Genomic DNA, 144,179 nt, shown 5'->3' with positions numbered 1-144,179 from the left:
TGGTTTTCAAGATGACGAAATCAGTAACATCGTAATGATGTAACTAAGGTTTGAATTACGGTTTTAAACCGGAAAGAGGGAGAAAGAGTTTGACGGTTGTTTATGGTGATTCAAGGTGGTCGTGTTTGCAAGTGTAATTGAAAAGAAAAGAACAAGGAAAGTGACGATAGTGGTTGTGATGGTGCCTTGTTAGAAACTAAAGAAAACAGAAGCATGATTTCCAAATGGTGTTGTTATATAAAGATGGGTTCATGGTGGTTGTAGTAGTGATTAATATTCGAAGGTGATGGTCGTGTTTGACTTGTGATGGTGTGATATGAGGTTAAGACAGGAAGCATTTAGCACAATAATTATGTTCCATGGTCATTTGTGGTGTTGATCAAAGGCGAATAAGCAGAAGTAGGTGTTTACCTTGATGATGGCTTCAACCTTTGTTGATAGTGGAAACAGATGGATAGCAACCGAAGGTGGGTTTCGAAGGTGTATGGACATAAAACATTAAGTATCATATGATTTGCAAGTTAGAGTATTCGTGAAGTTGATTGAAGGTGATCATGGGAGTTTTGATATATTAAAGAGAAGAAGAGAGGAAGAATAGGGTGGTCCTTGGTGACTGGGAGGTGATGTAGTAATATACTTGATCACGATTGCTTGTATTTTGGCAATTGAATTGACTGGTAACTGTATGTTGACATAAGGAATCAATCTCAGATGAAAGAACCAAAATTTAGAGTGTAAAAATCAAACTAGGATAGAGACATTCAATAGATTTTTTTGGTTGCATCTGTTTATCTGATTTCGTGAGTAATAGGTCATAGATATGAAAAAGATTTGGTTGTGATATTAACAGATACTTATTTATTTAGGTATATCTTCGTATATATATGTGTGTAGCTATACTTGTATTTGCAATTATATATATATATATATATATATATATATATATATATATATATATATATATATATATATATATATATAATTTTGTATTTTTATATATATATATATATATATATATATATAATTTTGTATTTTTATATATGTATATGTATTTATATACATATCTATAATTATATATCATTTAATTTTAACTATTCTCAATAAGTGTTAATGTATTAATGATATTAATATTATTACATTTATATTAATAAGATTACTAATTTTAATAATAATTATAATGATTTTAGTATAGTAATAATACCATTACTTATAATACTAAACAAATTATATTCATATATTTCAAATAAAAAAATACACTTAATAATTTCAATAATACTATATTAATTATAATAATTATTTATGATAATATTATTATTAGTAATAATACTATAACAGTTTATATATATCAAGTTTCATATTTGTATATTATATTGATAATACTAATTTTGATATTACTATTGAAAATAATGCTAATATTACTATAACATTTATTTCTAACTTGTAATTACATTTAAAATTTATATTTTTTACAATTTGTTAATTATATCATCATCACTAGTTATCTAATATATAAAAGATTTAATATTTATATATTTATATTTATTTACAAACAATGTTCACGAATTGTCGGAAATGGTCGAAGCTAATTTACATTCATAAAAATAGTTCAAAATCTTTGAGACTCAACCTATCAAACTTCGCTTATCGTGTCAAAATATTAAATCGTATCGAGAGTTCGGTTTAAAATTAGTCGAAATTTTCCGGGTCACTACAGTACCTACCCGTTAAAGAAATTTCGTCCCGAAATTTGAGTGAGGTGGTCATGGCTAACAATAAAAATGTTTTCATGTCGAATATGAGCTGATAAATAAAGTTTTATCATCATTGAGTAATATGGATAAGCAATTCGATTATTTGGAGCGCACGACCAAAGCTATCACAAAAGAATGAAATGAGAAGGACAAGTTTCACCATAACTTTTGACTAGTCATGGTTGAATTTAAAAAATAAGGTGCGTCTTAACTTTTGACGTTGTCTTGGTTGAATTCCGGAATTTAAAGGGATTTAAAGAAAATCTTGGAAATCTATAAGATTTGATTCTTCGGGATTTATGGGAAATAAGATCTCTATAATTAAATGCGATCACCTGTCTCGATTGCTCTGTCTGGTATTTTCACTATAAATGAACTTCTTCCGTTTCATTATTTCCCATCACTTCCAATTTCAATATTTTAATTCATTCTTCCAAATCATCAATCAATATGCTTCATCCAGTTTTAATTCTGGATATATTCCTGACTTTCATATTGATCATTCTCCTTTTTCATCTACCACCGGAGGAATCTGTCTACTTCTACTATGCTCTTGGGTTTATAGTGTTTTTAGTTCTCCCGAGTCTTTATATTTCTATTCGTATTAATATCCACGGTTTGTGACCTCTAAGTTGTTATTGGGCTTTATTTTTTTTTAATTTTTTTTTCTGGAGCTCCTTGCCTTTTTATCCTCCTCTCGAACTCTGGTAAAGCGAGTATTGGTCCAGAATTCGTAAGTACGAAGTTTTGAATGAACTTAATGTTTTAAATAAGAAGGAACGTAATAGCACGATTTGATTTGTCAAATTACCAGATTCACTGAGAATAGAATTATCAAGAATATACTTTCTTGATATGTTCAGAAGTTAAGCAGAATGAAAGAGCTATGTAACATGGCACATGATGATGTTATGATCTGTGAATCATCATGTCCTATAAGAAACTCAGCATGACTTACTGTAATATAATCACGTTGATCAGGTGTCATTATATTATACTAACTCATGCATCAGTTCCCACACTACTTCAAAAACATTCATATTTTAAATTCGAAAGTTTACAGAATATAGAAACTAATAGTTTCTATATGATGTAACACTGATAGCACGAAGTGGTATATAATTTCAGACGATAATATTTATGAAAATATCCTCAGAAATATCGAAGATATTTATGATGATATTTTGGAATTTATAAGTTTGAAGGTTGATGAAGAAAAATTTTTCGACAAGATTTTAACATGACTTCGGAGCAAGATATTCTCTAAAGATTTCAACGGATCCAGAATTACCTGGATTCTTTGAATATAGGGTATGGTCCTTGTATTTGTCCTTGGTCTCCTTCGTTATTAGCTCAATCCGTTTTCCAGTTCCAACTTTTCTGAGCTTTTCCAACATACTATTCTTTATCATCAAACTTCTGATGATTAAGGTCGTTTACGGTTGTCTACGATTTCTGCTGCCTCATTCAGCTTTTTCAACATTCAGAGTATTGATTTGTAGACTGAGTGTTTTTCAGAATTTCAGAATGAAAGATCATAATTCTAAGAGATAAATGTTATACATATAACTGTTGATGTAGATATGCTGTGAGTTTTCAAAGTACTGATTGCTGATTCCCGATAATTGGTATGGCAGTTCTCGTTACAAGATGCGGATGAGTATATGATAAGACTTCAATAGATAAATATAGTGATTTGTCGGAGAGATTTAAGCCAAGGAGCAACGAGGTTGCTGGTACGTCTACTGATAATATGGTGGGATATAAAAGGTTCCCCGGTAACAACAAAAGAGCACGCATATATATCAAGATTATAATAAGGTTAATCTGAATGAAAATCGAAGTTGACTTACTGGAGCTGTGACAAAATTGACTAATTTTGAAAAGGGGTAGCAAAGTTATTTTCGGTAATAACAATGCCAAAGGAGCTAGAACGGACACGTGTTAAACGTTTACACAGGTTCCGAGTGTTTTCAGGTGCATAACTATATGCATCAATCTTTTCTTCCGTAGATGAAGTGCGGTTGGTTCATCCTCTAGATTGAAGTGTTTTTAAGAATCATGAAAGGTTTGAACACAGATTGGAATCGTCAAGATACAAATGAGGTTTAAGATGAAATCAAGTGGAAAACTTGAAGAAATGTTTAGTTTCATATGTTATAATCAATATTTTAATTCATTTTAATTGTTCAATATTATTAGTCCACAGTCGATAGTCCACATTGACAGTCCAATAATTCATATACAGTTTAATATATAATATTCGAATTAATTAATATGTATCGTGACCCGTGTACATGTCTCAGACTCGATCACAACTCAAAGTATATATATTATTATAGAATCAACCTCAACCATGTATAGAGAACTCGATCATTACTGCATATAGAGTGTCTATGGTGATTCCAAATAATATATATAGATGCGTCGATATGATATGTCAAAACCTTGTATACGTGTCCTGATATTTAAAGTGCGTAAAATAAATAACAGAATTTAAATGACGATAAATAAAATTGCGAGAATATAAATTGCGATAAATAAACTGCGATAAATAAATTGCGATAATATAAAATGTAATATGAAATAAACAGTTAGCTAGGATCTTGTTAGTGTGGATTCTTAACAGAATTTCATATTGTTAATTAGTCTGTTTCTAATCAATTTTTATTGTGTCCATTATTTCTTCATTATGCCACTTGTTGGATTCTTATAGGTCAAAATCCAAATATGAAATTGAATGAAAATAGTTATTCTGTGGTGAATCAGATTCGTATATCTGTGGATGTAAGTAGGATGGTAATTGACCGTTGAATCAGGTTCGAAGAATGTAACGTGTAACTTATTAATGTGAAATCTAAATATTCCTCGGGTATTACCTACCCGTTAAAATATTTTCATCATTAACAGTTTGTACGAAAGAATTTTTAATTACAATCTTTATGAAAACATATATATATATATATATATATATATATATATATATATATATATATATATATATATATATATATATATATATATTCTTCAGATGTAATCATGGATTTAATGAGTCAATATGATATTAAACTCATTTGATTTTCGGTTTGAGCTAGAATAATTAATCTCTAAGACTTTAGAGACTACATAATTGCCATGAAGAATGAAGATAATTGATGTAGATCGATATGTAGAATGGTGATTATACTCGAGGTACAGATGTTGAGGCATGAATTGTTGATGGTACTGGTGCTGTTATTGATGGTACGGTTGGTGCCGGTGATGTTGTTGAAGTTGATACGTTTTGCACCATATTTTCTAAATTGATTACTCGAGCGCGAAGTTCGTTGACTTCTTCTATTATTCCGGGATGATTGTCGGTCGGAACGAGCAGATGAATAAGGTTTAAAATTGTGGATAGAATATAATCGTGTCGAGCTACTCTGGAAATGAGAGAGAAAATGGTGTCTCGAATAGGTTCGCTGGTAATTGTTTCAGGTTCTTCGTCAAAAGGTGAATTCGGTTGATGGAAAGGATCGCCTTCTTCGTATCTCCATTGATTTAATCGACAACGAACCCATCAGATGAATTGGGGATGGCTGATTGGTTGTTTTCATTCTAGTGACACAGCTTTTGGAGTTTAGGTGAAACTCGATGTCAGAATAGCTGTCGGAATCTGAGGAATTTGAACTGGTTGAGGGATTCATCTCGTATGATCAGAATGAAGGATTTTCGATAAGAAATAAACTATAGGATGTAGATTAGTACCCTGCAATACATAATTTACATATGTATATTTAATACTAAAATCCCATAAGTTACGGAGGAATCTACGGAATTTTTCAGGCAATGTTACAGTAACAGATACGCTAAGATATAAGGCAGCAGATACGCTAAGATATGAATTTTGTCTATACACTATTCATGCAATCAATGCAGTAAAATGTAACTAGACTAAGAGTGATAAACAAGTGATTCTCTAAGAATGATAAACAGGTAATTTTCGACACGAAATGATAAGCAAAACTTTTGACATGCAGACATGGTCGAAGTCCAGACTCACTAATGCATCCTAACGACTATTAGTTAGACACACTAATGCAAGACCCGGTTCGCTAAGACCACCGCTCTGATACCAACTGTGTAGACCCTTCCTAATCCATCCGGACGAAGTCCATATCAATTATAAACGATTCACAATAGTTGATTACATCGCGAGGTGCTTGACCTCTATATGATACATTTTACAAACATTGCATTAGTTTTTGAAAAGACAATCTTTCATTACATCGAAAGTTGACGGCGTGCATACCATTTTATAATATATCTAACTATAATTGACTTAATAATAATCTTGATGAACTCAATGACTCGAATGCAACGTCTTTTGAAATATGTCATGAATGGACCTCTATATGCCTTGAACGACTCCATGTAATGTCTTTAAAATGAGTAAATGCACAGCGGAAGATTTCTTTCATACCTGAGAATAAACATGCTTTCGAGTGTCAACTAAAAGGTTGGTGAGTTCATAAGTTTATTGTAAACAGTAAAAATTCATCATTTTGATAGACCACAAAATTTAAATGCTGCATGGTACAAATGGGCCCGAATCCTATACCCACCTGTAATGTACATGCTATATCTTTTAAATACAGTACATCTTTCTCATGTACGAAACCATTTTCATAAATCATAGTAACCGTACACATATCTTGTGCACAAAAATAACATACACATAACCTGTGTATAAAACCATTCTCTCGATATATAACATTCACATCAACTGGTGGCAATTATCATGTCCACATAATTCAATGGTGGCAATTATCATGTCCACATAATTCAATGGTGGCAATTATCATGTCCACATAATTCAATAATAATCCGCAGAACTTCTGTCTGCATAATAATTCATTCGAGGAATGTTTTGCTTGTGTCTATCTCGTCAAACATTTATAAAAACATTTCATGTATTCGCAGTTCAAAATATCTTTCAAAAGCATTTAATAAAGCAATTGTAAAAACAGCGCATGTATTCTCAGTCCCAAAAATGTAAAGAGTAAAAGGGAATCAAATGAACTCACTGTACGATATTTTGTAGTAAAAATATGCATGCGACAGAACTGAACAATGCAGGTTGGCCTCGGATTCACGAACCTATATTCAATCATGTATATTATTACATGTAATGGTAATCCAACAAAAAATATATTTTATTAGTGATTTTAATTGTTATTTTATATCGTTTATTTTATTAATAACTTAATTAGATATATTTATTTTCTATATATATAGTTAACATTTATTACTAAAGTATTAATAGGGTTAGGTTTTATGTCATAAGTATATTTTTATAAAAAAAAAAATCTTTATTTGATATACTAATAGTACCAATAATAATAATGATAAAAATAATACTAATTATGATAAAAATTTTGATAATTCAAATAATAATAAAAGTGTTACTTTTAAAATAAAATAAAAATGGTAGTTTAAATAAAATGTTGATTTCAATATTAATACTAATAAAAATATAAATAATAAAAAATACTTTTAGTAATAAGGATCATAATAATACTACTTTTGATAATAATAATAACTATAATGACTTTACTCATAGTGATATTACTAATAGTAATCTTAATGCTAATAATAATACTTTTAATGATAATAATAATGATAATCATAATAATAATAATAATAATAATAATAATAATAATAATAATAATAATAATAATAATAATAATAATAATAATAAATAAAATAACTACCTTGAATTGGAAAGGCTTAATAAAAATAAACTGCCCTAGCCCGGGATTGAACCCAAGACCTCCCGTATAAACACCAACCCTCTAAACCACTTGACCATTTCTGTTTTTCTGTTTTTAATCCCTGCCTAAAACCTTTTAACCCGTTTATTTTCTGCTTCCCTTTTCTTCTTCTTCATCATCCATTATCTTCATCTACTCCTAACCTAACATATGTACATCATCTCCTTCACTATCGTAATCTTCTGCAATCGACATCATTCATTCATATTTATAACATCCAAATTCTTTTCACTTCGTAATCATTATCATCATAATTATCATCTTTAACCTAAGCCATAATTATCATATTTATTCTCTACTCATCACCTGGATCATAAACCATTATCATAACTATCATCATCTATAATCATAATCATAATCACCTTACGATCGAAATTGTATCATTGTCATCGAATCTAACATCATCGATCTCTTTTCTATCTTTATCATAAGCGTAGTACTATATTCATCAATATAGTCTTCTCATTCGTCCCACAGTACGTAACCAACTCGACTATTATTATTATTATTTTTTTTATTAATACTTTAAATATCCACGGCCCACATATCTAATTGTTTTGCATTCCTTGTTTATTTGTAAATGGCCGATCCTTCAACACACTCAAGACTTACGTGTAAAGTGTAATTAAGTCCTCTCTCAACTTTGCAAACACGTTGAAGTTTAGGGAGAAAAGAAACAAACGGGCTTTGGATGGTGTAATCGAACAGTAGAGGAAGGAAATAAAGTAACACAATCATGTTATCCCACTATCTCCTTTAATCATGTAAGTGGGGTTTATATTAGGAAAATGTCGGCTACAAGAAAAGAAAAGGGACGTGTATTTGTATTATGAAATCCTAACATTTCATAGTGGATTATCACTTTACTAGTAGGTGGTCATAAAGAAAAAAAAACACACTAGTTAACTTCAACTTTACAGTGAGATTTCACGATGGCTCGATTGTTAACAGGTGTCTATAACATTTAGGATTTTAAAACAGAAAGGCGATTAGTGGGGATAATGTGGAGTGGTTAAAAAAAATGTCGAGTTTTCAAATATTTAAGCAGAAAAAAAAAATTGTTAAGTCGAATATTATAGAGAGAGAGGGCGAAAGGTGGTGTGTGGTTGTTCGTGCAGTAGACAGAAAAAGAAAACATGATAGTCGATGGTGTTTAAGTTTAGTTTCAACACACGATAGAAATAATATCATAATTGCTTTTGATGGTGGTTTTCAAGATGACGAAATCAGTAACATCGTAATGATGTAACTAAGGTTTGAATTACGGTTTTAAAACAGAAAGAGGGAGAAAGAGTTTGACGGTTGTTTATGGTGATTCAAGGTGGTCGTGTTTGCAAGTGTAATTGAAAAGAAAAGAACAAGGAAAGTGGCGATAGTGGTTGTGATGGTGCCTTGTTAGAAACTAAAGAAAACAGAAGCATGATTTCCAAATGGTGTTGTTATATAAAGATGGGTTCATGGTGGTTGTAGTAGTGATTAATATTCGAAGGTGATGGTCGTGTTTGACTTGTGATGGTGTGATATGAGGTTAAGACAGGAAGCATTTAGCATAACAATTATGTTCCATGGTCATTTGTGGTGTTGATCAAAGGCGAATAAGCAGAAGTAGGTGTTTACCTTGATGATGGCTTCAACCTTTGTTGATAGTAGAAACAGATGGATAGCAACCGAAGGTGGGTTTCGAAGGTGTATGGACATAAAACATTAAGTATCATATGATTTTCAAGTTAGAGTATTCGTGTAGTTGATTGAAGGTGATCATGGGAGTTTTGATATATTAAAGAGAAGAAGAGAGGAAGAATAGGGTGGTCCTTGGTGACTGGGTGGTGATGTAGTAATATACTTGATCACGATTGCTTGTATTTTGGCAATTGCATTGACTGGTAACTGTATGTCGACATAAGGAATCAATCTCAGATGAAAGAACTAAAATTTAGAGTGTAAAAATCAAACTAGGATAGAGACATTCAATAGATTTTTTTGGTTGCATCTGTTTATCTGATTTCGTGAGTAATAGGTCACATATATGAAAAAGATTTGGTTGTGATATTAACAGATACTTATTTATTTAGGTATATCTTCGTATATATATGTGTGTAGCTATACCTGTATTTGCAATTATATATATATAATTTTGTATTTTTATATATGTATATGTATTTATATACATATCTATAATTATATATCATTTAATTTTAACTATTCTCAATAAGTGTTAATGTATTAATGATATTAATATTATTACATTTATATTAATAAGATTACTAATTTTAATAATAATTATAATGATTTTAGTATAGTAATAATACCATTACTTATAATACTAAACAAATTATATTCATATATTTCAAATAAAAAAATACACTTAATAATTTCAATAATACTATATTAATTATAATAATTATTTATGATAATATTATTATTAGTAATAATACTATAACAGTTTATATATATCAAGTTTCATATTTGTATATTATATTGATAATACTAATTTTGATATTACTATTGAAAATAATGCTAATATTACTATAACATTTATTTCTAACTTGTAATTACATTTAAAATTTATATTTTTTACAATTTGTTAATTATATCATCATCACTAGTTATCTAATATATAAAAGATTTAATATTTATATATTTATATTTATTTACAAACAATGTTCACGAATTGTCGGAAATGGTCGAAGCTAATTTACATTCATAAAAATAGTTCAAAATCTTTGAGACTCAACCTATCAAACTTCGCTTATCGTGTCAAAATATTAAATCGTATCGAGAGTTCAGTTTAAAATTAGTCGAAATTTTTCAGGTCACTACACTCGAGGCGAAATATGAAGAAGTAAAGTAGTGTATTGTGACGATCGCTCCAAATCCATATGGACGAACACGTTATTCATCGATTTCATTGCGAGGTATTTGACCTCTATATGATACGTTATGTAAACATTGCATTCTTTTGAAAAGGCACACCATAAATGAATATTTAAATCAAAGGTTTTTGACATCTGATGATTTCTACATATAGACAATCACCGTAAATAATAGTTTACAATAGTACTTCCGTTGACAATGCAGTCAAAATAAGATACATGGTGATGATTTGGTGAATGCAACGTTTCCTTAAAAAATATGCCATGTAAGACTCCATGCACATAGCTTGTGTAACATATAAGCAAACAGCGGAAGACTTCTAGGGAACCTAAGAATAAACATGCTAACAAGTGTCAACACAAAGGTTGGTGAGTTCATAGTTTTAATATTTTGCATAATCTGTACATAAAGGTGGATCACAAGATTTCAGTTGTTTCATCCAGAAACGTTTATCAAAATATTCTACGAAATTGAGCACCCTGATAACTAAACTTTAACGTTTATATAATAAGTACCCCTGTTTTAACATACATGCAACCAACGTGTACAATACACGCAAACCAACGTGTATTAAACTCAAATAGTATACGTCTGTTTTATAGTTCAGGCTGGGGTTTCTATACCTGGAACAGACGGGGATGTCAAGCCCTATGGATCCATATACAACTATTCGCGCCCACCAGTTCTTATAACTGGCAGTTACTAGTTACCAAAGCTAAGGGATTTTCAGTTCAAACTCAGTATAGAATTTAGTATGTACTTGTATCCATTGCGTTTAAAATAAAGTGCATGTATTCTCAGCCCAAAAATATAGATTGCAAAAGCAATTAAAAAGGGAGCAAATGAAACTCACCTTAGCAGCATATAAAGTCGTTCACCAAAATGTGACTGAAACTCGGATTACCAAATAACCGTATATCTCAACCTAGAGAATATATGTTGGTCAATAAATGTCTATCAAGCTAGGTCAGGTCATAGTGTATCACAATCCTAATGCTCGAGATCGACATACAGAAGTTATCCAAAGTCGTTTCAAAAAGTCAATTTTGACAATAATTCAACAAAACGAGACGTGCCTTATATATGGATTCATTTACTTGACTGGTAATATTCAAAAATCCAATTTATCATTCTTACAAACAAGTTTCAAAAGCAATTTCAATCAATGTCAATCATAATTCAGTTGATCATATCTTTTAATTCGTTCACCGAAATTACGCGATTTCTAAATGAAAAGTTATTGATTTTTCGCCAGCTTTCCAAAAACATGTATATCATATACCTTTTACCAGTAATATATGTATTTAATTCGTGATTCATTATAAACTGTTTAACGATGAAATTTAGCATACAAGCATGCATAAATATATATACTCGAGCACTAGATATGGATACACAATTAATGTATAAAAGATAAAATATGAGTGCTTACGTATCAATATTGAGATTCAATATTGTAGAAAAGTACGTAGACGCAACAGAGATGATAAACACTAGATTTGATTCACAAATATACCCTCGAACATTACCCATAACCTCCTTGGCAATAACCCATAATTTCCTTAGCTCTATCCCGCTCAAAAACCCATTTTGAAGGTGACACGCTCATAACCTCGTCGTAGTATTTTAGGTATATATACTACTAATAATAATATTATAATAAGATTAATAATAATTGAAACAACCCAACCCGTATTCCATACGATAATTTTTTTTTGTTATAATAATACACATTTATGCGCCAATCAAATATGTAACCATTCCACACGTTCGTTGGAACATACAACAAGTTTTAGTGTTTACAAAAGGCACAAAGGCCATTAACGAATGAGGCACAAGTTTGACCAATACAAAAATGATAGTTTTAAACCAAACAACACATCGAGCATGGTTTGGGACTAAACTACCCAAAACGCTAGGCCAACTTCCAAAAGCTCCAACAAAACGCCATCAAAGGACACCTAATGCCCGATAACCCCTTTGCCCTTATCCACACCTGCATCTAAAAAGATAAACAACGAGAGGGGTAAGCTAATGCTTAGTGAATGCAATAATTATACATGTTCATATATAACCTATTTACTTGCAATCACTTACACAATACCGCATACAAGCTAGCTATTCGACAAACATGCAAACATCATGCATAAACTACAATCCACAATCCACAAGGAGCTAGCAACCGACAATAGCATATAGTTCATAATTTAATATGCTAATTACACAATCACACAACCATGGTTAACCAATAGCAAAAAGGAATGGTACTCAAAATTCCCATCGGTGTTCATAACAACCGTTAGTGCACAACACATATATCACCAACCCTTGGATAACACATATCCGTTCATAAGATCATTAGTGTACAACACATATAACACCAATTTGGACAACACATATCCATTTAATAAACCGTTAGCATATAACACGTATATTGCTAAATTAGACAACACATATCCGTTCATAAATTGTTAGTGTACAACACATATATCACTAACTAGGACAACACATATCCTTACGTACAAATAAGCACATCATATACGTACAAGTATACTTATTCCACTCACCTTGTCACAAGGATGGTGATTTAGCACTTCCGAGCTTCAATGCAATGTACCTAAATCATTAAGTGCACATTCAATTTCACAACTAGTGGGACTAACCACAATACTCCCACTTGAGCATTTAATGACCCAATTTGCATTAAATGACTCAACTACTCACAACCGCCCATAAATGGCCAAGACTCGACTTTAATCACTAAGACTAGTGAATTAAAGTCTATTAACTTCAATTAACACAAACTTAGGGTAATTCATACCCATTTCACCCAAACTAGGTCAACTAGTACATTTTGACCCATTTTAAATTACTTAGCCTCTCAATCAAGTCAAACTTACCCATTAACACTTCTTCCATAAATCCAAAAGTGTATTAGTGACTAGCAATACCATTTGACACTTACAACCTCAAATCATAAGACCAAAACCCTAGTTTGTGGCCATTAGGGTTTCATTACAACAACATAACCCAAATTCACCCATTTTACCCTCAAATGGGTCAAACAAGTCTCTAGTAACCAAAACCCTAGCCATTATACAATTAAAACTTAAAACATAGAGTTAGAACTTACCGAGACTATCAACGCGTAGCTAGAGACAAGAGGAACAACTTTAATTCTTGCTCCAAAGATCAACCCTCAATCCTTCACTCTCAAAACTCACCTTTAATTCAATTGGGTTTTAAGTTTTGGGAGAGAAATTAGAAAGAAAAGGGAAAAGAAATTAAATGAAATGGATGAGTGGTTGGGGTTTAATGCTCCCATCAGATTTATACGCCAAATTACCAATTTGCCCCTTAAAGTCATTTAAATTGAGCTAAAACCGGAGTCTGTCCAGCAGCATTGCCGCGGCGCGGCCCATTTGTTGCGGCGCGACATATCGAAGGAAAAATGACCCTTGTTAACCTGACTTCTGATCTGGAAATGCTTGAAATGCCGCGGCGCGGACCCATTTGTCGCGGCGCCGCATAAGACTGCATCTGAACAGTTCGACCATCAAAAACAAGTTTCGACTTAATTTAATTTGTACATTCCAAACCCGCTTCCTATTTTCACCTAGACTTCAACAATAGTCTCACAAGACTTAACGCTAACTAAACCCACGTATAGACTTGCATATGCACACATTATCAAGTATACGTTTATATATATCTATACGTATATTCATACATTTACACATAAGCTAGCGAGTTATAAACGTACAAATGATCAAGTATGTACCTTTCAATACGTACGGGAAAAACGGGATGTTACAACTCTCCCCCACTTGTATCGGAGCGCGTCCTCCCGATCCAAGCCGCATGACAAGCCGGAAGATAGACCAAGACAAACTCTTCGGATTCCCATGTAAACTCGGAACCCTTTCGATGTCGCCATTGTACCTTGAAAGTTCTAACTTCCTTGTTCCGCAACATCTTAACCTTCTCATCAAGGATTGCAACCGGTTCTTCAGCATACTCTAGCTTGTTATTCAACGTAATTTCATCTAAAGGCACCCAAGTCGAGTCATCCGCAAGACACTTACGAAGATGGGAAACATGAAACGTGTTATGGATTCCCGCAAGTTCTTCGGGTAACTCTAGTCGATAAGCAACCTCACCAACACATGCCAAAACCTTGAAAGGACCAATAAACTGAGGAGCTAACTTTTCTCGCTTTCGAAACCGAATAACACCTTTCTATGGAGAAACCTTAAGCATTACCATGTCACCTTCTTGAAACTCAATCGTTCTCCTACCTTTATCAGCATAAGACTTTTGTCGATCTTGCGCCGCTTTAAGTCGAGCCCGAATCATCTCAATTTTACTGTTCATCTCCAAAACCAAATCGGAACTCCCGATTTCCTTTTGTCCCACTTCACCCAAACAAATCGGGGTTCGATACCTACGCCCATAAAGCATCTCATATGGCGGCATCCCGATACTAGTATGATAACTATTATTGTACGAGAATTCCACCAAAGACAAATGCTCATCCCAACTACCACCGAAATCAATAACGCACGCTCGTAACATATCTTCCAAAGTTTGATTCGTTCGTTCAGTTTGACCGTCCGTTTGAGGATGATACGCCGTGCTCATTTTCAATTGAGTACCCATATCTTCATGAAACTTGTTCCAAAACCGGGACGTAAAACGAGTATCTCGATCCGAAACAATAGATATAGGAACCCCATGTCTCGATATCACCTCCTTGATAAACAACTTGGATAAAGTCTCCGATGATATCGTTTCCCAAATGGGAAGAAACAAAGCACTTTTCGTCAATCGATCAACTATCACCCAAATCGTATCACATTGGGTTCTCGCCGTCCTTGGTAACTTAGTAATGAAGTCCATGGTAATGTGCTCCCATTTCCATTTCGGGACTTCCAAGGGTTGTAACTTACCGTACGGCTTTTGGTGTTCGGCTTTAACTTGCAAACACGTGACGCATTGTTCAACATACTTAACCACATCACGTTTCATACCGGGCCACCAATAATCTTTCTTCAAATCATAGTACATCTTTGTTGCACCCGGATGAATGGAATACCTTGACTTATGTGCTTCATCTAGTAGCACTTGTCGGTTACCACCCATATTAGGTACCCACACTCTTCCTTGAAACGACAACAAACCACGCGAGCCCATAGTAATGAACTCCGTTTGCCCCACAATCCTCTCTTCATGCTTGTTGTGAACATACGCTTCTATTTAAATCTCACCAAGCTTTACAAGGAAATCGTTAGTAATAATCATGCGTAACGATCCTACTCGTATCGCCGGATGTTGACTCTTTCAACTCAACGCATCCGCGACCATGTTCGCCTTTCCTGGATGGTAAAGTATCTCACAATCATAATCCTTTACCACATCCATCCACCTACGTTGACGATAATTCAAATCTCGTTGAGTAAAGAGATGTTTCAAACTCTTATGGTCCGAATAAATCGTACACTTGACACCATACAAGTAGTGGCGCCAAATTTTCAACGCATGAACCACCGCCGCCAATTCAAGATCGTGAGTCGGGTATCTCTTTTCGTGTTCCTTTAATTATCGAGAGGCGTAAGCGATGACTTTACCTCTTTGCATCAAAACACACCCGAGCCCATTTAAAGAAGCATCACAATAAACCGTCATGTCTTCTACCCCTTCCGGCAACACTAACACCGGAGCTTGACACAATTTCTCTTTTAACAGTTGAAAATCGATTTCTTGCTCGTTCTCCCAATTGAATCTTACGTTCTTCCTCGTCAATTTAGTCAAAGGAGAAGCAATCTTAGAAAAGTCTTGGATGAACCGACGATAATAACCGGCCAATCCGAGAAAGCTTCGAATTTCTGTAGGCGTAGTCAGTTGTCCCCAACCCTTCACCGGTTCTATCTTCCCCGGGTCTACTTGAATTCCTTCTTGATTCATAATATGGCCAAGGAATTGACCTTACCTTAGCCAAAATTCACATTTGGAGAATTTTGAATACACCTTCTCCTTCCGCAATGTCTTCAACACTTCATGCAAATGGCGTTCATGTTCGTTCATACTTTTTGAGTAGACTAGTATGTCGTCAATGAACACGATCACCGACTTGTCCAACATAGGTTGGCACACTCGGTTCATAAGATCCATGAATGCCGCCGGTGCATTCGTAAGACCAAAAGGCATAACTACAAACTCAAAATGCCCATAACGCGTTCGAAAAGCCGTTTTCTCAATATCTTCCTCACGGACCCGCATTTGGTAATAGCCGGACCGTAGGTCGATCTTAGAGAAATACGTTGCACCTTGGAGTTGGTCAAACAAATCATCGATCCTAGGTAATGGATAGCGATTCTTGATCGTCACTTTGTTCAACTCCCGATAATCGATGCACATCCGCATACTTCCATCTTTCTTTTTCACAAACAAGACCGGAGCACCCCATGGCGAGGAGCTCGGTCGAATGAAACCCTTTTCAAGCAACTCTTGGGTTTGATTTAAAAACTCTTGCATTTCCGTCGGGGCTAAACGATAAGGAGTTTTTGCAATGGGAGTAGCTCCCGGAACTAACTCAATGCGAAATTCTACTTGTCTTTCCGCCGGAACACCCGGTAACTCATCCGGAAAAACATCTTCGAACTCATTAACCACCGAAATTTCACGTATAGGTAGTGGCTCGTCACGAGTATCAACAACATGGGTAAGAAAAGCCATGCCACTACTAACAAGAGAACGACGTGCCCGTGCAAAAGTGCATATCGGCACAAGTCTCCTACGCTTATCATCGTGAATAACTAACTCTTCCCCACTTGGGGTCTTCACTCGAATAGACTTTTCGTGGAATGCGATATCGGCTCTATTTCGATCGAGCCAATCCATACCAACAACGATATCAAAATCGCCCAAAGTCATAGGGATGAGATCAATTTTAAAGTTTTCGGCACCAAACACAACATCACAATTTTTACACACATCAACCACTAGCACCGTCTTGCCGTCCGCTATTTCGACTTCTATCGGACGACTTAATTTAGCTAGTAGCTTATTAAGTTTAGGTACAAATCGAGGTGACACAAAAGACAAATTTGCACCACTATCAAATAGAATCGTTGCCGGATTAGAGTTAACCATGAAATTACCTGAGACAACTTCGTTCGATTGTTTGGCTTCATCATTGGTCATCAAATAATTTCGACCTCTAGCCGTACCCGCCGCCTTTTCTAACCGCTTAACATTATCATTGCGCAACTCGGGATACTAGGGCCTCTTGTGCCCTTCTTTACCACAATTGAAACAAGTAAATTTGGGTGTGGAAGGTGAGTTGGGGCAATCACGAGAGATGTGACCTTTTTGCCCACAAGTATAGCAAGTGGGTACATGACCACCGGAGCCACCTTTCTTCACACTGTTAACATTTTCGGAGCCCTTCTTGTTCCTTTTGTTAGAAAAGCTCGATTGACTCGAATTCTCGAACTTCCTCTTTCCAAAAGTAAAACTATTCTTTCTCAACACAAGCGCTTCAAAACCCTTCGCCATATTGAACAATTCATCAAAGCTCTTCACTACGTTCACACTAATTTTCTCTTGATAGTTATCATTCAAGATTCGATAGAAATCTTCTTTCAACATCTTATCGTTCCCGACATACTCCGGGCAAAATTGGGTCTTGGACAAAAACACGAATTTGATAGTGTTCAAATCCATCGACCCTAGCCTCATGGAACGTAACTCATCCTTAAGCCTAGTTAGATCGGCCGAAGTTCGGTACTCATCGAAAAACTCTACCTTGAATTCATCCCAAGTAAAATCCATGCATTGTTCTTCACCATAAACTTGGATTTTCGCATCCCACCATAGCTTGGCGTCACCCCTTAACATGCTACAACCATACCTTGTCTTCTTATCAAGAGGACATTCACAAGTATGGAAAGCCCCCTCCATATCGGAGATCCATCGGGCACTCTTGAGAGGGTCTCGTTCACCTTCAAAGGTGGGAGGTTGAGAATCCTTAAAATTCTTATAAACGAAGTCCCGTCTCCCCACATTATCCTCTTGATGAACGGCCTTCACTTGCTCCTTGACTACATTGACTAATTGCTCGTCAATCGTATCTAGAAACATTTTCTTAACATCCTCAAGGAACTCCGCCTTTTGACGTTTAAAGATGGCCTCAACTTTGGCCGTGAACTCAACGTCCTCACTCGTACCCCCATTTTTGGTGTCGTGTCCGTTTCTCATCTTCATTCTATAAAACGAAAAAGATTAAACAACGAACGAAACAAAAGGACATAACACGTATGCATATACGTATACCCCACACTACTCCATCTTACTCAACAATCGTCGTACATTACTTGTTTGACACGATTTGTACCCGTAACAATGGTAGCTAATCATTGTTATGCGAACACGTCGCATTAACTTGCTAGTGCAACGTCCGTCTTGCTTGATGATTGCTTAACACAACACAAAACAATTAGCACCAGGTTAGTTCACATAAACCAAAGCACTAACAATTCCCGATTAGACCCAAAGTCCTACAAGTCCCGCATAAAGCGCTCACACAATAAAGTCCAAGTCTAGGCACCTATCTCAAGTCGCCTAAATCCCTTAGACCATGCTCTGATACCACTTGAAACAACCCAACCCGTATTCCATACGATAAATTTTTTTTTATAATAATACACATTTATGCGCCAATCAAATATGTAACCATTCCACACGTTCGTTGGAACATACAACAAGTTTTAGTGTTTACAAAAGGCGCAAAGGCCATTAACGAATGAGGCACAAGTTTGACCAATACAAAAATGATAGTTTTAAACCAAACAACACATCGAGCATGGTTTGGGACTAAACTACCCAAAACGCTAGGCCAACTTCCAAAAGCTCCAACAAAACCCCATCAAAGGACACCTAATGCCCGATAACCCCTTTGCCCTTATCCACACCTGCATCTAAAAAGATAAACAACGAGAGGGGTAAGCTAATGCTTAGTGAATGCAATAATTATACATGTTCATATATAACCTACTTACTTGCAATCACTTACACAATACAGCATACAAGCTAGCTATTCGACAAACATGCAAACATCATGCATAAACTACAATCCACAATCCATAAGGAGCTAGCAACCGACAATAGCATATAGTTCATAATTTAATATGCTAATTACACAATCACACAACCATGGTTAACCAATAGCAAAAAGGAATGGTACTCAAAATTCCCATCGGTGTTCATAACAACCGTTAGTGCACAACACATATATCACCAACCCTTGGATAACACATATCCGTTCATAAGATCATTAGTGTACAACACATATAACACCAATTTGGACAACACATATCCATTTAATAAACCGTTAGCATATAACACGTATATTGCTAAATTAGACAACACATATCCGTTCATAAATTGTTAGTGTACAACACATATATCACTAACTAGGACAACACATATCCTTACGTACAAATAAGCACATCATATACGTACAAGTATACTTATTCCACTCACCTTGTCACAAGGATGGTGATTTAGCACTTCCGAGCTTCAATGCAATGTACCTAAATCATTAAGTGCACATTCAATTTCACAACTAGTGGGACTAACCACAATACTCCCACTTGAGCATTTAATGACCCAATTTGCATTAAATGACTCAACTACTCACAACCGCCCATAAATGGCCAAGACTCGACTTTAATCACTAAGACTAGTGAATTAAAGTCTATTAACTTCAATTAACACAAACTTAGGGTAATTCATACCCATTTCACCCAAACTAGGTCAACTAGTACATTTTGACCCATTTTAAATTACTTAGCCTCTCAATCAAGTCAAACTTACCCATTAACACTTCTTCCATAAATCCAAAAGTGTATTAGTGACTAGCAATACCATTTGACACTTACAACCTCAAATCATAAGACCAAAACCCTAGTTTGTGGCCATTAGGGTTTCATTACAACAACATAACCCAAATTCACCCATTTTACCCTCAAATGGGTCAAACAAGTCTCTAGTAACCAAAACCCTAGCCATTAAACAATTAAAACTTAAAACATAGAGTTAGAACTTACCGAGACTATCAACGCGTAGCTAGAGACAAGAGGAACAACTTTAATTCTTGCTCCAAAGATCAACCCTCAATCCTTCACTCTCAAAACTCACCTTTAATTCAATTGGGTTTTAAGTTTTGGGAGAGAAATTAGAAAGAAAAGGGAAAAGAAATTAAATGAAATGGATGAGTGGTTGGGGTTTAATGCTCCCATCAGATTTATACGCCAAATTACCAATTTGCCCCTTAAAGTCATTTAAATTGAGCTAAAACCGGAGTCTGTCCAGCAGCATTGCCGCGGCGCGGCCCATTTGTCGCGGCGCGACATATCGAAGGAAAAATGACCCTTGTTAACCTGACTTCTGATCTGGAAATGCTTGAAATGCCGCGGCGCGGACCTATTTGTTGCGGCGCCGCATCAGACTGCATCTGAACAGTTCGACCATCAAAAACAAGTTTCGACTTAATTTAATTTGTACATTCCAAACCCGCTTCCTATTTTCACCTAGCCTTCAACAATAGTCTCACAAGACTTAACGCTAACTAAACCCACGTATAGACTTGCATATGCACACATTATCAAGTATACGTTTATATATATCTATACGTATATTCATACATTTACACATAAGCTAGCGAGTTATAAACGTACAAATGATCAAGTATGTACCTTTCAATACGTACGGGAAAAACGGGATGTTACAATAATAATAATAATAATAATAATAATAATAATAATAATAATAATAATAATATTAATAATAATAATAATAATAATAATATAAAAAAATAATAATACGGAGGAATGAATCGAGCTTTTATAGTATGTGGCCTGCTACAGTACCTCATGCGATCGCATGAGTTTTCAGTGTTTTTGCCATGCGATCGCATGGCCGCCTTATCTGTTTTTGTTTGCTAGTTCGTCGACATCAAATAGTGTTTACTGTAGTAATAGTGCACTGTAGCAAATAGTGTTTACCGTAGCAAATAGTGTTTACTGTAGCAAATCACTGTAGCCGTTTTCACTGTAGCACTGTAGCAAAATACGGTTTCACTGTAGCAAATAATGTTTTACTGTAGCAAATAGTGTTTTACTGTAGCAAAGTCATTTTACTGTAGCAAATAGTATTTTACTGTAGGAAAGTCGTTTTTACTTGTACATATATATATATACATACATATAATTGTTCATGAATCGTCGAGAGCAGTCAAATGTAATGAAACAGTTCTAAAATTTTGATATTCAACTTCATAGACTTTGCTTATCGTGTCGGAAACGTTAAATCATTTAAAGATAAAGTTTAAATTTGGTCAAAAATTTCCGAGTTGTCACATATATTCACTATCCAAACATAAAGTAACATAGTTTATCACTACATAATGAAATCCAAACTATACATACAGATGGAGCTAATTTTATTATAAAAATGGTTAAAATTTCATATCTACAATTTCTAATAAAGTCGCCCATGCAATACATCATGAAAAAGAGTAAAATCATCCCTTTAGCAGCCAAAAACACATACTAAGTGTTGAGTCCCCAAAATAATTAAAAATTTAATTATGACAAAACAACAATTATATACACTAAGATATTATGTGCAGCCATGATAGGTTTATTTATTTATAGACAGCATTTGTTGTTGTGTCAAGTATCTTAGTATGTTGTCTGGTATACCAGCACAAGGTATACATTATTCTTCAACCAGCACATGATGAGTGCCCAGCAAAGTATGAAGATCAAGTGAACCAGTAGAAGAACCAGCATAGCTGGTAGCAGCATACAACACTTAGACAGTTATGCTCCATTACAAGCATAATACTTTTCTGTGTGGTCTACATCAATTGTACTATTCAACAGAAGTCGAAGACAAAGTTGAACAGAAAAGGACACGCGTCGGCGGCTGACAAGTAACCTTACAAGACCACGTGGGAATGCAGAAGTTTAACGCATGTGCAGACATGTGTAATACTTTGTCAACGCCTAGGGAACCCAACATTCTATTTGTTTATTCAAATAGTGGTGCCAAACCGAATTAGGGTATTCCTGCAAATAGCTACCAAAGAGGAAAGAAAGAGAGCACGCTCTCTAATGCAGTTGTCTACACAAGTACAGACATGCTATGTACCAGTAGACAATAGATCAATTACATGGATAATAGGACTCCTATAAATAGATGTTTTCACTATTGTAATATTTAGTGGTGTGAGTTTATTTAAATAGAGTCCAAACTTGTAATAGCCTTAAGATATTCTCTTTAGCTATACTTAGGTGTAATCAGGGGCGAAGATGGTATGGGGCAGGGGGGCGGGCGCCCCCGGTGGATTTTTTTTTTCAGTGTAAAAATTTTGGGTTTTTCGACTTTGCCCCCGGTGGATATTTTTTTTTGCCCCCAAACCTACATATTTTGCCCCAAAACCTTCAAATTTTGCCCCAAAACCTTCAAATTTTGCCCCAAAATCTCCAACTTTTGCCCAAAAATCTTCAAATTTTGTCTCAAAAAATTGCTACGGTTACAAAATTTTTTTTTTGCCCCCGGTGAAAAAAATCCTAGTTTCGCCTCTGGGTGTAATCTGTATCAACCAACTGTTTTTCCGCCTTTGAACAGTTGTGATTCTTTAAGATTCATATCAATAAAATAATAACGTTGAAAATTACCCAAAACTCTTATTTAATTATCTGCTTGAATACACTTATCTACTATATTACTTGCTTAATTAAAAAGAATTCTGTTCACCCCTCTACAATACTCTTGTTTTTATTCAAGGGACCAACAGCAAGAGATTGCAATAATTCACTCCGTGTAATGTAGTCAAAGTTATCAAACTAAATGTAAGCTATTTATAATAAACCTTCACTACAAATGTTATTAGTTCATTAAATATTAATCTTTTGTATTTAGTATATGCGGATAAAAGTGACCCTGTTGGAAAGCAAAATGCTAATAATAATTTGATTTAATATACCCATAATAATGAAATATACAAAAATCATAAACATCAATGTGGAAAACTTCAATAATAGAATTATATGCAAATGAAATAAACGTTTCACTAACATAGAAAAGTAAAAATGAGTAGGACTTCGACTGATGACCTCAAGGTCAAAGAAACACCTTGATAACACCAGGCCAATCCTTTAATGATTGGAAGCAAAAACATTAATCTTTATTTGTGGTTTTTAAAAGACTAATTTCACCAACATTCTATTTAAATCTTTATTTGTGGTTTTTAAAAGACTAATTTCACCAACATTCTATTTAACTATTAGTATTACAATAGGAGAAAATAATTAGTTTAGGATACATAAATAAGTTTGCGAAGTGCTCTATGATGCTTAAATTGTCAAAGTTGAAGGCTTGGTTAGTGAAGTTAAGCAATAAATAGACAAAAAAAAAAATTTGATTACATAACAACTTATATGTCATGTGTTCTTTAACTCTTCCATACTTCAATATTTAAAGGTAACATGTTATAACATCATTACTCTATAACTCTAAGAGAGATCTCAACGATTAGGTCTTTGTGGCCACCCATCTAGTCACCCAGCAGGGCAGCGTTGGTAGCAAAGCGCCCCGCCTGCCGCCCTCCTTGATGCCCTCCTTTTCGCCTTGGCGTGTTTCTTGTTCAAATATTTTTGTGGATGGGAGTGTATGGCCAAAAAGAGCTATTGGAAACAAAAAAGGGTAAATTGACTTGTACATTTGGTTATAATATTTGTACCATGCAATAATAAATTAATATAGTGAGTCTCAAATTTATGACGAAGTATGCTATGGTTGGTAGTGTTTAGTTATGGTTTAGTCATGTTGAAGAAGTGTCGATGTGACGCTGATGTGCTGACTAGTCCTTGAGAGAAAGTATGTCACCATTGAGAGCACTCTAATGGGTAGCTTATTGGTTGGGTGTTTGAGATTCTTAAAAAGAGACCAATGTTTTATTTCTACTAGCTATATTTCGGCGTCTTGCCTTTAAAAAAAAACATCATTTGCATATAAATACCCACCAATTCTCATATAAACATTGATGTTTGTGTACTTGCAAGATCGAGAAATATAAGAACACTTGAGCAATAAATAAAGATGTAAGGATTTACATGGTTTGATGTGAGGCCTAGTCCACGAACAGAAGCGGAGAAGGATTTTACCATCAAATATGACAATCCGAGGTTATAATCTATCACTCTAATTTAAGCTCCGAAAATACTAACAAAATATTTAAACCACTCACCAAATTATAACACTTCACTCGTAACTCACTTCTATAAGAAGATTAACAATTCTATACTTCATTTTTTTTTCCTATAATAATGTCACAAAAGTTATTAAACTCTTTCTAAGTATGTGATGAAGAGAATGCAACAACATCCATCCTCTTTTATACTAAAAATGGTTGGTGAGACTTATATGATTACAACACATCTACATGGTCCCCTTTTCAATTCCTAGGGTTGAAGGCAAGATATTGAATTTGCCGTAGAATTGAATTCTTTCATAACGAAAAAATTAATTTAAGTCAAAATAAAATTCTTTTAAGATGTGGCCAATAAGGCACCGTCAAATACATACCATTGGCATGTAAATATTGAATGGTAATTTTGTTAGAAAATATGGTTGTAACTGATAATCCGATTGGTTATTGAGTCGTGTAATCACTTTTTCAATTTTGTATTTCGTCCCTACAAGCCTCCGGTATCACGAAATCCTAATTGAAATAAGACAAGAACGAGATTTGATTCCAGACAAGAAGATTCAAATCTATGAGTATCATAGAATGTATGTTTCCGTTTTTCGTATAAAAAACAAGTAAATGTTTCCTGGAGGGAAAAAACAAGTAAATGTTTGCGGCAGGAAAAACTGTTAACCGAAAAGATGTAACAGTTGGCGGGAAAATTCGTTGGGATGTAATTTTCCGGTATACAGGGGCGCTGCCCTAGGACCCCCCAAGGGGGCGCAACTCCCTTGACCCCTGCAATTTCTACGACAATGTTTAGTCAATCGTTACGAGCATGCACTTCACACTCTCCAAACTCGTTTGTAAGTATAACTAGCAAACTCGTACTTTTAAATAATTCCAATACCTAAAATAATTGTTATTAGATAATACTAAAATTACCAACAAATTTGAGCCACCAAACATGTGGCTAATAAATCACCTTCCAACACATACCATTTATCAACCCACTTTCTACTGATGATGCATTTGATCAGCGAAAAACAAGATCATCGAACGATAAAATTTTACCATCATACATTCATACGTGTTTCTTATATTTCCAATTTTTATAATATCTTGTAAATATTGAAACTTCTCCAAAATATAAGGGGTGAAAGTGTAACATTAATAATATAACACAGCGGCGCGGGTTTTTAGTGTTGTAAACCTAGGGCATCTTCGTCATTCGCATATTAGGTTTGTATCCTGTAACTTAAAATCTATTTATATATATTCTTCAATTAGCTTGATTTTGTATCTACAATCTCTGTGTTGTATAGATCCTTTTTTGTTGTTTTTGATTTAATGATTTGATTTGATACGCTTTTTGTACGGCATAATGGGTAGTAAAAGAAGGAGCTCTGATAGTGTAGAAATAGATAACCACAAAAGCTCAGATGATAAAAAGTCTAGTAAGCATTTAAGGAAGAATAAAAGTAAAAAAGAATATAAGGAATTTACCATCTCTGTCATTTTCGCTGGCAAAGAATCGATACCTCTAAGTAGCCTGCAATTGATTGAAAAGGTACTTAATAATTTTAATGCCGTAACAAATGTAGAATTAATGTGCAAGATACAACATATAACTATATGGTCAACTTCATTTGAGCTTTCGGGGTCACACACATATACACCGAGACGTCAAATAAAAAATATATATATATGATGTATATATATTACTCAAGTAACAAAATAGTAAATCGAAATTAATTCATTTACTATTCATATGAATACTAAATGAAACGAAATTAATTAATTTACTATTCACATGAAAGCGACATGATAGAAATTATTAATTATAAGTTACATAACATACCCCTAAAGTATTTGAGAAATACGACTTTTTAAAATAAAATCAATTGTGAATCTAAATATAGATAGAAACAAAATAACTTTGTATGCGTTTTGTTTTACGGACTTCACAATTCAATGTTTACTTTTGCACATATATTATAAATATAAGCATTGATTGCTTTTTTTGGAAGAGTAAGTCAGAAAAAAGAAAAGGAAACACATACATCGCAAATCAAATGAACCCTTTTTATCTCATCCTTGGCTCTTTAATTCGTGAAATTAATTAGCATGAAGAGATGCTTAAGTGTTCTTGCAAACAAGAGTTATACGGAGTATTATATATTGTTTTATTATAATAATTTGATAATTATAATAAGTTACTTGGGTTTGGACTAGCATCCATTGACGGTCGTTTGAAATGTAGTGTGGACTATCCTAAGATACGCTCATATTTTTGATCGTATGTTTCTCTCCTTCAATCAGTTTCTTCAAGAAAGTTATATCGTTTACTCACTTTGTGAATTACATATTTTGACAATGATTAGTGGTGTAACTGGATCTCATTGGGATAAATTAATCGTGTGCATATTTTATTAAATATATGAATATTTAATCTTGTAAATATTTTATGAAGTATTAAAAGATTATTATTTTAACTATTCGCTGCGTTAATCTGAATTGGTAAAAGTACACACGATTATCCAACAGTGGTATCCGAGCCGCTTTTTGTGACGACCCTAAAATTTCCGACCAAATTTAAACTTGATCTTTATATGTTTCTGACACGATAAGCAATGTCTATTAAACCGAGTCTCTAAATTTTTGAACTATTTACATGGATTCAGTTAACCTTTGGCTATGCGTGTGTAAGTAAAAACATATATATATATATATATATATATATATATATATATATATATATATATATATATATATAATTAAATATAACAAAAGTATATATATAATAATTTAAAATAATAAAATACAATTTAACCAATTAGAATTAAGAATGTAAAAGAAAATACAAAAATCATTAAGTGGTTATTAAAATGAATATATATATATATATATATATATATATATATATATATATATATATATATATATATATATATATATATTAATATACATATTTAATGGTTATATGTATATACTAAAATGTATAAATATTAATCATTCAGTATATATATATATATATTATACATATATATATATATATATATATATATATATATATATATATATATATATATATATATATATATATATATATATAATATAATTATTAAGTATTACATAATTAATAAGTTGAATATTAATATCTGTATATGTAATTATTATATTAATATGGGTATTATAAATATTAATATTAATAACAGTATTATGAACATTATTATATATATAAAATTTGATACAATTAAATTAATATGTTATCATGGTTACTAAAAATAACCATTTTCATTTAAAATTATTATCATTATTACTTTTATCATTATTAGTATAATTTCAATATTATTATTAATCTTATTATTGTTATTACTAGTATTATCATAATTATTAATAGTATTATTATTATTTCTATTACTATTAGTATTTGTAATTTTTATTACTTCTAATATTAATAAATGTATTATAATTATTAATGAATTTTATACTTATTTATTATTGATATCAAATACATATAACAGCATATACAAATTATTGAATTCAGTCACAGATCACTTTCAAGCTTTACGATTTTTGTTTCTTGATTATTATAGATATCAGGATCGTACAAATCAGATATATTCCCTTGTCTGTTTATTATTTTCTCTTTTAATTGATTCTTCCTGTCTAGCTTCTGTTATGAAATGTCCCGTTCTTATTGATTAAAAACGTTCCATATTAATTGATTTCGTTGCGAGGTTTTGACCTCTATATGAGACGTTTTTCAAAGACTGCATTCATTTTTAAAACAAACCATAACCTTTATTTCATAAATAAAGGTTTAAAAAGCTTTACGTAGATTATCAAATAATGATAATCTAAAATATCCTGTTTACACACGACCATTACATAATGGTTTACAATACAAATATGTTACATCGAAATCAGTTTCTTGAATGCAGTTTTTACACAATATCATACAAACATGGACTCCAAATCTTGTCCTTATTTTAGTATGCAACAGCGGAAGCTCTTAGTATTCACCCGAGAATAAACATGCTTTAAACGTCAACAAAAATGTTGGTGAGTTATAGGTTTAACCTATATATATCAAATCGTAATAATAGACCACAAGATTTCATATTTCAATACACATCCCATACATAGAGATAAAAATCATTCATATGGTGAACACCTGGTAACCGACATTAACAAGATGCATATATAAGAATATCCCCATCATTCCGGGACACCCTTCGGATATGATATAAATTTCGAAGTACTAAAGCATCCGGTACTTTGGATGGGCTTGTTGGGCCCAATAGATCTATCTTTAGGATTCGCGTCAATTAGGGTGTCTGTTCCCTAATTCTTAGATTACCAGACTTAATAAAAAGGGGCATATTCGATTTCGATAATTCAACCATAGAATGTAGTTTCACGTACTTGTGTCTATTTTGTAAATCATTTATAAAACCTGCATGTATTCTCATCCCAAAAATATTAGATTTTAAAAGTGGGACTATAACTCACTTTCACAGATTTTTACTTCGTCGGGAAGTAAGACTTGGCCACTGGTTGATTCACAAACCTATAACAATATATACATATATATCAAAGTATGTTCAAAATATATTTACAAAACTTTTAATACATTTTGATGTTTTAAGTTTATTAAGTCAGCTGTCCTCGTTAGTAACCTACAACTAGTTGTCCACAGTTAGATGTACAGAAATAAATCGATAAATATTATCTTGAATCAATCCACGACCCAGTGTATACGTATCTCAGTATTGATCACAACTCAAACTATATATATATTTTGGAATCAACCTCAACCCTGTATAGCTAACTCCAACATTCACATATAGAGTGTCTATGGTTGTTCCGCAATATATATATAGATGGGTCGACATGATAGGTCGAAACATTGTATACGTGTCTATGGTATCTCAAGATTACATAATATACAATATAAGTTGATTAGGTTATGATTGGAATAGATTTATTACTAACTTTCACGTAGGTAAAATGAGTAGTTTTTATCAATCTTGTTTTACTCGCCATTTCTTCGTTTCTAATCTGTTTTGAGTGATTCCAGTGGCCACGGTTTTGTATTGAACTTAACTTTATGAATCTAAACAGAAAAAGTATAAGTTTATAGTCGGAAATACAATTTACAAGTCGTTTTTGAAAGAGGTAGTCATTTTCGTCGAAAGAACGACATCTTGATGACCATTTTGAAAAACATACTTTCACTTTGAGTTTAACCATGATTTTTGGATATAGTTTCATGTTCATAAGAAAAATCATTTTTCCAGAAGTATAGCTTTTAAATCAAAGTTCTTCTTAGCTTTTAATTATCCCAACCAAAACAGCCTCCGGTTTTACTACGACGGCGTATATCCAGTTTTATGGTGTTTATCGTGTTTCCGGGTTTTAAATCATTAAGTTAGCATATCATATAGATATAGAACATGTGTTTAGTTGATTTTAAAAGTCTAGTTAGAAGGATTAACTTTATTTGCGAACAAGTTTAGAATTAACTAAACTATGTTCTAGTGATTACAAGTTTATAACGTTGAATAAGACAGCTTTTTATGTATGAATCGAATGATGTTATGAACATCATTACTACCTCAAGTTCCTTGGATAAACCTACTGGAAATGAGAAAAATGGATCTAGCTTCAAAGGATCCTTGGATGGCTTGAAAGTTCTTGAAGCAGAATCATGACACGAAAACAATTTCAAGTAAGATTTCCACTCGAAATAAGATTGTTATAGTTATAGAAATTGAATTAAAGTTTGAATATGATTATTACCTTGTATTAGAAAGATAACCTACTGTAAATAACAAAGGTTTCTTGATCTTGGATGATTACTTGGAATGGATTTAGAAAACTTGGAAGAAAACTTGCAATCTTGGAAGTATTCTTGATTTTATGAAACTAGAACTTTTAGAATTTATGAAGAACACTTAGAACTTGAAGATAGAACTTGAGAGAGATCAATTAGATGAAGAAAATTGAAGAATGAAAGTGTTTGTAGGTATTTTTGGTTGTTGGTGTATGGATTAGATATAAAGGATATGTAATTTTGTTTTCATGTAAATAAGTCATGAATGATTACTCATATTTTTGTAATTTTATGAGATATTTCATGCTAGTTGCCAAATGATGGTTCCCACATGTGTTAGGTGACTCACATGGGCTGCTAAGAGCTTATCATTGAAGTGTATATACCAATAGTACATACATCTAAAAGCTGTGTATTGTACGAGTATAAATACGGGTGCATACGAGTAGAATTGTTGATGAAACTGAACGAGGATGTAATTGTAAGAATTTTTGTTAAGTAGAAGTATTTTGATAAGTGTCTTGAAGTCTTTCAAAAGTGTATGAATACATATTAAAACACTACATGTATATACATTTTAACTGAGTCGTTAAGTCATCGTTAGTCGTTACATGTAAGTGTTGTTTTGAAACCTTTAGGTTAACGATCTTGTTAAATGTTGTTAACCCAATGTTTATAATATCAAAAGAGATTTTAAATTATTTTATTATCATGATATTATGATGTACGAATATCTCTTAATATGATATATATACATTAAATGTCGTTACAACGATAATCGTTACATATATGTCTCGTTTCAAAATCATTAAGTTAGTAGTCTTGTTTTTACATATGTAGTTCATTGTTAATATACTTAATGATATGTTTACTTATCATAATATCATTTTAACTATATATATAACCATATATATGTCATCATATAGTTTTTACAAGTTTTAACGTTCGTGAATCACCGTCAACTTGGGTGGTCAATTGTCTATATGAAACCTATTTCAATTAATCAAGTCTTAACAAGTTTGATTGCTTAACATGTTGGAAACACTTAATCATGTAAAATAACAATTTCATTTAATATATATATAAACATGGAAAAGTTTGGGTCACTACAGTACCTACCCGTTAAATAAATTTCGTCCCGAAATTTTAAGCAGTTGGAGGTGTTGACGTATCTTCTGGAAATAAATGCGGGTATTTCTTCTTCATCTAATCTTCTCGTTCCCAGGTGAACTCGGGTCCTCTACGAGCATTCCATCGAACCTTAATAATTGGTATCTTGTTTTGTTTAAGTCTTTTAACCTCACGATCCATTATTTCGACGGGTTCTTCGATGAATTGAAGTTTTTCGTTGATTTGGATTTCGTCTAACGGAATAGTGAGATCTTCTTTAGCAAAACATTTCTTCAAATTCGAGACGTGGAAAGTGTTATGTACAGCTGCGAGTTGTTGAGGTAACTCAAGTCGGTAAGCTACTGGTCCGACACGATCAATAATCTTGAATGATCCAATATACCTTGGATTTAATTTCCCTCGTTTACCAAATCGAACAACGCCTTTCCAAGGTGCAACTTTAAGCATGACCATCTCTTCAATTTCAAATTCTATATCTTTTCTTTTAATGTCAGCGTAGCTGATATTGCTCAATAACATCATATATATCTATCGCAATATCACTAAAAAAGCTCTAGAATCGAAGATGATGAAGGTGTTCTACAAGCTATAGGCCAAGATGTACAAATTTGTATCGGAAGAATGATTTACAAAGAATTTTGATGATTTATGACCTTGGTTGATCCCGATACGAGTTAGGGTCAAGATAGCACTCTAAAATGAAGTAATATTGAAAAGAAAACGAAACAGTCAAAATCAGCACAACAGGACGCCGTCCTGGAAGGTGGGACGCCGTCCTGTCTTTCAAATCGGGACGCCGTCTCGGAAATTGGGACGCCGTCTAGCCCTTTATACCGGGACGCCATCCTGCCCTTTGGGACGACGTCCCGTAGTAGGTGTAGCTGACTTTTTGGCTTTTTACCTACTCTCTCCACTTTAAAACTTCAGTTTTTTAGAGACTGTTTCATCAGAATACGAACCAGAGAGTTTAGAGGCGATTTTCAGGAGCAAATTGGAGAACTCCAACCTCTTTGAAGAGGCTCAACATCAAGGCATCATCCATCAAAACCTTCTCCATCCAAGAACTCTTGTTCTTGTAGGTTATTTACTTGTTCTCAGCAATGATTTCAGTTAATAATTTGATTGTATTGTTGTCTGTTACCATGATTGTTGGCTAGTTTCTATAATGTTTGTCTAGATTAATAACCAAGGTATTGGATGTAATCTTATTGATTGAATGTATTATGCGTGATAGATTGAAGCTTGAATTAAGAACCATGCTTATTGTTGTTAAAATCATTTGTATCTAGTTAATTGATATGTTGTTGATAAAGAGAACTCTTGTTGATGTATCATATTGATTTACAATCAACTTGTCTTAGATTGATTGTTTGCTAAACTGGACCAAGGGGGTAAACTAGATTAAAACGGTTAAACAAAATAGGAATGAATTGTGTAGAGCGAACGCAAAGACAATTGTTATTCAAGTCTTTGATCTTGTTGATCAACTAGTCACAAACGAAAAGGTCTAAGTAATAGGGAACCCTCGCTTAGTAATTCTAGTTTGAGTACTTGCTAAAGAGAACTCTTGGCGAGTCGATTTAAGTGATTAGCATGCTTATAGTTATTTGATTACAAATACAAGAACCATAGTGAAAAGGGAACCCTTGATCTTGTTATTGTATTTGCGTGTTTATCCGAGAGAACTCTTAGTGAACCTATTAGATAACTACACACATAATTATTCAATCAGGACTTAATATCTAAAAATACATCCAATACCGAGGGTAAAATATCTAGATAAACATTTCATATCTTTGATTTAATTCAAAACTATCTTACTTGCTTTATTTGCATTTATTCTCATTTCATAAACTTAAAAGACAAAAATATTGTTTTTACATTTAACCTTCTTTGATTTGGCTAAATCGTTAAATAGCCACCAAAACATAAAACTTGTACTTTTAACTTTCATTCACTTAGTTAATCATAATATAGTTTCTAATTCTAGTTTGACTGATATAACTGTCCTTGGAACGATACACGGAACTAAACCAGTTACTATACTACTACACGATCGGGTACACTGCCCGTTAGTGTGTAGCAATCTCTAAAACCGGTATTTTCCATACGATAATTCATATACCACTTTTCGCACATCAAGTTTTTGGCGCCGCTGCCGGGGACAGTTTTGTGTCAAAATAGAATTATTAACTGATTTGTGATTAAGTAGCTTCTTAATTATTTTAAATTTTTAATAATCTTTGATTTTTAAACTTATAGAATCGGTATGTTTAATAATTTTTGTTAGTTGTGTGATTGACAGTTTATAGGTCGCATATGCCACATACCCGAAGTTCAGAATCTCCATTACTTACACCGTTTACAGAACCTGATAGAAAGCTTGGTAGGATTTCAAAAGAAGTACTTGAAATTTTTGAATCTTCATCAAAGCAAGAAACCTTTGATTCAGAATCAAGTACGACCAAGCCTCGATATTCAGACTTTGGTAAACCCGTTCAACCCCCAAATTTTGAAATGGAAGGAGAAAGACCGTTGGTACCACGACAATCAATGGCAGCAAAGATGAAAGCAACCCGGACCGGACAAGGTAGTGCTATTACTCCACCTACTGGTGAGGTAACTTTTGAAATAAAAGGACCTATTCTTCAAATGATTAATAACAGGTGTCAATTTGGTGGTGGTCCGAATGAAGATGCAAACGAACATATTCGTCTCTTTCAAGAGATATGTCTTCTATTTAAACTTAAACCAGAAACTGACCAGGCCATATTATTAAGACTTTTCCCTTGGACACTCCAAGGGGAAGCACGAAGTTGGTTAGATTCATTGGCCGAGGCTACGATAGAAACGTGGGATGGTATGTTGGAAAAATTTCTTAAGAAATATTTTCCAGCATCCAAGTCCGCGAGACTCCAACACGAAATTACCCAATTCTGTCAAAAGCCGATGGAAACCCTGTACGAAGCATGGAATCAATTTTCCAAAATGCTAAGAGGTTGTCCAAACCATGGTTTGGATACCTTTCAAAAGGTCCAAATCTTTTACAAAGGTTGTGATGTAGCAACCCGAATTTCAATTGACCAAGCGGCCGGTGGTTCTCTTATGGACAAAACCGAGCAAGAGGCCTATGAGATAATCGAGAAACTAGCCGATTATTCTCATGAGTGGCATCAAGAACGCCCAATTACTCGAAATGCTCAAGTCCAAAGCGCCGGTGCTTATGATGACTTAAGCTCCCTAGGTGTAAAAATAGATGGTGTTGTCCGAAACATGGACAAAATCACCAAGGAAATCCATAGTATGAAAGTAGGTTGTGAATTCTGTGGAGGTCTCCACTTAGGAAAAGATTGTGATGCCGGGTTAACCATGGCTCAAAAAGAAGAATTGGCTTTCATAAGCCAAAGAAATAATAACCAGTTTCAGGGAAGAGCCCAATTTAACCGGAACTTTAACAACCCCTACAACCCTCAAGGTCAAACTTCCAATTTTCAACAAGGGTCAGGTAGTGGGTTCCAACAACAAACTCCGGGTTTTTACCAAAAACCCCAACAGGAAGAGAAAAAGTCAAATTTAGAGAGTATGTTGGAAAAGTTAATTACATCACAAACTCAGCTTGTCACAAATATAAACCAAACCAACGAGAAAAACGAACATCAATTTAGAAACCAACAAGCATCAATTCAAAATTTAGAAAAACAAATGAGTGGTTTAGCCAATTTACTGAGCGAGAGGAAACCAGGTAGTTTACCGGGCGATACCAGTAAAAACCCACGAAATGAGCACGCAAATGTTATCACCACACGGAGTGGTCTAGCATACGATGCTCCAAAAATGCCCGAAAATTCTGATTTCAGGGTTCCATTGAACCAAAATGATGAACCGGTTAAGGAGCCGGAAAAAGTGGTTGAAAAGGAAGAACGGGAAAAACCCGTAGTGAAACCATATCAACCACCGCTCCCATACCCAAGAAAACAACAACAAGAGAGGCTAGAGGCCGAAAGGTCAAAATTCCTAGATATGTTTAAACAAATTAACATAAACATGCCTTTCATTGATGTAATCTCAGGTATGCCCAAGTATGCTAAGTTTTTAAAAGACTTACTTACTAATCGGAAGAAAATGGAGGAACTTTCATCCGTCACCATGAATGCAAATTGTTCAGCAATTTTGATGAACAAAATACCGAAAAAGTTAGCTGATCCTGGAAGTTTTACCATACCATGTCTCCTGGGAGATTTGGAATGCATTAAAGCATTAGCGGATTTAGGGGCTAGCATAAATTTAATGCCTTATTCATTATATGTTAAGCTAAACCCCGGGGAACTGAAACCAACTCGAATGGCAATCCAACTAGCAGACCGCTCTGTTAAATTCCCTCGTGGAATTTTAGAGAATATGTTAGTAAAAGTAGGTACCCTAGTATTTCCGGCTGATTTTGTAATTTTAGACATGGAGGAGGACACACGTGTGCCTCTTATATTAGGTCGACCTTTCCTCAATACCGCTAGAGCTATGATAGATGTTCATGGGCAGAAATTGACCCTTAGTATTGAGGATATGAAGGTTACCTTTTCCGTTGACCATGCCTTGCAATACCCTGAGTCTACTGATGATCAATGTTATTATTTGCAAACCGTAGACACGTATTCGGAGTTATTGCAGGAATTTCCAGAATTGAAAGGTACAGGAGAATGCATTTTTGCGGAAGGTGATGATGAAACAATGGTGGAAGAAGTGGAGATGTTGACCACTTTGATGGCTAACGGGTATGAGCCAAATGATGAAGAGTACAGAAAGTTGGATTTAGGGAATGAATACCGATGTAAAACATCGATTGAAGAACCTCTCGTTTTGGAACTAAAGCCACTTCCAAATCTCTTGGAATATGCTTACCTACAAGAAGGTTCTACTCTCCCGGTGATCATTTCATCCGAACTCTCTGTAAGTGAGAAATCTAAGCTTGTTTCCATGTTAAAAGCCCATAAAACGGCTCTAGCATGGAAAATTCATGACATCAAGGGTATAAGTCCCTCTTATTGTACACATAAGATATTAATGGAAGATAACTATAAGCCGTGTGTACAAAGACAAAGGCGACTCAACCCTAATATGCAAGAAGTTGTTAAGAAGGAGATTGTAAAACTCCTAGATGCGGGTCTTATTTATCCAATTTCGGATAGTCCTTGGGTGAGTCCGGTCCAATGCGTGCCCAAAAAGGGTGGCATGACCGTTGTCACAAATGAAGACGACCAATTAATTTCTACCAGGACTATCACGGGTTGGAGGGTATGCATTGATTACAGGAAATTAAATGATGCTACCCGAAAAGACCATTTTTCCCTTCCTTACATTGATCAAATGTTGGAAAGATTAGCAGAAAGAATTTTTATTATTTTCTTGACGGTTTCTCGGGATATTTCCAAATCCCTATAGCACCCGAGGACCAAGAGAAAACGACCTTTACATGTCCTTATGGTACTTTCTCCTATCGGCGTATGCCTTTTGGCTTATGCAATGCTCCTGCTACCTTTCAAAGGTGTATGGTAGCTATTTTTCATGACATGATTGAAGACTTTATGGAAGTATTCATGGATGACTTCTCAGTCTTCGGTGATTCTTTTGACTCATGTCTTAAAAATCTTGAGCTTATGTTGATTAGGTGTGAAGAATCAAATCTTGTACTAAACTGGGAAAAATGCCATTTTATGGTAAAAGAGGGAATTGTATTGGGTCATAAAATTTCTTGTGCAGGTCTTGAGGTGGATCGGGCTAAAGTGGAAGTAATAGCCAAATTACCACCACCAACGAATGTGAAAGGTGTTAGAAGTTTTCTGGGGCACGCCGGTTTTTACCGGCGGTTCATTAAAGATTTTTCCAAAATTGCAACTCCCATGAACAAACTTCTTGAGAAGGACGCTCCATTTGTCTTTACGGACGAGTGTCTTACCGCCTTTAATCTTCTTAAAGCAAAGCTCACGCAGTCACCAATTCTCATATCGCCGAATTGGTCAATACCATTCGAACTTATGTGTGACGCCAGTGACTTTGCTATTGGTGCCGTCTTGGGGCAAAGAATAGAAAAACATTTCAAGCCCATTTACTATGCTAGTAAGACACTGCAAGGAGCCCAACTTAATTACACTACCACCGAGAAGGAACTCCTTGCAATCGTCTTTTCGTTTGACAAATTCTGATCCTATTTAGTGCTAGCAAAGACGGTTGTCTACACAGACCACTCGGCATTAAAGTACTTGCTTTCTAAGCAAGATGCTAAACCCCGTTTAATACGTTGGGTCTTGCTTTTGCAAGAATTCGACATCGATATAAAAGATAAAAAGGGTGCCGAAAACCTAGCTGCCGATCACCTTTCTCGACTTGAGAACCCGAATCTTGGGGTTCTACATGAGACCGTTATCCAAGATAATTTTCCTGATGAAAATCTCATGAGAGTTGAGAAAATTAATGATCCATGGTTTGTAGACATTGCCAACTATCTTGCGGGTGGATTCCTAGAAACCGGTATGTCACACCAGAAAAGAAAGAAATTCTTTAGTGACTTAAAATACTATTTTTGGGAACACCCATATCTCTTTAAACAGTGTCCCGATGGGATAATCCGTCGGTGTGTTTCGGGGAAGGAATGCACCGAAATTCTGCTTGACTGTCACCTTGGTCCAACAGGTGGGCACTTTGGTCCCCAAATCACGGGGAAGAAAGTTTACGAGGCCGGTTTCTATTGGCCTACCATATTCAAAGATGCCTACGCTGTCTGTAAAGCTTGTGACGCGTGCCAACGGACCGGTCAAATAACTAAACGGGATGAAATGCCTCAACAAAGCATCCAAGTATGCGAGGTGTTCGATGTTTGGGGAATTGACTTTATGGGCCCCTTTCCAAAATCTCATTCTTACCTCTACATACTTGTCGCCATAGATTATGTTTCTAAATGGGCGGAGGCAAAACCTCTACCAACAAATGATGGCCGAGTAGTGGTAAACTTTTTGATGGAACTTTTCTCTAGGTTCGGCACACCAAAAGCTCTTATAAGTGACCGGGGCACCCACTTTTGAAATAAGCAATTGGAAAAGGTGTTGAAAAGATATGGAGTAATCCAAAAAATTTCGACATCTTATCATCCCCAAACGAGTGGGCAAGTAGAAAACACCAACCGGTCATTAAAACGCATACTTGAAAAGACCATTGGTGCCAATCCCAAAGAGTGGTCAACCAAGTTAAACGATGCATTGTGGGCTTTTCGCACGGCCTACAAAACACCGATTGGAACAACTCCTTTCCGTATGGTATACGGAAAAGCATGCCATCCCCCGTTGGAGATTGAACATAAAGCACATTGGGCGCTAAGGGCATGCAATTTGGATTACCAAGAAGCGGGTCGGTTACGTTTGACCCAACTAAATGAATTAGACGAGTTGAGGCTTGAAGCCTATGACAACTCTCTAATTTACAAGAAAAAAACCAAACAATGGCACGACAAAAGATTGAAATGTCCAAAGGAATTCATGGAAGGCGATCGTGTCCTTGTTTATAATTCCCGTTTCAAGTTATCACCCGGAAAGTTTAAGTCCCGATGGACGGGACCGTTTGTTGTTAGAAAGGTGTACCCTTATGGTACAGTCGAAATGGAGAACGGGAAGGGTGATATTTTTAAAGTGAATGGCCACCGGGTCAAACACTATGTTGATGGTCCCCTAGAAATTGAGGATGAGGTTAGCCTCAACTTCAAGAAAAACGCCTAAATCTAAATGGGGACGAGTTTGGTGAACGACTCGTAAAAAAATGGTTCACAATTATAATTAGTTTTGTATTGTGTGCACGATAAATTTTAGTTTGGTACAAAATGATTAACGTATGACCTCTAAACGCGCGCGATTCAGAAAAACAGATCAGTGGGTTTTAGTGTAACAGGACGCCGTCCCAAAATTCTAGACGCCGTCCCGTTTTACATATCTAGACGCCGTCCTAAAGGTCAAGACGCCGTCCCAATGTTAAAAGCTAGACGCCGTCCTGGAACCCTGGACGCCGTCCTGAACCCCTGATTCAGAAAATAATACGCGTTTTATACACCTACCCACTCATTTCTTATCCACAAAACACACTCTTCTCTATTTCTCTCTGCCCTAACACGAACCACTCTCCAAATACCCTAATTTCTACCTCAATTTCGCGATTTCTTCTTCAAATTCAAGCTTCAAATCATGAACTTTTTGGTACGGATACTCCATTTTTACACTTTTCTTTATCAATTACTTGAATTGTATGTTTATATCTATAAATTGGTGAAGGATAAGTGTGGGGTGTTTGATTTGCATGATTATTGTTAAGATTAACATGCCTTAGATGTTTAAATTGCCCTTATGTGTTTATTTGGCAAAGATTACATGCTTTTAAGGGTTTTGTTCATGATTCTAGGGTTTGTAGAAATTAAATCCGAATTTGGGATGCTTAATTTATGATGTTGAGTTTATGATTCTTGTGAAGTATATGATTGTGTTGGTGATGTTGATGTCAACTTGGCCGGGTCATTTTTGAATGTTAGTGAATTTCTAAGCATATTGTTGAATTGTAATGAATTTATGAAATGTGTATGCTTGTTTTTCATTTGTAAGGGCCTGTTGAATCAAATTAATGGAATGGAATGCCATAATGTATGATGTTAAGATGGTCATTTGAGCTAAAAATTGTGAAAATTGTATTATGATTTGTGATGAATATGATTAGAATGCAAAGTTAAATGTTATGACCTATGACACAACATACTTGAATCTTTGAGTCCTAAGTTTGTGCTACATTGTGAAGTTATGATTTTCAAATTTTTTTTTTTGAAGGTGTATTAACGAATTCATGTTGACTTTGGCTGACTTTGGTTTAAAATTGTGAACATGCACTTTCGTTTAAATGAATCATAATGCTTTTGAACTAGGAATTGAATGATGAAGTTCTCCTGCTACTCGGTTATGTTTTTAGCTAACATTAACACAACGGTTTCTATGTTCTTTTGGTTTGGTGTATAATGTTTTGCAGGGACAATCAAGCAGAGGAGGACCGGCAAAAAGAGGAAGGACAGCAGGTTTGGCTCCTCCACGACAACCACCACCACCACAGCAACAACATCATTCATCATCGTCTTCCGGAGAAGAAGCGGAGGAGGATCTAAACGATCCTCGAGTTTGGTTAACACAGGTTCAGAACGACGAAGACTACACCGAAACGTTTGAGAGAATAAACCGCAGGCCGATTAATGCCACTTGGTATTTTTTCTGGGGGCCATTGGAAGAAGCGGGCATGCGCCGACATGTTTCTAATTTACTCGCCATTCCTTACGGTAGAGTAGTCACCCACGTTTGGGAATAGGTTTTTAGCATCAATGAACCAATCTATCCGGTGTTGCTTAAAGAATTTTACTCTACCATGCGGTTTAACAATGTCAGCAATTATTTATCGAATGAGTTTCTACGGTTTCGTCTCGGGGGCCAAGATAGGGGTATAAGCAGTTTACAGCTTTGTAGAGTTCTGGGAATTTTTGAGGAATTCACCGATAATCAGTTAGGTGAATATTTGCGGGCTTCTGATTACGTTGGCCGGCATGTTTTTGATGACACCTCTTATTGGCGCAGAATTTGTAAGCCAAATATTGCGCGTGCACATTTTAGATCAAGCAAGCACAGGTACAACTAAATCGCAGCCCGGGATGATAAGCTGCTTCATCGACTCATCGCATGCACGTTTAATGCGAGGATTGAGGGTAATGAGAAGGTGAAAACATTAGATTTGTGGATTATGGATCAAATCAAGCGGGGTTCCTATACCGACATTCCTGGGCTAATCGGTAATTATTTCCTTGCCATTGCGACTGAGACACGGCTACGGAAGCCACTTCTGGGAGGCCACTACATCACCCGAATTGCCCGACATTTTAACATTGATTTCAGTAGATTACAGGAGTACACGAGCGTAATGAAACCATTAAAAAAGGTTTTTTATATTAATGCTGAAATCATTATGAAAGATAGAAATGGGCATTTGGTGCCTTTTGTGGCAGTTGGTGCAGGTGACGCAAGTGGCAGTGGTGTTCAGCAAGAGCAGCGGCAGGAAGAGGAGGCGGAAATGGAGGCACAGACTAATGTTGGTGAACAGGTTCCGTGGCATCCGTCCCAATCAAGTTGGGACAGTTTGGTTGGTAGTGTTAATAACATGAGGTTGAGCCCGAACGAACAAAGGATGCACAACGATCGAATGTGGGATAGTCAGCAGTGAATGGAGCAACGACAGATTGCTCAAGTGCACGATCAGGGATGGATGAGTTATGGTATTGATTGGAATAACCATAACTCAGAGTTGTTTTATTCCAACCCCGAGCAGTACTATGGGACGACACGTCTGACACCCCAATATTACACGGATCCTCAAAACCCACCTCCGCCTCACCCGATTTATGATAATACCGCTGCGTTGCAGGATGCTCGGAACAGATTTGAGCAGCAATATCCACAGGGACGCCCGTACAGAGATGGTTCGGGTAATTATTTTTGGCCGTTTGATAACTAGGCCTGCGTGCCTTTGGTCATTTTGTACTTTGTTTTGAGACAATTTAATTTGTGTGGTGTGATTTTAGACAATATTTTGGTTTGTAATAATTTACTAATGGTGTGGTTTGATAAACGGTTGTGGTTGTAAAAACACCGTTATTTTTATTACGATTTGTGTGGTTTGTTAATTTGTGCAGCATGATTAAACTTCAAAGACTGGCATTTGATATTATGATATGTGTATGATAATAATCGCGGAATGGACGATGCTCTTATGCTAGCAGTAAGTTCAGCGGCATCTTTCTACATATTCCACGATTTACAGGTTAAAAATTGAAAATTTCTACAATCACCCTATCACTTTGCCCTCTAAATTTAATCCTTTTTGTGATTTCATGCAATGAGGGCCTTGCATGATCTCAAGTGTGGGGTGGGGAGTAGAAATTTATCGGGAACTCGTTTCACTAAAATAAGGCATTTGGCGTTTATTATAAAAATTTTAAAATTTTCATGTAAGCCTTAAAAACGATTAAAACTCCAAAAACAAAACCATGTCATATGCATTGTGATTTTAAAAGAAAATAAATGTTGTTTTGCATTTTAAATTATTAATAATCTTTGAAGTTGCTCTATCATTCAATTATTTGAATGAAAATCCTACTAGTTTAGTAAGCTAACTTGTAGGTCACTTGTACCAAAACGAGAGTAAACCGTGAGAGAGCGGTGATTGTATAGCGTGGTCGGAAACCGGATCTCGCGCCAGATCGAAAACCTTAAGGACGATCCTCATTGTTTCTCCTAACAAGGACAATGTTGTGTCCGACCACCTATTATGACCAATAGGATGTATCTATTCCATCCTCAAGGAAGTAAAGTCTTCCGAATGACACACTTACTGATTCAATTCAGAAGATGTAGTCCAGACCAGTTGTAGGGTGACAAAAAACTCTTGAAAAGTCATTACTAACATCGACTGGAAATCTACCAGGCCTCAACGTTAAACAGGGAAACTGGTAGTCAAGGTTTGTCTCAATGAGGGGGATTAACTAGTAAAACGGGGGGGCACCATGTATACACAAAATGTTAGTGATTTATCAGATCCCCGGAAGGATAACCTCCAGAAAGGTAATATATCAGCTTTTAAGCCTGATGAACTTCAATCTTTATGATTGACTTAACGGATTAGATGATTACCTCATGATTATCAATGATATCCGGACGTAATGTGTATCCTCCTAAGCACATTATTTTCTACCGACATCTCGCGATGTTAGGTACCGTGGTAGGGATTGGCTTGACCAATAGCGGGAAACCCGCACTCATTTTTCAAAATTCAGAAAATCCGACAAAATCGAAAAACGTGTCTAGTATTAAAAACTAGCATGATATTTTCAAAACCATAAAACGTTTTCATCAAGGTCCTGATTTTCCTAGGATCAAATTTTTCGGATACTTGGCTCTAATCTACCAAAAATGTGTGTGTGTGTTTCCATTGTGAATTTAGCGTGCGTGTGATTTCAATAAAAGTGTACTGTACTTAAAGCGTGTGTTTCATATAGTGTGAGTTGTGTTTCATATCAACGTGTGTGTTTCGTGTGCTTCGAATGATTCATGTAATGTTTGTAATATATATTGTGTGATTGTATTTGATAATTGTTCCACTTTGTAAAGAAAGAATTGCTTGAGGACAAGCAAGGTTTAAGTGTGGGGTGTTTTGATATTGCTCAATAACATCATATATATCTATCGCAATATCACTAAAAACGCTCTAGAATCGAAGATGATGAAGGTGTTCTACAAGCTATAGGCCAAGATGTACAAATTTGTATCGGAAGAATGATTTACAAAGAATTTTGATGATTTATGACCTTGGTTGATCCCGATACGAGTTAGGGTCAAGATAGCACTCTAAAATGAAGTAATATTGAAAAGAAAACGAAACAGTAAAAATCAGCACAACAGGACGCCGTCCTGGAAGGTGGGACGCCGTCCTGTCTTTCAAATCGGGACGCCGTCTCGGAAATTGGGACGCCGTCTAGCCCTTTATACCGGGACGCCGTCCTGCCCTTTGGGACGACGTCCCGTAGTAGGTGTAGCCGACTTTTTGGCTTTTTACCTACTCTCTCCACTTTAAAACTTCAGTTTTTTAGAGACTGTTTCATCAGAATACGAACCAGAGAGTTTAGAGGCGATTTTCAGGAGCAAATTGGAGAACTCCAACCTCTTTGAAGAGGCTCAACATCAAGGCATCATCCATCAAAACCTTCTCCATCCAAGAACTCTTGTTCTTGTAGGTTATTTACTTGTTCTCAGCAATGATTTCAGTTAATAATTTGATTGTATTGTTGTCTGTTACCATGATTGTTGGCTAGTTTCTATAATGTTTGTCTAGATTAATAACCAAGGTATTGGATGTAATCTTATTGATTGAATGTATTATGCGTGATAGATTGAAGCTTGAATTAAGAACCATGCTTATTGTTGTTAAAATCATTTGTATCTAGTTAATTGATATGTTGTTGATAAAGAGAACTCTTGTTGATGTATCATATTGATTTACAATCAACTTGTCTTAGATTGATTGTTTGCTAAACCGGACCAAGGGGGTAAACTAGATTAAAACGGTTAAACAAAATAGGAATGAATTGTGTAGAGCGAACGCAAAGACAATTGTTATTCAAGTCTTTGATCTTGTTGATCAACTAGTCACAAACGAAAAGGTCTAAGTAATAGGGAACCCTCGCTTAGTAATTCTAGTTTGAGTACTTGCTAAAGAGAACTCTTGGCGAGTCGATTTAAGTGATTAGCATGCTTATAGTTATTTGATTACAAATACAAGAACCATAGTGAAAAGGGAACCCTTGATCTTGTTATTGTATTTGCGTGTTTATCCGAGAGAACTCTTAGTGAACCTATTAGATAACTACACACATAATTATTCAATCAGGACTTAATATCTAAAAATACATCCAATACCGAGGGTAAAATATCTAGATAAACATTTCATCTCTTTGATTTAATTCAAAACTATCTTACTTGCTTTATTTACATTTATTCTCATTTCATAAACTTAAAAGACAAAAATATTGTTTTTACATTTAACCTTCTTTGATTTGGCTAAATCGTTAAATAGCCACCAAAACATAAAACTTGTACTTTTAACTTTCATTCACTTAGTTAATCATAATATAGTTTCTAATTCTAGTTTGACTGATATAACTGTCCTTGGAACGATACACGGAACTAAACCAGTTACTATACTACTACACAATCGGGTACACTGCCCGTTAGTGTGTAGCAATCTCTAAAACCGGTATTTTCCATACGATAATTCATATACCACTTTTCGCACATCAGTAGCTCTTTTGTCGACTTTGGGCGGTTTTCAACCGTTGTTGAATTTGGATGATCTTCTCGGTAGTTTCTTGTATTATCTCCGGACCCGTAATCTGTCTATCCCCCACTTCACTCCAACAAATCGGAGACCTGCACTTTCTACCATAAAGTGCATCAAATGACACCATCTCAATACTTGAATGATAGCTGTTGTTGTAGGAAAATTCTGCTAACGGTAGATGTCGATCCCAACTATTTCCGAAATCAATAACACATGCTCGTAGCATGTCTTCAAGCGTTTGTGTCGTCCTTTCGCTCTGCCCATCAGTTTGTGGATGATAGGCAGTACTCATGTCTAGACGAGTTCCTAATGCTTGTTGTAATATCTGCCAGAATCTTGAAATAAATCTGCCATCCCTATCAGTGATAATAGAGATTGGTATTCCATGTCTGGAGACAACTTCCTTCAAATACAGTCGTGCTAACTTCTCCATCTTGTCATCTTCTCTTATTGGCAGGAAGTGTGCTGATTTGGTGAGACGATCAACTATTACCCAAATAGTATCAAAACCACTTGCAGTCCTTGGCAATTTAGTGATGAAATCCATGGTAATGTTTTTCCATTTCCATTCCGGGATTTCGGGTTGTTGAAGTAGACCTGATGGTTTCTGATGCTCAGCTTTGACCTTAGAACACGTCAAACATTCTCCGACATATTTAGCAACATCGGCTTTCATACCCGGCCACCAAAAATATTTCTTGAGATCCTTGTACATCTTCCCCGTTCCAGGATGTATTGAGTATCTGGTTTTATGAGCTTCTCTAAGTACCATTTCTCTCATATCTCCAAATTTTGGTACCCAAATCCTTTCAGCCCTATACCGGGTTCCGTCTTCCCGAATATTAAGATGCTTCTCCGATCCTTTGGGTATTTCATCCTTTAAATTTCCCTCTTTTAACACTCCTTGTTGCGCCTCCTTTATTTGAGTAGTAAGGTTATTGTGAATCATTATATTCATAGATTTTACTCGAATGGGTTCTCTGTCCTTCCTGCTCAAGGCGTCGGCTACCACATTTGCCTTCCCCGGGTGGTAACGAATCTCAAAGTCGTAATCATTCAACAATTCAATCCACCTACGCTGCCTCATATTCAGTTGTTTCTGATTAAATATGTGTTGAAGACTTTTGTGGTCGGTATATATAATACTTTTGACCCCATATAAGTAGTGCCTCCAAGTCTTTAATGCAAAAACAACCGCGCCTAATTCCAAATCATGCGTCGTATAATTTTGTTCGTGAATCTTCAATTGTCTAGACGCATAAGCAATCACCTTCGTTCGTTGCATTAATACACAACCGAGACCTTACTTTGATGCGTCACAATAAATCACAAAATCATCATTCCCTTCAGGCAATGACAATATAGGTGCCGTAGTTAGCTTTTTCTTCAATAACTGGAACACTTCCTCTTGTTCATCCTTCCATTCAAATTTCTTCCCTTTATGCGTTAATGCAGTCAAGGGTTTTGCTATTCTGGAAAAGTCTTGGATGAACCTTCTATAGTAACCAGCTAGTCCTAAAAATTGGCGTATGTGTTTCGGAGTTCTCGGGGTTTCCCACTTTTCAACAGTTTCTATCTTTGCCGGATCCACCTTAATACCTTCTTTGTTCATTATGTGACCGAGGAATTGAACTTCTTCCAACCAAAATGCACACTTTGAAAACTTAGCGTACAATTCTTCCTTCCGCAATACTTCTAACACCTTTCTCAAATGTTCACCGTGTTCTTGGTCATTCTTTGAGTAAATAAGTATGTCATCAATGAAAACAATGACAAACTTTTCAAGGTATGGTCTACACACTCGGTTCATAAGGTCCATGAACACAGCTGGTGCATTAGTTAAACCAAACGGCATGATCATAAACTCGTAATGACCGTAACATGTTCTGAAAGCAGTCTTTGGAATATCATCTTCTTTCACCCGCATTTGATGATACCCGGAACGTAAGTCAATCTTTGAATAAACAGACGAGCCTTGTAGTTAATCAAATAAGTCTTCAATTCTCGGCAGTGGATAACGGTTTTTGATGGTAAGTTTGTTCAACTCTCTGTAGTGAATACACAACCTAAATGTACCATCTTTCTTCTTGACAAACAAAACAGGAGCTCCCCACGGTGATGTGCTTGGTCGAATGAAACCACGCTCTAAAAGTTCTTGTAATTGGCTTTGCAGTTCTTTCATCTCACTGGGTGCGAGTCTGTAAGGAGCACGAGCTATTGGTGTAGCTCTTGGTACAAGATCTATTTGAAATTCAACGAATTGATGTGGGGGTAATCCCGGTAATTCTTTCGAAAATACATCGGGAAATTCTTTTGTGACGGGAACATCATTGATGCTCTTTTCTTCAGTTTGTACTTTCTCGACATGTGCTAGAACAGCATAGCAACCTTTTCTTATTAGTTTTTGTGCCTTCAAATTACTAATAAGATGTAGCTTCGTGTTGCCCTTTTCTCCGTACACCATTAAGGGTTTTCCTTTTTGTCGTATAATGCGAATTGCATTTTTGTAACAAACGATATCTGCTTTCACTTCTTTCAACCAGTCCATACCGATTATCACATCAAAACTCCCTAACTCTACTGGTATCAAGTCAATCTTAAATGTTTCGCTAACCAGTTTAATTTCTCGATTCCGACATATATTATCTGCTGAAATTAATTTACCATTTGCTAATTCGAGTAAAAATTTACTATCCAAAGGCGTCAATGGACAACTTAATTTAGCACAAAAATCTCTACTCATATAGCTTCTATCCGCACCCGAATCAAATAAAACGTAAGCAGATTTATTTTCAATAAGAAACGTACCCGTAACAAGCTCCGGGTCTTCCTGTGCCTCTATCGCATTAATATTGAAAACTCTTCCACGGCCTTGTCCATTCGTGTTCTCCTGGTTTGGGCAATTTCTAATAATGTGGCCCGGTTTTCCACATTTATAACAAACTACATTGGCATAACTTGCTCCGACACTACTTGCTCCGCTATTACTCATTTCGACACCATTTGTTCCTTTTGTTCTGTTAACCCCTGGTCCATAGACCTCACACTTCGCCGCGCTATGACCATTTCTTATACACTTGTTGCAAAAGTTGGTGCAGAACCCCGAGTGATACTTTTCACACCTTTGGCATAGCTGCTTCTAATTATTGTTGTTGTTGCGGTTGTTATTGTTGTTGGGATAATTATTGTTGTTGTTGTTGTTGTTGTTGTTGTTGTTGTTGTTGTTGTTGTTGTTGTTTTTGTTGTTGTTGTTGTTATTGTTGTTGTTGTTGTTGTTGTTGTTGTTGTTGGGCCGTTTGTTGTAGTTGCGATTGATGTTGCGATTGTTGGGATAGTTGTTGCGATTATTTTTGTAATTGTTGTTGTTGTTGTTGTATTGGTGATTTTTATCACCGTTTTCCTCCCACTTTCTTTTGACTTGCTTCACATTGGCCTCTTCAGCAGTCTGTTCTTTAATTCTTTCTTCAATCTGGTTCACTAGTTTATGAGCCATTCTACATGCCTGTTGTATGGAGGCGGGCTCGTGTGAACTTATATCTTCTTAGATTCTTTCCGGTAATCCTTTCACAAACGCGTCGATCTTCTCTTCCTCATCTTCGAACGCTCCCGGACACAATAGGCACAATTCTGTGAATCGTCTTTCATACGTGGTAATATCAAATCCTTGGGTTCATAACCCTCTAAGTTCTGTCTTGAGCTTATTGACCTCGGTTATGGGACGGTACTTCTCGTTCATCAAGTGCTTGAATGCTGACCACGGTAGTGCGTAAGCATCATCTTGTCCCACTTGCTCTAGATAGGTATTCCACCATGTTAACGCAGAACCTGTGAAGGTATGCGTAGCGTACTTCACTTTGTCCTCTTCAGTACACTTACTTATGGAAAACACCGATCCGACCTTCTCGGTCCACCGTTTCAATCCGATTGGTCCTTCGGTTCCATCAAATTCCAAAGGTTTGCAGGCCGTGAATTCTTTGTAGGTGCATCCTACACGATTTCCTGTACTGCTAGATCCAAGGTTATTATTGGTATGTAGCGCAGCCTGTACTGCAGCTATGTTTGAAGTAAGAAAGGCACGAAATTCCCCTTCGCTCATATTCAAGGTTTGTCGAGTAGTCGGTGCCATTTCCTTCAAATAGTCAAATGAAACAAGTTAATCATACAGAATATTAAGAGTAGTCAATAGTATCTCGTAGCATAATATGAACTCATTTATAAAAGCTTTTTCTTCATATTAGCGTTTTATAAGTTTAAATTCGGGTAGTACCTACCCGTTAAGTTCATACTTAGTAGCTAATATACAATTCAACTACTACAATTCTATATGAAAAACTGATTATAATAATATTTCGCGTTCAAACTTTTACACAATATTTTACAAACTTACAATACCGCTTATTTTACATATAGCATGAAATATAGCACACAATAAATTTGATACAAGATGGTTGTGAAGATAATTCTAGCTAGTACACAAGTCGTTCAGCAAAGGCAATAAAGACACGTAATTCATACGTCCAGAAACAAGTCATGCATTCTGGTTTTACTAGGACTACTTCCCATCCTTGGTCTTGTGGAACATAACCGTTATGGCCGTTGATAAGACAGCGTGTTGTAACGTCATCAAAGGGACGAGGGTTACGTAATATCCAACAGTCCCTTAACAATCTAAAAACCTCATTTCTTACTCCAATTACCGACTCCGTCACTTGTGGGAACGTTTTGTTTAATAGTTGTAGCCCGATGTTCTTGTTCTCACTTTGGTGAGAAGCGAACATTACTAAGCCGTAAGCATAACATGCTTCTTTATGTTGCATGTTAGCCGCTTTTTCTAAATCACGAAGTCCTATATTCGGATATATTGAGTCAAAATAATTTCTTAACCCGTTGCGTAAAATAGCATTTGGGTTCCCCGCAATATATGCGTCAAAGTAAACACATCGTAACATATGGATTCCCAATGTGATATCCCCCATCTTTCGAACGAAAGCCTTTTATAAACCAAGGAATTCTTGGAACGTTCTTCGAATGTCTTACAAACTGATCTCGCCTTAAATAGTTGTGCTGAGGAATTCTGTAGCGACCCCGACAAATCGTCAAATGACGGCGTCATCTACGTATGGTCCCATTACATAGTCGTAAGTCTTTATAACAAAGTTTGACCGAAAAGTATGTCGCATTCATTTCATAAATAAGGGTGTTTCAAAGTTTACAAAAGTAGTTTCCATAACAAGTACATAACAATGTTTAAAGTTTGTATGAAACACATGCGACACGATTAAAAGTAGTCAAAAAGACGCTCCACGTATGCAAGTATACTCGACATCCAATGCAAGTATCAAATAGTATGAGCGGAAGCATGTATCACCTAAGTTCAAGGACCTGAGAAAAACATAGAGAAACTGTCAACGAAAACGTTGGTGAAATCATAGGTTTAAATAAGTAAATGAGTAATAGTAAGTTGAACCACAAGATTTGCAACATCGATAAAGCCATAGTACATTCTAAAAGTTAATATTCACGAGCACCCAATTATCAAAGCTTAACGTTCCGTCCGTTGAATACCCCATCAATTAGTGCTAGAACAACACTGTTCCCGAAAATATATTTCATTCGTAAACGGTAGCGAACCGTTTGAATGAGGGTTTGTCAAACCCATATGGCCATATAACATAAGTTCTCGCTTACACCATCTGATGTAACTAATGATAATCGGATTGAGGATTTTCGTTCTAAACTCGTATGTAGAATGTTTGTTTTCCCGTTCTTGTGTTCACTTAGTTCAAAAGAATCGTTTATGTTTTCTCATCCCAAAAGTAAGTTTAAAAGAGTAAAAGTGGGACTATGATCTCACCTTGTATGCACGAACCAAAAAGTACTTCGACAAGTAACGTGTGCAAAGAACAATGCTAGTCTTGACCTAAACAAATAGGTTGTATTAATAACGATAGTCACGAAGGGTCAAAGATGTTCAATTAGTCCTATGGCTCAATACGACTCGATTAATATAGCATGTGAATCAAATTATCAAGTTTCATGCAAGATACAAGTATAAAAGCATGTTAGAAAGATTGCATAATTTATTGGTTAAGTTTGACAAAAAGTCAAACTTGGTCGGTCAAAGTCAACGAAAAAGTCAACACGTTCGGGTCGTGTCCCGAACTATTTTTCTGAGGTTTTTAATCATGTATGAGCATGTTAGGACAAGTTACATGTGAATCGGAGGTGCGTAGCATAGCAAACATTATTCAAAAATTGACCAAGTTGGACAGAATCTGGCCAGGTGATTCTGCGCGCCGCGCGGGGATGGGGCGCGCCGCGCCACTACCTGGGCAGAGAATCCTGGTCAGTTTTTCAAAGTGTGCACGAACCAAAACCTTTTCTAACACAACTCTTGACCCGCAAACACTTATAACGCCTATCATACATCGTTGGAAAGGTATTTTGACGAGTAAAACAACTAAACACATATCATCAATCAAACTTCCACTTGCAACAACCAAAAACCGCAATTAATGTTCCTCATTCAATGCATACAAGTCATAAATGCAATTTAATGATTTGGCAACCAAATTACATGAACGGTATGCCGTTTCGAAGGTAATTAAGCATACAACACAACCTAACACTTACAATTAACATTATCAAGCATTTAATGCATCAAGATTCAATTTACTTCTATCAAACCCTAACCCAAAATCACAAATTCAACAATCATGATTATGAAACTAATCCATGTCAACCTACATACCAATTTGAAGCTAGTGATGTTAGGAACACAATTTAAACATGAACTTTCATCATCAAACAACATATGATCATCCAAAATTCAAGAACAACACACCAAAATTCAAGTTCATGCTAGTTACACTAAAACAACGAGATCGAGCATATAAATCATATATTCATGTTAGACTTGAGCCATAGACACTAATTAACACTTTTATAAGTTAAAAACATCAAGAACACAAAATCTAGTGATTTTAGAAAGTTACCCAAATGAGATGAAGTTGGTATGGAATTGAAGAGGAGATCACGAGGAGTTCAAATATGTAATTTGTTTGGCAAGATGACCGCTAGCTCGATTTTGGATGATGAATCTTTGTATGGAAGTTGAGAGAAAAGTTGAAGTAGTAAGAGTGAAAGAGATGAGATTGAATGGATGAGGATGAGGGTTGACTCTTTGACCTAGTCAAAAGTTTCAACCCTTGGCAAGTTTGGTCCCTTAACTTTAAAACGGGTGTGGGAATTACCTAAACAAGATAATTCAAACACGTATCAACGAGACGTGTTATAAACATATAACGGAACATAAATAGTTAAACGGAAAAGTTGACGGAAAAAGGCGGGATGTTACATTACCTACACCTTAAAAGAAATTTCGTCCCGAAATTTAAGTAGGCGTAGTAGTCGTTGTTTCTTCCTCGAGATCTTGCGTTTCCGAATTCACGAATAGATGAGGATACTTCCTTTGCATTTGATCTTGTCTTTCCCAAGTAAACTCGGGTCCTCTTTTGGCATTCCAACGAACCTTAACAATCGGGATTCGGCTTTGTTTCAATGTCTTGACGGAGGTGTCCACAATTTCAACCGGTTCCTCCACAAAATGAAGTTTGTCATCGATAGTAAGTTCTTCGAGAGGGATGACGATATCGGGTTCGGCAAGACACCTTTTCAAGTTACATACATGGAAGGTAGGATGAACGGAGTTCAATTGAGGCGGAAGATCTAAACGATAAGCAACGGTTCCAATACGCTCCAAGATTTCGAAAGGACCAATATACCGCGGATTTAGCTTCCCGCGTTTCCCAAAACGGATTACACCCTTCCAAGGTGCGACTTTTAACATTACTCGGTCACCGACTTGAAATTCAAGATCGTTGCGTCGTTTGTCGGTATAGCTCTTTTGACGACTTCGGGCCGTCCTAAGCCTATCTCGGATTTGAACGATTTTCTCGGTGGTTTCGTGAATGAGTTCGGGTCCGGTGATTTGCACGTCGCCTACCTCGGCCCAACAAAGAGGTGAACGACATTTGCGGCCATATAGCGCTTCAAAAGGTGCGGCTTTAATACTCGCGTGATAACTATTGTTGTAAGAGAACTCGGCGAGAGGTAAGTGCTTGTCCCAAGCTTTTCCGAAATCAACCACGCAAGCTCGTAACATGTCCTCTAAGGTTTGAATTGTACGTTCGCTTTGTCCATCGGTTTGAGGATGATATGCGGTGCTCATGTCTAAACGCGTTCCCAACGCTTCTTGCAATGTACGCCAAAATCTAGAAACGAAACGGCCATCTCGGTCGGAGATAATCGATAAAGGTACACCGTGTCGGGCTACGATCTCCTTAATGTAAAGTTGTGCAAGTTTCCCCATTTTGTCCGTTTCTTTCATGGCAAGGAAGTGTGCGGATTTGGTGAGACGGTCAACAATAACCCAAATGGTATCATAACCGCCCGTCGTTTTTGGTAGCTTGGTGATAAAATCCATCGTTATCCTTTCCCACTTCCATTGCGGGATCTCGGGTTGTTGAAGTAGTCCGGACGGTCTTTGGTGTTCGGCTTTGACTTTGGAACATGTCAAACACTTGGAAACATAAGTAGCTACGTCCCTTTTGATGTTCGGCCACCAATATAGTTGTTTAAGGTCGTGGTACATCTTATTGGCACCGGGGTGAATCGAGTATCGTGACTTATGGGCTTCATCTAAAATAAGGCTTCGTAGGTCCCCATAACTAGGCACCCAAATCCTTCCGGCGTAATATCGGAGTCCGGTCTCCCTAATTTCGAATCGAGAGACGAGAATGTTCAAGAGCTCGTGTGAAAGGTTTTCATCCTTGAGAGCCTCATCTTGGGCTACCCGAATTTGGCTATTAAGGTTTGTGTGGATGGTGATGTTTAAGGCTCGGACACGAAGAGGCACCGCTCTTTCTTTTCGACTTAAAGCATCGGCTACTACATTTGCCTTCCCGGGATGGTAACGAAGCTCGCAATCGTAATCGTTTAAGGTTTCAATCCACCTTCGTTGTCTCATGTTTAGTTGCTTTTGATCGAAAATGTGTTGGAGGCTTTTGTGGTCGGTAAAGATAGTACTCTTGGTTCCATAAAGATAGTGTCTCCACATTTTAAGTGCAAAGACAACGGCTCCGAGTTCGAGATCATGTGTCGTATAGTTTCGTTCATGAATTTTGAGTTGTCGAGAAGCATAAGCAATGACTTTCGTTCGTTGCATCAATACACACCCAAAACCATGTTTCGAGGCATCACAATATACAACAAAGTCATCATTGCCTTCGGGAAGTGACAAGATAGGAGCGGTGGTTAGCTTCGTTTTCAAGATTTGGAATGCGGATTCATGTTCGGTCGCCCAAATGAATTTCTTTCCCTTGTGAGTCAATGCGGTTAGAGGACGTGCAACCAAAGAGAAGTTTTCGATGAATCTACGATAGTACCCGGCGAGACCCAAAAATTGACGAATGTGAGTAGGAGTAGTAGGAGTCTCCCATTTGCTAATGGCTTCGATTTTCGTTGGATCGACTTTAATACCTTGGTCACTTACAACATGACCAAGAAATTGAACTTCCTTTAACCAAAATTCACACTTGGAGAATTTGGCATAGAGTTGTTCTTGTCTTAAAAGTTCAAGCACAAGTCGGAGATGTTGTTCGTGCTCTTTTTCATTTTTAGAATAGATCAATATGTCATCGATGAACACAATAACGAATTTATCGAGATACGGTTTGCACACGCGGTTCATAAGATCCATGAACACCGCCGGTGCGTTAGTGAGACCAAATGGCATGACAAGGAATTCATAACTACCATAACGAGTTCGGAAAGCGGTTTTGGAGACATCTTCCCCCTTAACCCTCAATTGATGATAACCCGAGCGGAGATCGATTTTCGAATATACACAAGAACCTTGTAGTTGATCAAAGAGGTCATCGATGCGAGGAAGAGGATATCGGTTCTTAACCGTCAATTTATTTAGTTCACGATAATCAATGCACATTCGTAGGGATCCGTCTTTCTTTTTAACAAACAAAATCGGAGCGCCCCAAGGTGAATGGCTAGGTTGGATAAAACCACGATCAAGTAGTTCTTGGATTTGACTTTGCAATTCTTGCATTTCAGATGGAGCGAGTCTATATGGTGCACGCGCTACGGGTGCGGCTCCTGGAATAAGATCGATTTGAAATTCAACCGGTCGATGAGGTGGAAGACCCGGTAATTCGTCGGGAAATACATCGGAATAGTCACTAACAATTGGCACATCATCGATGTGCTTCTCATCGGACTCGACTTTCTTAACGTGAGCAAGGATCGCAAAACAACCCTTACGGAGTAGTTTTCTAACTTAATACTCGAAACGAGGTTGAGTCCGGTGCAACTCTTATCGCCATAGACGATCAAAGGTTCACCATTCTCGATAGGAATTCGGATTGCGTTAAGATCACAAAGAATGTGAGATTTCGTTTTGACTAACCAATTCATACCGATTATTACATCAAAGCTTCCTAGTTCCATGGGTATCAAGTCAATTTCAAATTCCTTACCCAAAATGTTCAGAGTACACCCCCGGTAATATGTGTCGGCACTTAAGAGTTTTCCGTCGGCCACTTCGATGGAATAAGTAGTATCTAAAGGGTGTGGTGGAGTGCAAAGGGTAGGAGCTAAAGTCTTGGACACAAAACATTTATCGGCACCCGAATCGAATAAGCAAGTAACATAAGAGTTGTTGAGAAGAAACGTACCCGTGACTAGTTCATTGTCATCTCGGGCTTCCTCGGTGTTGATGTTAAAGGCTCGGCCTCGGTTGTTGGGGTTGGCTTTCTTTTTCGGGCATTCGTTCTTATAATGGCCCGTTTGGCCACATTCATAACAAGTGACCGTCCTTGGAGGATTGGGCCCCTTTCGAGCGACGGGGGCGGTGCTTGTGCAATTATTGGCCCTATGACCAACCCCTTGGCAACGGTGACAACTTAGCTTGTTACATTCGCCGTAATGATGTTTGTGGCACTTGTTGCACAAAGGTAAGTTTCCGACATAACCCTTCTTGCCGTCGTTGTTGAAGGGCTTTTTGGTGAAGGTGTTGTTGTTGTAGTTGGTTGATGGAGTGGCTTCCCATTTCCTTTTGTTGCCACCCGACTTGTCCTCGGCCTTAGGAGCCGGCACTACGATTTCGTCAACCGTTTCAATTAGTTGGCGAGCCATGTTCATAGCGGCTTGATGAGTAGTGGGTTTGGATGACATCACCCCTTGTTTGATGCTTTTTGGAAGACCGAGCATGTAGAGCTCAATCCTTTGAGATTCGGGGTTAACAAGATTAGGACACATCAAGGATAGTTCGGTGAAGCGTTGATTATAAGCTTTAAGATCGTTTCCGACCGCTTTCAAAGCTCTTAGTTCTTCCTCAAGCTTTCGGGTTTCTTCGCGCGGAAAATATTCGACAATCATCTTTTCCTTCAAATCGGTCCAAGAGAGGGCATGAGCTTCATCGGTACCCACCGATTGAACATAGGTGTTCCACCAAGTGAGAGCAACACCGGAGAACGTGTGGGTGGAGTATTTGACCTTGTCTTGATCCCGACAACCGCTTATGCTAAAGACGGCCTCGGTTTGTTCAAACCAACGAGTAAGCACAACCGGTCCACCGGTTCCATCATAAGTGTGAGGTTTGCACCCCATGAAAGCTTTGTAGGAGCATCCCTCGTTTGAGTTACCGGCCCCATTGTTGTTGTTGTTGTTGTTGTGGTTGTTGTTATTGTTATTGTTGTTGGAAGAGTGACCGGCCATGGCCGCATCTACGGCGGTAGCTATCATCCGTTCGAGAGCTTGTTCGGGAGTTTCATTGCGGCGTACACGACGAGGAGCCATTGTTCCTTCAAAACAAAAGAATACCGTTGGTTAGTATTCTAAATAATACTAACCGTGATATGGGATAAAGATAGAGAGAAAATTATCCTTGACCCGCCTTAAATTCTTTACGTCATAATGTCGGTATGTTCATATGAGTCACCGTAATATAATTTCCGGGAATTATATTACCCTAATTCATATGTGCATTCGACATTACATCATATAGTCAAGGTGGCGTGTCAATTAAATTATACAACGCGAGATTTAGATAGGATAAGAGTAGATATGAGTAAGAGAGTTCGAGTATAAATGCACAAATAGTCAAGTAATTCCTACGTCAAGTCTATATGCCGGTTGTAGTCTAGACTCACCAATGTACCCTAAGACTCGGGGTTGACACCAATGAACTCTAAATCCCTACAACCAAAGCTCTGATACCACTTGTAGCGACCCCGACAAATCGTCAAATGACGGCGTCATCTACGTATGGTCCCATTACATAGTCGTAAGTCTTTATAACAAAGTTTGACCGAAAAGTATGTCGCATTCATTTCATAAATAAGGGTGTTTCAAAGTTTACAAAAGTAGTTTCCATAACAAGTACATAACAATGTTTAAAGTTTGTATGAAACACATGCGACACGATTAAAAGTAGTCAAAAAGACGCTCCACGTATGCAAGTATACTCGACATCCAATGCAAGTATCAAATAGTATGAGCGGAAGCATGTATCACCTAAGTTCAAGGACCTGAGAAAAACATAGAGAAACTATCAACGAAAACGTTGGTGAAATCATAGGTTTAAATAAGTAAATGAGTAATAGTAAGTTGAACCACAAGATTTGCAACATCGATAAAGCCATAGTACATTCTAAAAGTTAATATTCACGAGCACCCAATTATCAAAGCTTAACGTTCCGTCCGTTGAATACCCCATCAATTAGTGCTAGAACAACACTGTTCCCGAAAATATATTTCATTCGTAAACGGTAGCGAACCGTTTGAATGAGGGTTTGTCAAACCCATATGGCCATATAACATAAGTTCTCGCTTACACCATCTTATGTAACTAATGATAATCGGATTGAGGATTTTCGTTCTAAACTCGTATGTAGAATGTTTGTTTTCCCGTTCTTGTGTTCACTTAGTTCAAAAGAATCGTTTATGTTTTCTCATCCCAAAAGTAAGTTTAAAAGAGTAAAAGTGGGACTATGATCTCACCTTGTATGCACGAACCAAAAAGTACTTCGACAAGTAACGTGTGCAAAGAACAATGCTAGTCTTGACCTAAACAAATAGGTTGTATTAATAACGATAGTCACGAAGGGTCAAAGATGTTCAATTAGTCCTATGGCTCAATACGACTCGATTAATATAGCATGTGAATCAAATTATCAAGTTTCATGCAAGATACAAGTATAAAAGCATGTTAGAAAGATTGCATAATTTATTGGTTAAGTTTGACAAAAAGTCAAACTTGGTCGGTCAAAGTCAACGAAAAAGTCAACACGTTCGGGTCGTGTCCCGAACTATTTTTCTGAGGTTTTTAATCATGTATGAGCATGTTAGGACAAGTTACATGTGAATCGGAGGTGCGTAGCATAGCAAACATTATTCAAAAATTGACCAAGTTGGACAGAATCTGGCCAGGTGATTCTGCGCGCCGCGCGGGGATGGGGCGCGCCGCGCCACTACCTGGGCAGAGAATCCTGGTCAGTTTTTCAAAGTGTGCACGAACCAAAACCTTTTCTAACACAACTCTTGACCCGCAAACACTTATAACGCCTATCATACATCGTTGGAAAGGTATTTTGACGAGTAAAACAACTAAACACATATCATCAATCAAACTTCCACTTGCAACAACCAAAAACCGCAATTAATGTTCCTCATTCAATGCATACAAGTCATAAATGCAATTTAATGATTTGGCAACCAAATTACATGAACGGTATGCCGTTTCGAAGGTAATTAAGCATACAACACAACCTAACACTTACAATTAACATTATCAAGCATTTAATGCATCAAGATTCAATTTACTTCTATCAAACCCTAACCCAAAATCACAAATTCAACAATCATGATTATGAAACTAATCCATGTCAACCTACATACCAATTTGAAGCTAGTGATGTTAGGAACACAATTTAAACATGAACTTTCATCATCAAACAACATATGATCATCCAAAATTCAAGAACAACACACCAAAATTCAAGTTCATGCTAGTTACACTAAAACAACGAGATCGAGCATATAAATCATATATTCATGTTAGACTTGAGCCATAGACACTAATTAACACTTTTATAAGTTAAAAACATCAAGAACACAAAATCTAGTGATTTTAGAAAGTTACCCAAATGAGATGAAGTTGGTATGGAATTGAAGAGGAGATCACGAGGAGTTCAAATATGTAATTTGTTTGGCAAGATGACCGCTAGCTCGATTTTGGATGATGAATCTTTGTATGGAAGTTGAGAGAAAAGTTGAAGTAGTAAGAGTGAAAGAGATGAGATTGAATGGATGAGGATGAGGGTTGACTCTTTGACCTAGTCAAAAGTTTCAACCCTTGGCAAGTTTGGTCCCTTAACTTTAAAACGGGTGTGGGAATTACCTAAACAAGATAATTCAAACACGTATCAACGAGACGTGTTATAAACATATAACGGAACATAAATAGTTAAACGGAAAAGTTGACGGAAAAAGGCGGGATGTTACAAATTCTGACCGACTCTAGACAAGATTTCATCAATCATGTCTCCGGGTAAGTCTTCTAAAATATTGGGTTTTCTATCCATTTTGTGTTTTTATACTGTAAAATAGACAAGAGTTAGATTCATAAAAGATTATTAATACAAGCAATTTTTACATATATCGTAAAGTATAAGCACACTATATTACATATATTACACCGCACAAATACAACTATCTTATTCCTACTCACTCGTTTCTTCTTTTTCGAACTTGGTTCTTTTTGCTAAGTTTTTAGGGATATATGATGTTCCCCTAATACGAGCCGTCGTTTTCCACATTGGTCTAGAAAAACCTGGTGGTTTAGAGGTTCCCGGGTTATTGTTACAACTTAAGAAATACATGTGTTGACGATACATATAAAGTTCATCGGGGTTGGAATCAGATTTCTCTATTTTTATGCCCTTTCCCTTATTGTTCTCTTTTGCCTTTTTAAATTCAGTTGGGGTAATTTCTATAACATCATCGGAATCCTCGTCGGGATCCGATTCATCGGAGAATTGGTAATCCTCCAATATTTTGCTTCCTTGGCGGAAACACCGTTGACCATAATTAACTTTGGTCGGTTGGTTGAGGATTTTCTTCTACTTAACCGTTTTATTATTTCCCCCACTGGTTCTTCTTCCGGTTCTGATTCTTCTTCCGGTTCCGATTCTTCTCCCGGTTCCGACTCTTCTTCCGGTTCCTCTTCGGGAACTTGTGAATCAGTCCACGAATTATTCCAATTTACATTTGACTCTTCATTATTATTAGGTGAGTCAATGGGACTTGTTCTAGAGGTAGACATCTATCACATAATATCAAACACGTTAAGAGATTAATATATCACATAATATTCACATGTTAAAAATATATAGTTTCCAACAAAATTTGTTAAGCAATCATTTTTCAAGTAAACACGGTCGAAGTCCAGACTCACTAATGCATCCTAACAAACTCGATAAGACACACTAATGCAAAATTCTGGTTCTCTAAGACCAACGCTCGGATACCAACTGAAATATCCCGTTCTTATTGATTAAAAACGTTCCATATTAATTGATTTCGTTGCGAGATTTTGACCTCTATATGAGACGTTTTTCAAAGACTGCATTCATTTTTAAAACAAACCATAACCTTTATTTCATAAATAAAGGTTTAAAAAGCTTTACGTAGATTATCAAATAATAATAATCTAAAATATCCTGTTTACACACGACCATTACATAATGGTTTACAATACAAATATGTTACATCGAAATCAGTTTCTTGAATGCAGTTTTTACACAATATCATACGAACATGGACTCCAAATCTTGTCCTTATTTTAGTATGCAACAGCGGAAGCTCTTAGTATTCACCCGAGAATAAACATGCTTTAAACGTCAACAAAAATGTTGGTGAGTTATAGGTTTAACCTATATATATCAAATCGTAACAATAGACCACAAGATTTCATATTTCAATACACATCCCATACATAGAGATAAAAATCATTCATATGGTGAACACCTGGTAACCGACATTAACAAGATGCATATATAAGAATATCCCCATCATTCCGGGACACGCTTCGGATATGATATAAATTTCGAAGTACTAAAGCATCCGGTACTTTGGATGGGGCTTGTTGGGCCCAATAGATCTATCTTTAGGATTCGCGTCAATTATGGTGTCTGTTCCCTAATTCTTAGATTACCAGACTTAATAAAAAGGGGCATATTCAATTTCGATAATTCAACCATAGAATGTAGTTTCACGTACTTGTGTCTATTTTGTAAATCATTTATAAAACCTGCATGTATTCTCATCCCAAAAATATTAGATTTTAAAAGTGGGACTATAACTCACTTTCACAGATTTTTACTTCGTCGGGAAGTAAGACTTGGCCACTGGTTGATTCACAAACCTATAACAATATATACATATATATCAAAGTATGTTCAAAATATATTTACAAAACTTTTAATACATTTTGATGTTTTAAGTTTATTAAGTCAGCTGTCCTCGTTAGTAACCTACAACTAGTTGTCCACAGTTAGATGTACAGAAATAAATCGATAAATATTATCTTGAATCAATCCACGAACCAGTGTATACGTATCTCAGTATTGATCACAACTCAAACTATATATATATATATTTTGGAATCAACCTCAACCCTGTATAGCTAACTCCAACATTCACATATAGAGTGTCTATGGTTGTTCCGCAATATACATATAGATGGGTCGACATGATAGGTCGAAACATTGTATACGTGTCTATGGTATCTCAAGATTACATAATATACAATATAAGTTGATTAGGTTATGGTTGGAATAGATTTATTACTAACTTTCACGTAGGTAAAATGAGTAGTTTTTATCAATCTTGTTTTACTCGCCATTTCTTCGTTTCTAATCCGTTTTGAGTGATTCCAGTGGCCACGGTTTCGTATTGAACTTAACTTTATGAATCTAAATAGAAAAATTATAAGTTTATAGTCAGAAATACAAGTTACAAGTCATTTTTGGAAGAGGTAGTCATTTTCGTCGAAAGAACGACATCTTGATGACCATTTTGAAAAACATACTTTCACTTTGAGTTTAACCATGATTTTTGGATATAGTTTCATGTTCATAAGAAAAATCATTTTTTCAGAAGTATAGCTTTTAAATCAAAGTTCTTCTTAGCTTTTAATTATCCCAACCAAAACAGCCCCCGGTTTTACTACGACGGCGTATATCCAGTTTTATGGTGTTTATCGTGTTTTCGGGTTTTAAATCATTAAGTTAGCATATCATATAGATATAGAACATGTGTTTAGTTGATTTTAAAAGTATAGTTAGAAGGATTAACTTTATTTGCGAACAAGTTTAGAATTAACTAAACTATGTTCTAGTGATTACAAGTTTATAACGTTGAATAAGACAGCTTTTTATGTATGAATCGAATGATGTTATGAACATCATTACTACCTCAAGTTCCTTGGATAAACCTACTGGAAATGATAAAAATGGATCTAGCTTCAAAGGATCCTTGGATGGCTTGAAAGTTCTTGAAGCAGAATCATGACACGAAAACAATTTCAAGTAAGATTTCCACTCGAAATAAGATTGTTATAGTTATAGAAATTGAATTAAAGTTTGAATATGATTATTACCTTGTATTAGAAAGATAACCTACTGTAAATAACAAAGGTTTCTTGATCTTGGATGATTACTTGGAATGGATTTAGAAAACCTGGAAGTAAACTTGCAATCTTGGAAGTATTCTTGATTTTATGAAACTAGAACTATTGGAATTTATGAAGAACACTTAGAACTTGAAGATAGAACTTGAGAAAGATCAATTAGATGAAGAAAATTGAAGAATGAAAGTGTTTGTAGGTGTTTTTGGTCGTTGGTGTATGGATTAGATATAAAGGATATGTAATTTTGTTTTCATGTAAATAAGTAATGAATGATTACTCATATTTTTGTAATTTTATGAGATATTTCATGCTAGTTGCCAAATGATGGTTCCCACATGTGTTAGGTGACTCACATGGGCTGCTAAGAGCTGATCATTAGAGTGTATATACTAATAGTACATACATCTAAAAGCTGTGTATTGTACGAGTACAAATACGGGTGCATACGAGTAGAATTGTTGATGAAACTGAACGAGGATGTAATTGTAAGCATTTTTGTTAAGTAGAAGTATTTTGATAAGTGTCTTGAATTCTTTCAAAAGTGTATGAATACATATTAAAACACTACATGTATATACATTTTAACTGAGTCGTTAAGTCATCGTTAGTCGTTACATGTAAGTGTTGTTTTGAAACCTTTAGTTTAACGATCTTGTTAAATGTTGTTAACCCAATGTTTATAATATCAAAAGAGATTTTAAATTATTTTATTATCATGATATTATGATGTACGAATATCTCTTAATATGATATATATACATTAAATGTCGTTACAACGATAATCGTTACATATATGTCTCGTTTCAAAATCATTAAGTTAGTAGTCTTGTTTTTACATATGTAGTTCATTGTTAATATACTTAATGATATGTTTACTTATCATAATATCATGTTAACTATATATATAACCATATATATGTCATCATATAGTTTTTACAAGTTTTAACGTTCGTGAATCACCGGTCAACTTGGGTGGTCAATTGTCTATATGAAACCTATTTCAATTAATCAAGTCTTAACAAGTTTGATTGCTTAACATGTTGGAAACACTTAATCATGTAAAATAACAATTTCATTTAATATATATATAAACATGGAAAAGTTCGGGTCACTACATGTTACCCGTCGAAATCAAGCCAGTAAATATCAAACACATCCTTCAATCAATGAATTTGATCACTTTCTTTCTGTACCTATCTCAATCTATCAATTTCTATCTATTTTTATATATATCAATATCTATCAATCTAATATCTAAATATATATGCAATGAAATCAAAACATTTCTTTTTCTTCTCTCTTTAGTATATCAACAACCTTCCATCTTCATTAGAATCACCCACCACCCGCCATCATTAAACACCATCAAACAAACGCCATCTCCGATTCACTTGTAGGTATTATTATCACTTTTCAAACAATGACCACTACCATCTTCAAATCTAAAATTAATCATCACCATCAAGGCTCAACTACAATAACCTCCATCACCTTCGTATAACCTCCTGCTGTCTGCTATTTCCTTTTGTTTTCTGTTTCGATCACACATTAAATCTTAATCATCTTGCTACTGCATTTGTCTCTTTCTATTTTAAACGACTCCCAACTCAAATCATCGGAACCCTACAAGAAAACCCTTTATCACCCTTAGAAACCCATCTAGAGCCATTCTGTTGTTGCATTTATTTTTGATCACTAAGACACCACAACAACAATCTAAAACCATGATGTTCACTAGACGAAAGAGCTAGTGGGCGTGGTGTTTAGTACTTCGAAGTTTATACGTGGTGTTTAGTACTTCGAAGTTTATATATTATACTGACGAGATGTTCTGTTTTAGGGATATTATTTATGCAGATTATATGTTAAGGTCGGTTACCAAGCCAAGCGATGAAAGCAAAGTGAATGTTATGTATCGAGAGAATGATTTTTTATACACAGGTTATGTGTATTATTTTTGTACACGAGATATGTGTACGGTTATTTAAAAATCGCGAGGCAACCTATGGGGGAGAAAAGGATACGAACCTACTCTGCTAAGCATTATGAAAAATGGTTTTGTACACAAGATAGGTGTACTGCATTTAAATCTTGTGGTCTATCAAAATGATGAATTTTATTGCTTATGATAAATTTATGAACTCACCAACCTTTTGGTTGACACTTGAAAGCATGTTTATTCTCGGGTATGAAAGAAATCTTTCGCTGTGCATTTGCTCATATTACATGGAGTCGTTCATGACATATAGAGGTCAGAACCTCGCAATGGGACCAGCTGTTGAAGACTTCGTCCAGATGGATTAGGACGGGTCACTACAGGTGGTATCAGAGCGGTGGTCTTAGCGAACCAGGTCTTGCATTGATAGTTGTTTAGAGGCACTAGTGAGTCTGGACTTCGACCGTGTCTGCATGTCAAAAGTTTTGCTTATCATTTCGTGTCGAAAATTATCTACTTATCATCCTTAGGAAATTACCTGCTTATCATTCCTAGTCTAAACACATCTTACTGTATTGATTGCATGAATAGTGTATAGACAAAATTCATATCTTAGCGTATCTAATAATCTATATCTTAGTGTATCTGTTACTATAAACTTTGCCTGTCAGTTCTGAAAAATCCCCCGTAACTTATGAGATTTTGGAATATCAAACTAAGTCCTATAATCTATTGCATATCGAAAATCAATTCCCTGATCGCACCAGATGGATCCCTCAACCAGTTCGAGTCCTTCGAATTCCAATAAGCTATTTCGATAGTCATTCTGACCGCTATTCTGATATGGATATTCACTTAAGCTCCGAAAGCAGCGTAACCGGGAATGATCAACCAATTAGTCATCACCTATTTTAGACGAAATGGGGATGGGTTCGTAGTCGACTTAATCAATGGAGACAAGAAGAAGGCGATCCTTTCCATCAACCAAATTCAACCATGACTAGTCAAAAAGTTATGATGAAACATGTCTTTCTCATTTCACTTTTTAGTGATAGCATCATTCGTACTCTTCGAGTAATCGAATTATCTTATTCATATTACTCAATGGTGATAAAACTCTATTCATCAGCTCATATTCGTCATGAAAACATTCTTATTGTCAACCATGACCATCCCAATCAAATTTCGGGACGAAATTTCTTTAACGGGTAGGTACTGTGACGACCCGGAAATTTCCGACCAAATTTAAACTTGATCTTTATATGTTTCTGACACGATAAGCAAAGTCTATTAAACCGAGTCTCAAAATTTTTGAAATATTTACATGGATTCAGTTAACCTTTGGCAATGCCCGACGATTCACGAACAATTGTGTGTAAGTAAAAACATATATATATATATATATATATATATATATATATATATATATATATATATATATATATATATATATATATATATATATATGTATATAATTAAATATAACAAAAGTATATATATAATAATTTAAAATAATAAAATACAATTTAACCAATTAGAATTAAGAATGTAAAAGAAAATACAAAAATCATTAAGTGGTTATTAAAATGAATGTGTATATATATATATATATATATATATATATATATATATATATATATATATATATATATATATATATATATATGATTAATATACATATTTAATGGTTATATGTAAATACTAAAATGTATAAATATTAATCATTCAATATATATTATTATATATATATATATATATATATATTATATAATTATTAAGTGTTACATAATTAATAAGTTGAATATTAATATCTGTATATGTAATTATTATATTAATATGGGTATTATAAATATTAATATTAATAACAGTATTATGAACATTATTATATATATAAAATTTGATACAATTAAATTAATATGTTATCATGGTTACTAAAAATAACCATTTTCATTTAAAATTATTATCATTATTACTTTTATCATTATTAGTATAATTTCAATATTATTATTAATATTATTATTAATCTTATTATTGTTATTACTAGTATTATCATAATTATTAATAGTATTATTATTATTTCTATTACTATTACTATTAATATTTGTAATTTTTATTACTTCTAATATTAATAAATGTATTATAATTATTAATGAATTTTATACTTATTTATTATTGATATCAAATACATATAACAGCATATACAAATTATTGAATTCAGTCACAGATCACTTTCAAGCTTTACGATTTTTGTTTCTTGATAATTATAGATATCAGGATCGTACAAATCAGATATATTCCATTGTCTGTTTATTATTTTCTCTTTTAATTGATTCTTCCTGTCTAGCTTCTGTTACCTGTCGAAATCAAGCCAGAAAATATCAAACACAGCCTTCAATCAATGAATTTGATCACTTACTTTCTGTACCTATCTCAATCTATCAGTTTCTATCTATTTTTATATATATCAATATCTATCAATCTAATATCTAAATATATATGCAATGCAATGAAATCAAAACATTTCTTTTTTCTTCTCCCTTTAGTATTTCAACAACCTTCCATCTTCATTAGAATCACCCACCACCCGCCATAATTAAACACCATCAAACAAACACCATCTCCGATTCACTTGTAGGTATTATTACCACTTTTCAAACAATGACCACTACCATCTTCAAATCTAAAATTAATCATCACCACCAAGGCTCAACTAAAATAACCTCCATCACCTTCGTATAACCTCCTGCTATCTGCTATTTCCTTTTGTTTTCTGTTTCGATCACACATTAAATATTAATCATCTTGCTACTGCATTTGTCTCTTTCTATTTTAAACGACTCCCAACTCAAATCATCAGAACCCTACAAGAAAACCCTTTATCACCCTTAGAAACCCATCTAGAGCCATTCTGTTGTTGCATTTATTTTCGATCACTAAGACACCACAACAACAATCTAAAACCATGATGCTAATACTCGGTAATGTCTTCTATTATCTAGACCGAACCACCGTCACCATTTTGTCTTCACTTCTGCTGCAATACGTATGTGTTTTCTATATTATTTTTTTCTCTGTCGAACTATCACTGCTGCAACTAGTTTGATCCTGTTCTGTCCAGACCACTGATCACTACCATCATCATTTATATTACTATTTTGCTTTTCTTTTATTGGGTAAGTGAATGTACATGAAGATGATAGAATATGAAAATGTGTTGGGCTACATAGATATGGTATATTAATAAGAAAAGTTATCAAATGATTAGTGGGGCAAAAAAGATGGCCGACAAAAATAAAGGAAGTAGGCCACTTAGGGAGACGTTTTATTTTCTCATGGTTGGAAGTATATGATTATGAAGGTGATAATGATGTTGTGTAATAATAATGATATTATTCGTGGGTGTGATAATAAAATTGATGATCATGAAATGAAAATGATGATGATGGATAACCGATTGATGGAAGTCGATGATGACATGATAATAGGATACAAAGATGATGATGTATGGCGAAGACCCTGCTGGTTTCATAAATAATACATCGAAGTTTTGAGGGAGGGACCGGATGAGAAACTTTATCCTTGGATTCCAAATCATGCGGTTTCTTTGTTTTAAAAACAACCGATGCAAATCATAGTTGAGCCTACTTGGACGTTATACAATACTGATTGTGGGCTGCATATTTTATTGGCATTAGAATGCCATGTCCCTATTTCATGTAGGCCATGTACATAATTAGTAATTGGGCCAAACTCTAGTATAGATTCTCGGTTAGGATAAATAGAGGTTAATAGGATAGATTATGAACATGTTTATGAAAAAGGAAAACGAAAGAGAGTATAAAGTTATGATCATGTAATTCGATGATAGTAACAATAAGGTATGAGGGATACGGGTATGATAAATAGAGTTAATAGTTATGATGATGATGATTCCGATGGGTTTAATGATAATGATGATCGAAGTCTTGGGGATAATAAGAACAAGGTATGATTATGATGATTAGTGTTAAGATGAAGAAATAACTAGTAGATGATCATGAAAATGATAACAGTGAAGTTGAAGATGATAAGAAAAACCGTGATGCTTGGTGATGATGATGATATTATGATGATGATGGTTATGTGATTCTATGATGCATAAGGATGATGATGATTCATTAGTTAGTGAAGAAGATGAGAAAAACAGTTCATATATATATTTATAAACGCGAATGAATTCAAGAAATTCAGAAGCAGAGGAAGGGTTTAGGTGTTTGTGTGTTGAATGAGAGGTCGCGGGTTCAAGCCCGAGCAATGACGTTTTTATTTTTAAAAGCTTGATTTAAAAGGTAATTTTATTATTATTATTATTATTATTATTATTATTATTATTATTATTATTATTATTATTATTATTAATTATTATTATTATTATTATTATTATTATTATTATTATTGTCATTATTATTATTATCCAACTAGTATTATTAATATCATTAGTATTAAAAATATCAATTTTTATAAAAATTATCATTATTATTATTATTAATAAAATTATTAGTAATACAAGTATCATTAGAATTATTATAAGTATTATTATCATTTTATCATTATTATTATTATTATTTCTATTATTATTACAACTATATTATTATTATTATAATTACTACAATAAAAGTTAATCATATAAAAAAATATACTTAATAAAACTGCATTAATATTTTTACTTATAAATTATTTAAAGTATATAAAATAAATATATAAGTTATTAATGAAACACTTGATTTAAAATAACAATAAAAATCACTAAAATATATATAAATTTGTTAGATTACAATTATATGTGTTAATACATATACTTGATATAGGTTCGTGAATCCGATGCCAACCTTGCATTGTTCAATGATGTCATATGTATTTTTACTACGAAATACAATATGGTGAGTTCATTTGATTCCCTTTTACTCTTTACATTTTTGGGATTGAGAATACATGCGCTATTTTTATAACTGCTTTATTAAATGCTTTTGAAATATATTTTGAACTGCAAATACATGAAATGCTTTTATAAATGTTTGACAAGATAGACACAAGCAAAACATTCCTCGAATGAATTATTATGCAGACAGAAGTTTTGTGGATTATTATTGAATTAGTTGGACGTTATAATTGCCACTAATTGTTGTGAATATTTCCCCTGATTATTATTGCTTGGTAACCTAAGAATTAGAAAACAGGTATGGCCCTAATTCACGCGAATCCTAAAGGTAGCTACCGGGTTTAACACCCCCACCCAGAATGTTCACTAGACGGAAGAGCTAGTGGGCGTGGTGTTTAGTACTTCGAAGTTTATATATTATACAGACGAGATGTTCTGTTTTGGGGATATTATTTATGCGCATTATATGTTAAGGTCGGTTACCAAGCCAAGCGATGAAAGCAAAGTGAATGTTATGTATCGAGAGAATGATTTTTTATACACAGGTTATGTGTATTATTTTTGTGCACGAGATATGTGTACGATTATTTAAAAATCGTGAGGCAACCTACGGGGGAGAAAAGGATACGAACCTACTCTGCTAAGCATTATGAAAAATGGTTTTGTACACGAGATAGGTGTACTGTATTTAAATCTTGTGGTCTATCAAAATGATGAATTTTATTGCTTATGATAAATTTATGAATTCACCAACCTTTTGGTTGACACTTGAAAGCATGTTTATTCTCAGGTATGAAAGAAATCTTCCGCTGTGCATTTGCTCATATTACATGGAGTCGTTCATGGTATATAAAGGTCAGAACCTCGCAATGGGACCAGTTATTGAAGACTTCGTCCAGATGGATTAGGAAGGGTCACTACACTTTTACACCATCTTAATTGTCGCGTGATTTTCTTTAGATTTAGCTTTGTGGTGAATTGGTAAAAGTCGAAACCTTTTTGGTTTTTAAAGTCAACGCGGTTGGTTTAGACTTAACCTCATGAAGCACAAATATGATTGAAAGAATATCACTATTTTAAATTGTAGATTTAATTGTTATGGCTTGAATATTTATTATAATTGTTGATTGTTATATTCCATGGTTATACACATGCATTATAACCATGGACAAGCCATATATAGGTTTTAATAATGTAGTTATTAAAATTGTGATTGCATACATAGCCCGTAATGCGCCGACCTATGTGTTTGATTATATGTGATTGTTGATTACGACAATATTATGTCATGTTGATTATTTATTTTTATTAGAAAGGCCATTTTGAAGCCAAAGTTGTATTATATTTATTTTAAATTTTCATAGTATTGTATTTAAGTTTATTCTAAATTGTAAAAGTATTAGATTAGTTGTACTTTTTAATTTTAAATAAATGTAATAAGATAAAGATTAAAGATAAAGATGCAACGTGGATTTTGACTTAGAAGATGGCGAACAGGTCAAGTTGACAACGATGACGTTTGTCAGGTTTCACTTGATTCTTGAATTAAGTGGGAGCTACGATATTACCCTTAGTTTGACCTCTTGATCCCATGTCGGCTCATAGGATCAAGCATAGGATTTTTGGGCTAGGCTATGTGTGTGTGTGTGTGATGCATGATTGTGTTTTATTTTACGCATTTATATTTAATTATTGATTATAATATATGCTAAATGTTTTTGATGAAAACATTAAATAAAACCGGTAACGAGTTTCAAATATTAAAATTGATGATTTTAAAAAGTTAAACTCTATCGAGTTTAAAGTTAAATAATTTTGAGACTTAAATTACATATGTTTTTTATGGAAACATTAAATAAAACTCTAAACGAGTTTCAAAGATTAAAATTGATGATTTTAAAATAAGTTAAACTCTAACGAGTTTAATGTTAAATGATTTTGAAAGTTAAATAATATATATGGATGACATCTTTTAAAACTGTTTTAAAAAAATACACGTTTGTGTATTTGTTATTTTTATATCCTATAAATTAAATAACAAATTAGATCACAAACATAAACAACATATACATTTGGAAAAAAAAATTAACTAATAATGTAGCGAATCTTGTGTGCATGCATTATTCGTTGACACAAACTTTTTTCAAAATACCCGTCAAATTTAAGTCATGCCATCCAATAAGCTTGCAAACACTCCTCGTTATTTTTCTGATCTAGTGAGACTAGGCTGAATTATAGCCACGAGGTGGATTTTTCGATCTAGTGAGACTAGCGTGAATTTTCACTGTTTCCAAATTGGACGACTTAATCGTATTCACGGTGAGACCTGAGTTCGAGGCAATGATGGGACAAACATTCCATTAGATAATAGTGGTTTGTTAGACTACATATATCTCTAGGTCCCATAAAGATATAAGAGTTGTACTTGTAATGCAATTGGTACCTGCTACCTACCAATAGACTCCATAACTGCTAGCTGATCAACAGATGTGGTTATGAAACCTCTATGTGGATCGTAGGTTTTTGTAAATTAATTGTTTTTTAAAAATATTATAAAAACTTGGGTAGTTAATTTATTAAAGCTCAATATCGAAAAAACCAAATTGAATCTTATATCTGTTGTAGATGTCAAATAATCAAAACGTAAACCAAAACTCACTTCCTTCTTTGTTGGAGAAGGATAAACTCAATGTTCAAACTTCCTAGACTGGCACTGCAACCTGAGAATTATTCTCAAGCATAATTGGAAGTTGAATAAAGTTTAGAACACATATCCTTTCTTCATGTTATGGCAGTTGCTGCTGCTCAGCAAAATGATTATCGATTGTTGTTCGATGATCAGGAAGAAATAGGATTGAAGGGTGAAAAAGAATAAGCCGAATACTTTATGGAAGCAAAATGACAAATCATTTGCTAGGAAAAATATTCCACCTTCCAAGAAGGAAAGCCCAACAAAAGACGCCGAATGTTTCCATTGTGGAAAAGTTGGCAATTGGAGAAGGAAGTTGTCCTATTTTACAATCTGAGCTGAGAAAAGGTAACGCTGGTGAGACTAGCAAATCAGGTATATTCCATATATAGTTATATACTTCTTCTAGTGATTCCTAGATCTTTGTTAATTGGTTGTGGTCTTCACACCTGTAACAATATGAAGGGAATGAGAAGAAGTAATAGACTGAAGAAAGACACACTGGATTTGCAAGTAGGCAAAGAGGATCAAGTTTTTGTTAAAGTTATTGGTACCTCTGAACTTACTTCTCTAAGTGGTCTTATTATTTTGTTGGAACAATAGCATTATGCTCTCAATACTGCGAGCGACATAGTTTGAAAGATGTTAGTATTGAACTTGCATTTACACACTTAGGTATTTCAGTTTCTAAGGATAATATATTTATCTTAATACCTATCCATGTGATGGTATTTTTGAAATTGATATGCATAGTGTAATTTCAAATGAGAATTCTGTGTATACCTACATCGCCAAAGTCTTCAAGCAAGACTTGAATAAGACCTATCTATGACATTGTCATATTGGTCATATAAATAAACAATGCATTGCAAAACTCCAATCTAATGGACTTTTGGAATCAATTGACTCTGAGTCATTTGATGTATGCAAGTCATGTTTATGTCAAAAGATGACAAATGCTTCTTTATCTGATTTAGGTAAAAGAGCTAAAGATCTTTTAGGACTAATACATACTGTTGTATGTAGCCCTTTAAGAACAATGTATAGATTTAGTTAATTTTACTTCATTACATTTACTGATGAGTACAGTAGCTATGATTGTGTTCACTTGCTGAAACATAAACATAAAGCTATTTTAACATTCAAAAGTATTCCAAAATGAAGTAGATAATCAGCTTGGAAAGACCATTAATGCACTACGCTCCGATGGAGTAAGTAAGTTTATGAGTCTAGAGTTTTTTGGACCACCTAAAGAATTGTGAGATTGTCTCATAGTTCACTCTACCTTACACACCACAACACGATGGTGTGTCTGAGTAAGAGGAATCGAACTTTACTTGATATAGTTTGATTTATGATGAGTCTGATTTCTCTACTACCGTCTTTTAGGGATATGCATGAGAGTCTGCTGCAGGCATACTCAATGTGATTCCAACTATGAAGGTAGAAAAGATACCATATGAGTTATGGCATGGGAAGAATTCCAAGTTGTCTTATCTGAAAGTCTGGGGTTGTAAAGCATATGTGAAGCATGATACTTCAAACAAATTAGAACTCAGAACTATCTAATGTTACTTTGTACGATACATAAAGGAAACAATGGGTTACTACTTTTACTACCAAGCTGAAGACAACGTGTTTTCTGCTCGGTCTGCTGAATTCCTGGAAAGAGATCTTCTCTTACAAGAAGTCAGTGGGAGTAAAGTAGATCTTGAAGAAATTCAAGTACTTTAAAGTAATATACCTTTAGTAAGTACTAGCAATCCACACGTTGAAACTGAGCGCACTGTTGGTGAGCCAGAACGTGTTACACCTGCACTTTATAGATCTAGTAGAACTCATCGGCTTATGAGTTTTAATTATCTGATTAATTCAGATAAACCTCAACTAAGTGATTATGATGAACCCTCTAGCTGCGTGAGGCCATATCAGATCCTGAATCTGAAACTGACTAGATTCTATGAATACAGATATGCAGTCCATGAAGGATAATCAAGTACAAGACTTGATTGATCTTCTACCCAATTGTAAGACAATGAGGTAAAAATGGGTCTTCAAAGGAAGATTGATATGGACAGTAATGGTATACCTTATGGTCTACACGTATAAAATTAAAGATGTGGATCTTCGAGTTACGGACGTTTGGGCTTTTGAATCACCTCAATCGGAGTTCGTATGAGAAAGTTATGCCCAAATTAGTGAAGACACGCAAGTTTATTGGGCTTTCTCATTAATTAAGCCCAAGAAACTCCTCACTAGCCCAAACTTTGCCTATAAATAGAAAAGCTCCCCACCTCATTTGACACAAGAAAAAAGGAGCAGCCATTTCACTTTCTCTCTCACACACTTTCTCTCCACTCTCCACTCTCCACCCTCTACTCTTCTCTCTCATATATGCTTTCTCTCTCTAGACTCCATCTGTCATCCGCCCAGCTCCAAGGCATGACTTCATCCTCCCAGCTCCAAGGCATGACTTCATTCGCCCAGCACCAAGGATACATGCAGAACATATGTAAGCCCTATTTTAAGATTGACTTAAGCCACGCCATGGTTTTAGACCATGATCGTCCCGAGGACAAACGTCAATCGGCAAACTACTCATCACATGGTTCATTCTACTTTGCACTAGTACATATATACCTACTCTCTAGTAGAGAAATATGTATTAACAAACGGTAATGTAAACAATTTTAAAGCTCGATTGGTGACAAAAAGTTATGATGAAAGTTTTTCACCAGTCGCGAGCCTTAAAATAAGTAGGATACTTATTGCCATGGTTACTTTTTATGATAATAAAATATGGCTAATGGATATCAAAACCGCTTTCCTAAATGGCGACCTAAGCGAGGACGTATATATGGTTCAGCCGGAAGGGTTTATGAATCCTAAGCATCCTAATAAAGTATGCAAGCTTCTAAAATCCATTTATGGATAAAAGTAAGCATCTGGGAGCTAGAATCTTAAGTTTAATGAGAAAATCAAAGTGTTTAATTTTTCTCAAAACCAAGATAAGCCCTGAGTTTACATTAGAGCTAGTGGGAGCAGAGTAGTCTTCTTGATCTTATATGTTGATGACATATTACTTATTAGAAATAACATTCCAATTTGCAAGATGTCAAGTCTTGGCTTGAAAAATGTATTTCCATAAAGGATCTTGATGAAGCTACTTATATTATTAGAATGAGGATCTATAAAATAGGTCCAATTGGCTTATTGGTTTGAATCAAAGTACATACATTATCTTGCAGAGATTTAGCAAGCAAAACTCTAAGCATGGAGCTTTGCCAATGCAAAAGGGCATAACCGTGAGAAAGTCTCAAAAGTCCTATCACATCAGATTAGATGAGACAAATGAAATGTATCACATATGCTTCGGCTATATGATCCATTATGTATGCCATGATATGTACTATGCTCGATGTTTCATTAGTTTTGAGTTTGACGAGTCATTGTCAACATAATCCAGATGAAGTATATTGGATTGTTGTTAAGAATATTCTTTAGTATTTGCAGAGTACTAATGATATATTCTTGGTTTACGGTGGTTTGGAAGGAGAGTTAAATATTAAGTTTTATACTGATTCTAGTTTCCAAACTGATCAAGATGATTCTCAATCCAGTCACGTTGTTTCTTTGTCATGATGGGCAAGACAGTTGATTGGAAAAGCTCTAGGCAGAGCACTATTAAACAATCTACAACAAAAGCAGAATACATTGTTGACTGAGAAGCTGCTCAGAAAGCTATCTGGATAAGGAAGTTTGTTGTTATACTCAGAGTAGTACACAACATTTAATCTTCTATAATATGTACTGTGATAGTTCGAGTGTTAATATACTTTTGAAAGAATCACATGTACATTTAAGTATCTGGCACATTCTTCAAAAGTTTGACTACATTTCATTAAGTCATTAAGAGGAATGATATTAGTATTCTTAAAGATTCATACAAATGATAATGTGGCTGCCCCGTTCATGAAGCCCATGATGCACAACAAGCATGATGATCATTCTAGTAATACTAGACTTCATTATGCTGCTGATCTTTTTCATTTGTAATTTAGTATTTGGATATTTTTGGAACATTAAGCAGTTTTGTATTAATGAATTGATATATAGTTGGTATGATCGTTTTCATTTATATCACTGTGTTCTATATTAGCATGTTTAATCCATGAATATATGTTGATTATTCAAAATCTCCATAATCGGTCATGTTATGGGAATAACATGAATTAAGATTAATGTGAAATTTTGGTTATATTCATTGATGATGAATAGTTAACTTGTTGAGACCAAAATTCATATGTATTCATTGATGATGAATATTGGAATGACCCAACCATGAGATGTCAGTACATGGATCGTAGTCAGTAGTGAATCTTTTAATGATTATGTCCTTGTGTCCTTAGACTTGAGATGCACGCCCGTCTTGATGAGTGTAGCATTGTACTTTGATATGGTTAAACGCTGTCCTGAATAAGGCTGTTATAAAGGTCATTATTAGGTATAATGTAAAGCTCGTGATAGACACGTGTATGCAATATAGGATTTATTCCTCTAAAATGTTTGGAGTTAGATACTTTTTGAGCTCCTCGATGAATGAATAAGATATTTGTGTGGCCGCACCCAGATGTAATTAAGATGATACTTAATTAATTTGGTGATCTAATTCAGTTCTAAGAATGAGAAACAAAATTTTTAAACAAATGAGAATGACTGATGATCCATATCTCAAGTTTAACTAAAGTATCTGAAACAAAAGGACGAATGACATTTAAAACTTACCATAAACAGTTTCGTGAAACTACCCTCACATGAATTTGGGGACAATGACGTGTTGCTAGACGCTTACCATTGTTTGTATAGTTACTTAGTGTTGTGCCATGCACAAGTGGGAGTCTGTAGGATTAATGTGCAAGGTACATTTAACACCCCATCAAAATCCATTAACGGCAATGTTAACTCTGGTCCCAGTGCTTGGCTTGACTTCTATGTAACAGTAAGGTTCTACAGCGGAAGCAAAAAGTACCTAAGAATAAACATGCTAAAAGTATCAACCAAAAGGTTGGTGAGTTCATAGGTTTATCTTAACTAATGATAGTAATAGATCACAAGATTTCAGTTTCAATAAATATCCTTACACCGTAGTGTAATAAAAAGAATCTACAACCATGGGCACCTGGTAACAAGCCTTAACGATAATAATATAATAATGATTACCCCTGATGTCTATAGAGCATCGAATCAAGTGCGATAAATACCCTCGAAGTACTAAACATCAGTTGACTGCTAGCGCAACTAGCCCGGATGGGGTTGTCAAACCCGATAGATCTATCAATAGGATTCGCGCCTACGGTACAGAGACCAATAGATTACGTTACCAAGCTAGGGGAATATTTGTGATTCTAACCCACGTAGAATTAAGTTTAGTACTTGTATCTATTTTGTAAAACAGATATAAAACATTTCATGTATTCTCAGCCCAAAAATATATATAAAAAGGGGGCTATGAAAACTCACGATACTATATTTCGTAGGTAATTATGCGTATGACGGCACTGAATAAGTGCAGAGTTGACCTCGGATTCACGAACCTATATCAAGTATATCTATTAACACATATACTCGTAATCGAACAAGTTTATATATATTATTTCAATTGTTATATATTTCTATATATATATATATATATATATATATATATATATATATATATATATATATATATATATATATATATATATATATACTTATATATATTCTATATATAAGTATTTATTTGATAATGTATTGTTAATAATAATAACAATGATAATAATGATAACTTTAATAAAAATGATAATTTTATTAAAAATGATGTTTTCAATAAAAATGTTAAAATGATAATTTTGATAATAATAATTCTTTTAATAATAATAACTTTAATATAAATGATAGTTTTAATAAAAATAATACTTTTAATAATAAAAGTAATTTTAGTAATAATAATAGTTTTAATAGAAATTTCAGTAATCATATAATAATACTAATTCTAATGTTTAAATGACAATTTTATTAGTGATACTTTGTAATATTAATAATAATAATGATAATACTAATTTTTAATAATAATGACAGATTTAAAATAATGATACCGATAATAATAACTACGAATTTAATAATTTACTACTAATGATAATAATGATAACTAGTTTAATAATAATAATACTAAATATCATATTAATAATACTAATGATAATATTAATAATTCTTATAATAACAAAATAATAAATGATCCTTAATTCTTATGTTAGTATTATAATAATAATAATAATAATAATAATAATAATAATAATAATAATAATAATAATAATAATAATAATTATATTACTAATAATAATAATAAAAATGATGATAATAATAATAATAATAATAATAATAATAATAATAATAATAATAATAATAATAATAATAATAATAATAATAATAAAAGGCTACCTTTAAATGTTTTTCCAAAAAAATAATGCCCCGAACCGGACTCGAACCCGTGACCTCTCGAATACCCGAATACCCTCTGAACCATTCAACCGATTACATTTTTCTGATTTATTACTCACATATAAATATATATAACCCGTATTCGAATATCGTCTTCTTCAAATAAAAACCGACCAGGGACAAATTAACAAACATCATGGCGACTTTAAGGTTTGAATTAAGACTTGGAATTGAAACGAAAACATCTTGCATGATTGTTAACAGGAAAGTAAATAAAAAAATAAAAAAAATTGAAAGAGTGTGCCTGCTGCTGCCGTCGCTGTTTACACAAAAAAATATAATGATTTTGAAAATACGAATGTTTTAGGCTGTGATTATAACATGAAAAAGTTTCTAAATCAATCTTATAAACTTTTTGGAGCATCAATTCAACTTAAAACTTCTTTTGACTTTTAACTTCTAAACTTTGACTCAAAAATTCGTACTTGGTAAAAGGAATTGGAAGTTGAAACTTTGCAGGTAGATTGACTAAATAATTCCTAACATGACTGCAATTATAGATTTTGAAATGAGATTCGAAATCAAGCTTTTTAAAAAATGAAGCTCGAGCAGAGCAGGAGACTGTTATATATATATATATATATATATATATACATATATATATATATACATATATATATATATATACACATATATATATATATATGTTTTTTTAACAATTTAAAAGCTGAAAATGGGAATTAAAACTGATAGTTGATAATTTGAGACTTGACTGGTATTCCATAATATTGAATTTATAATGCGATTGTGGGTGTCCATATGAATATCACGATCAAACAAGAAAAAATAATTAAAAGTAGATAAAATAAAAAAATAAAAGCAGATAAAAACAGAATCATAACCAGTAGTAAAAATAAAAAATATATCACGAGATAAATTAAAAAAATAGGGCTGGAGGATTATGATAAAAGAATTTTAAAAGCAGATAAAAATAGGGCTGGTGGATTATGATATAATATGAGTATAACAACTATGATTTGTGATGACCCGGAAATTTCTGACTAAATTTAAACTTAATCCTTATATGATTTCGACACGATAAGCAAAGTCTATAATGTTGAGTCTTATAAATTTTGGAACTACGTTCATATATTCAATTACCCTTTAACTATTCCTGACGATTCACGAACAATTGTTTGTAAATAAATATGTATATATACATAATTTAGTATATATAATAATTTGAAATTATAAAATAGAATTTAAACATTAAAACTAAATATGTAAGATAAGATATAAAATAACTAAGTTGTACTTAAAATGAATTTATATATAAATATAGGATCCCTATAGATAATTATTATAATATGTATATTGTAATATATATATATATATATATATATATATATATATATATATATATATATATATATATATATATATATATATATATATATATAAGAATTTAATACTTAATGTAGGTACTATATATAATCATAAAAAATTACATAAATAATAAATTGTATATATTAAATATAAATACAAGTTAAGAATATAGTCATTATAATAACTTTATTATTACTTTCACTATTAATTTAATACTAATACTAATATCAATATCAATATTAGTTTTATGTATATATATTATCAGTTATTATAATTGTTATTATGTATTGTATTATAATTATTGTTAGTTTAGTTATTATTAGGAATTATAAATATTATGATTATTGTTATCATTGTTAATATCACTAGTAGATTATAATGAGTAGTAAAATTCTGATTAAGATTATTATTATTTATAATTACCATTATCATTAAAATTATTATTATTAGTATTATTATAAATAATACAAATCATTTTTTATCACTAAGAATATCATTATTGACACTTTTATAATAATTATTATCATTATTATTTATTATCATTATTATTACTAATATAATTATTACTATTTATATTATTATTATTTATTATTATTAATAGAATTATTATTATTATTATTAATATATTTATACATATTAAATACTAATAAAAATTATATAAATAAATTACAAAATCAGATTCAATTAAATAAATCTGTTCATGTCGCCATCTGATCCTATTTATTTTCTTTATTTAATTCCTTTGGTCGACTTTCTTCTGCTCATAATTGTACCATGCTTGATCCACGTCGAAATCAGATATGCAATACAAACAAAAAAAGCTGTTAGCAATCCTTCTCAAAACTTTTAAATATTTTTATTTATATCTGATTGAAATTGATGTCTATTTATTGTTAGACGTCCAAATCAAATAACAATACAAAAATTCAAGATTTCTGCTTAATTTATTCGTTTATCATCTCTATATAATGCTACCACCTTGGCGAATTTAGAATTAAAAACAGAAAACATAAAGAAAAATGTCGATACCCTCTGTTCTTGAAACTTTATTGCCAAAACTCGAATTCGATTTCTATTTCAAAAACTAATAATGCCATTGTGTTAGGATTATTCTAGTCGAACTTCTTGTAAAGTTTCAAATTCCAATTTCATTTAACGAATCCGAATTCTTGAGTCAAAGTTTTGAAAACCAAAAGTCAAACGTTTAGTTCATCTTAAAATTTGAATTCAACTTGGCGTTTCAGGATCAATTAAGAATTCCTAAAGTTTCTAGGAATGCTATATAATCTTTTTCATGTAGGAAATTTCTTTTAAAACAGTCTCAAATTCGAAATTGTTCATCGAGTTCATGATGTTCATACGACCTGTTAGTTTTTTTATATATTTCTTCTCTGTTTTAAATGATTTAATCAATTCAATATTGTTTCTGAGTGGTTTATAAATCCAAAAAAATAAATTCAATGTGTTATTTTGTGTATTGATTTTGCTCTGGGTCGATTGTTCTTATGAAGAAGAAGGGAGAATAAAAATAGACCGTCCCCATTTTCCCTAGGAATCACAGCACCCGGGATCGGTAGTCATCTCATCTCATCTGAGGGTGGATGTGCCTGACCGGTAGTCATAATTCGGTATCTGCCACCCGGGATTGGCACGATACGTCCATCAGAAAGGCGTCTAGCCCAATGTCCATGCTCATTACGGAAAGGACCGTCCCCATTTTCCCCAGGAATCACAGCACCACCGGAATGGTGCTGTGGCTCCGGGTGTCCTGGGCTAGGTGGAGCTGGAATCTCCTCTGGATCCTCGTCTACGTCTGAGATGATCATCAGGTCAGGTGTGTGGGTACTGTCCCCAGAGGACGAATCGCCAGAGTCACTGGAGGGTAGCGATGGCGGGATCTGTGAGTCAGCAGCAGTAGCAGGCGAGGTGGCAGATGAATCTGAGTCGCTCTCCAAGTCAATGATGATGGGTGGGATATTCGACATCTGAACAAGGAAAAATAACTTTTTCCATGTCAGTAAGTCATATAGCAAGCACGTATTAGGCAAAGTAACTACGACAGTCAAGATCATCTATAACAGTAAATAGCATGGCAATAATAACAAACCCTACAGAAGTATCATGCAATCGAACGCAGATAGTAGCATGCAGTAGTGAAAACAAGTAGCAGTATACGACATAGCAGTAAAAGTAAGAAGCAGCATGCAGCAAGTTCCGCAGAAACAAGTAAACTAGCAAGTTGTAGATTAGTCCTATTAGTGAATCCTACTCGGTCCGGTCTAGACTCACTAATGCAACCTAATTCCCTACAACCTGGCTCTGATACTAAATGTGATGCCCCGTACAAAATTAACGTGTACGGATCATCAACAACAGGATCATTACAAGGTCAAACACTATATGCTGTTTTAAAATAAGTTTGCATTCATAAGAAAGGGTGACGTCATAACCTACATCAAAAGTTTTACAAACAAAAGTATGCTTCTATGAATAGAAGCAATTAACATAAGTACGAGACCCGAAGGTCATTACAAATTCATTGTTTCAAAAGTAACATAGTTGTAAATGCAAGGTAAACGTTTCATGCAGAGACATCTCTAACAAAAGTAGCGGGAGTCTACACAGCAAGACTACTACAGCGGAAGCATCAAACCTCTAAGCACCTGAGAAAACATGCTTAAAAACGTCAACATGAATGTTGGTGAGCTATAGTTTAAATGTAACAGTAATGTAAGGTAGGCCACGAGATTTCAGTATTTCAAAACAGTATGAAAAGTATATGTTTACCTTGGGAACTTGGTAACTAACTTACCATAATATCACCCCTAAAAATACACTTGGCGAGTGCATAAGTTTACGAAGCATTAAACACCCGTTAAATGCTAGCGCGACTAGCCCGAGTGGGGATGTCAAACCCTATGGATCCATATCTAAGATTCGCGTTCACCGGTTCAAAAACCAATGACTAAATGTTACCGAGCTAAGGGGAAAGTTTATGCCGTTATATAACCCACATATATATAAAGTTTAAGTACTCGTGCCTAGTATGTAAAATGTAAAAAGCGCATGTATTCTCAGTTCCGAAAATAGTTAAAGTAAAAAGGGATGCTATAACTCACAGTGAAAAGTAGTAAAGTCGGTACGAGATAAGTAAGCAAGTAGGTCCGAAAGGTCCTCAACCTAAGTCAAAAGCTACTAAGTCAGTAAATCATTCCCAAAGGTTTAAAAGTATGTAAATTAGGTCTTAAGTATCATCATCATTCAACAACATAAGTAAAAAGTAAAGTAAGTTTTAATCAAGAATAGAGATCGAAACAAAGGCTGAATTCGTTCAGCTGCCACGACCTCTATACAAACTAAAATGAGGTGAGACCAGTGGCCATGGCTCCGTATATGAGTCCTTTAAGCACTGAGCAGTTTTAAGAACCAAACTCATCTTCGTTTGACCATTGCGACGGTTTAAGTGCGAGTAGGTCAGAAATTTCAGCACACCGTTAAAAGGGCGTAGTGACTTTCGGAAGGCTTTAAATCCTAAACCGTAAATTGGATTAAGACGAGGCCTAAACGGAAAATCAGCTACTCGAACCGAACTAACTGGAAATCAACTTTCCAGTAGCCCAGGGAGTTTTATCAGACCCAGAAAACAGTAAATAAAGTACTCCAGTGGGGTTCTTGGTGCTTGATGTTCATCACGGTTCTCATCCTTGATGCTTGTAGCTTCAAGTGTACAACTCGTTGATGTGTTTGCATCACCTTAACCAAGTTTTTACCATCATAACACTAGTGTATGTCTAAGATAAATAGCACAACTCATTTAAGGGTTGTAAGAAGGTTGATGAACCAAAGTTACATCAAGATCTTAGATCCGACACATACATGAGTTCTAATAGTAATATTAAGTTATAAACTTGAATGTAAACTAAATAAACAAGATCATAAGTTGTAGAACTTAGATCTTAGTTAGATCTTGAAGATCCTAGACTAAAAAGTCTAGATCTAGTGTTCTTAAGTTAAACCCTAAGTTATGGAACTTGGATCTTTACTTTAATAAAACCATAAGTTATGAAACTTAGATTTTTATCTTGTAGCATGTATATAAGCTTATAAGCTTTTGTTTCAGACAAAATTGGAAGACCATAAGCTATAGAAACTTAGATCTAACATAAGTATATAAAGTTATAACTAGAAAGTTTAACTTCCATGTTCTTGAACTTACAAAGTTTAAACTTTAGTTTCAAGAAAAATGAGATCAAGTTTAACTAGGAATACTTGACCAAATTAATAACATCACGAATTGAAATAAAAAAAGAAATAAACTAAAGTTATAAGTATAAAGTTCATGTTTGTTTCATACTTAAGGAGATTCAAGTCAAAGCTTGTATCTTAAGACAATAAATCTTAAGTTTCCAAAACATGAACACAAGTAAGATTTTAAAGCTTATGAACTTTAGATCTTTATAATATTTCAAGTGTAGAACCATAAGCTAACAAGCTTAGATCCTTGTTCTTGATTTCTCATCAAACAAAGGATGGAAGAAGCAAGATTCATGAAGATACAAACTAGAAAGTTTGATCTTTAATAATAAACAACAAACAAGTTTGATGATGATGTGCTAGTAGGCGGTTTTCAAAGGAAGAAAGGAGAAGAAAAAAAAAGAGTTTTACTTACAAGTTAGAGAGAAAAGGTCTAGAGAAAAAGTAATGTATGAAGATATGTGAAAAATGAAGTTCAATACTACCATATAAGTAACAAAAAAAAAATTTGAACTCCCTCCCCTAGCCAAAAAGGCCGACGGTTTTGGGGTCTAAAAGGGGAAGTCAATGTTCATCTTTCAAGTGTGGGAGAGTGGTGTATGCTAGGAAGGAGTATAATGTTAAATACATGGGAAGGTGGTCATGCATGCTTGAAATATTCTTGTCTCCTCACTTAACTAATTAATCTTGTTCTTAACCTTAATGAATCACTAGCATAATGATGGGCTCACTAACTAATTCATTAAGTAATGTAGGGTGGGCTTTGATAGTCCAAGTCCAATAATAAAAGCCCATGTATAAGTATGCAACAACTTAGTAACAAGCCCAAGTAATTAACTACTTACATTAATTAATTAGAAATAATAACTGTTGTTGTAAGAGAATTCGGCTAGCGGAAAATGCCTTTCCCAAGCCTTTCCGAAATCAATAACACAAGCACACAACATATCCTCCAAAGTTTGAATCGTTCGCTTGTTTTGTCCGTCAATTTGCGAGTGATACGCAGTACTCATGTCGAGACGTGTCCCCAAGGCTTCTTGCAAGGAACGCCAAAATCTAGAAGTAAAACGGGCATCTCAGTCTGAAATAATCGATAAGGGCACACCATGACGATATACAATTTCCTTTATGTATAGTTGAGCGAGTTTTTCCATCGTATCCGTTTCTTTCATGGCTAAGAAGTGTGCAGATTTGGTAAGACAGTAAACGATAACCCAGATGGTATCGTATCCGCCCACCGTCTTTGGTAGTTTCGTGATGAAATTCATCGTTATCCTTTCTCACTTCCATTGCGGGATTTCTGGTTGTTGGAGTAACCCAGATGGCCTTTGATGTTCGACCTTAACCTTTGAACAAGTCAAACACTTTCCAACGTAAGTTGCAACATCTTTCTTAAGATTTGGCCACCAATACTACTCCTTGAGATCATGGTACATTTTACCGGCTCCTGGATGAATCGAATATCTTGACTTGTGGGCTTCATCTAGTATAAGGCTCTGTAGATCTCCATAACTAGGTACCCAAATTCTTCCGGCAAAGCATCGGAGTCCAGTTTCCTTGACCTTAAATTGAGAAACGAGAATGTTCAAGCGTTCATGAGAAATATTCTCCTCTTTGAGAGCCTCATCTTGGGCTACTCGGATCTGGCTATTGAGATTCGAATGAATGGTGATGTTCAGGGACCGAACACGAAGAGGTTCCATCCTCTCCTTTCGGCTCAAAGCGTCGGCTACAACATTGGCCTTGCCAGGATGGTAACGAAGTTCACAATCATAGTCGTTTAGCGTCTCGATCCATCGTCACTGTCTCATGTTCAGTTGTTTCTGATCGAATATGTGTTGGAGGCTTTTGTGGTCGGTGAAGATAGTACTTTTAGTTCCATAAAGATAGTATCTCCATAATTTGAGCGCAAAAACAACGGCTCCAAGTTCGAGATCGTGAGTAGTGTAGTTTCTCTCGTGAATCTTCAGTTGACGAGAAGCATAAGCAATGACCTTCGCTCTTTGCATTAATACGCAACCAAAACCATTTTTCGAGGTATCACAATACACAACGAAGTCGTCACTGCCTTCAGGAAGGGATAGGATAGGTGCGGTGGTTAACTTCTGCTTCAAGGTTTGAAATGCTGATTCTTGTTCGGTTTCCCAAACGAACTTCTTCCCTTTGTGAGTCAGCGCAGTCAAAGGACGCGCAATCAGAGAGAAACGTTCAATAAATCTTCGGTAGTAACCGGCGAGACCTAAAAATTTGCAGATATGAGTCGGAGTAGTGGGGGTTTCCCATTTACTGATAGCTTCGATCTTTGTGGGATCAACTTTAATACCTTGATCGCTCACAATATGACCCAGGAATAGGACTTCCTTCAACTAAAACTCGCACTTGGAGAATTTGGCATAAAGTTGCTCTTGTCTCAAGAGTTCAAGCACTAGTCGAAGATGTTGCTCATGTTCTTCTTTGCTTTTGGAGTAGATGAGGATATCATCTATGAAGACGATAACGAACTTATCCAGGTATGGCTTGCATACACGATTCATGAGATCCATAAACACAGCAGGTGCGTTGGTTAAACCGAATGGCATCACGAGAAACTCATGGTGACCATAACGAGTTCTGAACACAGTTTTCATCACATCACTCTCCTTCACCCTCAAATGGTGATAACCGAATCGCAAATTGATCTTAGAGTAAATGCTTGATCCTTGCAGCTGATCGAAAAGATCGTCAATTTGGGGAAGAGGATACCGATTCTTGATCGTCAATTTGTTTAGTTCGCGGTAGTCGATACACATGCGGAAAGATCCGTCCTTCTTCTTCACAAATAAAACAGGTGCGCCCCAAGGCGAGGAGCTTGGTTGGATGAATCCACGATCTAGCAGTTCTTGTAATTGGCTCTGCAACTCTTGCATTTCGGAAGGTGCAAGTCGATAAGGTGCGCGAGCTACAGGTGCAGCTCCTGGAACTAAATCGATCTGAAACTCCACTTCCCTCGTTGGCGGTAATCTAGGCAATTCTTCTGGAAAAACATCGGGAAATTCATTCACAATTTATACATCATCCACGCTCTTAACCTCGGTTTCTAATGTTTTTACATGTGCTAAAACAGCAAGACGTCCTTTCTTCATGATCTTTTATGCTTTCATGCAACTAATGAGGTTCAGCTTCGAGTTACATCTCTCTCCGTAAATAATCAGTGGCTCACCGTCTCTGTGTGGTATACGGATAGCTTTATCTCCACAGATAATGTCCGCCCTTACCTTGGTCAACCAGTCCATACCGACAATCACATCAAAACTTCCCAATTTGATGGGTATCAAGTCAATCTCGAAATCCACACCAGCTATGTTGATAATACCTCCTCGGCTAATTTGGTCAACTTTCTGAAGTTTTCCATTGGCTACCTCAACAAGCATACTCTCCTTTAAAAGAACTAACGACCAATTTATCTTAGAGCAAAAGTGTCTACATACATAACTCCTATCGGCACCAGTATCAAACAGAACAGAAGCTAATAGATTGTTGATAGTGATTATACCTGTAACCAAGTCGGGGGTCTCATGGGCATCCCTTGCGTTTACGTTGAAAGCTCTTCCACGCGCTGGCCCGCCGTCCTTTCTCTTGTTGGGACATTCATTCCTAAAGTGGCCCTGTTGTCCACACTCATAGCATTTCCTTGGTCCAGTAGGGTTTGTCTTCACAGTTGGGGTAGTGATCTTATAGTCTTTGCCAATATGCCCAGTCCCTTTACACTTTTTACAGACCACGTTGCAGTACCCGGTATGATGCTTGTAGCATCTCTTGCACTGCGGAAGACTGCCCTTGTAGTTAGGGTTCGGGTTGGGGTTCCTCCCGTCATTGTGTCCCTTGAAACTTTCATGTCTCTTAGTTGGGTTTTGATCAAAGACCCTTCCCTTGTTGCTGTCCCACTTACGTTTCTCATTACTAGTTCCCAATTCGGATTTCGCCTTTTCTGGTTCTTTGCTGGTAATTTGGTTCATCAGGGTGTGCGCCATGCGCATAGCTTTCGGGACATCAGCTGGTTTCGAAGAGGTGACATTTCCCTGAATGGACTTGGGAAGTCCCCACAAATACCGTTCCATTCGCTTAAATTCCGGGGTAACCATCGTGGGGCACATCAGAGCTAATTCCAGGTACTTTCGGTTATAACCATCAAGATCGGTTCCCATGACCTTCAACTCCTAAAACTCAGCTTCCATTTTCTGAATCTCTATTCTGGGGCAGTACTCCTCGATCATAGCCCCCTTAAATTCCTCCCACAGTGTAGCATAGGCCTCGTCAATTCCCTTAGCCTGAGCAAGTGTGTTCCACCAGGTTAAAGCGCCATCCGACAGTGTACAGGAGGCACACTTAGTTTTGTTCATTTCTGAGAAGTTACTCACATGGAATACAGCTTCCAATTTCTCAAACCACCTCATCAGTCCAACCGGCCCCTCAGTACCACTGAAATTGTGGGGCATGCATCTCTGGAATTCCTTATAAGTACACCCATTATGATTGTGCTGGTTAACAGGTGGAGCTTGGAGGTTGACATTCGCAATTGCTTCGGCTACTCGAGCAGTTATCGTTTCCTCAATCTGTGCCGTTGTGGGCATTTCCCGTGAAACTTTTCCGTTTGCCATTGTTCTTCTGAACAAAAATTTTGACTTAAGTCAAAATCTAGCATTCAATAAATAATAATACAGTATATGGTAACCAACATGGAATCAACACAACACATGCTAATTAAGTAATGCAACTAGATACAAATACCACAAAATCATCATATAGTAACGTAATTAGAACACCGTGCAGAAATTAAACAACACTAAGTTCCATTCATTAAATTAGAAAGTTGCATACATCCGCATAAGGTTCGTATAATACATGAGTAAAACATGAAACTACAAACGGGATTACATAATGAAATCTAATACAATAGCCCTATGGTGACGGTGGGTAAAGGATGTCCATTATGTGGGACACCTGGTCCTCGAGCTCAGTTACCCGAGCACGAAGGATATGCATTTCCCTCATCAGTTCCTCAATGACGGGATGCTGGTGGGGCAGGCGGTTCAGATGGTACATGAAATGTCCCGTTCTTATTGATTAAAAACGTTCCATTTTAATTGATTTCGTTGCGAGGTTTTGACCTCTATATGAGACGTTTTTCAAAGACTGCATTCATTTTAAAACAAACCATAACCTTTATTTCATCAATAAAGGTTTAGAAAGCTTTACGTAGATTATCAAATAATGATAATCTAAAATATCCTGTTTACACATGACCATTACATAATGGTTTACAATACAAATATGTTACAACAAAATAAGTTTCTTGAATGCAGTTTTTACACAATATCATACAAGCATGGACTCCAAATCTCGTCCTTATTTAAGTATGCGACAGCGGAAGCTCTTAATAATCACCTGAGAATAAACATGCTTAAAACGTCAACAAAAATGTTAGTGAGTTATAGGTTTAACCTATATATCAAATCATAATAATAGACCACAAGATTTCATATTTCAATACACATCCCATACATAGAGATAAAAATCATTCATATGGTGAACACCTGGTAACCGACATTAACAAGATGCATATATAAGAATATCCCCATCATTCCGGGACACCCTTCGGATATGATATAAATTTCGAAGTACTAAAGCATCCGGTACTTTGGATGGGGTGTGTTAGGCCCAATAGATCTATCTTTAGGATTCGCGTCAATTAGGGTGTCTGTTCCCTAATTCTTAGATTACCAGACTTAATAAAAAGGGGCATATTCGATTTCGATAATTCAACCATAGAATGTAGTTTCACGTGCTTGTGTCTATTTTGTAAATCATTTATAAAACCTGCATGTATTCTCATCCCAAAAATATTAGATTTTAAAAGTGGGACTATAACTCACTTTCACATATTTTTACTTCGTCGGGAAGTAAGACTTGGCCACTGGTTGATTCACGAACCTATAGCAATATATACATATATATCAAAGTATGTTCAAAATATATTTACAATACTTTTAATATATTTTGATGTTTTAAGTTTTTTTTTTAAGTCAGCTGTCCTTGTTAGTAACCTACAACTAGTTGTCCACAGTTAGATGTACAGAAATAAATCGATAAATATTATCTTGAATCAATCCACGACCCAGTGTATACGTATCTCAGTATTGATCACAACTCAAACTATATATATTTTGGAATCAACCTCAACCCTGTATAGCTAACTCCAACATTCACATATAGAGTGTCTATGGTTGTTCCGAAATATATATAGATGTGTCGACATGATAGGTCGAAACATTGTATACGTGTCTATGGTATCTAAAGATTACATAATATACAATACAAGTTGATTAAGTTATGGTTGGAATAGATTTGTTACCAATTTTCACATAGCTAAAATGAGAAAAATTAACCAATCTTGTTTTACCCATAACTTCTTCATTTTAAATCCGTTTTGAGTGAATCAAATTGCTATGGTTTCATATTGAACTCTATTTTATGAATCTAAACAGAAAAAGTATAGGTTTTTAGTCAGAAAAATAAGTTACAAGTCGTTTTTATAAAGGTAGTCATTTCAGTCGAAAGAACGACGTCTAGATGACCATTTTAGAAAACATACTTCCACTTTGAGTTTAACCATAATTTTTGGAAATAGTTTCATGTTCATAATAAAAATCATTTTCTCAGAATAACAACTTTTAAATCAAAGTTTATCATAGTTTTTAATTAACTAACCCAAAACAGCCCGCGGTGTTACTACGACGGCGTAAATCCGGTTTTACGGTGTTTTTCGTGTTTCCAGGTTTTAAATCATTAAGTTAGCATATCATATAGATATAGAACATGTGTTTAGTTGATTTTAAAAGTCAAGTTAGAAGGATTAACTTTTGTTTGCGAACAAGTTTAGAATTAACTAAACTATGTTCTAGTGATTACAAGTTTAAACCTTCGAATAAGATAGCTTTATATGTATGAATTGAATGATGTTATGAACATCATTACTACCTTAAGCTCCTTGGATAAACCTACTGGAAAAGAGAAAAATGGATCTAGCTTCAACGGATCCTTGGATGGCTCGAAGTTCTTGAAGCAGAATCATGACACGAAAACAAGTTCAAGTAAGATCATCACTTGAAATAAGATTGTTATAGTTATAGAAATTGAACCAAAGTTTGAATATGATTATTACCTTGTATTAGAATGATAACCTACTGTAAGAAACAAAGATTTCTTGAGGTTGGATGATCACCTTACAAGATTGGAAGTGAGCTAGCAAACTTGAAAGTATTCTTGATTTTATGTAACTAGAACTTGTAGAATTTATGAAGAACACTTAGAACTTGAAGATAGAACTTGAGAGAGATCAATTAGATGAATAAAATTGAAGAATGAAAGTGTTTGTAGGTGTTTTTGGTCGTTGGTGTATGGATTAGATATAAAGGATATGTAATTTTGTTTTCATGTAAATAAGTCATGAATGATTACTCATATTTTTGTAATTTTATGAGATATTTCATGCTAGTTGCCAAATGATGGTTCCCACATGTGTTAGGTGACTCACATGGGCTGCTATGAGCTGATCATTGGAGTGTATATACCAATAGTACATACATCTAAAAGTTGTGTATTGTACGAGTACGAATACGGGTGCATACGAGTAGAATTGTTGATGAAACTGAACGAGGATGTAATTGTAACCATTTTTGTTAAGTAGAAGTATTTTGATAAGTGTATTGAAGTCTTTCAAAAGTGTATAAATACATATTAAAACACTACATGTATATACATTTTAACTGAGTCGTTAAGTCATCGTTAGTCGTTACATGTAAGTGTTGTTTTGAAACCTTTAGGTTAACGATCTTGTTAAATGTTGTTAACCCAATGTTTATAATATCAAATGAGATTTTAAATTATTATATTATCATGATATTATCATGTATGAATATCTCTTAATATGATATATATATATATACATTAAATGTCTTTACAATGATAATCGTTACATATATGTCTCGTTTAAAAATCATTAAGTTAGTAGTCTTGTTTTTACATATGTAGTTCATTGTTAATATACTTAATGATATGTTTACTTATCATAGTATCATGTTAACTATATATATATCCATATATATGTCATCATATAGTTTTTACAAGTTTTAACGTTCGTGAATCACCGGTCAACTTGGGTGGTCAATTGTCTATATGAAACATATTTCAATTAATCAAGTCTTAACAAGTTTGATTGCTTAACATGTTGGAAACATTTAATCATGTAAATATCAATCTCAATTAATATATATAAACATGGAAAAGTTCGGGTCACTACAGTACCTACCCGTTAAATAAATTTCGTCCCGAAATTTTAAGCTGTTGAAGGTGTTGACGAATCTTCTGGAAATAGATGCGGGTATTTCTTCTTCATCTGATCTTCACGCTCCCAGGTGAACTCGGGTCCTCTACGAGCATTCCATCGAACCTTAACAATTGGTATCTTGTTTTGCTTAAGTCTTTTAACCTCACGATCCATTATTTCGACGGGTTCTTCGATGAATTGGAGTTTTTCGTTGATTTGCATTTCATCTAACGGAATAGTGAGATCTTCTTTACCAAAACATTTCTTCAAATTCGAGACGTGGAAAGTGTTATGTACAGCCGCGAGTTGTTGAGGTAACTCAAGTCGGTAAGCTACTGGTCCGACACGATCAATAATCTTGAATGGTCCAATATACCTTGGATTTAATTTCCCTCGTTTACCAAATTGAACAACGCCTTTCCAAGGTGCAACTTTAAGCATGACCATCTCTCCAATTTCAAATTCTATATCTTTTCTTTTAATGTCAGCGTAGCTCTTTTGTCGACTTTGGGCGGTTTTCAACCGTTGTTGAATTTGGATGATCTTCTCGGTAGTTTCTTGTATAATCTCCGAACCTGTAATCTGTCTATCCCCCACTTCACTCCAACAAATCGGAGACCTGCACTTTCTACCATAAAGTGCTTCAAACGGCGCCATCTCAATGCTTGAATGGTAGCTGTTGTTGTAGGAAATTTCTGCTAACGGTAGATGTCGATCCCAACTGTTTCCGAAATCAATAACACATGCTCGTAGCATGTCTTCAAGCATTTGTATCGTCCTTTCGCTCTGCCCATCAGTTTGTGGATGATAGGCAGTACTCATATCTAGACGAGTTCCTAATGCTTGCTGTAATGTCTGCCAGAATCTTGAAATAAATCTGCCATCCCTATCAGAGATAATAGAGATTGGTATTCCATGTCTGGAGAGGACTTCCTTCAAATACAGTCGTGCTAACTTCTCCATCTTGTCATTTTCTATTATTGACAGGAAGTGTGCTGATTTGGTGAGACGATCAACTATTACCCAAATAGTATCAAAACCACTTGCAGTCCTTGGCAATTTAGTGATGAAATCCATGGTAATATTTTCCTATTTCCATTCCGGGATTTTGGGTTGTTGAAGTAGACCTGATGGTTTCTGATGCTCAGCTTTGACCTTAGAACACGTCAAACATTCTCCTACGTATTTAGCAACATCGGCTTTCATACCCGGCCACCAAAAATGTTTCTTGAGATCCTTGTACATCTTCCCCGTTCCAGGATGTATTGAGTATCTGGTTTTATGAGCTTCTCTAAGTACCATTTCTCTCATATCTCCAAATTTTGGTACCCAAATCCTTTCAGCCCTATACCGGGTTCCGTCTTCCCGAATATTAAGATGCTTCTCCGATCCTTTGGGTATTTCATCCTTTAAATTTCTCTCTTTTAAAACTCCTTTTTGCGCCTCCTTTATTTGAGTAGTAAGGTTATTATGAATCATTATATTCATAGATTTTACTCGAATGGGTTCTCTGTCCTTCCTGCTCAAGGCATCGGCTACCACATTTTCCTTCCCCGAGTGGTAACTAATCTCAAAGTCATAATCATTCAATAATTCAATCCACCTACGCTGCCTCATATTCAGTTGTTTCTAATTAAATATGTGTTGAAGACTTTTGTGGTCGGTATATATAATACTTTTAACCCCATATAAGTAGTGTCTCCAAGTCTTTAATGCAAAAACAACCGCGCCTAATTCCAAATCATGCGTCGTATAATTTTGTTCGTGAATCTTCAATTGTCTAGACACATAAGCAATCACCTTCGTTCGTTGCATTAATACACAACCGAGACCTTGCTTTGATGCGTCACAATAAATCACAAAATCATCATTCCCTTCAAGCAATGACAATATAGGTGCCGTAGTTAGCTTTTTCTTCAATAACTGAAACGCTTTCTCTTGTTCATCATTCCATTCAAATTTCTTCCCTTTATGCGTTAATGCAGTCAAGGGTTTTGCTATTCTGGAAAAGTCTTGGATGAACCTTCTGTAGTAACCAGCAAGTCCTAAAAACTGGCGTATGTGTTTCGGAGTTTTTGGGGTTTCCCACTTTTCAACAGTTTCTATCTTTGCCGGATCCACCTTAATACCTTCTTTGTTCACTATGTGACCGAGGAATTGAACTTCTTCCAACCAAAATGCACACTTTGAAAACTTAGCGTACAATTCTTCCTTCCTCAATACTTCTAACACCTTTCTCAAATGTTCACCGTGTTCTTGGTCATTCTTTGAGTAAATAAGTATGTCATCAATGAAAACAATGACAAACTTGTCAAGGTATGGTCCACACACTCGGTTCATAAGGTCCATGAACACAGCTGGTGCATTAGTTAAACCAAACGGCATGACCATAAACTCGTAATGACCGTAACGTGTTCTGAAAGCAGTCTTTGGAATATCATCTTCTTTCACCCGCATTTGATGATACCCGAAACGTAAGTCAATCTTTGAATAAACAGACGAGCCTTGTAGTTGATCAAATAAGTCGTCGATTCTCGGTAGTGGGTAGCGGTTCTTGATGGTAAGTTTGTTCAACTCTCGGTAGTCGATACACAACCTGAATGTACCATCTTTCTTCTTGACAAACAAAACAGGAGCTCCCCACGGTGATGTGCTTGGTCGAATGAAACCACGTTCTAAAAGTTCTTGTAATTGGCTTTGCAGTTCTATCATCTCGCTGGGTGCGAGTCTGTAAGGAGCACGAGCTATTGGTGCAGCTCCTGGTACAAGATCTATTTGAAATTCAACGGATCGATGTGGGGGTAATCCCGGTAATTCTTTCGGAAATACATCGGGAAATTCTTTTGCAATGGGAACATCGTTGATGCTCTTTTCTTCAGTTTGTACTTTCTCGACGTGTGCTAGAACAGCATAGCAACCTTTTCTTATTAGTTTTTGTGCCTTCAAATTACTAATAAGATGTAGCTTCGTGTTGCCCTTTTCTCCGTACACCATTAAGGGTTTTCCTTTTTCTCGTATAATGCGAATTGCATTTTTGTAACGAACGATCTCTGCTTTCACTTCTTTCAACCAGTCCATACCGATTATCACATCAGAACTCCCTAACTCTACTGGTATCAAATCAATCTTAAATGTTTCGCTAACCAGTTTAATTTCTCGATTCCGACATATATTATCTGCTGAAATTAATTTACCATTTGCTAATTCGAGTAAAAATTTACTATCCAAAGGCATCAATGGACAACTTAATTTAGCACAAAAATCTCTACTCATATAGCTTCTATCCGCACCCGAATCAAATAAAACGTAAGCAGATTTATTGTCAATAAGAAACGTACCCGTAACAAGCTCCGGGTCTTCCTGTGCCTCTGCCGCATTAATATTGAAAACTATTACGCGGCATTGTCCATTCGTGTTCTCCTGGTTCGAGCAATTTCTAATAATGTGGTCCGGTTTTCCACATTTATAACAAACTACATTGGCATAACTTGCTCCAACACTACTTGCTCCGCCATTACTCGTTCCGACACCATTTGTTCCTTTCGTTCTATTAACCCCTGGTCCGTAGACCTCACACTTCGCCGTGCTATGACCATTTCTTTTACACTTGTTGCAAAATTTGGTGCAGAACCCCGAGTGATACTTTTCACACCTTTGGCATAGCTGCTTCTGATTTTTGTTGTTGTTGTTGTTGTTGCGGTTATTATTGTTGTTGGGATGATTGTTGTAGTTGCTGTTGTTGTTGTTGTTATTGTTGTTGTTGTTGTTGTTGTTGTTGTTGTTGTTGTTGTTGTTATTGTTGTTGTTGTTGGGCCGTTTGTTGTAGTTGCGATTAATGTTGCGATTGTTGGGGTAATTGTTGCGATTATTGTTGTAATTGCTGTTGTTGTTGTATTGGTGATTCTTATCACCGTTTTCCTCCCACTTTCTTTTGACTTGCTTCACATTGGCCTCTTCAGCAGTCTGTTCTTTAATTCTTTCTTCAATCTGGTTCACTAGTTTGTGAGCCATTCTACATGCCTGTTGTATGGAGGCGGGCTCGTGTGAACTTATATCTTCTTGGATTCTTTCCGGTAATCCTTTCACAAACGCGTCGATCTTCTCTTCCTCATCTTCGAATGCTCCCGGACACAATAGGCACAATTCTGTGAATCGTCTTTCGTACGTGGTAATATCAAATCCTTGGGTTCGTAACCCTCTAAGTTCTGTCTTGAGCTTATTGACCTCGGTTCTGGGACGGTACTTCTCGTTCATCAAGTGCTTGAATGCTGACCACGGTAGTGCGTACGCATCGTCTTGTCCCACTTGCTCTAGATAGGTATTCCACCATGTTAATGCAGAACCTGTGAAGGTATGCGTAGCGTACTTCACTTTGTCCTCTTCAGTACACTTACTTATGGCAAACACCGATTCGACCTTCTCGGTCCACCGTTTCAATCCGATCGGTCCTTCGGTTCCATCAAATTCCAAAGGTTTGCAGGCAGTGAATTCTTTGTAGGTGCATCCTACATGATTTCCTGTACTGCTAGATCCAAGGTTATTGTTGGTATGTAGCGCAGCCTGTACTGCGGCTATGTTTGAAGCTAGAAAAGTACGGAATTCCTCTTCATTCATATTCACGGTGTGTCGAGTAGTCGGTGCCATTTCCTTCAAAATAGTCAAATGGAACAAGTTAATCATACAGAATATTAAGAGTAGTTAATAGTATTTCGTAGCATAATATGAACTTATTTATAAAAGCTTTTTCTTCATATTAGCGTTTTATAAGTTTAAATTCGGGTAGTACCTACCCGTTAAGTTCATACTTAGTAGCTAATATACAATTCAACTACTACAATTCTATATGAAAAACTGATTATAATAATATTTCGCGTTCAAACTTTTACACAATATTTTACAAACTTACAATACCGCTTATTTTACATATAGCATGAAATATAGCACACAATAAATTTGATACAAGATGGTTGTGAAGATAATTCTAGCTAGTACACAAGTTGTTCAGCAAAGGCAATAAAGACACGTAATTCATACGTCCAGAAACAAGTCATGCATTCTGGTTTTACTAGGATTACTTTCCATCCTTGGTCTTGTGGAACATAACCGTTATGGCCGTTGATAAGACAGCGTGTTGTAACGTCGTCAAAGGGACGAGGGTTACGTAATGTCCAACAGTCCCGTAACAATCTAAAAACCTCATTTCTTACCCCAATTACCGACTCCGTCACTTGTGGGAACGTTTTGTTTAATAGTTGTAGCCCGATGTTCTTGTTCTCACTTTGGTGAGAAGCGAACATTAGTAATCCGTAAGCATAACATGCTTCTTTATGTTGCATGTTAGCCACTTTTTCTAAATCACGAAGTCCAATATTCGGATATATTGAGTCAAAATAATTTCTTAACCCATTGCGTAAAATAGCATTTGGGTTCCCCGCAATATATGCGTCAAAGTAAACACATCGTAACTTATGGATTTCCCAATGTGATATCCCCCATCTTTCGAATGAAAGCCTTTTATAAACCAAGGCATTCTTGGAACGTTCTTCGAATGTCTTACAAACTGATCTCGCCTTAAATAGTTGTGCCGAAGAATTCTGACCGACTCTAGACAAGATTTCATCAATCATGTCTCCGGGTAGGTCTCTTAAAATATTGGGTTGTCTATCCATTTTGTGTTTTTATACTGTAAAATAGACAAGAGTTAGATTCATAAAAAAATACTTATTAATACAAGCAATTTTTACATATATCATAAAGCATAAGCACACTATATTACATATATTACACCACACGAATACAACTATCTTATTCCGACTCGCTTGTTTCTTCTTCTTCGGTTTTGGTTCGTTTTGCCAAGTTTCTAGGGATATATGATGTTCCCCTAATACGAGCCGTCGTTTTCCACATTGGTTTAGAAAAACCTGGTGGTTTAGAGGTTCCCGGGTCATTGTTACAACTTAAGGACTTCGGGGGTTGACGATACATATAAAGTTCATCGGGGTTGGAATTAGATTTCTCTATTTTTATGCCCTTTCCCTTATTATTTTCTTTTGCATTTTAAATTCAGTTGGGGTAATTTCTATAACATCATCGGAATTCTCGTCGGAATTCGATTCATCGGAGAATTGGTAATCCTCCCAATATTTTGCTTCCTTGGCGGAAACACCATTGACCATAATTAACCTTGGTCGGTTGGTTGAGGATTTTCTTTTACTTAACCGTTTTATTATTTCCCCCACCGGTTCTATTTCTTCATCCAGTTCCGATTCTTCTTCCGATTCCGATTCTTCTTCCGGTTCCGACTCTTCTTCCGGTTCCTCTTCGGGAACTTGTGAATCAGTACACGAATCATTCCAATTTACATTTGACTCTTCATTATTATTAGGTGAGTCAATGGGATTTGTGCTAGAGGTAGACATCTATCACATAATATCAAACATGTTAAGAGATTAATATATCACATAATATATACATGTTAATAATATATAGTTTCCAACAAAAATGTTAAGCAATCATTTTTAAAGAAAACACGGTCGAAGTCCAGACTCACTAATGCATCCTAACAAACTCGATAAGACACACTAATGTAAATTTTCTGGTTCTCTAAGACCAACGCTCGGATACCAACTGAAATGTCCCGTTCTTATTGATTAAAAACGTTCCATATTAATTGATTTCGTTGCGAGGTTTTGACCTCTATATGAGACGTTTTTCAAAGACTGCATTCATTTTAAAACAAACCATAACCTTTATTTCATCAATAAAGGTTTAAAAAGCTTTACGTAGATTATCAAATAATGATAATCTAAAATATCCTGTTTACACACGACCATTACATAATGGTTTACAATACAAATATGTTACAACAAAATAAGTTTCTTGAATGCAGTTTTTACACAATATCATACAAGCATGGACTCCAAATCTCGTTCTTATTTAAGTATGCGACAGCGGAAGCTCTTAATAATCACCTGAGAATAAACATGCTTAAAACGTCAACAAAAATGTTGGTGAGTTATAGGTTTAACCTATATATCAAATCATAATAATAGACCACAAGATTTCATATTTCAATACACATCCCATACATAGAGATAAAAATCATTCATATGGTGAACACCTGGTAACCAACATTAACAAGATGCATATATAAGAATATCCCCATCATTCCGGGACACCCTTCGAATATGATATAAATTTCGAAGTACTAAAGCATCCGGTACTTTGGATGGGGTGTGTTAGGCCCAATAGATCTATCTTTAGGATTCGCGTCAATTAGGGTGTCTGTTCCCTAATTCTTAGATTACCAGACTTAATAAAAAGGGGCATATTCGATTTCAATAATTCAACCATAGAATGTAGTTTCACGTACTTGTGTCTATTTTGTAAATCATTTATAAAACCTGCATGTATTCTCATCCCAAAAATATTAGATTTTAAAAGTGGGACTATAACTCACTTTCACATATTTTTACTTCGTCGGGAAGTAAGACTTGGCCACTGGTTGATTCACGAACCTATAACAATATATACATATATATCAAAGTATGTTCAAAATATATTTACAATACTTTTAATATATTTTGATGTTTTAATTTTTTTTTTTAAGTCAGCTGTCCTCGTTAGTAACCGACAACTAGTTGTCCACAGTTAGATGTACAGAAATAAATCGATAAATATTATCTTGAATCAATCCACGACCCAGTGTATACGTATCTCAGTATTGATCACAACTCAAACTATATATATTTTGGAATCAACCTCAACCCTGTATAGCTAACTCCAACATTCACATATAGAGTGTCTATGGTTGTTCCGAAATATATATAGATGTGTCGACATGATAGGTCGAAACATTGTATACGTGTCTATGGTATCTCAAGATTACATAATATACAATACAAGTTGATTAAGTTATGGTTGGAATAGATTTGTTACCAATTTTCACATAGCTAAAATGAGAAAGATTATCCAATCTTGTTTTACCCATAACTTCTTCATTTTAAATCCGTTTTGAGTGAATCAAATTGCTATGGTTTCATATTGAACTCTATTTTATGAATCTAAATAGAAAAAGTATAGGTTTTTAGTCAGAAAAATAAGTTACAAGTCGTTTTTGTAAAGGTAGTCATTTCAGTCGAAAGAACGACGTCTAGATGACCATTTTAGAATACATACTTCCACTTTGAGTTTAACCATAATTTTTGGATATAGTTTCATGTTCATAATAAAAATCATTTTCTCAGAATAACAACTTTTAAATCAAAGTTTATCATACTTTTTAATTAACTAACCCAAAACAGCCCGCGGTGTTACTACGACGGCGTAAATCCGGTTTTACGGTGTTTTTCGTGTTTTCAGGTTTTAAATCATTAAGTTAGCATATCATATAGATATAGAACATGTGTTTAGTTGATTTTAAAAGTCAAGTTAGAAGGATTAACTTTTGTTTGCGAACAAGTTTAGAATTAACTAAACTATGTTCTAGTGATTACAAGTTTAAACCTTCGAATAAGATAGCTTTATATGTATGAATTGAATGATGTTATGAACATCATTACTACCTTAAGTTCCTTGGATAAACCTACTGGAAAAGAGAAAAATGGATCTAGCTTCAACGGATCCTTGGATGGCTCGAAGTTCTTGAAGCAGAATCATGACACGAAAACAAGTTCAAGTAAGATCATCACTTGAAATAAGATTGTTATAGTTATAGAAATTGAACCAAAGTTTGAATATGATTATTACCTTGTATTAGAATGATAACCTAATATAAGAAACAAAGATTTCTTGAGGTTGGATGATCACCTTACAAGATTGGAAGTGAGCTAGCAAACTTGAAAGTATTCTTGATTTTATGTAACTAGAACTTGTAGAATTTATGAAGAACACTTAGAAGTTGAAGATAGAACTTGAGAGAGATCAATTAGATGAAGAAAATTGAAGAATGAAAGTGTTTGTAGGTGTTTTTGGTCGTTGGTGTATGGATTAGATATAAAGGATATGTAATTTTGTTTTCATGTAAATAAGTCATGAATGATTACTCATATTTTTGTAATTTTATGAGATATTTCATGCTAGTTATCAAATTATAGTTCCCACATGTGTTAGGTGACTCACATGGGCTACTAAGAGCTGATCATTGGAGTGTATATACCAATAGTACATACATCTAAAAGCTGTGTATTGTACGAGTACGAATACGGGTGCATACGAGTAGAATTGTTGATGAAACTGAACGAGGATGTAATTGTAAGCATTTTTGTTAAGTAGAAGTATTTTGATAAGTGTATTGAAGTCTTTCAAAAGTGTATAAATACATATTAAAACACTACATGTATATACATTTTAACTGAGTCGTTAAGTCATCGTTAGTCATTACATGTAAGTGTTGTTTTGAAACCTTTAGGTTAACGATCTTGTTAAATGTTGTTAACCCAATGTTTATAATATCAAATGAGATTTTAAATTATTATATTATCATGATATTATCATGTATGAATATCTCTTAATATGATATATTTACATTAAATGTCTTTACAATAATAATCGTTACATATATGTCACGTTTAAAAATCATTAAGTTAGTAGTCTTGTTTTTACATATGTAGTTCATTGTTAATATACTTAATGATATGTTTACTTATCATAGTATCATGTTAACTATATATATATATATCCGTATATATGTCATCATATAGTTTTTACAAGTTTTAACGTTCGTGAATCACCGGTCAACTTGGGTGGTCATTGCCTATATGAAACATATTTCAATTAATCAAGTCTTAACAAGTTTGATTGCTTAACATGTTGGAAACATTTAATCATGTAAATATCAATCTCAATTAATATATATAAACATGGAAAAGTTCGGGTCACTACAGTACCTACCCGTTAAATAAATTTCGTCCCGAAATTTTAAGCTGTTGAAGGTGTTGACGAATCTTCTGGAAATAGATGCGGGTATTTCTTCTTCATCTAATCTTCACGCTCCCAGGTGAACTCGGGTCCTCTACGAGCATTCCATCGAACCTTAACAATTGGTATCTTGTTTTGCTTAAGTCTTTTAACCTCACGATCCATTATTTCGATGGGTTCTTCGATGAATTGGAGTTTTTCGTTGATTTGCATTTCATCTAACGGAATAGTGAGATCTTTTTTAGCAAAACATTTCTTCAAATTTGAGACGTGAAAAGTGTTATGTACAGCCGCGAGTTGTTGAGGTAACTCAAGTGGGTAAGCTACTGGTCCGACACGATCAATAATCTTGAATGGTCCAATATACCTTGGATTTAATTTCCCTCGTTTACCAAATCGAACAACGCCTTTCCAAGGTTCAACTTTAAGCATGACCATCTCTCCAATTTCAAATTCTATATCTTTTCTTTTAATGTCAGTTTAGCTCTTTTGTCGACTTTGGGCGATTTTCAACCGTTGTTGAATTTGGATGATCTTCTCGGTAGTTTCTTGTATAATCTCCGAACCCGTAATCTGTCTATCCCCCACTTCACTCTGACAAATCGGAGATCTGCACTTTCTACCATAAAGTGCTTCAAACGGCGCCATCTCAATGCTTGAATGGTAGCTGTTGTTGTAGGAAAATTCTGCTAACGGTAGATGTCGATCCCAACTGTTTCCGAAATCAATAACACATGCTCGTAGCATGTCTTCAAGCGTTTGTATCGTCCTTTCGCTCTGCCCATCAGTTTGTGGATGATAGTCAGTACTCATGTCTAGACGAGTTCCTAATGCTTGCTGTAATGTCTGCCAGAATCTTGAAATAAATCTGCCATCCCTATCAGAGATAATAGAGATTGGTATTCCATGTCTGGAGACGACTTCCTTCAAATACAGTCGTGCTAACTTCTCCATCTTGTCATCTTCTCTTATTGGCAGGAAGTGTGCTGATTTGGTGAGACGATCAACTATTACCCAAATAGTATCAAAACCACTTGCAGTCCTTGGCAATTTAGTGATGAAATCCATGGTAATATTTTCCTATTTCCATTCCGGGATTTCGGGTTGTTGAAGTAGAACTGATGGTTTCTGATGCTCAGCTTTGACCTTAGAACACGTCAAACATTCTCCTACGTATTTAGCAACATCGGCTTTCATACCCGGCCACCAAAAATGTTTCTTGAGATCCTTGTACATCTTCCCCGTTCCAGGATGTATTGAGTATCTGGTTTTATGAGCTTCTCTAAGTACCATTTCTCTCATATCTCCAAATTTTGGTACCCAAATCCTTTCAGCCCTATACCGGGTTCCGTCTTCCCGAATATTAAGATGCTTCTCCGATCCTTTGGGTATTTCATCCTTTAAATTTCCCTCTTTTAAAACTCCTTTTTGCGCCTCCTTTATTTGAGTAGTAAGGTTATTATGAATCATTATATTCATAGATTTTACTCGAATGGGTTCTCTGTCCTTCCTGCTCAAGGCATCGGCTACCACATTTGCCTTCCCTGGGTGGTAACGAATCTCAAAGTCATAATCATTCAACAATTCAATCCACCTACGCTGCCTCATATTCAGTTGTTTCTGATTAAATATGTGTTGAAGACTTTTGTGGTCGGTATATATAATACTTTTGACCCCATATAAGTAGTGCCTCCAAGTCTTTAATGCAAAAACAACCGCGCCTAATTCCAAATCATGCGTCGTATAATTTTATTTGTGAATCTTCAATTGTCTAGACGCATAAGCAATCACCTTCGTTCGTTGCATTAATACACAACCGAAACCTTGCTTTGATGCGTCACAATAAATCACAAAATCATCATTCCCTTCAGGCAATGACAATATAGGTGCCATAGTTAGCTTTTTCTTCAATAACTGAAACGCTTTCTCTTGTTCATCATTCCATTCAAATTTCTTCCCTTTATGCGTTAATGCAGTCAAGGGTTTTGCTATTCTGGAAAAGTCTTGGATGAACCTTCTGTAGTAACCAGCTAGTCCTAAAAACTGGCGTATGTGTTTCGGAGTTTTTGGGGTTTCCCACTTTTCAACAGTTTCTATCTTTGCCGGATCCACCTTAATACCTTCTTTGTTCACTATGTGACCGAGGAATTGAACTTCTTCCAACCAAAATGCACACTTTGAAAACTTAGCGTACAATTCTTCCTTCCTCAATACTTCTAACACTTTTCTCAAATGTTCACCGTGTTCTTGGTCATTCTTTGAGTAAATAAGTATGTCATCAATGAAAACAATGACAAACTTGTCAAGGTATGGTCCACACACTCGGTTCAAGTCAATGATGATGGGCGGGATATCCGACATCAATGAATTTGAGTCGCTCTCCAAGTCAATGATGATGGGCGGGATATCCGACATCTGAACAAGGAAAAATAACTTTTTCCATGTCAGTAAGTCATATAGCAAGCACGTATTAGGCAAAGTAACTACGACAGTCTAGATCATCTATAACAGTAAATAGCATGGCAATAATAGCAAACCCTACAGAAGTATCATGCAATCGAACGCAGATAGTAGCATGCAGTAGTGAAAACAAGTAGCAGTATACGACATATAGCAGTAAAAGTAAGCAGCAACATGCAGCAAGTTCCGCAGAAATAAGTAAACAAGCAAGTTGTAGATTAGTCCTATTAGTGAATCCTACTCGGTCCGGTCTAGACTCACTAATGCAACCTAATTCCCTACAACCTGGCTCTGATACCAAATGTGATGCCCCGTACAAAATTAACGTGTACGGATCATCAACAACAGGATCATTAAACACTATATGCTGTTTTAAAATAAGTTTGCATTCATAAGAAAGGGTGACGTCATAACCTACATCAAAAGTTTTACAAACGAAAGTATGCTTCTATGAATAGAAGCAATTAACATAAGTACCCGAAGGTCATTACAAATTCATTGTTTCAAAAGTAACATAGTTGTGAATGCAAGGTAAACGTTTCATGCAGAGACATCTCTAACAAAAGCAGCGGAAGCATCAAACCTCTAAGCACCTGAGAAAACATGCTTAAAAAAGTTAACACGAATGTTGGTGAGCTATAGTTTAAATGTAACAGTAATGTAAGGTAGGCCACGAGATTTCAGTATTTCAAAACAGTATGAAAAGTATATGCTCAACCATGGGCACTTGGTAACTAACTTAACATAATATCACCCCCTAAAAGTACACTTGGCGAGTGCGTAAGTTTACGAAGCATTAAACACCCGTTAAATGCTAGCGCGACTAGCCCGAGTGGGGATGTCAAACCCTATGGATCCATATCTAAGATTCGCGTTCACCGGTTCAAAAACCAATGACTAAACTTTACCGAGCTAAGGGGAAAGTTTATGCCGTTATATAACCCACACATATATAAAGTTTAAGTACTCGTGCCTAGTATGTAAAACATAAAAAGCTCATGTATTCTCAGTTCCCAAAATAGTTAAAGTAAAAAAAGGATGCTATAACTCACAGTGAAAAGTAGTAAAGTCGGTACGAGATAAGTAAGCAAGTAGTTGGTCCGAAAGGTCCTCAACCTAAGTCAAAAGTTACTAAGTCAGTAAATTGTTCCCAAAGGTTTAAAAGTATGTAAATTAGGTCTTAAGTATCATCATCATTCAACAACATAAGTAAAAAATAAAGTAAGTTTTAATCAAGAATAGAGATCGAAACAAAGGCTGACTTCGTTCAGCTTCCACGACCTCTATACAAACTGAAATGAGGTGAGACCAGTGGCCATGGCTCCATATATGAGTCCTTTAACCACTGACCAATTTTCAGAACCAAAATCATCTTCGTTTGACCGTGGCGACGGTTTAAGTGCGAGTAGGTCAGAAATTTCAGCACAACGTTAAAAGGGCGTAGTGACTTTCGGAAGGCTATAAATCCTAAACCGTAAATCGGATTAAGACGAAGCCTAAACGGAAAATCATCTAATAGAACCGAACTAACTGGAAATCAACTTTTCAGTAGCCCAGGGAGTTTGATCAGACCCAGAAAACAGTAAGTAAAGTGCTCTGGTGGGGTTCTTGGTGCTTGATGTTCATCACGGTTCTCATCCTTGATGCTTGTAGCTTCAAGTGTACAACTCGTTGATGTGTTTACATCACCTTAACCAAGTTTTGACCATCATAACACTAGTGTATGTCTAAGATAAATAGCACAACTCATTTAAGGGTTGTAAGAAGGTTGATGAACCAAAGTTACATCAAGATCTTAGATCTGACACATACATGAGTTCTAATAGTAATATTAAGTTATAAACTTGAATGTAAACTAAATAAACAAGATCATAAGTTGTAGAACTTAGATCTTAGTTAGATCTTGAAGATCCTACACTAAAAAGTCTAGATCTAGTGTTCTTAAGTTAAACCCTAAGTTATGGAACTTGGATCTTTACTTTAATAAAACCAAAAGTTATGAAACTTAGATTTTTATCTTGTAGCATGTATATAAGCTTATAAGCTTTTGTTTTAGACAAAATTGGAAGATCATAAGCTATAGAAACTTAGATCCAACATAAGTATATAAAGTTATAACTATAAAGTTTAACTTCCATGTTCTTGAACTTACAAAGTTTAAACTTTAGTTTCAAGAAAAATGAGATCAAGTTTAACTAGGAATACTTGACCAAATTAATAACATCACGAATTGAAATAAAAAAAAGAAATAAAATAAAGTTATAAGTAACAAGTTCATATTTGTTTTATACTTAAGGAGATTCAAGTCAAAGTTTGTATCTTAAGACAATAAATCTTAAGTTTCCAAAACATGAACACAAGTAAGATTTTAAAGCTTATGAACTTTAGATCTTTATAATATTTCAAGTGTAGAACCATAAGATAACAAGCTTAGATCCTTGTTCTTGATTCCTCATCAAACAAAGGATGGAAGAAGCAAGATTCATGAAGATACAGACTAGAAAGTTTAATCTTTAATAACAAACAACAAACAAGTTTGATGATGATGTGCTAGTAAGCGGTTTTCAAAGGAAGAAAGGAGAAGAAAAAAAAAGAGTTTTACTTACAAGTTAGAGAGAAAAGGTCTAGAGAAAAAGTAATGTATGAAGATATGTGAAAAATGAAGTTCAATACTAGCATATAAGTAACAAAATTTTTTTTTGAACTCCCTCCCCTAGCCAAAAAGGCCGACGGTTTTGGGGTTAAAAGGGGAAGTCAATGTTCATCTTTCAAGTGTGGGAGAGTGGTGTATGCTAGGAAGGAGTATAATGTTAAATACATGGGAAGGTGGTCATGCATGCTTGAAACATTCTTGTCTCCTCACTTAACTAATTAATCTTGTTCTTAACCTAAATGAATCACTAGCATAATGATGGGCTCACTAACTAGTTCATTAAGTAATGTAGGGTGGGCTTTGATAGTCCAAGTGATAATGCTAAAAACAAACATATATTTCATAGCATTATCCCTCAAGAAAGACAAGCTTTTAGTTGCAATTGTTCTATTTACAAGTGATATTTGTTTAAATAATAAAAGGTGAAGACAAAAGACAGATTCGATGATTTGAAGACGCAAACGACCAAAAAGTACAAAGTACAATCAAAGTGGTTCAAATTATTGATGAGAAACGTCTCAAAATTACAAGAGTACAAGCCGCAAAACGCAAAATACAAGATATTAAATTGTACGAAAGGACGTTCGAAAATCTGGAACCGGGACCAGAGTCAACTCTCAACGCGCGACGCAATGGAACGAAAATTACAAGTCAACTATGCACATAAATATAATATAATATTTAAATAATTCTTAAAATTATTTATATATTATATATATTTATTTAAAACCGTCGGCAAGAAGAAAACATGCACATGTGAACTCTCCCAGCTGGCCATGCGATCGCATGGCCTGGAAGAGTAATTTCCATGCGATCGCATGGCCCTAATTGTCAGGCCACATCTATATATTTAGCGTGTTTTGGCCAAAATAAAGACATCTTTTTCTTCTCTTCATCTCACACGTATATATATATATATATATATATATATATATATATATATATATATATATATATATATATATATATATATATATATATATATATATATATATATATATATATATATATATTATAATTTTAATTTTAATTTTAATTTTAATAATAATAAGGGTATGTTAGCGAATGTTGTAAGGGTGTAAGTCGAAATTCTGTCCGTGTAACGCTACGCTATTTTTAATCATTGTAAGTTATGTTCAACCTTTTTAAATTAATGTCTCGTAGCTAAGTTATTATTATGCTTATTTAAGCCGAAGTAATCGTGATGTTGGGCTAAATATTAAAATTGGGTAATTGGGCTTTGTACCATAATTGGGGTTTGGACAAAAGAACGACACTTGTGGAAATTTGACTATGGGCTATTAATGGGCTTTATATTTGTTTAATTAAATGATAGTTTGTTAATTTAATATAAAGATTTACAATTGGACGTACCTATAAATAACCATATACACTCGATCAGACACGATGGGCGGGATATTTATAAGTACTAATAATCGTTCATTTAACCGGACACAGGAATGGATTAATAGTCTATGGACTTATTAAAACAGGGGTGAATTATATACAAGGACACTTGGTGTAATTATAGTTTAAGTCCCCAATTAGTTGGAATATTTGACTTCGGATATAAGGATAATTTGACGAGGACACTCGCACTTTATATTTATGATTGATGGACTGTTATGGACAAAAACCAGACGGACATATTAAATAATCCTAGACAAAGGACAATTAACCCATGATAATAAACTAAAATCAACACGTCAAACATCATGATTACGGAAGTTTAAATAAGCATAATTCCTTTATTTCATATTTAATTGCACTTTTAATTATCGTACTTTTTAATTATCGCAACTTTATTTATTGTCATTTACTTTACGCACTTTTATCGCAATTTCATTATTGTCTTTTACTTTACGCTTTAAATTAAGTTGTATTTATTTTTAATATTTTACATTAGGTTTTAACTGCGACTAAAGTTTTAAAATCGACAAACCGGTCATTAAACGGTAAAAACCCCCTTTTTATAATAATAATACTACTTATATATATTTTTTTATTTTTACAATTATAAGTTAAAAATATAGCGTTAAACTTGGTAAGATCCCTGTGGAACGAACCGGACTTACTAAAAACTACACTACTGTACGATTAGGTACACTGCCTATAAGTGTTGTAGAAAGGTTTATGTATATCCACTCTATAAATAAATAAATAATTTTAGTAAAATTGTATCGTATTTAATAGTATTTTATAGTAAAAAAATAACTATTTTGTATACACCTCGCATAACACCACCAAGTCTAATACTAAAAGCCCATGTATAAGTATGCAACAACTTAGTAACAAGCCCAAGTAATTAACTACTTACATTAGTTAATTAGAAATAATTAATAATAATTAATTATGAACGTAAATAATATTCAAAATATTATTCGTGAAAAGCACGTGTCGAGAAGACGAGTCGAGACATGGAAAGTCAATTATGATGAGAAGGAAAATGTATAAGAATACATTTATTAAAACGCAAGTATTAATAATAAGTATTAATAATATAAGTTGGAAAATTCAGGGTCATTACACGTATGGGCAGTTCTTTTTAGCAAAGCATTTTAAAAGGGTATATACATTTACCTTTCATTTCTATTATCATTATAATTAGTATTATTGTTATTATTGTTGTTGTTATTAGAAATTGTTAATTATGACTAATATTATAGTTATTACTATTATTAATACTAATAAAAATATTAGTTATCATTTATTAATATTAATAATTAAAATTACAATTATGATTACTATTATTGTTAAGTTAGGAAAAATTGTTACTATTATACTACAATTTATTATTATTTTCATTACAATTAATGCTTGTATCATTTTATAATTAATAGTATTACTATTATTATTACTAGTATTATAATTAATATCATTATTAATAAAAGTGTTTTTTTTAAATTATTATTATTATCATTAATATTAGTATTAGAAACATTTAGGAATTATTATTATTATTAATAAAAGTATTATTATTAAGATTACCATTAGTAATAAGATTGTTATAATTATTATTATTAAGTATTAAGTACTAATATCAAAAATTATTATTTTCACTACCACTACTATTAAATTATTCATTTTATCAAAAATTATTGATATCATCATTATGAGATTTATAATTAAAAACTATTATTAATATTATTATTAACAAAATTACTAACTTTAATATTTTTATTTAGTAACATTAAATATTATCATTTTTACCATTACCAATAACATTTCGGTATTATTATAATTACTATTTTAATAAATAAATGAAATATATATAAAAAATATTTAATACATATAACATAAAAAAATTCATATTTTTATTAATAAAAATGAATATATATTAATAAATTAATATATAAGTTACTAATATAGAAATTATATCATTAATAATAACATATATATATATATATATATATATATATATATATATATATATATATATATATATATATATATATATATATATATATATATATATATAAAATTGTACGACTACAAGGATTATGTATTAATATATATACAAATGATATAGGTTCGTGAATCCGAGGCCAACCCTGCATTGTTCAGTATCGTCATATGTATTTTTACTACAAAATACAGTATAGTGAGTTTCATTTGCTCCCTTTTTAAATGCTTTTGCAATATATATTTTTGGAACTGAGAATACATGCGCTGCTTTTATAAATGTTTTACGAAATAGACACAAATGGTTGGATTATCGAATCGAATATCACCCCTTTTAGCTTGGTAGCCTAAGAATTGGGGAACAGACACCCTAATAAATGCGAATCCTAAAGGTAGATCTACGGGCACTAACACCCCCCATACTGGAGAATGGTATGCTTTAGTACTTCGAGTTTATATTATGCAGAATTTTCTATTTCTTCTCTAAAATTTCTTTAAATTTCAATGAAAAATTATTTTAAGCGGTTAAATTGATAGACATCCAAAATTTTCTGGTTCGTAGTAATAGTTGGATTTGTTAGTAGCGAGTTGTGGGCTTCCGATTTAAAAGGTCCTGGCTACCTGCTACATCTTTTGGCTATTCGAAACGTGGGCAAAATCAGAAAAGTCTATTAATTTGATAACTTATATAATTTTTATCTTTTATAACTAATAGGATATTCAGTGAATGCACCGAGCAAAACGTTCACCACCTTTTATACGTTCACCACCTGTAACTCGATCAAGACATCTAGCCAATATTGTCGCCGTTGATTTTTCTTTAGAACCGTCATCTAGTCGACCAAGTACTCCAATTTAAATTCCCGATAATCCATTTTTTGAACTCGACCTCACAATTGAGAATCCGGAGGATATTCAGGGACAATTCAGAGATCCTGAACCACTAATCTTTCCTCCAGAACCACCAATCATTCAAACAGAGATTGTCGAGGAACAACCCATTAAATTAGAATCCTCTAGTGATTCAGATTCAATAAATTCAATCATGGAAAATCTGGAACCTCTAAGTATGGAAGACCGAATGAGAGCTAAATGCACTGGCCAAGGTCACGCAATTACTCAACCAGACATTAATGAGCCAGATTATGAAATCAAAGGACAAATCCTACACATGGTAACTAATCAGTGCCAATTTAGTGGTGCGCCGAAGGATGATCCAAATGAACATCTTCGAACCTTTAATAGGATCTGTACTTTATTTAAAATTCGAGAAGTTGAGGATGAACAGATATATCTCATGTTATTTTCCTGGACTTTAAAGGGAGAAGCCAAAGATTAGTTAGAATCGTTACCTGAAGGGGCGATTGATACATGGGACGTTTTAGTTGAAAAATTTCTTAAACAATTCTTTTCGGCATCTAAAGCTGTGAGACTTCAAGGAGAAATTGTTACGTTCACACAAAAGTTAAATGAAACTCTATATGAAGCGTGGACAAGATTTGGAAAGTTATTGAGAGGATGTCCACAACATGGTTTAGACACTTGTCAAATAGTACAAATATTCTACCAAGGATGTGACATCACTACAAGAAAAGACATCGATATAGCAGCTGGTGGTTCCATTATGAAGAAAACCACAACTGACGCTTACAAAATTATTGATAACACTGCTTCCCACTCACATGAGTGGCACCAAGAAAAAGATATCGTTAGATCATCTAAAGCGGCTAGAGCCGATTCTAGCCATGACTTTGATTCTATTTCTGCAAAGATAGATGCTGTCGAGAGACGAATGGAAAAGATGACTAAGGATATTCACTCAATAAGAATTAGTTATGAGCAGTGTGGAGGACCACATTTGACAAAAGATTGTCTCAGTATTGAACAAACAATGGAACAAAGAGAGAATGTTTCATACATGAACCAAAGGCCTGGAAATAATTATCAGAATAATTATCAACCGCCAAGACCGATCTACAATCAAAACCAGAATTATAACTGAAATGTTCCATACAACAACCAACAAGGTCCTAGCAATCAACAAGTATATAATAATACTTACAATCAGCAAAGACCTATTTTTCAAAATAAAACACCACAAACCGATGATAAAAAGCCAAATTTAGAAGATATGATGTCGAAGCTAGTTGAATCTCAAACGCAGTTTTTCACATCTCAGAAACAAACCAATGAACAAAATGCTCAAGCATTTAGAAATCAACAAGCTTCTATTCAAAATTTGGAACAAGAAGTAAGTAACCTAGCAAGGTTAATAGGTGAAAGAAAACCGGGAAGTCTACCTAGTGATACAAATGCTAACCCCCGGAATGAAACAGCTAAAGCCATTACCACAAAAAGTGGTATTACACTTAAACCACCTGAAATACCTATAATTTCTGATGACTCTATTCCTACTCCACAAGAACCACAACCTGAGCAAGATAAGGAAACAGAACCGGTAGTTGAAAAGGTTAATGAAGATAACACAGTTAAGGCAAAACCTTATGTTAAACCATACCAACCACCACTTCCTTACCCGAGTAAAATGAGAAAAGAGAGACTTGAAGCCGAGCAATTCAAATTCTTGGATATGTTTAAACAGATAAATTTAAATCTTCCTTTCATTGATGTCATTTCAGGAATTCCGAGATATGCTAAATTTCTGAAAGATCTAATCATAAATAGAAAGAAAATGGAAGAACTTTCGGCTGTTACTATGAATGCTAATTGTTCTGCAGTGCTGTTGAATAAGATACCAGAAAAACTTTCAGATCCAGAAAGTTTCACAATTCCATGTTTTCTGGGTAGTCTTAGTTCAATAGAAGCATTGGCAGACTTAGGTGCTAGTATAAATTTAATGCCATATTCACTATACGCTAAACTAGACCTTGGAGAATTGAAACCAACACGAATAAGTATACAACTAGCCGATCGATCAGTAAAATATCCTAGAGGGATAATGGAGAACATGCTAGTTAAAGTTGGTACTTTAGTATTTCCAGTAGATTTTGTTATTCTGGATATGGAAGAAGATTCTCGAGTTCCTCTCATATTAGGAAGACCATTCTTAAACACGGCTAAAGCAATAATAGACGTGTTTGGTAAGAAACTGACCCTAAGTATAGAGGACGAGAGTGTTACTTTTTCAGTTGATAGAGCCATGCAACAACCGCAATCTGCAGATGATACATGTTATTATATTCAAACTATAGATTCACATGCAGAATTGTTAGAAGAATTTCCAGAATTACAAGGAACAGGAGAATGTTCTTTAGGAAAAGGAACTGAACCAATTGATGAAACTGAAATGTTAGCTACACATATGGCTAATGGATATGAACCAACAACAGAAGAAATTCAAATGCTAAAAGAGGAAGACAGATATCGATACAAATCATCGATAGAAGAACCACCGACATTAGAGTTAAAGCCACTTCCAAACCATTTGGAATACGCTTATTTACATGGTGAATCTGAATTACCTGTAATAATATCGTCTTCTCTTACTAAAAATGAAAAATCTCGACTCATTACTGTGCTAAAAGCTCATAAACCAGCTATTGCATGGAAGATTCATGACATTAAAGGCATAAGTCCTTCGTATTGCACACATAAAATCCTTATGGAAGAAGGTTATAAAACGTATGTGCAACGCCAAAGAAGACTAAATCCTAATATGCAAGATGTTATTAAAAAAAAATTATTAAACTGCTATATGCAGGTTTAATTTATCCAATCTCTGATAGTCCATGGGTAAGCCTAGTTCAATGCGTACCTAAGAAGGGTGGCATGACTGTCATCACAAATGAGAAAAATGAGCTTATTTCTACTAGGACTGTAACAGGATGGCGTGTTTGTATTGAGTATAGAAAATTAAATGACGCCACCAGAAAAGATCACTTTCCCTTACCTTTCATTGATCAAATGTTGGAAAGATTAGCCGGAAATAATTACTATTGTTTTCTTGATGGTTTTTCCGGATACTTTCAAATTCCAATAGCACCCGAGGACCAAGAGAAAACCATGTTCACGTGCCCTTATGGTACTTTTGCATACAAACGCATGCCATTTGGACTTTGCAACGCCCCTGCAACCTTTCAAAGGTGCATGATGGCGATTTTTCACGACACGATAGAAGAATGCATGGAAGTTGTCATGGATGACTTTTCAGTCTTCGGTGATACTTTTGAATCATGTCTAGTTAATCTTGAATGAATGCTTATTAGATGCGAACAATCAAATCTAGTACTTAATTGGGAGAAATGCCATTTCATGGTTAAAGAAGGCATCGTTCTTGGACATAAAATTTCAAAAGAAGAAATTGAAGTGGATAGAGCTAAAGTAGATGTAATTGCTAAACTTCCACATCCCACCAATGTTAGAGGAGTTAGGAGTTTTCTAGGACATGCCGGTTTTTACCGACGTTTCATAAAAGATTTTTCTAAAAATGCCACTCCTATGAATAAACTCCTAGAAAAGGATGCTCCATTCATCTTTTCGGATGAATGCATCAAATCTTTTAATATTCTTAAAGAAAAACTCACTAATGCGCCGATCATGATAACTCCAAATTGGAGTCTACTGTTTGAACTCATGTGCGATGCAAGTGATTTTGCAATGGGAGCCGTTTTAGGACAAAGGATTTAAAAACTATTTCAACCTATTTATTATGCTAGTAAGACATTACAAGGAGCACAAACAAATTACACAACTACTGAAAAAGAAATCCTTGCTATTGTCTTTGCTTTTGACAAATTTCGTTCATATCTCGTTCTAGCTAAAACGGTGGTTTATACCGACCATTCTGCTCTTAGATACCTATTTATGAAACAAGATGCTAAACCACGATTAATCCGTTGGATCTTACTCTCACAAGAGTTCGATATTGAAATTCGAGACAAAAAGGGAGCAGAAAATCTCACCGCTGATCATCTTTCTCGTCTTGAAAATCCCGAATTAGAAGTTCTAAATGAATCGACTATACAAGACAACTTTCCTGATGAATATCTATTGAAGATAGATTATAGTGAAATTCCATGGTTTGCAGACTATGCAAACTACTTAGTATGTGGATTCCTTGAAAAAGGATTGTCGTACCAAAAACGAAAGAAATTCTTTAGTGATATAAAACACTATTTCTGGGAAGATCCACATTTGTTTAAAAGTTGTCCCGATGGAATAATATGCCGATGTGTATTCGGAGATGAAGCTAGTCAAATCTTAAACCATTGTCACACAGGACCAACAGGAGGGCATTATGGGCCTCAACTCACAGCAAGAAAAATTTACGATGCTGGATTCTATTGGCCTACAATTTTCAAAGATGCACACCTTCTTTGCAAATCCTGTGATGCATGTCAAAGGGCCAGAAAAATAAGTCAACGTGATGAAATGCCACAAAATGTCATTCAAGTATGTGAAGTATTTGACATTTGGGGTATTGACTTTATGGGTCCATTTCCAAAATCTCATAATAATCTCTACATTCTCGTTGTCATTGATTATGTATCCAAATGGGTGGAAGCACAAGCTCTCCCGACTAACGATGCACGAGTTGTAGTCAACTTTTTAAAACGTCTTTTTGCAAAGTTCAGAACACCGAAAGCTTTAATAAGTGATCGGGGTACTCATTTTTGTAATAATCAACTTGAGAAAGTTCTCAAAAGATATGGAGTAACTCATAAAATCTCAACCGCTTATCATCCACAAACAAGTGGACAAGTTGAAAATACCAACCGAGCTTTAAAACGTATTCTAAAGAAAACCGTAGGATCAAATCCGAAGGAATGGTCCATGAAATTGGAGGATGCACTCTGGGCTTTTAGAACAGCCTACAAAACTCAAATTGGAACCACACCTTTTAGACTCGTTTACGGAAAAGCATGTCATCTTCCAGTAGAAATTGAACACAAAGCATTTTGGGCTTTGAAGACATGTAATCTTGATTTACATGAAGCTGGACGTCTACGGTTAAGCCAACTAAACGAATTAAAAGAATTAAGACATGAATCATATGAAAATTCGTTAATTTATAAAGAAAGAACGAAGAAATGGCATGATAAAAGAATCAGAAGTTCAAAAGAATTTAAGGAAGGAGACAAAGTTCTTCTTTTCAATTCACGATTCAAGCTATTTCCTGGAAAATTGAAATCAAGATGGTCTGGACCATTCATAGTCAAAAGAGTTTTTCCGTACGGAACAGTAGAATTAATAAATTCAAATGGAATTGAATTTAAAGTTAATGGTCACAGAGTTAAACATTACATGAATAATCCAATGGAAGTTGAAGATGAAGTTAATCACAATTTCGACACCACAGCTAACTAAGTGTAGGAAGGTTCAAATCTTTTTAGGGTAATATGTATTTCTGTTAGAGTTAGATATTCTGTTTTCGTGTAGTTTTCGAGAATGGAATTCGAATGGTCTTTCCCTAGCAGACCCTAAAGAACTAGTCTTCTCCCCCCATTCTGAATTTTTTATTTTTTTTAGGTTTTACGAGATGAAGAATTCCTTTGATCTGAACCATGGTCTAATGCTACATGCTATGATTACTAAACGTAATAATGACACACTTCCGAGTAAACTGGTATCATTCATAAGATCCAAAATGGACGGAGTAAGAAAAGAACTCAGAAAAGATCATCATAAGATACATTTCGGTAAAGGAAAATCAAAATTCGCAACAAAAAGAAGAGCACGACACCTTGAAAGATGTTATAAATGCGGAAAATGGTCACACGAAGGTAAATGTTCAAATAATCAAACATATTCAAATACCGAATTTGTTAATCTATGCAGAGAAGGACCGTTTATATGTTTAGAAGAAAAGATATTGAAGATTCGAGGTTATGCTTACGTAGCTATGGAAAATCAAATCACACGACTCTCCTATGAGTAGGCTAAAGCAGGTCTCTGAGAATTCTTTCTCACAGGTAAGTATGTACAGTTTTTATTTTTATTTTTATTGCTTTTAACCTTTTGATAATAAATGCTAAATCGTTCGCTATAAAGTATTAAATTGGTATTCAATAAAATTAGGTATGCGTAACCGAAATTATTGATATCATACAAAAATTTATTACATCACTGCGAAATTTACAGTTTATTCTTAAGGTATAAATATCTTTAATCAATCAACCCAAAATATTTCAGAAATTTGTCAGGAGTAAAACTAGGTAATATAATCGAAATTACTTTACCGCAAAAGAGGAGCGTATATTTTTGATAATATTTGATTGATTAAAGTGGGATAAAAGACCAAAAAAATTTTAATTTTTAATTTTTTACCTTGTTTTTAAAATTAATATATAAATATTAAATTAATATTGTAAACTTTTTAAAATCAATATATTTAAGTTTGTAAATACTTGAAAAATTAATATTTTTAATATAAGTTTGTATGTTTAAAAACAAAAATATAAAATAAGTTTGGTGTGAATTTTTAATTTTAATAATATGAATTTTTAATTTTATGCATTTTAAATTTAAGTTTTGTGTGAATTTAAAAACAAAAATTTACTTTATTTCATTAAGTTAAAAAAGTGATTTCTAAAAATTCGTCGTGAGTTGAAAACTAGGTCATTGAACCGAAATTGCTTTACCCAAGGGAGGGACGAAAACTTTTATTATCATTATTTTTAATCTTATTGAATTAAAGTAAGCCAAAAACATTAAAAAAAATCCAAAAATCTTTACTTTTAAAACCGCGCTTAAAACGTGACAAATTTTTAAAATTTTGTCGAGAGACGGACTAGGACAACGATCCGAAACGCCCTCATCCTAAAAAGAAAAAAAATTTTAATTTTTAAATTAATTATATGTTTTATTAGTAATGGTTTTTATAAAAAAAAAAAAAATAGCGGACCTCATGCGATCGCATGGGGTTTGGCCTTCAAGTCCATGCGATCGCATGGAGGCTAAAAATAGCTCAGGATCAAAAGGCAGCGAGCTGCTGCTTCTGTCCACTCCAACACACACACATACGAACATACACACACAAACACCCCTAATTTCATCAATTTTTCACCAAAATCAACCAAATTTCTCGCTATAATCCGCTCTAATCATGAATTTGATAAGAAGTTTATCAAGAAGGGTAATAATTTCACCCCTAAACCTTTTTAAATTTGATTTTTAGTGTTCTTGAGCTATATTTTACCTAATTTGATTTTGTTAATTTCTAGTGTAATTAGAGTTAAATTGTTAGTATATTATGCATGTATAACCTAGATTGATGCTATTTAACATGATTTGAAGCCAAAAACTTCAAAATTTTTAGGAATCTAGGGTTTGTATTCTTGAGCAAATTTGGGGCTTTTTGATATAAACAGGTTATGGCCGATTTTTTTTATGAAATATTGCTAAATTAAGTAGTGTAACATGTTTAGGTAGCTAAATGATCCAAACTTTGATCCTAAACATGATTTTTGAGAATTAAAGTGGACTTTTTAGGTCTAGAATTCATGAACTTGATTAAATTGATGTAAATGCCATTTGAAACTTGTTTAATTGCTAGTGATGGTTGTTTTAACATGTTATTTGAGTTGAATGCTTATGAACTTTGTAAACATTTTCATATATGCTTAATTGAAAAAGTGTAGAATTGTTAAAATTGTGAAAATGTGTATAAGTTTAATTTTGATTAAACATGTTATTGTAATTGTTTCAAGTTGTTATTTTGCTAACACTAATGCATATTTGGATGCACAAAATTTGTGTTTAATGTGTTTTGCAGAGATTTACTAATACTAATGGTGCATCATCATCATCTAGACAACCTGCTCCAGAACCTGAACAGGAAATGCAATATGAACCGGCGCAACAACAGGAACAACAACAACAACCTAATCAACACGTACCTTATTATGATCCACAACAAGAATATATTGATGCATACGTAGTATTTTCGATGCATCCAATAGTACAACACCCAACGATTCATGAAGAACAGTTGCATCCCAATTTGAGATTTGATCGGAGTTGGAGAGATTACCCGACATATCAAAGTAACAAATTCAAATTGGTGACGAAAAATGTAGAAGTGCCAAGGGTAATTGATTGGGAGCCTTTGGAAAGGGTCCAACTAGCTAACTCAGTTAGACAGCATTTGATCCAAAGGTATGGCAGGTCTTCTTTTCCCGATTGGGAACGTTTATTCACCATTCGTAGGCCTGTATATAAGGAATGGTGCGTTGAGCTTATGAGTACTATTTCACTTAATGCGGATGTAGTTAGATTAGATGATAGAAGTTTTCTTAGATTTATACTTGGCTATAGGATGTACAGGATGTCCATGCTGGACATGGCCAGGGCTTTACAGATATATACACCCGCTGAATTACTACTACCCGATTGTATGAATTTGATTTATCATGGTGAAAGGGTAGATAGGAATTTTGATGCTAACACCATCTGGAGGCGTATGTCAGATTTTAATGTTTTTGGACGGGCAGGAACACATACCTACTTACATATTAACAGAGCCGAGCTTCGTATAATTCATAGATTTCTGGCTAACTCAATTACACAGAGAGGTCACAACAAGGAGAAAATGACCTTACATGATTTATTTTACCTTAAGTGTATTCGAGACCCAAGAGGCTTTATTAATATCCCCTACTGTGTTAGTTTTTATTTGTCTAAGATAGTGGAAGGAATACAGGAAGGGGGAATAATAGGAGGATGTATTTTTGTTACTCTCATTAGAGAGTATTTGGGTGTAGATAGGGATCAAGGGGGTCCACTCTTGGTTTGTAGGGAACAGGATGATACTTTAGGATTGAAGGTCTATCAGGGTGCTAAGGTATTGAAGAGCAGACGCAATCAGGCAGTACCCTATGTTGGTCGTCATCCACAGGTAGAGAGAGGTTCGGATGAGGAAATGGAGGAAGTAGATGACATTAGGGATATCATTAGGGAGGCTATGACTGATGTCTACCAGCGTATAGATGAGGTAGAAATGACAAACTAGGATAGACATAATCGATACGAGCAGTGGCAAGCCCGGAATGAGTACGAGCATTCTAGGCAACGACAGCATGATAGATGGGACTATCATCAGCGTCAAATCATGAGTCGGCTATCACCTCAGGATCACTACGTACCGACCCGACCCACTTACTATCCTCCACACCAGCCCGAGATGAGACCATCATTTACTCTCTACGACCCTAACCAGGACTACCAGTACACCTATCACCAACCATGGAACCCGACCGACGACATGAACTGGAACCCCTATCCAGATTGATATAGTTCGCGTTGGTATTTTTATGATTTTTATCTTTTTATTATTTTTATTTGTTTATGTTTAAACATATGATATTGTGATACATTAATGTATTGTTTAATATTTTTATTATTTTGTACTAATATTTCATATTTGATTTGAAAGTGGGATTTTAAGTCCCATTTCAAATTACCATGCATGTTTATATTTGTATTGTATGTATTTTATTTCATATACACAACAGGGTAAAACAGCGCATTTTCAAAGACTGGCATTAAATTCAGCAAAAACTACTAATTTTGATGACAAAACGAAAAACAAATGTGATGTAACAACAAGACGGAATGAACAAATGATGTGCATCATTTATCATTCAGCAAACAAACGCCAATATGTTTGGAAACTTTGGTAAAATTTAATCATTTTTCTACGCTAATCACCCTCAATAATTTAATTTATTACTGATTTCTTGCAAATGAGGGCATTGCAAGATCTTAAGTGTGGAAAGGGGTTAAATTCTTTCGAATTTTTAAAATTTTAATTTAAACACTTGGTTACCATTAAAAATACTAGTAACGCAGTAGTTGTATTAGAATCTAGTGCTCTCTGATAATAAAGAACAGCCCTAGTCTTATATACTGACTACCCAATTCTAGTAAAAAATTTCAAAATTTTCAAATAAATGAATTCAAAATCATGTTTATACATATTTATGAACGATAAAACTAAGTGTTAACATCGAAATTATTGTTACCTCGGAAAGGACATAAATTGAGAAACAACCCAAAATGTTAGAATTCATTTAAAATGGAATAGAGGGCAATAAAAAGGCAAAGAAATGAAAATAAAAGCCAAGTGTGGGAAAAATTTACCAAGTTATTTAAAACATATATCACATATTTTTGTACAAATAATTGAAGATACTTTTGTTTTGGACAAAATTAACTGTTTTACCCGGTAAATTGTAATATATTTGAAAGAAAGATGGATCTACACGATAAATCAATTCCATCATTAAAAGGAAGTAAAGTCTTCCGAAAAAGACACGCGCTTCTTGATTTAGGTCAGGAAGTTGTCATCCAGATCAGTTGTAGAGTCTACGAAAAACCTTGAAAAGTTTTCTCAAAAATCAGCTGGAAATCCACGGACCTCAGCATCAAACAGGGTCGCCAAGTGGTCAGACTTATCCTAACCATGAGAGGATCTGTCTCGTAAAATGGGGAGGGCGCCGTGCAAATTAGCTTGATAAGACTAATTAATCAGATCCCCAGAAGGATAATCTCCTTAAAGATCAAAAACCAGCTTTTAATACTGATATTACTCAATCCTTGAGATTGACTTTTAAAGATTGAGAATTCAAACTCATGGAATTCGATGAGATCTAAACTCGAGCTTGAACGAGAAAATATTTTGATCAAAATTACAAACCTATTTGTTTTCTGAAAAAACCCATTTTTAATGCGTTCATTACCATTGAACGTAAAATCCTAGGAATTCACCTGGAATTCATTAGGTCACCTGAACCAAATCGGGTGTCAACCGTAAGAACGGTGGTTGCATAGCATGGTCAAAGACAGGACCTTGTGCCAAACCGAAAAAACTATAGGGTGAGCTTTACTATTGCTCCTATAAAGGATAGTAATTGCATTTGACACGTTATAGACCATAATAAAAAGCATGTCACGGGACATTGCCTTAACAGTTGCTTGTTCAACGCTTTCCTTTACAACCGGACGGTAGTTTACCGAAAGGTAATATACGGAGCAAGTAAACTGGACGTATTGCTTTCCCAATACAAGGTTAGCAAGTGGGTGACACAAAATTGCAAGTTTTGAGCTAAATTTTTTAAATATGAAACCCACCAAACCCACAAAAACAATTTGCAAACACCGGTGAAGGGTTATTCCGGAAAACTTATCTAGGGTAAAAGCTAGATTGTATTTTCAAAAGATCAAATGTTTTCATAAAGATCCAATTTCCTTAAGGATCTAAATTTTCATAGTCATGTGGGACTGTAAACCACATCGCTACTACCATTGTTCATACCGCCGTATTAAAATCACTGATGTACAAAGTGTGAAGAATAAAGAAGTGTCTAGTATTTATATTTCAAGACTATATTGCTTGAGGACAAGCAACGCTCAAGTGTGGGAATATTTGATAATGCTAAAAACGAACATATATTTCACAGCATTATCCCTAAAAAAAGACAAGCTTTTAGTTGCAATTATTCTATTTACAAGTGATATTCGTTTAAATAATAAAAGGTGAAGACAAAAGACAGATTCGACGATTTGAAGACGCAAACGACCAAAAAGCTAAAAAGTACAAAGTACAATCAAAGTGGTTCAAATTATTGATGAGAAACGTCTCAAAATTACAAGAGTACAAGCCACAAAACGCAAAATACAAGATATTAAATTGTACTAAAGGACGTTCGAAAATCCAGAACCGGGACCAGAGTCAACTCTCAACGCGTGACGCAACGGAGCGAAAATTACAAGTCAACTATGCACATAAATATAATATAATATTTAAATAATTCTTAAAATTATTTATATATTATATATATTTATTTAAAACCGTCGGCAAGAAGAAAACAAGCACATGTGAACTCTCCCAGCTGGCCATGCGATCGCATGGCCTGGAAGAGTAATTTCCATGCGATCGCATGGCCCCAATTGCCAGGCCACATCTATAAATTTCGCGTGTTTTGGCCAAAATAAAGACATCTTTTTCTTCTCTTCATCTCACACGTATATATATATATATATATATATATATATATATATATATATATATATATATATATATATATATATATATATATATATATATATATTATAATTTTAATTTTAATTTTAATTTTAATTTTAATTTTAATTTTAATAATAATAAGGGTATGTTAGCGAATGTTGTAAGGGTGTAAGTCGAAATTCTATCCGTGTAACGCTACGCTATTTTTAATCATTGTAAGTTATGTTCAACCTTTTTAAATTAATATCTCGTAGCTAAGTTATTATTATGCTTATTTAAGCCGAAGTAATCGTGATGTTGGGCTAAATATTAAAATTGGGTAATTGGGCTTTGTACCATAATTGGGGTTTGGACAAAAGAACGACACTTGTGGAAATTAGACTATGGGCTATTAATGGGATTTATATTTTTTTAATTAAATGATAGTTTATTAATTTAATATAAAGATTTACAATTGGACGTACCTATAAATAACCATATACACTCGATCGGACACGATGGGCGGGATATTTATAAGTACTAATAATCGTTCATTTAACCGGACACGGGAATGGATTAATAGTCTATGGACTTATTAAAACAGGGGTGAATTATATATAAGTACACTTGGTGTAATTATAGTTTAAGTCCCCAATTAGTTGGAATATTTGACTTCGGATATAAGGATAATTTGACGAGGACACTCGCACTTTATATTTATGACTGATGGACTATTATGGACAAAAACCAGACGGACATATTAAGTAATCCAGGACAAAGGACAATTAACCCATGGTAATAAACTAAAATCAACACGTCAAACATCATGATTACGGAAGTTTAAATAAGCATAATTCCTTTATTTCATATTTAATTGCACTTTTAATTATCATACTTTTTAATTATCGCAACTTTATTTATTGTCATTTACTTTACGCACTTTTATCGCAATTTCATTATTGTCTTTTACTTTACTCTTTAAATTAAGTTGTATTTATTTTTAATATTTTACATTAGGTTTTAACTGTGACTAAAGTTTTAAAATTGACAAACCGGTCATTAAACGGTAAAAACCCCCTTTTTATAATAATAATACTACTTATATATATTTTTGTATTTTTACAATTATAAGTTAAAAATATAGCGTTAAACTTGGTAAGATCCCTGTAGAACGAACCGGACTTACTAAAAACTACACTACTGTACGATTAGGTACACTGTCTATAAGTGTTGTAGCAAGGTTTAGGTATATCCACTCTATAAATAAATAAATAACTTGTGTAAAATTGTATCGTATTTAATAGTATTTTATAGTAAAAAAATAACTATTTTGTATACACCTCGCATAACACCACCAAGTCTAATATTAAAAGCCCATGTATAAGTATGCAACAACTTAGTAACAAGCCCAAGTAATTAACTACTTACATTAGTTAATTAGAAATAATTAATAATAATTAATTATGAACGTAAATAATATTCGAAATATTATTCGTGAAAAGCACGTGTCGAGAAGACGAGTCGGGACATGGAAAGTCAATTATGATGAGAAGGAAAATGTATAAGAATACATTTATTAAAACGCAAGTATTAATAATAAGTATTAATAATATAAGTTGGAAAATTCAGGGTCATTACACGTATGGGCAATTCTTTTTAGCAAAGCATTTTAAAAGGGTATATACATTTACCTTTCATTTATATTATCATTATAATTAGCATTATTGTTATTATTGTTGTTGTTATTAGAAATTGTTAATTATGACTAATATTATAGTTATTACTATTATTAATACTAATAAAAATATTAGTTATCATTTATTAATATTAATAATTAAAATTAAAATTATGATTACTATTATTGTTAAGTTAGGAAAATTTGTTACTATTATACTACAATTTATTATTATTTTCATTACAATTAATGCTTGTATCATTTTATAATTAATAGTATTACTATTATTATTACTAGTATTATAATTAATATCATTATTAGCATTAGTAATAAAAGTGTTTTTTTAAATTATTATTATTATCATTAATATTAGTATTAGAAACATTTAGGAATTATTATTATTATTAATAAAAGTATTATTATTAAGATTACCATTAGTAATAAGATTGTTATAATTATTATTATTAAGTATTAAGTACTAATATCAAAAATTATTATTTTCACTACCACTACTATTAAATTATTCATTTTATCAAAAATTATTGATATCATCATTATGAGATTTATAATTAAAAACTATTATTAATATTATTATTAAAAAAATTACTAACTTTAATATTTTTATTTAGTAACATTAAATATTATTATTTTTAACATTACAAATAACATTTCAGTATTATTATAATTACTATTTTAACAAATAAATGAAATATATATAAAAAATATTTAATACATATAACATAACAAAATTCATATTTTTATTAATAAAAATGAATATATATTAATAAATTAATATATAAGTTACTAATATAGAAATTATATCATTAATAATAACATATATATATATATATATATATATATATATATATATATATATATATATATATATATATATATATATATATATATATATAATTGTACGACTACAAGGATTATGTATTAATATATATACAAATGATATAGGTTCGTGAATCCGAGGCCAACCCTGCATTGTTCAGTATCGTCATATGTATTTTTACTACAAAATACAGTATAGTGAGTTTCATTTGCTCTCTTTTTTAAATGCTTTTGCAATATATATTTTTGAGACTGAGAATACGTGCGCTGCTTTTATAAATGTTTTATGAAATAGACACAAGTAATCGAAACTACATTCTATGTTTGGATTATCGAATCGAATATCACCCCTTTTAGCTTGGTAGCCTAAGAATTGGGGAACAGACACCCTAATAAATGCGAATCCTAAAGGTAGATCTACGGGCACTAACACCCCCATACTGGAAAATGGTATGCTTTAGTACTTCGAGTTTATATTATACAGATGGATTTCTGTTTTGGGGATATTCTATATGCATGATGTTAATGTCGGTTACCAGGTGTTCAATCCATATGAATGATTTTTAAACACTTGCGAGTATATGATTATTGAATAAAGAAAATCTTGTGGTCTATTATATAATTGAAAATGATTGATTATGATAAACTAATGAACTCACCAACCTTTTGGTTGACACTTTAAAGCATGTTTATTCTCAGGTATTAAAGAAATCTTCCGTTGTGCATTAGCTCATTTTAAAGATATTACTTGGAGTCATTCATGGCATATTTTGAAAGACGTTGCATTCGATTCGTTGAGTTCATTAAGATTAATATTAAGTCATTCATAGTTGGATATATTATGAAATGGTATGCATGCCGTCAACTTTCAATGTAATGAGAGTTTGTCTTTTTAAAAACGAATGCAATGTTTGTAAAATGTATCATATAAAGGTCAAGTACCTCGCGATGTAACCAAATGTAGTGTATTCGTCTAGATGGATTAGGATGGGTCATTAAAGTTGGTATCAGAGCGGTGGTCTTAGTGAACCAGGTCTTGCATTAGTGTGTCTAACTAGTAGTTGTTTAGATACATTAGTGAGTCTGGACTTCGACCGTGTCGGCATGTCAAAAGTTTTGCTTATCATTTCGTGTCAAAAATTACCTGCTTATCATTCTTAGGGAATCAATTGCTTATCATTCTTAGTCTAGACACATCTTACTGCATTGATTGCATGAATAGTATATAGACAAAATTCATATCTTAGCGTATCTGTTACTGTAAACTTTGTCTGACATATTCCGTAAATTCCTCCATATTCTACGAAATCTTTTGTTCTATATATATAGATATTCTATGTATTTAGAATACCATCCGATAGCCGAAAATCATTTCATACCAAAAAACCCTTTACTCAATCGTACGAAATAGAACTCGCCACTAGTTCAAGTTCTTCGAAATCCGACAGCTATTTCGACATGGATGTTCACCTAAGCTCCGGAAGCAGCGTCACCAGAATGAATTAACCAATTAGCCATCCCCAATTCATCTTATGGGTTCGTAGCCTACTTAATCATTGGAGACCAGAAGAAAGTGATTTTTTCCATCAACCGACTTTCCCTCTTGGCAAATAACCTGAAGCACTTACTGGAAAACCTGTTTGAAATGCCATTTTCTCTCTCATTCCAGAGTATCTCGCCACGACTATATCATAACTCAGATTCTAAACCATATTTATCTGCTCATTCCGATCGACAATCATCCTGGAGTAATGGAAGAAGTCAACGAGCTTCGCGCTCGAGTAATCAATTTGGAAAACATGGTGCAAAACCTACCAGCTTCAGCAACATCATTGGCACCAACAGTACCATCAGTAACAGTACCAGTACCATCAACAATCCATGCCTCAACATCTCATTCTGTACCTCGAGTATAATCATCGTTCTACGTATCGTTCTACATCAATTATCTTCGTTCTTCATGGCGATTATGTAATCTCTAAAGTCTTAGAGATTATTTATTCTAGCTCAAACCTAAAAGCAAATGAGATTAATATTATGTTAACTCATTAAATCCATGATTACATCTGAAGAAAATATATACGTATATACGTTTTCATAAAGATAGTAATTAAAAATTATTTTGTACAAACTGTTAATGGTGAAAATATTTTAACGGGTAGGTAATACCCTAGAAATATTTGGATTTCACATTAATAAGTTACACTGTACATTCTTCTAATCTGATTCAACAGTCATTTACTATCCTACTTACATCCACAGATATACGTATCCGTTCACCGCAGAATAACCATTTTCATTCAAATTCATATTTGGATTTTGACTTATCAGAATCCAACAAGTGGCATAATGAAGAAAACATTGGACAAAATAAAATTTGTTAGAAACAAACGAATTAACTATTAGAAAAAATTTGTTAAGAATCCACGCTAACTGTTTCCAGCTAACTGTTCCTAGCTAACTGAAAATTCCTTATTACATTTTAATTATCGCAATTTATTTTATTGCAATTTAATTCTCGCAATTTTATTTGTTGTCATTTAATTTCTATTATTTATTTTACGCACTTTATTTATCTTCATTTAAATACTGTTAATTACGCATATTAAATATCGGGACACGTATACAAGGTTTTGACATATCATATCAACGCATCTATATATATTATTTGGAATAACCATAGACACTCTATATGCAGTAATGCTCGAGTTAGCTATACAGGTTTGAGGTTGATTCTACAATAATATATATACTTTGAGTTGTGATCGAGTCTGAGACATGTATACAATGGGTCACGATACGTATTAATTAATTCGAATATTATATATGAATTATTGAATTACTAACTGTGGACTACTAACTGTGGACTACCAACATTGGACAAATAAAATGAATTAAAATATTGATTATAACATATGAAACTAAACATCTCTTCAAGTTTGCCACTTGATTTCATCTTAAACCTCATTTATATCTTAATAATTATAATCTGCGTTCAAACCTTTCATGATTCTTGAAAACACCTCAATCGAGGGGATGAACCAACCGCACTTCATCTACGAAAGGAAAGATTTATGCATATAGTTATGCACCTGAAAAACTCTCGGAACCTGAGTAAACGTTTGACATGTATCTGTGCTAACTCCTTTGGCGTTGTTATTACCGAAAATAACTTTTCAATCCCTTTTCAAAATAGCCAATTTTGTCACAGATCCAGCAAATCAATTTCAACTTTTCATTCGGATTTGCCTTATTATAACCTCGATATATACGTTTTCCCCTTCATCATCGTTACAGGAGAACCGTTTATATTCCACCACATTAGCAGAAACTTACCAGCAACTTCATTACTCATCGACTTAAGTTTCTCCGAAGAATCATTATATTTGTTCATTAAAACCCTATCATATACTCATCCACATCTTGTAACGAGAATTGCCATACTAACTACCGTGAATTAGCAAATCAGTATTTTGAATCTCGCAGCGTTTCTACATCAACAGTTATATGTATACATATAACAATTATCTCTTAGAATTACGATCTTCCATTCTGAAATTCTGAAAAGCACCCAGTCTATCCAATACTCTGAACGTTGAAAAATGCTGATGAAGCAGCAAAAACTGTAAATGACCTTAACAGTCAAAAGTATGATGATAAAGAATGGAGTGTTGAAAACGCTCAATAAAAAAATTTAGTACTGAAAAGCAGATTATGCGAAACTATGAAGAAGGCTGTAGACAAATCACAAAGACTAAACCTGCCTTCAAAGAATCCAAATGATTCAGTACCTGCTAAAGTCATTAATGAATACCTTACTCCTGACTCTACACTTTTACGGATAGATCTTCATCATCATCCACCGATACTAGAATTTCTAAGATACCATCTTATCTTTCATTATAAATATCCTCCATATTTATGAAGATATTTTCAATACTATTCTATCTGAAATCATTCGTCTCTTTGCGATATTAGTATATCATCAGAAAGGAAACTATTTTAGTTTCTAAATTCTGAAAGTTCGAATTTAAAATTTGAATGTTTTTGAATTAGTGTTGGGAACTGAAGCATGAGTTAGTATAATATAATGATACTTGATCAACGTGATTATATTACAGTAAGTCATGCTGAGTTTCTAATGGAATGTGATGATTCACAGATTTTAACGTCATTATGTGCCATGTTACACGACTCTTACATTCTACTTTATCTCCAAACATAGCAAGAATATATGATAACGCCATTTTCATACATATATTTTGGGTGTTATCTTAGTCCATTTGTTGATATTTTAAAGACTTTGATGGAGATATCGAGTTATTTGAGCTTAATATGAAGAAAGTGTCAAGTTATGGTTCGTTGGCTCATTAACAATGATTTTTATTGAAGATATAGCCAAAACGGAGTTAGAGTTGAAGATAAACGCGTCTTGGGTGAAAAAGTCAGTTTCCATCGCTTCAGGATAATGTTTATCACGTTTTGGTCATCGTGATACGTGACAAAGTGCATCAGAACACGACATGGAAAAAAGGGTGTTCTGACCAATCTATCGCGTTTAAACAACCTTTGTCGCGTCCTGGTCATCGCGAAACGCTATGAGGTGGTCGCGGATCGCGATGGTATGTCGCGGAACGCGACCTGAGTCGGTTTCAGCATATTTTCAGATTCTATAAATTGACGAATTTTACCCCAATTTAGGGGATCCAGTTTTATTTACGAATTTTCTTCCACATCAACATTAGTTACGAATTTCTTTGTCTTTCTTCATTGTTTTACAAGGGTTTAAGCTACAATATCATTCTTGGTCAGTTTAATCTTTGTATTAACTTTTATTACTTTTATTAATTTGTTATTCATTCAATTCAATGATTATGTTTAATTGTTCTTATTATTTACTTGTTCTTTACTTTACTATGAGTAGCTAAATATTTAGTATTCACTTAGATGCATGAACCTAGGTCATGAATTGCGATCTTTTGGTTAGTAACAATTAATTAAAATTACACAAGTTTATGTCTAGCTAAGATCCACCGTTATTAAAGCTTATTGATTATTAAATCACGGAAGTTATTGATTAACTAACGACAGTTAAATTGATTAATAGCTTTTACTAGATTATTGAACGTGAATAATTTAGGAATACGTGAGATTTTATGAGGGACACCGATAATAAAATTAATCGTATAGTGGTTGAACTTGAAATTAGTTTCAATAATTATGAGGTTGTAAGGGACACCAAACCAACCTAAGTTAGATGTTTCCAGCCTGTTTTTAACACCACCACTCCCATTCTCTTTATCCCTCTCATTTTCTGCTCTCAACACCCTAATAACCCATCAATTAAACCTTCGATTTACTCACGAATCTTCATTTAATCAACACTAACATCATGGCTAGGGTATGATTTAACATTTTCTTGCTTGTTTTTCTTAATTTCTCATGATTAAATTCGAATTTCATTAGGGTTTAAGTGCAAAAACAAGTGTGGGGGTGTGTTTATGTGTTATTGTTTGATTTTTTATTGGAGATTATGTATGCTTAACATGTTATTACTTCGATTTCATGCCTATTGTTCTATAATTTCATTCTTTGATTTCTAAGGGGTTCTTAGGTATGATTAATTGGGGGTTTTGAATTTGTGAGTTAAATTGATATGTTTTGAATGTTGTAAGGTTGTTAGTTGAGTATGATTACCATGAATGCATGTTTAAATTGTCTAGATTTTGATTTTGAATTCTAGGGTTCATGTGTAATTAGGGATTTTGACTTGGTTGACTGGGTTTGACTCAGTTTGACTTTTGGATTATGTTTAACATGTGCTGATGATATGTATGCTTTGATTACGTGTTTGGATTGTTGATTTACTTAGTTAAAGTTGCATATGTTACTAAGAGGACGATGTTAGTAGATTGATTTGTGTTGATTTGACATCCAGGCTTTGTATTGTTTATAACTGTGAGGATTTGTATGATGATTAAGGATGATACTTGGGAATTTGTTATAAGTGCATGACAGTTGTTGGAGTCTTATATGATCTATGCTTTTGACATGTTTTTACGTGACCATTGACATTGTGTGCCTTAAGTTTACTTTTGAAGGAATGCAGGGTATAGCTAACGCTAACATGTCCTTTGGGATATATCTTTTTGGTTTGTTATTATGTTTGTTTTTCAGACAGGAGGACGTGGTAGTGCTAGGGGTGCTTCAAGTTCCGGTACTGCGGCCGGTGCAGCTCAGGAGGTTGAACCGCAACCTCCAATTGCTCAATCAGAGTTGCATGTTAACTTAAGGTTTAATGGTCGATCGAAGGTTATTAAGCAACGAAAGGCGGATGTTCAAGAATTGATTCGGAAAGAATTTGAACCACACCGGGTGGTTGATTGGAATGTTTTACAACGGGGTGGTTTACATGCTACGGTTATGGAGTATTTGCAATTGGAATAAAACTTTAACCAAGTGTTTAAACACTTCCGGGAGAATCGAGTCCTCCCATGTTGTTCTTAGGAAGTAAAGTCTTCCGAACTTGTAAGTAAAGTCTTACAAGTAAAGTTTGTTTCAAAAGACCATTGCTTGAAAGTAAAGTCTTTCAGGTTTCGTGTAATAGACCCTCCGAAAAATTTACACCCAAGGTAGTTCGCTTCAGTGCAACTACCCGTGCGGCTGTCCCATAATTGGGAAGGCTTGTATGCACACCGGCTTTTGAGCTAAATCATGGAATTGATGGACCTCTTAATTAGCCACGTGGGGTACTAATTCCACGAACCTCCGTCAATGCTTTCGCCCTACTATGAGAGAAACCATAGAGTTGTGATAGAAAGCTTGATGAGTGCCGGTCATCCTGTGCCCGGATTGACCATAAAGATAGGGGTAACCAGTCCCCTACGCTTTGGCGCACCCACCTTAACCTAATTTTTGGAATTGACGATTTTATATGGAATTGACGAATCATTGGTGTTTTGGGGGCATGGAGGTGAAAGAGGGATAGCCATAGCGGGTTGGTGTAAGAAGCATACTTTTTGAAGGTATATACTTTGTGCATGACAGATTCCTTGGTGAACGGTAATTTTTTGTGATATTTATAGCCTTGTTCATTTTGGGGGTTTACATTGTGATTTTCATGGTGATTGGAGCTTATGATTTATATCTTGTTGATAATTTTGAGTTAATTTTGGTAAATTGATGGCTATCCCGTGAATCCTACATAATTGGTCAAAGTCAAGGAGGTCAAAAGTTCGAGTTTGTGAAAAAATTGTATACTTGATGATTAATGATTGATGACTTTTTAGAAGATGGAGTTGACTTTGGCCGGGGAAATGGTAGTGATGGGTAGATTTAGGCTTGAATTGTGGTTAATTTGATGGTTGATTGAAGGCTTGAACCTTGCGATTGCTTGTTGAAGATCACCACACATTGGTTTTATTTGCTCATGAAGATAGTATTGGTGTATCTTGCTTCCTATTATTGTTGAAGATGCTTCGGGTATGTTTGCTCTTACATTGGATTTTACTATTTTGAAGATAAGCTTACTTGAGGACAAGCAAGGTTCAAGTGTGGGGGATTTTGATAACGCCATTTTCATACATATATTTTAGGCGTTATCTTGGTCCATTTGTTGATATTTTAAAGACTTTGATGGAGATATCGAGTTATTTGAGCTTAATATGAAGAAAGTGTCAAGTTATGGTTTGTTGGCTCATTAACAATGATTTTTATTGAAGATATAGCCAAAACGGAGTTAGAGTTGAAGATAAACGCGTCTCGGGTGAAAAAGTCAGTTTCCATCGCTTCAGGATGATGTTTATCGCGTTTTGGTCATCGTGATACGTGACAAAGTGCATCAGAACACGACATGGAAAAAAGGGTGTTCTGACCAATCTATCGCGTTTAAACAACCTTTGTCGCGTCCTGGTCATCGCGAAACGCGATGAGGTGGTCGCGGATCGCGATGGTATGTCGCGGAACGCGACCTGAGTCGGTTTCAGCATATTTTCAGATTCTATAAATAGACGAATTTTACCCCAATTTAGGGGATCGAGTTTTATTTACGAATTTTCTTCCACAGCAACATTAGTTACGAATTTCTTTTTCTTTCTTCATTGTTTTACAAGGGTTTAAGCTACAATATCATTCTTGGTCAGTTTAATCTTTGTATTAACTTTTATTACTTTTATTAATTTGTTCTTCATTCAATTCAATGATTATGTTTAATTGTTCTTATTATTTACTTGTTCTTTGCTTTACCATGAGTAGCTAAATATTTAGTATTCACTTAGATGCATGAACCTAGGTCATGGATTGCGATCTTTTGGTTAGTAACAATTAATTAAAATTACACAAGTTTATATCTAGCTAAGATCCACCGTTATTAAAGCTTATTGATTATTAAATCACGGAAGTTATTGATTAACTAACGACAGTTAAATTGATTAATAGCTTTTACTAGATTATTGAACGTGAATAATTTAGGAATACGTGAGATTTTATGAGGGACACCGATAATAAAATTAATCGTATAGTGGTTGAACTTGAAATTAGTTGCAATAATTGTGAGGTTGTAAGGGACACCAAACCAACCTAAGTTAGATTATAATCTTGAGTAATATCATTGTGAATTGGTTAGTAACTCTAGGTTAACGACAGTTATACTTAGGTTATTAGTCTTAAACTGTAGGAATCGACAGATAAATACAGTGTCACATCTTTGTAATTGTTTACTTAACGAGTTTAAACGAGCAATCCTAGCCTAGGGAATTGTAGCTAAGTGGATACCTTTGCATCTTATTGAATTAAGTTTAATTTACTTTCGCGTTTAATCAGTTTTACAACAAAACCCCACTTTAAATCTTAGAATAATTAATAGTTCAAGTTTTCAAATACCTGCTCTCTGTGGAACGAATTGGTCAAATACTCGTTTAATTACTACACGAACTGGTTATAGTTGCCTGTATTGTGTGATAATCGTTAGGTATTTAGCTAATAATTTAGAGTACGAAATTACACATCAACTTTTTGGCGCCGCTGCCGGGGAGCGGTGTAATTATTGGAAATTTGGTTACACTTTTGATTATTCGATCCTTTTGTGAGAAGAAATTCTTGCAAAAGTTATTTTTCTGTTTTATTATTTTTGTTTGGATTTACGCGCAGTTTTTGTTTTGGTGTGATCGCAGGTTAGGTACCAATAACTCTGGAATCGTCTAGAGTTTACTACACACGTAGCAAAGCTAAAGAAGAACGGGAAATCGCCGAGGATTTCGCTGAGTTACCTTTTTATATTCCGGATTTTGAGTATATTAAGAAAGAAGTTAACATGGCTGAAGGAGCAGCAGGACAGACTATGGAAGCGTTGATGAAAGCCACAAGGGCTGGTAACGGACACGCCATCAGGTAACCACCAGTCACTACAGATTTTGAAGTCAAGGGACAGATTCTTAATATGATAACTCATCAATGTCAGTTCAGGGGTACACCGAAAGAGGATGCATTCGAGCATCTTCGGAACTTTAAAAGCATTTGCAACTTGTTCAAGATTGCAAATATCGCAGAAACAGTTATCTATTTGAGGGTTTTCCTTGGTCTTTGAAAGATGACGCCAAGGATTGGTTAGACTCATTGCCTGAAGGTGAAATTGATAGTTGGGCTACAATGGAAGATAAATTTTTGCAACGTTTCTTCCCAGCTGCAAATCCCGCTCAACTGCAGAGCGGAATTAATCACTTTCTTCAGAAGCCACATGAGACATTTTATGATGTTTGGACACGATTCGGAAAAATGTTACGTAATTGTCCTCAACACGGGTTGAACAACTTCAATAAGGTCCAAATTTTCTACAAAGGTGTTAATGTGCCGACGAGGAAAGAACTTGATATTGCTGCAGGTGGTTCTTTGATGAAGAAGACTCCGGATGACGCTTACGAAATCATCTCAGATACTGCCACGCATTCGTATGATTGGCATCAAGAATTAGATGTTTCTCGCTCTTCTCATGTTGCTAGTACCGAAACTAGTGATGAGCTCGCATCGGTTAGAGCACAACTAGCAAATGTTAAAAGACAAATGGAATCGATGACTAAAGAGATGCATGCTATGAAGGTGGGTTGTGAATTATGCCAAGGACCGCATCTTACCAAAGATTGTGATCAAGCGTCAATGGAGGAACAGGCTAATTATCTGGGTTATGTTAAGAAGGGTGATTTTTCCCTTGGTGAATTTCCGGGTGGAAGGCAGTTTTTCAATCAGGCGAGCAATACGGGTGGTAACAATTATCAAAGTGGTAATCAAGTTTATCAAGGTAATCAGGGTTATCAGGGCAATCAGAAGGTATATCCGTACAGGCCGCCTGGTTTTAATAATAGAAATCCGCAAGCACCACCTAGGAATTTCCAGCAGCCTATGCCACCAGTTCAGCAGCCAGAAAATAAGATGCCTCCTTTGGAGGAATTGCTAAGGGGTTTTATCATGAAAACAGATGAGAGTATCACTGCTTTGAGGCAAGATGGGGAATCGACAAAACAACAAGTTAGAAATCAGAAGGCTTCTATTCAGAACTTGGAACAGGATGTAGGACGTATTGCTCAATCGTTATAGGAGAGACCACCGGGTACTCTCCCAGCTAATACGCAATCTAATCCCAACAACAAGATGCCGGCTAGAAATGAACACGTGAATTCTATAACCACTCGAAGTGGTTTGGTTACTAACAAGGAGACTCCGAAATCTTCTCCTATTGTTTCTTCTAATGTTTTGCAGGTACCTATTAATGAGGAGAAAAAGGAAGAAGAGCTCGAGTTAGAAAAGTCGCTTGACGAAGAGAAAAAGGAAGATGATCCGCCGGAGATCATAACTAAATCACCGCCGTTGAAGGAATACAAAGCACCAATTCCTTACCCAAAAGCGTTGAAAAAGGATAAGCTCGCTAGTCAATATCAGAAATTTGCAAATATGATTAAGCAGATTAGCATGAACATGCCACTCGCGGAAGTGCTTCAAGGGATGCCTAACTATGGGAAGTTTCTCAAAGATCTTATCTCCAAGAAAGGTAAGTACCATGAGGTATCCGCCGCATTCCTCCATAAGGAATGTTCGGACATCTTGAAAAAGAGCAAGATGCCTCCAAAATTGGGCGACCCGGGTAGTTTTCTTATCCCTTGCGCTATGGGTAATTCGGAAGTGTACGATGCACTTGCCGACTTAGGTGCTAGTGTTAACCTTATGCCATATTCGTTATATCTTAAACTCGGTCTAGGTGACTTGAAACCTACGAGGATGGGGATTCGCTTAGCGAACCACTCTTTTGATACCCCCATTGGAATAGCTGAGGACATATTGGTAAAGGTTGATTCACTTGTATTTCCAGTTGATTTCGTGATCTTAGAGATGAGAGAGGATACTAAGGTGCCCATTATTCTAGGTCGACCATTCCTTAACACCGCGGATGCTATTATCCACATTCGAAAAGAACAACTTAGCTTAGGTGTTGGGAATGAGAGGGTGATTTGTCACATTAATAAAGCCATGAGACACCCTATTTCAACCGATGATGAATGTTTTGCTATTGATGTTATTGACGATTGTGTTGAGCATGATTTGCGGGAATTGTAAAGTGTAGACACGTCGGATGTAATCATGATGGGTGAGGTCAACGGTGACTTCGACCCGGAAGTTGAGTTGGAGGAATTTTTAAAAGAGGATGAGCTTAAAGAATCGGAATCATTTGAAACTATTCGGTTGAAAAATGAATTCCGTATTAAAACATCTCTCGAAGAACCGCCCACCTTGGAGCTTAAGGAGCTTCCACCTCACATGGAATATGCTTATCTTCAAGGTACGTCCCAATTGCCGGTTATTATTTCTTCGACACTTACCGGCGACCAAAAGGGTCGGTTGGTTTCCGTTCTCAAATCCCACAAAAGGGCAATAGCTTGGAAAACCTCGGATACACCGGGCATCAATCCTGCCTTTTTTACTCATCGAATCATAATGGAAGATGATTTTAAACCAGTGGTACAAAGGCAACGTCATCTAAACCCGAATATGAAAGAGGTCGTTAAAAAAGAGGTGGTTAAATGGCTCGATGCCGGGTTAATTTATCCCATCTCGGACAGCCCGTGGGTAAGCCCTGTTCAAGTTGTGCCCAAAAAGGGAGGCACGACTGTTGTTCTCAACGAGAAGGACGAACTTGTTCCTACTCGTACCGTCACGGGATGGAGAGTTTGTATCGATTATTCTCGTTTGAACGACGCCACTAGGAAGGACCACTTCCCGCTTCCATTTATTGATCAAATGCTTGAGCGTTTAGCGGGAAGGGAGTTCTATTGTTTTCTAGATGGATTTTCAGGCTACTTCTAAATCCCCATTGATCCGAAGGACCAAGATAAAACCACATTTACTTGTCCTTTCGGTACCTTTGCTTATCGGCGAATGCCATTCGGACTATGCAATGCCCCAATCACCTTTCAAAGGTGTATGGTCGCTGTAACGACCCGGATTTTTCCGATCGTTTTATACTTATGAGATTAATATTTACATAAAATAAACCTTACCAACATGATAAGCAATCCAAACTGTTGAGACTTATGTTTTTGAAAAGAGTTTCACACAACGTTTGACTGTCCAATTTGATCGATGATATCACAAACTATATAACACACGATAATTATACGATTATGTATATGTACATATCTATACATATTTAACATGATTTAAGGATGGTTTAACATTTAATTTTGAACTAACAACAATGAGTTATAAGTATACTTTGAGACCACTAACTTAAGTTTTCAAAACGATAACTATATGTAACGTTCTTTGACATATATACTTACAATCTATAATGTGTTGGTGATCTATGTCACCAATATGATTTAAGTGTAATGGGATTAATTTGTAACCAAAATAATCTTGATAAATATCGAACAAGTTTGGGGAAGTGTGGAGTGCACACTTGTTTGAACTTATCTTGATTATGACGGGGGTTCGGGGGCAGCGCCCCCGATAAGCGGGGTCCAAGGGGTGGCAACCCCTGGCGGGGTCCAAGGGGCAGAGCCCCTGGCTGGGCTAACATTGCTTTATTAAAAATGTCTTAAAATTTTATTTTGGCCCGGTTTGACCCAAAAATAAAAGCCCAGTTTTGAGCCTCTTTTACAGTTATAAACCCGTCCATATTTGAATTCTCGTTCCGATTCCTCAAAATTTCTACAAGTATATCTAGGGTATATGTAACCGTATCATACCCAGCTTCTATACGTATTTACTATTGGTATATACCAACAATAAACTTCAATGATCAGCCACTAGACATGATGTTACATGTGGGAACCAGCCATTTAACCTCATGTGTGACTTTTGTGCAAGAAAACAAACTAAATCTCCTATATATCCATCCCATAATCATGCTATTTTGCACACACACACACATACAATTTCATTTCCAATTTTCTTTCAAGTTAATTCACTCCCTAATCTCTCTTCATTTACCTACTCAAGAACGTATCAATATAGTCATCTGATTTCAAGGAGATTACTTCCAATCTTTCAATCCCATCCACCACTCTTTTGATTCCAAGATTTTTCTTACCTTTTCCAGTAGCTTTGTCCAAGTAACTTGAGGTAGTAACCTTATTCATAACCTAATTCGATTCATATTTATATAGCTATCTTATTTTGTGTTGTAAAATTTTAACAACAAGAACATAGTTTGAGTGATTTCAAACTTGTTCGCAAACTAAATAGATCCTTCTAATTTGATTTTTAAAAACACTTCAAGACCTGTAATATATCATATTATGATAAAATCGGATTAATCATATCTTGGCTAATTAACATAATATTTAATATATATTTACTTATGATTTGATTTTATATATTTCAGGACCACCCGTAAACAACACGAGAAGATTAATCATAAGACCTCATGATTGTACGCAACACGTCATTTGACAATACGGTACTTTATGTACGCAACACGTCACTTGACAACATGGCACCATGGATCGAGATTAATTCTGATCAATACGAATACGATGGGGTCTTTATTTATTTTATTTAAGCAACTAATTGTGGACCACTAACATCGGACTGCTAACTACGGACTAAGAAAATATTAAAAGTATATATATATATATATATATATATATATATATATATATATATATATATATATATATATATATATATATATATATATGTAACGATTACTTAAAAAGAAAATATGTTGATATATTATATATATGGTTAGGTTCGTGATATCTATCCGAGACCAAGTCGAGTTAAATACCTTCAAGACAAAAGTGAGTATATAGTCCCACTTTTTAACTCTAAATATTTCGGGATGAGAATACATGCATTTTATGATTTACGTTATGGACACAAGTGATTAAAAATATATATTCTACGTTGAGTTGTACCACTGGCATACTTCCCTGTAACTTGGTAACTACTATTTACATGAGTATTGTAAACGCGAATCCTGTTGATAGATCTATCGGGCCTGACAACCCCAACCGGACTGGACGACCAGTATTCAACGGTTGCACAGTACTTCGTTTCGGTGACTACACTTGGTGCGGTGTAGTAAGATTTCATAATAAAGGGAATATGCGACGTTGATTAAATGTTAAGTATGGTTATCAAGTGCTCAACAACTTAGAATATTTTTATTAGAACGTTTATATATGAAATCTTGTAGTCTATATTTATAACGCTACCGGCATTAAACCTATATCTCACCAACTTTATGTTGACGTTTTAAGCATGTTTATTCTCAGGTGATAACTTAAAGCTTCCGCTGCAACATGTTGAATTTAAGCAAGATCTTGAGTATGCATATTTGTGTCAAAAATAAAACTGCATATCGGAGGATTTGTAATGTAAAATATGTTGGAAGTCGTATTGTTATTATCACATGTAAAGTTTGTAAGTCTAAGATTATCGCTAAACGATAATCATTATTAAGTTGTTTAAACCTTGTATTTGTAATAAAAGCTATGGTTTGTATTGTAAAAACGAATGCAGTTTTTGAAAAATGTCGCATATAGAGGTCAATACCTCGCGATGAAATCATATGTTATTGTATTCGTCCTTATGGTTAAGGTCGGGATATGACAGTCGCCATCTTTCATGACATGATCGAGGACTTCATGGAAGTTTTCATGGACGATTTTTTTGTCTTTGGAGACTCTTTCGATTCGTGTCTTGCTAATCTTGAAAAAGTGCTTAAAAGGTGCGAGGAATCAAACCTTGTTCTTAATTGGGAAAAATGCCACTTCATGGTGAAGGAAGGCATTGTCTTAGGGCACAAAATCTCTCGTGCAGGTATTGAGGTTGATAAGGCCAAAATTGATGTTATTTCAGGCCTTCCCAAACCTACAAACGTTAAAGCCATTCGTAGTTTTCTTGGTCATGCTGGATTCTATAGATGGTTCATTAAGGACTTCTCTAAGATTGCCCGACCAATGACTAAACTCCTTGAGAAGGACGTTCCTTTTGACTTTAATATCGAATGCAAGAACGCTTTCAACTTCTTAAAAGAGAAGCTCACACACGCTCCTATCCTGGTATCTCCCGATTGGTCTCAACCTTTCGAGCTCATGTGTGATGCTAGTGATTTCGCGCTAGGCGCGGTTTTAGGTCAACGCCACGTTAATCACTTTAAACCTATTTACTACGCGAGTAAGACACTTACGGGGGCTCAATTGAATTATACCACCACGGAAAAAGAGCTTCTTGCGTTTGTCTTTGCGTTTGATAAATTTAGGTCCTATTTGGTGTTGTCTAAAACGGTCGTTTACACCGATCATTCGGCCCTTAAGTACTTGTTCTCCAAACAAGATGCTAAGCCTAGACTCATTCGTTGGATTCTTCTTCTCCAAGAATTTGACATTGAGATCAAGGATAAAAAGGGTGCCGAAAATTTAGCCGCGGATCATTTATCTCGTCTTGAAAATCCAAACCTAGAGGAACTCAATGAATCGGACATTCATGATACATTCCCTGATGAGTCCCTTATGGGTATCGAAATTGAATCTGGAACTCCTTGGTTCGCCGATATTGCTAATTATCTAGCCGCGGACATTCTTTCCAAAGGTTTAACTTACCAACAAAAGAAGAAATTCTTTGCGGATATTAAGTTCTACTTTTGGGATGCCCCACATCTTTTTCGAATTGGGGCGGATCAAGTGATTCGCCGTTGTGTTTATAGGAAGGAAGTTCAACAAATTTTAGAGCATTGTCACCAAGGACCCACAGGTGGGCATCTTGGAGCTAATTATACGGCTAAGAAAATCTTCGATTCGGGATTCTATTGGCCTACCATTTTCAAAGATGCTAGTGCCTTTATCAAAACTTGTGATGCTTGCCAAAGGGCAGGAAACATCTCCAAAAGAGATGAGATGCCCCAAACGAGTATTCAAGTTTGTGAGATATTTGACATTTGGGGGATAGACTTCATGGGACCCTTTCCCGCATCCAACAAATGCAAATACATCCTTGTGGCGGTTGACTATGTGTCAAAGTGGGCGGAGGCCAAAGCTTTGCCTACTAATGACGCAAGAGTCGTTGTTGACTTCCTTAAAAATCTCTTTTCGCGTTTCGGGCTTCCAAAAGCCTAGATTAGTGATCGCGGTACGCACTTTGCAAATCAACTACTCGAGAAGGTGCTTAAGAAGTATGGAGTAACCCACCGTTTCTCCACGGCTTACCACCCTCAAACGAGTGGCCAAGTTGAGAATACTAACCGCGCACTAAAATGCATTCTTGAAAGAACGGTGAAAAACAATCCTAAGATTTGGAATCGGAAGTTGAATTACGCATTATGGGCATTTCGAACTGCGTATAAAATGCCCATTGGTACTACACCATTCCGTCTCA

This window comes from Rutidosis leptorrhynchoides, chromosome 3 (assembly GCF_046630445.1).
Source record: "Rutidosis leptorrhynchoides isolate AG116_Rl617_1_P2 chromosome 3, CSIRO_AGI_Rlap_v1, whole genome shotgun sequence".
Lineage (NCBI taxonomy): Eukaryota > Viridiplantae > Streptophyta > Magnoliopsida > Asterales > Asteraceae > Rutidosis > Rutidosis leptorrhynchoides.
The sequence above is the reverse complement of the archived record's forward strand: the minus strand, read 5'-3'. Positions refer to the sequence as shown.